This window comes from Hemitrygon akajei, unplaced genomic scaffold (genome assembly GCF_048418815.1).
Source record: "Hemitrygon akajei unplaced genomic scaffold, sHemAka1.3 Scf000064, whole genome shotgun sequence".
NCBI classification, from domain to species: domain Eukaryota; kingdom Metazoa; phylum Chordata; class Chondrichthyes; order Myliobatiformes; family Dasyatidae; genus Hemitrygon; species Hemitrygon akajei.
The window spans coordinates 3075089-3219267 of NW_027331950.1; positions in this window are offsets into that span (position 1 = coordinate 3075089).

Below are 144179 nucleotides of genomic sequence, written 5' to 3' on the forward strand. Positions count from 1 at the left end.
TAAACTGCTGCATTCTATACAAAGTATATTTTGTGCAGGAGGTCTCCAGAGGAGATCCACCAGGAGTGTGGAGGATCGTAGTTCATAACGCCCAGAGTGCCTGCTGCCGGCTGGTGGCGCAATTTTCTCTGCATCGGCGGAGGCTGAGGGAAGTCTGGTAAACATCGCCGGGACAGACACTCGGAGGTGTGGACGGAGAGCCACGCCCGTCCCTGTAGATGCCGCTGCCGACGACCACCGACAGCGGTATCGCTGAACTCCGACATAGCGATAGAGCAGACGAGGAGGGTCTGAGTTTGGGGCAGATTTCCACCAGGCCTATCGTAGTTCAGACCCTTCACTGTCCCTGCTGTCACTGGCAGAGGAACCTGTTGGTCAAATGAGATGATTAGTTAATGTGAATTTCAGTCATGGAGAGAGGTGGGAATGTGAAAACAGCAACTATGTTGCCTTAGAAAAATAGAGGCGTATCAGTTCAACAGGTTAAAGTACAGTTGGGTGTGTCTTATGCAGAGACCTTGCAAAAAGTTAAATCTGACTCTGACTGCTAAACTTAATAAAGTGTTCCCAGTCAGAGAATAGACTCTGTACTGGTGGATACAATGGATTTTGTGATGTTAATAATGGATGATGTGAATTGTACTGATCAGACATCTCGTCCTACTGGCAAAAACATAAAATGATTGTGAAAGCTGCAGAAAGGTATCTCGGTGTAACCGGTGTTATGTTGGAAGCTGTAAATGAAGATCTGATGGGTGGAGTATCTGCATCCTCGTCTATCCCAGCCTGATTTTCCATCGTCAACACATTAAGAAGTCTGTTTCTCATTTGTCAGAATCCCCCGATGTTTTGAGTATTCAGGAAAAGAGTTTATCTTCACAGTTAAGTTTTTCTGTGCAGGATTATATTGTCGTTTGGCATGATTGGTCATTTGATAGAGAGGTAGTGCTGACAGTTTTATAAGGAAGGAGGCAGGGTGTAGAGTTGTGAATGTGAATGGACCGTATGTGGGATTTGCTGTAGAAATATTTGATTCAGCAGGTAGTTGAATAAAACTGATTATGGTTTACAACGCTTGTGGAAAACTTCCTACTGAGTTGTGAGAAAGTATATTTTGTTCTCGCTCACGAAGAGTTGTCTGCTGCTGAGATTTTAACGCAGTTCACTGAGGGTTTGTTTGCGGAATGATGGTAATGGTTTGATTAAAGAACAGTTTTTCAACTTGTGTGTCTGAAAGGGTACGAGATTTAATATTCACAGTAGTTCTAGACTGCTGCAGAATGTTGACGAAGATGTGTATTTTTACAATGAAAGGTTATGTCACGTTATTCAGCAAACTGCGATGGAGGTGATTCCCATTACAAACAGAATTAATAGGAGAAAGGCTGTATCACTGTGGACTGAGGAGTGTGCAGAGGCGATTAGGGACTGGAACAAGGCGTTTAGGAAAGTGAAGAAGTATCAGTGTCCCAGTAACCTTATTAAGCATAAATGGGCAGAAGCCGTGGTGAAGACAGTGGTGAAGATTGTGAAAAAGATTTTCCGGGTACATACTGTGACAATATTGGAGGGGATTAGTGGGTCAGACGTCACCAGGACAGTATGATACATGTTATTGTTTGGTCAGATAAATGGGGATGCAGGCATATTTCGGGGTTTGCCAGTGAATCTAGTGGAACGGACGGGTTTGGCGGAGCATCCAGCTTTGCGGATGTGCTCAGCTTCAGGGGTATGTCAGCGAATGTGTGAGTGCACAAGGATTTCGTGGTGTCGGATGCTTTGGGGTGGACACTGATTTGAAGGTTCATTGAGGGTTTTCTGGTGAGCACAGATTTCTGGGTGCAGACTGATTTGCACAGAGTTGGGTGTGTTGGCGGACTTGGGGGTGAACATTAACTTGGGTGAGCCGGGGCATCTGGAGGGATGTTGAATCTCGAGGTTTTTCCGTTTATCCATACTTTATTAATAAAAGCAATATCAACGTTCACCTTTGTTCTTGCTCTGTTTTAAATGGAGACGAACTTTTTGTGAACTGTTTGAAATGATTCTTTCTCTGGGATAATCTAATGTGCATGTGGGAGTGCCTCCTGATTTGGAGTTGCGACAGGTCTCAAAGTTATTCCATTTGTACATACATTACTAATAAATGCAATTTGAATTATGCCCTCAGTTCTTGTCTCTTTTATTATTCAGGCAGCCAGTTAGCCAGTTTGTGAAGTGGTGGAACTGGGCAGTTTGCGGAGACAGAAGAGAAGGGACTGAACCAAGGGGGATAAAGTGAATTGGAGTGTATAGCCCGGTAGGGTCAGGCAGAGACAGTCAGTCTATCCACACACTGAGAGACAAACACACACACACACACACACACACACACACACCACACACACACACACACACACACACACACAGACACACACACACACACACACACACACACACACACACACACTCACACACACACACACACACACACACACACACACACACACACACACACACACACACACACACACACACTGTCACAAGCTTTTTGTACCGATCTTTTTGGTGATTGCTCATCACACGACGTGTCTTGGGCATCTGAAACCTGGCGGAGCCCATCCCTCTCCAGGCGTTTTTGGAGCCGGCTGGATTGGAACTCGGGAGCCCGGCGCTGATGCCACTACGTCACCAGCCGGTGTAGTGTTCGTGATTCAATACATTTTCACAAGCTACAATGGCATAATTTGCTTCAATATTTTTTGTCTGAAAGATGGTTACTTTGAAATGCATATTTACACTGGAAGCACATTTAATTAATAAGATAACTCGAACGGTTCAGACACCTGCGTTGGGACAAATTAGCTCCCAATGGTCTTCATATTAATTGAATAGCTTAATCGCCATCCGTCACCGCGGGAATTTCACCCGTCTAAAGTAATCGATTTGTAAATAATTTAAAAGCTTTATTTTTAAATCTGTTGAAATCTGTCCCTGTGGAGTGACTAAATTGTATCAAAAACCCGAGGCATGTGCTACCTCAGCATTTCATTCCGAGAAATCGCGTGTAACACACGGGGGGCCAAATCACTGGACAGAGAAAATGTCTGCATTGTTGGATATGTACATGAGTGTGGAGAAAATATTGTACGTGTTCATTGCCGTTGTTGGAGTTCCCGGTGAGTGAGCAAAGGGATTCATGTTTGGTATTTCTGATTGTTACCGGTGTGAACCTATTCATGATCATTTTACAATTTTCCAACTTAATGATCATTGTACAAATATCCGTCAGAGATATCGATCCTGTCAAATCCACTTTCCGATTTTTCATATTCAATGACAAAGGGAACTAAACCTCTGTCTTTCCTCTAACTCACGGGATCGACTCAAACGCTGTTCTTGCCTTTAATGATACCTAGTCCAGATTTGTCCCAGTGCTGAGGACAGGTAGCTCTCCGAGAAGGTGAGACTGGGGAGGGGGGGGGGGGGTGTTCATTGTCAGGTTCACTGTTTCTGAGTTATTGATCAAAGAGAGCCCCTGGTGCTGTGTTTCGCGTCTCCCTGTGGAGTCAGTCACAATCGTATCCCGCTGCCTTTTGGTCAATAATTTGGTCTGATCACCCGATCCGGTGTCCAGGGATCTGCTCACGTGTGTTATTGAATTGATCTGCGGTGTAGAATTAATCCGTTAACTGAGCCACTCAGTCTTTGTTTGCTAATACTGTTTCCAGTGTTTTCAGTGTGTTTCTCCCCTCTGATTCTCATCTTGGAAACATCAGATGCTGATTTTCCAGAGTCCTGGTCAGTCACGGTTAAGTCAGTGAAACCGGCCCCATCAGCGACTGGAATCGGGATCAGCAGCAATCGTTGTTGTTCATTCAGCTCGTTTATATCGCCGGCAATTGCCCACACTTTGCTTTATCTCCACACTGAAGAAAACAGTTCAGATAGTGTGACCCGTCTGGTGCTAGATTAGCAGCCGTTCACAGACATCTTTAGCTGCAACTCGATCCGGTGTTAATTCCCGGAGAATGTGTCAAGTAATGCCCAGTGTCTGTTTCTCTCCCTCTCTCTTTCCAGTGAATGTAGTGGCGATTGTGATCCTGTCCCGGGGAAAGTGCGGCCTCTCTACCTGCACCACTCGCTACCTGGTGGCCATGGCAGCGGCGGATCTACTGACCATTGTCACCGAGGTCATTTTGTATCGAATCAAACGGTATTACTTCAGGTGGAGTTTTCTGGGCATCACCCCTGTGTGCAGTGTTATCGATGTACTGAGGTTCACAGCCATACACTGTTCTGTCTGGTTCACCGTCGCTTTCACCTTTGATCGGTTTGTCGCCATTTGCTGCCAGAAGCTGAAAACAAAATATTGCACCGGGAAAACTGCGGCTGTGGTTCTGACAGCAACCGGCGTACTGTTCTGTCTGCAAAATGTTCCCCGATACTTCACACGGGAACCCAGGGTAATAATCGACAATATACCGTGGTTCTGTAGATACAGGGACAATGTTTTCACTGACCCCGGGTGGGTCGGATATGACTGGCTCGATACGGTTTTAACTCCGTTCACCCCTTTCGCTGGGATCCTGCTGCTCAACGCTCTGACAGTCAGGCACATTTTAGTGGCCAGTCGGGTCCGTAAGGGGCTGAAGGGTCAGAGCAAGGGGGAGAACAGCAGTGACCCGGAGATGGAGAGCAGGAGGAGGTCTGTGGTTTTACTCTTCACCCTCTCCGGCAGCTTCATCCTCCTGTGGATGACCTGTGTTGTGAATTTCATATATTATCAGGTCCGAGGAACTGGCTTCAATTTCAATGATTCTGAATGGATCTTTCACAACGTCGGGTACTTCCTGATGAATTTCAGCTGCTGCACGAACACATTTATTTACGCGGTGACTCAGTCGAAATTCAGGGAGCAGGTGATCAGCGCGGTGAAATATCCGGTCATCTCGGTGTTTCTGTTCATTAATGAAGCCGCGACCTGTGCACAAGCCAAAGGCGGTTGCAGTAAGGGTTCTAGCTTCTCACATTCACTCCCTGATCACCCAGGTGTTATTCCCGACAGGTTGTCGCATCGACCGGCAGCTCCGGGACATTAGGATAGTGTATGTTTTGCGAGGGGTAAAGCGCCGTCCTGGACACTCAGTACCGCATTTGACCTGCCAGAACCGGAACGCTGTACAGCCATTGGTCTGTGCATATGTCCATCTGTTCCTTTTGCGGCCCATCAACCTGACAGCCCACAAAATGGCGGGGATCCTGTCGAATGCTGGTTGCTAACCGAATGTCAATCACACTACTCTCCGCCTTCCCCTTGAATGATTTGCTAATGTAATGAAATGGGGCGGGTTTTGGTTAAAAGGCGTTTGACAGATCAAATTAAAGTCGGAATCCCGCCACTAACTGGACTGGAGTGTGGTGCAGAGAATTAAAAAAAAACCTTCACTGCTACTTTTTTGAATAAAATTCTCTCCCTTCTTGTTTTACTCCGTTCCACCATTAAGCTAACAGTTACGCATTCTGCAGTGGTGTTTCCTTTATGCTCATTATCCCAACAGTTTTGCTATAATTCTCAATCCCACGAACCCCTTAGCTTCTGATTTGCCGGGTGGAAGGTCTTTATCCACCGCTGGAATTGTATCAGCTTTTGTAACTCAACCTCTCCGTGCAGGTTGAGACCCATAAAACTCATAAGAAGTGGGCCAATGAGTTTCCAACAGTAAATCTGACATCGCTAGAATAAATTGTTTTAAGAATCATCAAAACCGAAAAGGCATGTGAATAAATTAGAGCTTTACACGGACAAATTTCCTCCACCCAGTGTAAGCCTAAAATGATGGCAACAAATTCTTCTCTATGTACTGATATAATGGTTAGTAAGTTGATTCTTTGTCGTTACCTGTAATTAAGGCACAGAAACAGCCTGAGGAACATCTCAGTTGTTATCTTTTGATTCTTCTGCAACAGTTAATATATCATAATAGTTTTCCAAAATACACTGATGAACCAACAGACTCTCGGACATTGCAGAATTCTCAACTTATTAAGCTCTGTGATCTAAAATCAGCTAGTCAGAGGCAGAACAAGATGTGGTTTCAGAGAACGTGACACTGGGGGACATTGCGTAATCCCACAATCCCATCTTCCCAGCGCGATAAGATCCCAGCCACCTAAACTTGAAAACACTCCTCGTGTGATGTTGCCAACCGTCCTCGAACACAACTTCAACAGGATGGTAATTTATTTGTCCCGTCTAATGAATCCAGTTAATATCAACTGCAATTTCCGCAATTATACTTGGCTCATTTCAACCAGTAAAGCTGAAACAGGGGACCACCTCTGTAACGTTCTCGCCCGGGTGTAACGAACCCGAATTAAACGTCGAGGTAAACCGGAGTCAATGAAAACAAGGTCGCAGTAAGATTAACCATTTACTGTTCACTCTTCACATTAACGTATGGTGAAAACTGTTGATAAAACAATACAAGATTGGTACAGTGTTTGTTTCCTTCTAAATATCACATTTACATCGTGAATACTTGCAAAGGTAAAACTACAATAACTACATTACATTAAAGTGCAGCATACAGTCAGAATCTACCTGCTCCATTGACTGCTTTAAATACACTTCAACACAAACTATCCTGACTCTTTAACTAACGAAAACATAAACCTTAGCGACCGTCGTTACTTTTAACAGAATCGGCGTTAACATTTTAATTCAACATATCGATTATCTAATGACTTACAGCTTTGCTTTCACTGTGTTTTTGGTGCGTAGAGAAAACTAACTAGCACTGTGGTGCCACATGTGAGCGAACCCACCCTTGCGTTTATCCCAAACCGGTATTTTCCCACAAGACGCGGCGAACCCGGATGTGATGTCATCGCAGCCGCGATATATTACAAACAAATGAATTTACTTATACAATCCTAACTTTAACTAAAAAATGCTAACAAATTACTAAGCGAAAATATTATAAACTAAATAACTGCCATAAAGGCAGCACACTCCCCGCTTGACCTTCGTAATGTCACAATGAACATAATACAAACTTCAGTCTCTAAATCAGTCGTTAGGTGGAAGCAGAATGACTTCTGTAACGGGCCTTTGGTAAATTTTCCCATCGCCTTGGTCGGTAGTTTTCAACTCGACTTTCCTGACATGTCCATCCCTACTAGGGAATGTGGCAGTGATTCTGGCCATTGGCCAGCAGTTGTGGGCGATTTGCTTGTCCCTGAGTAGGACTAAATCTCCAACTTGAAGGTTCCTTCTCCATTGCTTTGTGTACAGATCCTTATCAGAGAAGTCCCCTGGTGGAGGGGGAGCTCCTGCCTTCTGCGTAAGGAGCATTGATGGCGAGAGTATGAAGGGGTTTTCCGGGTCTGAAGACACGGGTAGGAGTGATCGTGCATTTATAATGACTGTGACCTCTGCCATTAGTGTGCACCGTACCTCGTGGGTCGATCGGGTGCGTTGATGCATCTCAGGTTTCCTTTTCAGGGTTTTTTGCAAGGACGTGAACCGCATGACTGCCTGCTCTTTGTTGTTTGGCAAGCACTGGCGTGGTTCTTTGAAAGGTAGTTGGGCGACCCCATTATTCGCTTTGTCTCTGAAGACTTTGGTGTCCTCTGTTTTTAAGAAGATAGCGTCTTGAGCCGATGGAGCAAGTTTATTATCATGCTCCGTTTGAGAGAAGACTGACTGACCCAGCGTCTCGTCAGTTACTTTGCGCTTGTTAAAGCCTTGTTGTGCTTCCTGGACACACATGGAACTTGTGGGGGGTTGAAGAATTGTATGGCGGCTACTCTCTAGCACATTGGTCTTGAGTGTGTTAACCGTTGATTTGTGTTCGTTGCCAGGGCACACCTCTCCTATCACCACCCAGCCCAGATCCAGGCGTTGGGCAAAGGGGGCGTCGTGTGGTCCATTGACCTGCTACCTAACCTTGTGTACCCGGAGAACATCCCTCCCTAATAGCAGGAGTATTTCTGCTTCTGGATCCAGCTCTGGGATGTGTTTGGCGATGTGGTGGAGATGTGGTTGGTATAGCACCGCACTTGGCGTCGGGATCTCAGTGCGGTTATTCAAGATTTTCTCGCACTCTACGAGTGGAGGGAGACAGATGAGGACTTTACCATCCAGGGACTCGATCTGGAAGCCTTCGGCCCTCCTTCCGTAAGTTTTCATGTTGCCTGAGCAAGTTCTAAGGTAGTATGGGAACTGCTCACTCTCAATATTGAACAAGTTAAAGAACTCTGGACTGACTAGCGAGCGGTTGCTCTGATCGTCCAGAATTACGTAGGCTTTGATGGCCTTGTCTTTGGCTCCCTTAGGGTACACCTTAGTGAGACAGATCTTTGAACAAGAACGGCTTGCCTGAGCTTGACTGCAAACTTCCGTACAGCTCGAGCTGACAACGGTTGTCCTGGAGTGAGCTTCTCATTCCCCGCCGTCCTGTTGTCGAGGTGAAGGAGCGTTGTCGGTTTGCGGTAACGGGCCAGGATGCATGGCCCCGTGAGAGGTCGAGGAACAGCATCTAAAACATATTCCTTTCTCCTCGAGGAGGGCCTTCCTCTCTTCAAGGGGTTTTTCCCTAAACGTTCTGCATCTTTTGAGGGGGTGGGGTTTGTCATGCAATGGACAATTCTTGCGAGGGTCGTTGTTAGTTGTAAAGACTTCAGTCTTAAGCGCTGAGACTGGTTTAGTAATGTTGGAATTATTCGAAGTGGATTTATCTGGCTTGGTGTAAATTGTACTGCTTCCTGGACCTATGAGGCTAGGATCATTTCGCTTCTTCGCCTCCTTGCACACAAACCTAGTGAAATACTCGAAAGGAGGAAATCGATCTTCGTGTTCTTCCTTGTACTCTGAGGCAACGGACAACCACCTGTCCTGCAGCCCAAATGGAAGTTTGTCCACGAGTTGTCTAATCCCGGTTGGAGTGTCTAGGTATACTAGACCAGCTGAGTAGCCATCTTCTTTGGCGCCTTGAATCTCCATGAGTAAATCTCCGAGTTCTCTTAGCTTAGTGTGGTCCTTGGCTGACACCTTAGGAAAATTTCCCAAACGTTGGCATAGCGCCGCTTCAATAATTTCGGGGGCCCCATAGACCTCCTGAAGTCTCTCCCATGCTTTCTTCAATGCTAGCTCAGGTTTGTGATGTACACTGAACGTATGCGTCTCACCTGTTCACATGATTCTTTTCCCATCCATTTCGCCATAAGATCCAACTTCTGGGTTTCTCTGAGCTGGACTACGTCGATAGCGTTGGTGAATGTGGAGTGCCATGCACGGTAATTTGCAGGTTTATCGTCGAACTGGTATAGTCCTGAAGTGACGAGATCCCGTTGTGCTAAATATCGTGCTACGGGTTCGACTGCAAGTGGTATGCGGGCTGAGGAAACATGTCTGCGGGTATACGACTGAGGGCGAACATCTGTTATGGATTTTGCTGTTCTGGACTCGGTCTTTGCCTCCCTTCTCCCCAAATCTGTTAAGTTTGGTGTCGAGAAGTACTTGTCGTGAGCCCTTTCACTCTTGGGTTCGTCGCGGAGTTGCACGCGTAAATTGATTTCCTTGGATGGATGTGATGCGGTCGGGCCTCTCTGAGACTCCTCGTGAAATGGGACGCTATCAAATGAGTGTGGAGCGGAAGATCGAGTCTTCCAGTCTATTTGAGATTGGACATAGTCTCTTGTGCGTTCCAACCTGATCTTTTCTGAAGTAGATTTTCCGTCAACCGGATCATGCATTTCTTCAACATCTTCTATTAACTCTGCTTCCACCCTGGCAGCTTCTGCTTCTCGTTCTAGCTTCAGCACTTCTAACTCTGCCGCTATCCTTGTTCTTTCCAACTGGTTTTCGGCTTCTCTGGAAGCCGCTTCCTTCTGGTTTTCGGCTTCTCTGGCAGCCGCTTCCATTTTTATTTCTACTTCTTGTTTGGCAAAGCGCGCTCGCACATTGGCGACTTCTCCTTTAGCTCTTGCTTGGGTGGCCTTACTTGATGCCCTACTGCCCCGTCGCTGGGTGGCAACGACTTGATGCTGGACCGAGTTGTCATTGCTGCTCTTGAAACACCTGATAATGCCGCTTTTTCACTGTAACGTTCTCGCTCGGGTGTGACGGAACCCGAATTAAACGTCGAGGTAAACCGTAGTCAATGAAAACAATGTCGCAGTAAGATTAACCATTAACTGTTCACTCTTCACATTAACGTATGGTGAAAACTGTTGATAAAACAATACAAGATTGGTACAGTGTTTGTTTCCTTCTAAATATCACATTTACATCGTGAATACTTGCAAAGGTAAAACTACAATAACTGCATTACATTAAAGTGCAGCATACAGTCAGAATCTAGCTGCTCCATTGACTGCTTTAAATACACTTCAATACAAACTATCCCGACTCTTTAACTAACGAAAACATAAACCTTATCGACCGTCGTTACTTTTAACAGAATCAGCGTTAACATTTTAATTCAACATATCGATTATCTCATGACTTACAGCGTTGCTTTCACTGTGTTTCTGGTACGTAGAACACAACCTTACTTGCGCTGAACTGGCACATGTGAGCGCCCCCCCCCCCCCACCACCCTTGCGTTTATCCCAAACCGGTATTTTCCCAAAAGACGCGGCGAAACCGGATGTAACTTCATCGCAGACGCGATATATTACAGACAAATGAATTTACTTAAACAATCCTAACTTTAACTAAAAAAAATGCTAACAAACGAATTACGAAGTGAAAATATTATAAATAACGGCCATAAAGGCAGCACACGGCCATTTTCTAAACTGCTTGAAATGATTCTTGCTCTGAGATGAGCTACTATGCATGTGGGTGTGGTAGGTGTTTGGGGTGCGCACTGATTTGGGGCTGGCACAGATTTAGTTGTGTGCTCATTTATTTAGGGCTTTATGGGGATGTTTACTGATTACGGTGTTCTCACAGAGTTTTTGGAGACTGCGGGATTGGAGTTGTGACGTGTTTTAATTTCCAATACTTTTATAACCTCTGTACTTTGCTCTTTCAACGGGTGCACGTAGATTTTGTTACTGTGAGTAGCTAAGCGTATAAAAGATGAACTGATCTCCAGAAGTCAGAAAGTTTAAGATGATGCTTTCTTTTCAACATTTTAAGAAAGATTAGTGTATTGTTCACAAGACTCCCAACAATCAGCACCATGGGCTTCTCTAAGCAGCTGCTTAGCACTCTGAAAGTTAAAATAAATAATGCCCACAAAGCAGCAGAAGGCTATAAGAAGATTGCGAAGCGTTTTCAGGAAGTTGTTTCTTCAGTTCGTAATGTAATTAAGAAATGGCTGTTATTAGGAACGGTGGAGGTCAAATTGAGGTCTGGAAGACCAAGAAAACTTTCCGAGAGAACTGCTCATAGGATTGCTAGAAGGGCAAAGGCAAACTCACGTTTGACAGCAAAAAAACGTTCAAGAAGGTTTAACAGACTCTGGGGCGGTGGTTCACTGTTCAACTGTGCAGCGACACCTGCGCAAATATGACCTTCATGGAAGAGTCATCAGCAGAAAACATTTTGTTTCACCACAAAACCCAGAGTCAGAAATTTGCAAAGGAACATCTAAGCAAGCCTGATGCAGTTTGCAAACAATTCCTGTGCACTGATGAAGTTAAATGTAAAACCTATTGGCCGCAATGAGCAAAAGTATGCTTGGAGAAAAAAACGTGCAGAATTTTCTACAGAGAAGACCTCTCTAACTGTTAAGCACGAGGGTGGATCGATTATGCTTTGGGCTTGTGTTGCAGCCTGTAGCACGGGGAACATTTCATTGTTAGAGGTAAGAATGAATTCAATTAAATACCAGCAAATTCTGGACGGAAACATCACACGGTCTGTAAAAAAGCTGAGGATGAAAAGAGGATGGCTTCTACAACAAGATGATGATCCGAAACTCACCATAAAATCCACAATCGACTACCTCAAGAGGCGCAAGCTGAAGGTTTTGTCATGGCCTTCACTGTCCCCCGACCTAAACATCATCGAGAATCTGTGACCTCAAAAGGAGAAGACCGGAGGGGGAGGGATGAAGCTTCTCTTATCATTTCGCATTTCCCCCGCCCCCCCCCCCCACTACTTTCAAATCTCTTACTATCTTTCCTTTCGTTTAGTCCTGACGAAGTGTCTCGGCCCGAAACGTCGACAGTGCTTCTCCCTATAGATGCTCCCTGACCTGCTGTGTTCCACCAGCATTTTGTGTGTGTTGTTGTTTGAATTTCTAGCATTTGCAGATTTCCTCGTGTTTTATCATTTACTCGCTTAGCTATTCACAGCATCAGAAATTTTGACCGGGCTGCCCAAAGTCTTACATGCACCTCAGTGGAACTTTCTTCACTGAGTAGGCGGTGAGGGTTTCGGAAGAGATATCAGTGGAATTTATGGATTTCATTGAAGAAAGGTTTGGATAAGTACATGGACGGGAGGGGTATTGAGGGCTGTGGTCCAGATCCTGATGTTGTCAGATTCTTCATTGATTGGAAAGCCTCAAAGACCTCTCAGAAGACAAAACCTTGTGTTTTCCTGGAGAGGCCAGTTTGTTCCCTTTTTGTGTGCAACAGAACAGGCGGCGGCGGGAAGTGCGGAGAAGGCAGGTATATCCTTTATTGTCTCTTTCTGCCCAACGCTTCGCCTGCCTCTCGCCTTCTCCTAAATACCCTATCTCGGTAGGTCGCTGTGCTCTAGCGTACAACCTAAAGACACAGATTACCTCTCCCGCTCTCAGTCGTGTTCTTTGACATATCCGGGGTAATATGATTAAAACGTACGCCCCCACACAAGACTGCTGAGTTTGATAGTCATGCATTGGCACTGAAGACGTTTGGGGTGTGTATTGTGGATATGGAAGTGTTTATTCATCACCAGAGACACTTTCTTGCAAACACCCTGGGTGGAGTCCGCAAAACACAAACTACATTAAGAGTTTATACTCTGGAGGAGAATGGCAGCAGTAGGTGATTCAATACAATTTCACAAAATACGACATAATTTACTTCAATAGTCTGTGTCTGACCAATGGTTCATTTGAAGTACATATTCACATAATGAAGCACGTTTATTTGATCAGACAACGCGGAAGGTGCAGTCACCTTTGTTGGGACAAAATAACTCCCGCAAATGATCAAGTTATGAATTCATTAATTTAACCACAATCTGTCACCGCGGGGATTGTACCTGTCTGACGTAATCGGTTTGTAAATAGTGTAGAAACCTTTATTTTTAAATCTGTTGAAATCTGTCCCTGTGGAGTCGCTAAATGGTATTAAAATCCCCGGGCATGTGCTGCCTCAACATTTCATTCCGAGAGATCGTCTGTAGCACAATGGAAATGGACAGTTAAAATGTCTGCAATGTGGGATAGGTACGAGAGTGTGGAGAAAATATTGTACGTGTTCGTTGCCGTCATTGGAGTTCCTGGTGAGTGAGCAGAGCAATTCATGTTTGCTATTTCTGTGTGTTAACCGGTGTTAATCTGTGTATGATCATTTGACAAGCTTTCAAATTGATGATCTTTGTACAAATGTCCTTCTGAGATATGGAAACTGTCAATTTAACATTCCGATTTTTTGTATTTAATGACAAACGGAACTAAACCTCTGTCTGTCCTCTAACTTATGGGATCGACGCAGACGTTTTTCTTGCCTTGAATGACACCTTGTCCAGATTTGTCCCAGTGCCGGGGACAGGCAGCTCTCCGGGAAGATGTGACTAGCAAGGGTTTACATTGTAAAGGTCACTAGATGTGAGTTATTTATCAGAGTGGACCCTTGGTCTGTGTTTCAAGTCTCCCCGTGGGGTCAGTCACAGTCGAATTCCTTTGCCTGTTGATCACCAATTGTGTCTGATCACCTGAACCAGTGCCCACCGATCTCCTACCGTGTGCTATCGAAGTGAACTGCTCTGTAGAATTAATCCATCAACGGAGCCGCTCAGCCTCAGGTTACTAAGTTCTCCTCGCTTTGCCCCTGAGACCCGTCGCAAATTGGGAAACCTCTTCGTTCTGAAGAAGGGTCTCGGCCCAAATCGCGAGTTTGTTCAATTCCATGGATTCTGAGCTCCTCCAGTGTTTTGTGTGTGTTGCTCACCTCTGTATCCCGTCTCGACCCCAACCGACACCGAGTTTCCAGAGGTCTGGTCAGTTACGGTTAAATCAGTGAAATCGGCTCCGTCAGCGAGTGGAATCGAGATCAGCACCGATCGTTGTTGTTCAGGCAGCTCGTTTCTATTCCCGAAGATTGCCCACACATTGCCTTATCTCCACACTGAAGAAGGCAGCTCAGAGACAGTGTGTCCCGTGCCTGACGTTAGATTAGTAGCCGTTCACAGATTCCAGCACTCCTGAAACCCGATCCCGTGTTAATTCCTGGAGAATGTGTTCAGTAGTGCCCAGTGTATTTCTTCCTTCTATCTTTCTCCCACTCTCTTGTACTCTCTTTATCTCACTCTCTCTCTCCCTCTCTCTCCCTCTCTCATTCTCTCCAGTGAATTTAGTGGCGATTGTGATCCTGTCCCGGGGAAAGTGCGGCCTCTCTACCTGCACCACTCGCTACCTGGTGGCCATGGCAGCGGCGGATCTACTGACCGTTGTCACTGAGGTCATGTTGCTTCGGATCAATAGGTATTATTTCCCGTGAAGTTTTCTGAGCATCACCCCGGTGTGCACGGTTATCTATGCACTGACGTTCGCAGCTACACGCTGTTCTGTCTGGTTCACCGTCACTTTCACCTTTGATCGGTTTGTCGCCATTTGCTGCCCGAAGCTGAAAACAAAATATTGCACCGGGAAAACTGCGACTGTGGTTCTAACAACAACGGGTGTACTGTTTTGTCTGAAAAACTTTATCCGTTATTTCATAACCAAACCCGCAGTTATCATTGATAATGTACCGTGGTTCTGTGTGATCAAGGACAATTATTTCACTGACCCCGGGTGGATAGTTTATGATTGGCTTGATACGGTTTTAACACCGTTCCTCCCTTTCGCTGGGATCCTGTTGCTCAACGCTCTGACAGTCCGGCACATTTTATTGGCCAGTCGGGTCCGTAAGGGGCTGAAGGGTCAGAGCAAGGGGGAGAACCGCAATGACCCGGAGATGGAGAGCAGGAGGAGGTCTATGGTTTTGCTCTTCACACTCTCCGGCAGTTTCATACTCCTGTGGATGACGAACGCTTTAAATGTCGTATATTATCAGATCAGAGGGAAAGGGTTTAATTTCAATGATTCTGAACGGATCTTCCAACAGGTCGGGAAATTGCTAAGGAATTTCAGCTGCTGCACCAACACATTTATTTACGCGGTGACTCAGTCGAAATTCAGGGAGCAGTTGATCAGCGCGGTGAAATATCCGGTCACCTCGGTGCTTCAGTTCATTAATAAAGCCGCATCCTGAGTAAAAGCCACATGCGGACGCAGTGTCTCCGGCCCGGGATCTCAGTTCCTCACATTCACCGTCTGATCTCCCAGGTGTTATTCCCAGGCGGATTGTCCCATCGACAAGGCAGGTCCGGAGTGAGTGAGTGTGTGTGTGTGTGTGTGGGGGGGGGGGGGGTGGGGGTGTGTGTATGTGTGTGTGTGTGTGTGTGTGTGTGTGTGTGTGAGTGTGTGTGTGTGTGTGTGTGTGTGTGTATGTGTGTGTGTGTGTGTGTGTGTGTGTGTGTGTGTGTGTGTGTGTGTGTGTGTGTGTGTGTGTGTGTGTGTGTGTATATGGGGGGGGGGGATGCAAAGCACCGTCCTGGAGACTTAACACCTCATTGTGCTCGCCAGATGACAGTTAAAGATCTTCCACAAAATGCCGCACATTAGTCTGTGCGTTTGACCATCTACTCCCGTTCCCATCCAACCCACCTCAGACTCCGATATTCCCACAAGACTGAGGCGTCTACTCTGATGCTGGTTTTCTAATCCAATGTCAACCTCACCAGTCGAAGCCTTCCCCTTGAACAACTGGATAACGTGCAGAAATTCTGTGGTGTTTGGACCGATGGCTGTTGACACTCCAAATTAAATGGGTATTCACGCCATGAACTGGACTGGAGTGCGGTGCAGAGAATTAGGAAAGAAATCCCTGACGGCTTCTTCTTTTTCTAATGAAAGCTATATTACCCCAAAAGCCGGATAGATTGTATGTAATGAAACACAAGTCCGTGAATTAAATTCAAGTCATACACTCGTTTAATTTGAGAACGTTTTTTAAACGAAAGCAATCAACCCCCCAAAGACTGCAATGAAGCCTGTATTTGATTTATTTCTACCTGATGTGCTTCACCTTGATATAGTCTGTGTTGCACTGTTTCATAACGACAAAAAACTACACGACCCAGAATTATGTTTTCCAACACAGCAGGAGGAATAATCTAGCACAGAATGGCCAATTCTAAGTCGTGTCAATATTATTCCTTCCGTTTTTGTTTTACCCCCCTTCTCCCAAGTATTCTGTAAATGTGTCTCCCCATGTGCCCATTATCGCACCGGTCTTACCATAAGAGCCTGATTGTCAACATTACAATCCCTTAGCTTCTGATTTGCTAAGTGGAATGACTTTATCTGCAGATAAACTTTGAACAGGTTTTGTAACTAAACAGTCACCCACTTCACTGATCTGCTCTGTCTACAGGGTCCCCTAAGACGACGATTATAAAATATTACCTGGAATCTGAGATAATTTGATGAGTTTCTTACAGTAAATCTGACCAACTGCTAGAATGACCTGTTTTGAGACTCACGCAAACCGAAAAATAATCTGAACAAATTAAAACTTTAAATCAACAAAAATCTTCCACCCACTGTAAGCCGAAATTAATGATAAGTAATTCTGCTGAATGTACTGATAAATGGCTGGTCAGTTGTTTAGTTATCGTTACCTGTAATTCAGGCACAAAAACAGCCACACCAGCATCCCAGTTGTTATCTTTTAATTCCTCTGCAACACTGGTTAACCCATCATGATAATTTTCGTAAATATACTAATGAACCAAGAGACTTTCAGGCATAACGGAATTCTTGGAATTTATTAGAATGTGATACCTAAAGTCTACTCGTCACAGACAGAACAAGGGTATGCTTCAGAGGATGTGATAGTGGGGCATACTGCATAATCCAACATTCCCATCTTCACAGCGAGATAAGATCCCAGCTACCTAAACCTAAACCTAAAAGCACTCTTGTTGTGACGTTCCCGATACTCCTCTAACAAAACTATCAAACGATAATCATTTCTTTGTCCCCCAAATGAATCCAATATGTCAAAATCAACTGCAATCTCCGCAATTGTACTTGTCCCATTTCAACCAGTGAAGTGGAAACATAGGACGACCTTACTGCAACCTTAAAGCCTGCGCTTGCATCGCATCCAAACAGATTAATGTTGAAGATAACACTGATCTATAAGCCACACAACCATAATCAAGAACAGATCTTAATAAACAAATATAACTGGTCAACGATAAAAAAAAATCCTGTAGCACCACAAAATCCACACATAGACACCTGAGAATATTTATTGCCCCTTTATATTTATTAATTGTTTTACTGATATGGTGCTTCCGTGGCAGTTTATTATCCATGCACAAGCCTGGAAATCTTAGCACTGACACGTCCTCAAGAGTTTGATCATATAATTTCAATTCAAGTGCAGGTTTACTAATCATGTCTGTAAATTACATAACTTGTCTTTTAGAGACTGGAAACTTAAATCCCATCTATTTGCTGATGTTCAATCTTATTAATTGCTAATTGCATCCTGGATACAGTAAAATTGATACTGCCTTGTGAGAGTCCAATCTCAATCTGATAGAAGCCCAAATATATCTTGCCCACCCAAACCTGACACAAGACGTCTGAGTTATAAAACTCAGAAAAAAATATACAATTCCCATCCCCAATCGTCATTACATCAAAAGTCAGTTCTTCCATAAATACCATATGCCTTTTCAATTTTAAAAAACAAAATGTATATTCAATTGTGTATTACCTAATATCATCTTCCAACCATAAAACAGAATCCAATGTCATTCTACACTTCCGAAATTCCCTCTGATAAAACGTGAAATCACCTCTTTTATCGAAAATATTATTCAAATACTCGATTACCAGACGTTCCTTCAGTTTACATAAATGAGACCTTAACGATATAGGCACATAACCAGGAGGATCAAGCGGGAGTTCCTAGGCTTTAGAAGAGGCACTACTACAACAGTTTTCCAAATAGAATTCAGAAATTTTAATATTATGTCAAGAGAGATGTCAGTCATATATCTGATCATACAATTACATGTCATCCTTTCCTGGAGAGGTCTGACCTGCCAATCCCTTCCAATATTATCACAATATGACCTCCAGAAAAACTCTTTTCACTCATTTCCCCTCAGAACAGTCTGTGCCCTTTTATACTTAATAAGGTCACACGAAGACTGATAGTTCTTAACTGTCCTAAACGCTTTATTTCTCTACCTAATCGCCTCTGCACGCTCCTCAATCCCCACCATAGCACAACTTTTCTCCTATTAATTCCGTTTGCAATGAGAATCATTTCCAATGCAGTTTGCTGAATAACACGACATACCCCTTTTCACCTCAATAACACACATCTTCCTCAATATTCTGTAGCGGTTCCAGAATTACTATGAACATTGAACCTCGTACCCATTCAGACACACAAGCTGAAAAACTCTTCCACAATCAAACCATGACCATCATTAGGCAAACAACCCCACAATGAACTATGTGCATTAAAATCCCCACACCATACAACCCTTAGTGAGCGAGAACTACATATACTTCACTCACATTCACAACTCTATACCCTGTTCCTTTCCTTCTAAAACTGGAAACACCACCCCTCTACCAACTAACCTGTCACACCTAATAACAATATAACCCTCCACAGAAGAAAAAAACAGATTTAAATGAGGAAATAAGCAGGTTTCCTGAATCTATATAACATCGGGGGAATCTGACAGATCAGAAATAAACTTCGAAAAGTTTTGACCATGAGAAATCAGTTTTCTCGCATTCCGCAGCATTATATTTAATCCCATTGTGTACCTTCACAAGTAGACTGTGATACAGATACCCCACCCATCAGAGGTTCATTTACAGCTTCCCACAGAACAACGGTTATACCAAGATACCCTTCTGCAGCTTTCACGATAATTTTAATTTCCTCAGTAGGACGAGATGTCTGAGCAGTACAATTCACCACATCCGTTATAAACATCACAAACATCATTTTATTCATCAATAAAGTATCTTTACTGAGAGAACTGTGATGACAACATATATCCACTGACGTCTCTGCCTGTTCTCTGACTGGAAATCTTTATCAAGTTTACCTGCTATACTTGCACATGAGCTAGTCAATTCATGCCTTACTGAACTACGTAATCCCTTCTACCTGCACAAGGTCCACATCCCTCCATTCTCCTCACCCTCATGTGGTATCTAATAGCCTCTATAGCATCTGCCTCCTGTTACGGTCGACCGCTAATTCGCCATTGCCTCCTAGTTCTCTTTGATTGTGTCCCTGTTCCGACCGTTAATTCCCCATTTTCTCCTAATTTCCTTTAATGGCGGAACACCTGGTTTTCATCAAGACTATAGCATTAGAACCCCGGCTTTGCAATCACCAGTTGCCAGATCGTTAGTTTTGACTGTGTGGTAATTAACGCTTCCCGGCCGCTTATGATTGTGTGTTTTAAGTTTTGCTCCAGTACCGAGATTTAATTGTGAAGTTCAGTCTCTCTGTGTCAAGATAAGTTTTCTAAGTTCTACTTCAGTACTGAGATTTACCTGTGTAACTCCGTGTCTCCGTGCTAAGAAGTTTTGTCTCCTGCTTCCTTTTCTACGCTCCATGTCACGATCAGTTCTTCCTGCTTCCCTGCACTCCCTCCTGTTTCCCGTTCAAGGCTCACGCCCTCGTCTGCATCCTAACTTAATCTCCGGGCCTGTGTCTTGCGTTTGGGTTCGCCTCATTCCTTGCAACACTATGGATCCAGCGGACACAAATACCCTTCAACAAGCCCTTGCCAGCAAGGCTTCCCTACCGGGACAGCACGACCAACTCCTCCTGGAGTTCCCTGTCTGCTCACGTCACGCAGATCGGTGACAACCCAGACAGTCTGTAGCGGCAACCCCCTACAAGTCAGCAACACCCCCGCCAAGAGAGCATCATGTACCTCAACCGGAGCACCACGCTGGAGATTTGGGGAAGTGCCGGGGTTTCCTTCTTCAGTGCTCCTTGGTGCTTGAACAGAAGTCGTCCACGTTGTCCACGGGTAAGTCAAAGTTTGCTTATATCATGGGGTTGTTTCGGGAAAGTGCTTTAGCGTGGCCCACAGCTGTTTGGGATAACCATCCGCATCTCTGCTCTTCTTTCGCCACCTTTATCACGGAAATGAGAAAGATCTTTGACCACCCCGTCCGTGGCAAAGATGCCACCACGCGTCTACTCACTCTCCGCCAGGGCTCCCGCGGTGCTGCCGAATATTCCGTGGAGTTCCGGACGTTAGCGACTGACTCGCGGTGGAATGACCGGCCACTCCAGGGTTATTTTTTCGGAATGGCATCAGCGACCTGGTGAAAGACGAGTTGGCGGCGAGAGACGACACTGACAGCCTGGATTCTCTGCTCTCCCGAGCCACCAGGTTGGACAATCATCTCCGAGACGCCATAGAGAAAGAACAGTCGTCCACCACCGTTGGCCACTTCTCGGCACTCATTACCACCTCCCGCCTGAAAAAGCTTCCATCATCCTCCTGCTCTTAGGGCAGCTCCCAGCCCTGCCGTTTCCACCGCCTCGGGAGAGGAACCCGTGCAGCTGGGTGGAACCGTCTTTCGTCCACAGAACCACCCCGGAGATTGAAAGTGGGTGAGAATCGATATTGCAGCCTGTCCGGCCTCTTCCGTACTACCTGTCCCTTTCGGCCAAACGGGGAGTCTCAGCAGGAGAAAGTCGGACCCTGGAGAGACAGACAACATTCCCTTCCATCCCCCGACCCCGGATGCAGCTTCAAGCTACTTTGTGTTACAACCAACAGTCCCTGTCTCTGTTTGCAGTCGTGGACTCCGGGGCTGAGGGAAACCTTTCGGATGAAAACTTAGCTTTCCAAACCGGAATTCCTCGTGAGCCATTGTGTACACCCCTGGAAGCCTGGGCACTGGACAGCTGAATGTACTTAATTCAATGTGTTCATAAAAGGGTTTTAAACAGAGGGGATACGCTCGGGTTGGCTTTGTGGTGCGTTTCCCAACATACACGGTGTAATATTTAATGTCTTTGGTGATGAAGATGGGTAAATGCGTACATGTCGTTTGTATACTGGATACAGACAGATAATTCTGTTTATAAAAAGCGCTCTTGCATTAAAGTGAGAAGTGATTTCAGCCATTTTTTGTCGAAATGCTTAACGGGAAGGTGAGATGGGGAAACTTCACTCAAGTAGTGAGAGTGTGGAACGAGCTGCCAGCGCAAGTGATGGAAACGGATTTGATTTCAAAATTAAGATTAATTTGGATAGGTATATGGACAAGAGGGGTTTGGAGAGTTACGTACCGTGTTGATGTTCGGCACCAGTTAAATGGGCCGAATGGTCTGTTTCGGTTCTATGATTCTATGTTCACGGTCAGCAGCGGCTCTCTGACAGTGGATCCCACATTTCTGCCCACTCACGGTGATTTTCCCAAGGCAAAGCGGATATGAACCAATAACCGACATGCAGCAGCGACTCAGATATATTTTAATTTGCTTTTCACTTTGTGTTTTTGTCATTTAAACATGTTGAGTGGCTCCTATATCACGATGGTAGGATGTCTGCTGATGACCAGCCTTCCACCCTGAGTGTGGCCAGTCTCACAGGTAACAACAATCCAGCTCATCATTCCAGAAGATTTTATCCACAGCGTAACGGTATTGTACAGAATCCTCAAATGTCTTCACATTCAGAAGTGTTCTGCAAGGATTTGCGCTGGGAACATTGATCTTTACGATTTTTATAACAATGTAATACAAACAAAATTCTGGAGGAACTCAGCAGATCAGGCAGCATTTGTGGAGATGAATAATGAGTTGACGGATCAGGCTGAGACCCTTCGTGCGCAATGGAAAGGAAGGGAGCAGAAGGGAGAATAATAATGGCGTGAGAGGGGAAGGAGAACAAGCGGGAAGGTGATAGTTGAGGGGAATGTTGAGTAGGTGGGGGAAGGAACATGAAGTATGAAGCTGGGAGTGACAGGGAGAAGAGATAAACGGTTGAAGAAGGAATCTGATGGGAGAGGAGTGTGGACCATGGGGGAACGGTAAAGAGGAGGTGTACCCGAGGAAGGGATGTGAGGAGAAAAGGGGATGTGAGAGTGGAGCCAGAATGGAGAATGGGAGAAAGGGGAGGGGGAATAAATACGGGAACCCGGGGCAATCAGTGTTCATACCGTCAGGTTAGAGGCTCGGCAGCCGGACGACCACTCAGAGCAGAGTTAAGGAGGAATACTTTAGCTGGAGAGTAATGAATCTGTGTAATGCGGTGGAGGCCGAGTACGTGGTGTTACTCCTCCAACCGGGGAGTCGTGTCATAGAGGCAGTGGGGAGGGCATGGACAGGCATGTTGGAATGAGAAAGGGAAGGGGAATTACAATCGGTGGCCAGCAGGAGATTCTGTCCATAAGACATAGGAGTAGCATTAGGCAATTCGGCCCATCCAGTCTGCTGCACCATTTCAGCTTGGCCGACCCGGATTTCACTCGACCCCATGTTCCTGCTTTCTCGACATATCCTTTGATGTCTTAACCAATCAGGAACCTATCCATTTCTGCTTCAAAAATACCCTCGTACTTGTCCTCCGGCACATTCCACAGATTCACTACTCTCTGGCTAAAATATTCCTCTTTAACTCTGCTCTAGGTGGCCGTGCCTTAGTTTTGCCCTCCAGTTCTGGATACCCCCTTCAGAGGAAACATTATTTTCACATACAAATTAGCTAGTCCTTTCAACATGCTGGAGGTTACAATCAGATTTCCCCCGCATTCTTCTAAATTCCAGTAAGCTCAGGCCAAACGCTGCCAAACTCTCCTCATATATAAACCCCATCGTCCCTGAAATCATACTTGTGAAACCAGAATCATCCGTTGTTTTCGATAGAGCAAACGTACTGAACAACACAGATCCCCAACAGGTGTCAGGTTTCGCGACTGAAGAGCAGTGTGACGCCATCGGTGACCTGACAAACTCACAGGCGAAGTGTCACTTCATCGGGTGGGGTCTGTTAGGATTCTTCAATGTTGGTGATTGAGGAGGTGAATGGGAAAGTGTAGCAATTGCTGAGACACAACGGAAGTTAGAAGCAGAGATTGGAAAAATCTGTGTCCAACCTGAAGGGGCAATTAACAATTAGTGTCCAGGCTGAAGGGAGATTTAACAAGTGTTTGTAAGAATTACAGAGTCACAGATAGAATAGACAATGGGTTTTGTTGTTCAGTGATTGAAATATTACTGCCTAGGTGGCATGTATTTATGCTGAGAGGGGCTATGTTGAAAGGAGGTTTGTGGGGCAAGATTTATTGCCCTATTGTGATGGGTGAATGAAATTCCCTTCCAGAGGTGCCCAAAATGGAAGGAGTCTACCCCTCCTACACATCTTCAATGGCTTCGTGATATTATGTCTTATTTATAACCATATATAACCATATAACAATCACAGCACGGAAACAGGCCATTCCGGCCCTCCTAGTCTGTGCCGAACTCTTAATCTCACCTAGTTCCACCTACCCGCACTCAGCCCATAACCCTCCACTCCTTTCCTGTCCATATACCTATCCAATTTTACCTTAAATGACACAACTGAACTGGCCTCTACTACTTCTACAGGAAGCTCATTCCACACAGCTATCACTCTCTGAGTAAAGAAATACCCCCTCGTGTTTCCCTTAAACTTTTGCCCCCTAACTCTCAAATCATGTCCTCTCGTTTGAATCTCCCCTACTCTCAATGGAAACAGCCTATTCACGTCAACTCTATCTATTCCTCTCAACATTTTAAATACCTCGATCCAATCCCCCCTCAACCTTCTACGCTCCAATGAATAGAGACCTAACTTGTTCAACCTTTCTCTGTAACTTAAGTGCTGAAACCCAGGTAACATCCTAGTAAATCGTCTCTGCACTCTCTCTAATTTATTGATATCTTTCCTATAATTCAGTGACCAGAACTGTACACAATATTCCAAATTTGGCCTTACCAATGCCTTGTACAATTTTAACATTACATCCCAACTTCTGTACTCAAAGCTCTGATTTATAAAGGCCAGCGTTCCAAAAGCCTTCTTCACCACCCTATCTACATGAGACTCCACCTTCAGGGAACTATGCACTGTTATTCCTAGATCTCTCTATTCCACTGCATTCCTCAATGCCCTACCATTTACCCTGTATGTTCTATTTGGATTATTCCTGCCAAAATGTAGAACCTCACACTTCTCAGCATTAAACTCCATCTGCCAACGTTCAGTCCATTCTTCTAACCGGCATAAATCTCCCTGCAAGCTTTGAAAGCCCACCTCATTATCCACAACACCTCCTACCTTAGTATCATCAGCATACTTACTAATCCAATTTACCACCCCATCATCCAGATCATTTATGTATATTACAAACAAAATTGGGCCCAAAACAGATCCCTGAGGCACCCCGCTAGTCACTGGCCTCCATCCCGATAAACAATTATCCACCACTACTCTCTGGCATCTCCCATCTAGCCACTGTTGAATCCATTTTATTACTCCAGCATTAATACCTAACGACTGAACCTTCTTAACTAACTTTCCATGTGGAACTTTGTCAAAGGCCTTGCTGAAGTCCATATAGACTACATCCACTGCCTTACCCTCGTCAACATTCCTCGTAACCACTTCAAAAAATTCAATAAAATTTAAAATTAATTCTAAATTTAAATTTAGAAAAAGATCAGCTGCTCAGTCTTTAATTCGAAACAAACTTTTTATGATATCTGGGGACCTTTCCTAAATTACTTTTCCAATTTATAAAGTATAACAGTTTTTTTCTTTGGTAGTTGGTAGGGGGTTGACTTTTTATATAAAAAAAATATTTTATGATGTATGAACTGTCTTTAAATTTTTGATTACAGAGTGGTATACCTTTATGTGTTATGCTATAACATTTTGATCAATTTTATTACAATATATGAATGTACACAAGTTATGTTGAGATGTATCTATGTGTTGCACTCTGTAAATCTTGTTTTTTTTCTTCTAAATAAAGAATATTGTAAAAAAAAAGGAATGTTGTTCCACCCTTGGACTGGATAGAGCAAATCCAGCTGATTATATCAGTTCTTGTGAAATCTTCATCACCATCCACACCCTTATAGCAATAAATCAAACCTACATTCCTTTCGTGACAATTCCGGTTAAATTTATTATCAAAGCACGTACACGTTACCACATACTTCGCAGAGATTCAAAACTTTCAGCCGTTCAGAAGAAGAAAAAAACACAACAGAATTTACTTAAAAATATGCAGGAAGAGTCAAAGACGGAGAAACAACCAATGGTCTGGGAAAATAAAGTTGGCAAATAAAAACAATATGACGATGTGTAGGTTGTGGAATCAGTTGTGGTTGTCGGATTACAACTGTTTCTGATTACAACTGCCAGACTAAAAGAGTCCAGTATCCCTCTCACCGATGGAGTGGTGAGAAGAGGGCATATCCTGAATGGTCGTCATCCTTGGTGAAGGATGCTGCTTCCTTGTGCCTCTGGTCCATGTCAATGTATTCAATGGTGTGGAGAGGTTTGTCTGTGATGGACTGGGCTGTATCCACCTCTATCTCTTCACTTCCTCTTCACTAGGTTATTTAAGTAACAATTACAGCAGGTCATCCAGGAATATCATAAAGTGGAGCAAATTGATTAAATCGGATGTGTAAATGGATTGGGGAGTTGGTTAAAAGTCTGAAAGGCTAAAATTGCAATTGTCACTCCACTCTTCAGGAAGGGAAGGAATCAACAGCTTGAGCTGAGTGTTGATGTTGGAGTCAATTAGTCAGGATGAAGTTCCGGGCTGTTTGGAGACTCATGAAGAAAATAGGCCAACGTCTGGACAGTTTCTCTCAGGGAGAATCTTGCCTGACAGATCTGTTGGAATTCGTTGAGGAAATAGCAAGCAAGAGCACATGTCGAAAGCTGCCAAATGTTTATCATATGTTAACCCTTTCATATCCACAATCATCCTCGTGAACCCGGAATCAACCAGAAAGGACAAAAGTACCCAACAAAGCAGTGCCCCAATAGCTGTCAGGTCTGGTCACTGCAGAGGAGACTGGATACAGTCGGTGACCCCGACAAACTCACGAGCGGATTGTCATCTCCCCTGGGGGGACTCTTTGGAACCTTGAATATTGGTAGGTAAGGAGGTGAATTGTCATCTCCCCTGGGGGGACTCTTTGGGACCTTGAATATTGGTAGGTAAGGAGGTGAATTGTTATCTCCCCTGTGGGGGACTCTTTGGGACCTTGAATATTGGTAGGTAAGGAGGTGAATTGTCATCTCCCCTGGGGGGACTCTTTGGGACCTTGAATATTGGTAGGTAAGGAGGTGAATTGTCATCTCCCCTGGGGGGACTCTTTGGGACCTTGAATATTGGTAGGTAAGGAGGTGAATTGTCATCTCCCCTGGGGGGACTCTTTGGGACCTTGAATATTGGTAGGTAAGGAGGTGAATTGTCATCTCCCCTGGGGGGACTCTTTGGGACCTTGAATATTGGTAGGTAAGGAGGTGAATTGTCATCTCCCCTGGGGGACCCTTTGGGACCTTGAATATTGGTAGGTAAGGAGGTGAATTGTCATCTCCCCTGGGGGGACTCTTTGGGGCCTTGAATATTGGTAGGTAAGGAGGTGAATTGTCATCTCCCCTGGGGGGACTCTTTGGGGCCTTGAATATTGGTAGGTAAGGAGGTGAATTGTCATCTCCCCTGGGGGGACTCTTTGGGACCTTGAATATTGGTAGGTAAGGAGGTGAATTGTCATCTCCCCTGGGGGACTCTTTGGGACCTTGAATATTGGTAGGTAAGGAGGTGAATTGTCATCTCCCCTGGGGAGACCCTTTGGGACCTTGAATATTGGTAGGTAAGGAGGTGAATTGTCATCTCCCCTGGGGGGACTCTTTGGGACCTTGAATATTGGTAGGTAACGAGGTGAATTGGCAGGTGTAACACTTGTTGAGACACGAGGTAGATAACAAGCAGAGATTGGACAAACGTGTTATTTTCTCTGGAGCTGCGGAGGCTGAAGGATAACTTAACGAACTTTTGTAAGATTACAGAGTCACAGATAGAATAAGCGATTGGTTTTGTTGTCCCAAGAGTGCAATAACACAGACTAGATGATATGCATGTGCGCCAAGAGTGTTTAATTTGAAAGGAGGTGTGCGGGGCAGTTTTTGTTGACACATTGTGGTGCCCTTCCAGGGGTGATACTCGAGGCAAATACAACAAAGGGGACCAAGAGACGCTTAAGTATTTACATGAATGTGAAGAAAATGGACAAGTGGGGACTTTGAGCTCACCAACTAAGTTTTCCTGACCTATGAAGGGTCAAAGAACAGGAAATACAAGACCAGTGAAAAAGGACTTTCTTCTGCAGGCCTCATGTTCCTCGTAGTCCCGTTTCCAACCTCACATCTGCGATAGTTGGTCTCCTACAGAGTTACACCCGCCTGCACACTTGAAGCGTCTGCTTTTATGCTCCTTTCTTACAATTCAATTCTTGTATTACAGTGTTATTGGCTGTAGGTCATGTAGGCCACTCCCGCACGGCACGTGGTTTTTCAGGGTCCTTAAGAAGATTTCCTTGGGAGATGACAAGTCCCAACTGGGGATGTGGAACCCACTCTTCTCTATTTTCACAGACAGGCGATTCCTGAACAGGACCTACTGAACTGAAGAACCGGACGTACATGTGTTACCTGCTCCCCATAAGAGTTTCAAAAGATCAGAATGTCATCGAGGTGCACGAACACGAACTTGTCAAGCATTCCCCTCAGAATGTCATTAATAAATGTCTGAAAGACGACTGGATACTATCAATCAGCATTCATAATGATCTGTCGGGGCATTACAAGCTGTCTTCCACTCGCCCCCTTAATGAATACGAATTAAGTTAGAGGCATTCCTCAGGTTCAGTTTTACGAGAATAGTTGCCCCTTGCAGTGATTCAAACACTGTGTTAATTATTGACAAGTGGGAGTGATTCACACTGTTATTTTTGTTAAAGCCACTGTAATCGATGCAAGGTGTCAGACGTCCATCTTTCTGATCACACAAAGAACCCTGCTCCCGCTAGGGAAGTGCAGGATCTGAAAAACCCTGCGGAAAGAGACTCTTGAATATACTTGTCCTTGACCAGCATTTCGGGTCCTGAGGGAGAGAAGGAGTTGTTCATGCGCTGGGCAGGCCCCTAAAATAACTTCATGACACAAACATAGCGCCGATGGGGCGGTGTGTGCGTTTGCAATCTGTTTACTGGAAACCCCGAGGAGGTCGGAATTCACTTGGGAAACCTCTTGGGATCGTCATAGGTCGAAAACTTGGGAATGTCAGAGGCAGGAACGGAAACAGGGGTTACAGTCTCGGGATCTCCATGAGCTTCTGGGAATCGGCCCAAGATAGGGCCATTCCCATGTTTCTGACTTATGATGATCCCAGGAAGTTTCTCAGGACCATAACGGGGCCATGCTCTGAAAACCACAGAAACCCTCAGCAGAAGCGGACCCCAAGGGAATAGATAAAGTGAAATCTGTCAGGAAGCACAGGACCTCTGAGACGTGACAAACATTTCCTGGCTCAAGTGGTCTCCCGTCAAGAGCGCTGGTACTCAGGTGATGGTCTAACTCAGACACTGGTACTCCTACTGGTCGGGTCAACCGCAGATCGTAAAAAAATACCTGTCGGTCTGGAGTCTATAAATGGCCAGGGATGTGGGATCTCAGGGACCGTCACAGAACTCCACCCAACAACCAGCACGTCTGGACTGTGGGAGGAAACCAGAGTAACCGGAGTACCCCACATGGTCTCGGGGAGAAAGTACAAACACTTTACAGACAGCGTCCTATACGGCACCCTGTACTCTATGGCCACCTGTACTGTAAAGAACTGTGCGAACCACCACGCTACCGTCCCGTCTTGTACACAGGAGTACGGTCGGATTACAATTATACTTCAAAATGAATTTGAGGATTATTGACAGTACCCGCTATCAATTGGATAGGGGGGTATTTCCACGTTGTCTCTTTCTGCACCTGAATCACTCCGTCTACTCACACTCACGTCCCAGTGGGATTTTGTACCGCTCGCTAAAATCGGCAAAACCTTCTTCTAGACGACCAACGAATCTGGAGCAAATTGTTTTAGTTGTTTTTGTTTGTAAAGAATGAATATCTGTTGAATAATGTTAATGCACTATTCACTTTTTGATACAGGGGGTCCTGAAACAAAATCAATATTCTGATTCCGCCTCACCAACACCCTGACCAATTGTATTTCTAAACCAGAACCCATTTCATACCTCGAACGGGCTAAACAAACACACAGGCCGGTATCCCAGCAACAGTAAGGACTTGTAGCCGAGGCAGACAAACAGGTTTGGTAAAACAATGCCGAGGACTGTTGGGGGTTGGGCAGAACACTCCGGGAGGGGGAGGCACAGAATCCCAACTTTAAACGGAGCTCCTCTGAGGGGCGAAAAGCAGATTCCCTTGAGAAAGCGACAGGACAGGGCGAAACAGTGCAGTCTCTCCCAGTCCATAACTAATAACCCCACCACTGACAATTTTAATCTTTAAAATGGATTTAACGAGGAGGAAGAATCCAATAAAGACAAGTGACGGATCTGGACAACAAAGAGGTGTCCAAATCAAAGTGGCAGGGTCAACGGAGGCGGATATCGGCAAACCTAGAGTGGTATTTCCTCCTGCACGCATCATCACATTCTTATAACGAAGCTGGTAGGGGGTTTAAGAAAACGTATGGTATTCTGGCCTTCATTAGTCGGGGCATTTATCTGCAGAACAATGTCGCAAGTCTCTAAAAGTCTAGGTAGGCGACACTGAAAACTTTCTGTCAGTCCGGGTCGCCTCTTGATAGGACAGACGTGGCAGTTGTTCGAGAGGGTGCATATAAAATTGTTGTTTAGTTTTAGCTGCATTCTGAAACACAATAAACTGGAACATGAGCTTGAAGCGGTCGGGGAAAGGCTGCTGGAATGTAAACATCCATCACTGCAGACGAGCCAGCTCTACATTAACCCTTCATCTCCCTCGGCAGATACCTAACACTTCTGAATGTGAAGATATTGGAGGATTCTGTACAAAACAAATCAAAGCACAACGGAATGTATTAAAAACGATACGGGAAAAGACAGACGGACAAAACAGTCAATGTGCAGGGAAAATAAAAGATGCACATAAAAATAAGAAGACTACATTGAGTTGTAGACTCTGGGAAAGTGAGTCTGTCGGTTGTGGAATCAGTTGTAGACTCTGTGAAAGTGAGTCTGTCGGTTGAGGAATCAGTTGTAGACTCTGTGAAAGTGAGTCTGTCGGTTGTGGAATCAGTTGTAGACTCTGTGAAAGTGAGTCTGTCGGTTGAGGAATCAGTTGTAGACTCTGTGAAAGTGAGTCTGTCGGTTGAGGAATCAGTTGTAGACTCTGTGAAAGTGAGTCTGTAGGTTGTGGAATCAGTTGTAGACTCTGTGAAAGTGAGTCTGTCGGTTGTGGAATCAGTTGTAGACTCTGTGAAAGTGAGTCTGTCGGTTGTGGAATCAGATGTAGACTCTGTGAAAGTGAGTCTGTAGGTTGTGGAATCAGATGTAGACTCTGTGAAAGTGAGTCTGTCGGTTGTGGAATCAGTTGTAGACTCTGTGAAAGTGAGTCTGTCGGTTGTGGAATCAGTTGTAGACTCTGTGAAAGTGAGTCTGTCGGTTGTGGAATCAGTTGTAGACTCTGTGAAAGTGAGTCTGTCCATTGTGGATTCAGTTGTAGCTTCTGAAAATGAGTCCGTAGGTTGTGGAATCAGTTGTAGACTCTGTGAAAGTGAGTCTGTCGGTTGTGGAATCAGTTGTAGACTCTGTGAAAGTGAGTCTGTCGGTTGTGGATTCAGTTGTAGCTTCTGAAAATGAGTCCGTAGGTTGTGGAATCAGTTGTAGACTCTGCGAAAGTGAGTCTGTCGATTGTGGAATCAGTTGTACACTCTGTGAAAGTGAGTCTGTTGGTTGTGGAATCAGTTGTAGACTCTGTGAAAGTGAGTCTGTCGGTTGTGGAATCAGTTGTAGACTCTGTGAAAGTGAGTCTGTCGGTTGTGGAATCAGTTGTAGACTCTGCGAAAGTGAGTCTGTCGGTTGTGGAATCAGTTGTACACTCTGTGAAAGTGAGTCTGTCAGTTGTGGAATCAGTTGTAGACTCTGTGAAAGTGAGTCTGTCGGTTGTGGAATCAGTTGTAGACTCTGTGAAAGTGAGTCTGTCGGTTGTGGGATCGGTTGTAGACTCTGTGAAAGTGAGTCTGTCGGTTGTGGAATCAGTTGTAGACTCTGTGAAAGTGAGTCTGTCGGTTGTGCAATCTGTTGTAGACTCTGTGAAAGTGAGTCTATAGGTTGTGGAACCAGTTGTAGACTCTGTGAAAGTGAGTCTGTCGGTTGTGCAATCAGTTGTAGACTCTGTGAAAGTGAGTCTGTCGGTTGTGCAATCAGTTGTAGACTCTGTGAAAGTGAGTCTGTCGGTTGTGGAATCAGTTGTAGACTCTGTGAAAGTGAGTCTGTCGGTTGTGGAATCAGTTGTAGACTCTGTGAAAGTGAGTCTGTCGGTTGTGGAATCAGTTGTAGACTCTGTGAAAGTGAGTCTGTCGGTTGTGGGATCGGTTGTAGACTCTGTGAAAGTGAGTCTGTCCGTTGTGGATTCAGTTGTAGCTTCTGAAAATGAGTCCGTAGGTTGTGGAATCAGTTGTAGACTCTGTGAAAGTGAGTCTGTCCGTTGTGGATTCAGTTGTAGACTCTGTGAAAGTGAGTCTGTAGGTTGTGGAATCAGTTGTAGACTCTGTGAAAGTGAGTCTGTCGGTTGTGGAATCAGTTGTATACTCTGTGAAAGTGAGTCTGTCGGTTGTGGAATCAGTTGTAGACTCTGTGAAAATGAGTCTGTAGGTTGTGGAATCAGTTGTAGACTCTGTGAAAGTGAGTCTGTCGGTTGTGGAATCAGTTGTAGACTCTGTGAAAGTGAGTCTGTCGGTTGTGGAATCAGTTGTAGACTCTGTGAAAGTGAGTCTGTCGGTTGTGGAATCAGTTGTAGACTCTGTGAAAATGAGTCTGTAGGTTGTGGAATCAGTTCTAGACTCTGTGAAAGTGAGTCTGTCCATTGTGGAATCAGTTGTAGCTTCTGAAAATGAGTCTGTAGATTGTGGAATCAGTTGTAGACTCTGTGACAGTGAGACTGTCAGTTGTGGAATCAGTTGCAGACTCTGTGAAAGTGAGTCTGTCGGTTGTGGAATCAGTTGTACACTCTGTGAAAGTGAGTCTGTTGGTGGTGGACTTAGCTGTTGACTGTGAAAGTGAGTCTGTCGGTTGTGGAATCAGTGGTAGACTCTGCGAAAGTGAGTCTGTCGGTTGTGGGATCGGTTGTAGACTCTGTGAAAGTGAGTCTGTCCGTTGTGGATTCAGTTGTAGCTTCTGAAAATGAGTCCGTAGGTTGTGGAATCAGTTGTAGACTCTGTGAAAGTGAGTCTGTAGGTTGTGGAATCAGTTGTAGACTCTGTGAAAGTGAGTCTGTAGGCTGTGGAATCAGATGTAGACTCTGTGAAAGTGAGTCTGTAGGTTGTGGAATCAGTTGTAGACTGTGAAAGTGAGTCTGTCCATTGTGGAATCAGTTGTAGCTTCTGAAAATGAGTCTGTAGGTTGTGGAATCAGTTGTAGACTCTGTGACAGTGAGACTGTCAGTTGTGGAATCAGTTGCAGACTCTGTGAAAGTGAGTCTGTCGGTTGTGGAATCAGTTGTACACTCTGTGAAAGTGAGTCTGTTGGTTGTGGACTTAGCTGTTGACTGTGAAAGTGAGTCTGTCGGTTGTGGAATCAGTTGTAGACTCTGCGAAAGTGAGTCTGTCGGTTGTGGAATCAGTTGTAGCCTCTCTGAAAGTGAGTCTGTCGGTTGTGGAATCAGTTGTAGACTCTGTGAAAGTGAGTCTGTTGGTTGTGGAATTAGCTGTTGACTGTGAAAGTGAGTCTGTCGGTTGTGGAATCAGTTGTACACTCTGTGAAAGTGAGTCTGTCGGTTGTGGGATCAGTTGTAGCTTCTGAAAATGAGTCTGTATGTTGTGGAATCAGTTGAACACTCTGTGAAAGTGAGTCTGTTGGTTGTGGAATTAGCTGTTGACTGTGAAAGTGAGTCTGTCGGTTGTGGAATCAGTTGTAGACTCTGCGAAAGTGAGTCTGTCGGTTGTGGAATCAGTTGTAGACTTTGTGAAAGTGAGTCTGTAGGTTGTGGAATCAGATGTAGACTCTGTGAAAGTGAATCTGTAGGTTGTGGAATCAGTTGTAGACTCTGTGAAAGTGAGTCTGTCCATTGTGGAATCAGTTGTAGCTTCTGAAAATGAGTCTGTAGGTTGTGGAATCAGTTGTAGACTCTGTGACAGTGAGACTGTCAGTTGTGGAATCAGTTGTAGACTCTGTGAAAGTGAGTCTGTCGGTTGTGGAATCAGTTGTAGACTCTGCGAAAGTGAGTCTGTCGGTTGTGGACTTAGCTGTTGACTGTGAAAGTGAGTCTGTCGGTTGTGGAATCAGTTGTAGACTCTGCGAAAGTGAGTCTGTCGGTTGTGGAATCAGTTGTAGACTCTGTGAAAGTGAGTCTGTTGGTTGTGGAATTAGCTGTTGACTGTGAAAGTGAGTCTGTCGGTTGTGGAATCAGTTGTACCCTCTGTGAAAGTGAGTCTGTCGGTTGTGGAATCAGTTGTAGCTTCTGAAAATGAGTCTGTATGTTGTGGAATCAGTTGAACACTCTGTGAAAGTGAGTCTGTTGGTTGTGGAATTAGCTGTTGACTGTGAAAGTGAGTCTGTCGGTTGTGGAATCAGTTGTAGGCTCTGCGAAAGTGAGTCTGTCGGTTGTGGAATCAGTTGTAGACTCTGTGAAAGTGAGTCTGTATGTTGTGGAATCAGATGTAGACTCTGTGAAAGTGAGTCTGTAGGTTGTGGAATCAGTTGTAGACTCTGTGAAAGTGAGTCTGTCCATTGTGGAATCAGTTGTAGCTTCTGAAAATGAGTCTGTAGGTTGTGGAATTAGTTGTACACTCTGTGAAAGTGAGTCTGTTGGTTGTGGAATTAGCTGTTGACTGAAAGTGAGTCTGTCGGTTGTGGAATCAGTTGTAGACTCTGCGAAAGTGAGTCTGTCGGTTGTGGAATCAGTTGTAGCCTCTCTGAAAGTGAGTCTGTCGGTTGTGGAATCAGTTGTAGCCTCTCTGAAAGTGAGTCTGTCGGTTGTGGAATCAGTTGTAGACTCTGTGAAAGTGAGTCTGTCCATTGTGGAATCAGTTGTAGCTTCTGAAAATGAGTCTGTAGGTTGTGGAATCAGTTGTAGAGGAGGCCATGGATAGACATATCAGAATGATAAGTCTCCTTTACTGTCAAAATGAATCCAAACTCAGGTTGGAGGAACAACACCTTATATACCGATTGGGTAGCCTCCAACCTGATGGCATAAACATTGACTTCTCTAACTTCCGTTAATGCCTCTCCTCCCCTTCTTACCCCATCGCTGACGTTTCCCTGTTCTCCATCTACCTCTGGTGTTCCCCCCCCCCTTTCTTTCTCCCGAAGCCTCCCGTCCCATGGTCCTTTCCCTTCTCCAGCTCTGAATCTCTTTCGCCAATCACCTTTCCAGCTCTTAGCTTCATCCCACCCCTTCCGGTCTTCTCCTATCATTTCACATTTCCCCCTCCCCCCACTACTTTCAAATCTCTTACTATCTTTCCTTTCGCTTAGTCCTGACGAAGGGTCTCGGCCCGAAACATCGACAGCGCTTCTCCTTATAGATGTTGCCTGGCCTGCTGTGTTCCTCCAGCATTTTGTGTGTGTTGTTGTTTGAATTTCCAGCATCTGCAGATTTCCTTGTGTTTGCTGTATAGAATAGACAATTGGCTTAGTTGTCCCACGACTGAAATATCACAGACTAGCAGGCATGCATTTACGCCGAGGGAGTTAATTTGAATGGAAATATGCTGGGCAAGTTTTTGTTCACATATTTTGGTGGTTACATGAAATGCCCTCCCAGGGCTGATACTCGAAGCAAGTATGACAGAGGAAATAAAGTGCCTTTTAAATAGGTGTTTGAATGATCTGGGAATGGACAAGTGGGGACTTTATATCAGCAGATGGCATTAGTTTAGTGGGGCATTGAATGATACATTAATGATATGTTTCCGGTCTGTATTGTTCAGTGTTCGATGTTGATCGGAATGTTGTTCCACCCTGGGACTGGATACAGCAAATCCGGCTGATTTTATCAGTTCTTGTGAAATCTTCATCACCATCCACACCCTCATAGCAATAAATCAAACCTACGATACTTTCTTGACAGTTCCACGCAAATTTATTATCAAAACCCGCATACGTTACTACATACCTCATGGGCAGATTCCATTTCTTGTAGCTGCTTAGAAGAAAAAAAACACAACAGAATTTAATAAACTCTATGCAGTGAGAGTCAAAGATGAAGAAACAACCAACGTACATAGAAATAAATTTGCAAATAAAAAGATATGACGATGAAATTGAGTTGTAAACTGCTTGAATGTGAGTCTGTAGGTTGTGGAACGAGTTGAGATTTGTTGGTGATTTAAGTTAGCCACAGTGGTTCAGGAGCCTGATGGTTGTCGGGGAACAACTGGTCCTGAACCTGGTGGCGTCAGACCATAAGGGCCCAGTATCCCTCTCCCAGATGTACTGACGAGAAGAGGGCATGTCCTGAATACTGGGCGTCTTTTGTCAGTGTTCCATGGGAATGTATACAATGGTGTGGACGGGTTTTTCTCTGATGGACTGGGCTGTATCCACCCCTTTCTCTACACTTTCTCTTCACTAGATTGCTTTAGTAAACATGACAGGATGTCGTCCAGGAATACAACACCTCACATCTGCGATAGTTTGTCATAAATAATCATTCTGACCTGTCGGGGTATTAAAAGCTGTCTTCCACTCATCCCCTTTATGAATGCGAATTCAGTCAGAAGGATTCCTCAGGTTCAGTTTTGTGACAATAGTTGGAATAGTCCTGGGATCATCATAGGTCAAAAACTTGGGAATGTCAGAGGCAGACTCGGAAACAGGGATTACAGTCTCGGGAACTCGGTGAGCTTCTGGGAGTCAGCCCAGGATGCTGCCATTGGACCATAACAGGACCATGCTATGAAAACCACAGATACCGTCATGTGAGATTGACCTCAGGGGAAGAGAGAAGGAGAAGTCTTTATTTGTCTTCCATTGTGTGATGCACCATCAATAACTCTGCAAGACATGAGACGAGATATTGGCTTTTATTGACTGGAAGAAAGAACAAGCAGTAATTGACCACCATACTACATCCAGGAGACTGAGGGCCGGGCTCAGGCCTCAATCGCCTTATTATCGGGGTCTGTGGGAGGAGCCACAGGAGCAGTCAGCAGGGGGGCGTGTCCAGACAGGTATATGTAGTCTGTGTCTATTCTGCCCCTGAATCTCTCCGTCTACTCACACTCACGTCCCAGTGGGATTTTGTACCGCTCGGTAAAATCGGAAAACATTCTTCTAAACGTCCAACGAATCTGGAGCAGATTGTTTTACTTTTTTTTGTTTGTAAAGAATGAATCTCTGTTGGAGCGTGTTTAATGTTTATGTACTGTTCACTTTCTGACACAGGGGGTCCTGAAACAAAATCAATATTAAGATTCCGCCTCACCAACACCTGATCCAATTGTATTTCTAAACCCGAACCCCTTACATACCTCGAGCGGAATAAACCAACACACAGGCCGGTATCCCAGCAACAGTAAGGATTTGCAGCCGAAGCAGACAAACAGGTTTGGTAAAACAATGCTGAGGACTGTTGGGGATTGGGCAGAACACTCCGGGGGGGGGGGGGGAGAGAGAGAGAGGGGAGGCACAGAATCATGTTTACACGGAGCCAGTCTGAGGGGCGAAAAGCAGATTTCCCTGATAGTGTGTAACTGTGGGGGCTCTCCCAGTCCACGAGTAATAACCCCATACTGAGCATACACGTAACTTTAAACATTAAAATGGGTTTAACGAGGTGGAAGATCCCAATAAAGACATGTGCGGTGCCTGGACAATGAAGACTTGAGCCTATTCAAAGTGGCAGGGTGAAGGGATACGGTTTATCCACCAGGAGGTCACAAACAAGGGGGATATTTCCCCGCTGCCGCATCATCACATCCTTACCATGAAGCTGGTGGTGTGTTTCAGAATGCGTATGGTGTGTTGGCCATCAGTCGTGGCATTTATCTCAAGAACCACGTTGCAGCTCTCCAAAAGTCTAGTTAGACAACACTGAGAATTTTGTGTCGGGTCTCGACTCCTCCTGATAGGAAAGACGTGGATGTCTTTCGAGAGGCATAGGAATTTTACCAGGGCATGTTTAGTTTTCGCTGTGTGCTGGTGTGCGGCTGAATCACGATAATTGGAACTTGAACTTGAAACGGTTGGGGAAAGGCTGCTGGAATGTAAACATCCCTCACTGTGGACCAGCCAGCTCTACATTAACCCTCCTCTTCCGGCGGCAGATTCATACACTTCTGAATGTGAAGACATTTGAGGATTCTGTACAAAACCGGGCCCCGATGGTTACTCTGTGGATAAAATCTTCTGGAATGATGAGCTGGATTGTTGTTACCTGTGAGACTGACCACACTCAGGGTGGAAGGCTGATCATCAGCAGACATCCTACCATCGTGATGTAGGAGCCACACAACATGTTTAAATGACAAAAACACACAGTAAAAAAACGAATAAAAATATATCTGAATGGCTGCTGCCTGTCGGTTACTGGTTCATATCCGCTTTACCTGGGGAAAATCACCGTGAGAGGGCAGAAATGCGGGATCCACTGTTAGAGAGCCGCTGCTGACCCTGGTGAACATAGAATCATTGAACCGAAACAGAACATTCGGCCCATCTAACTGGTGCCGAACTACCATGCTGTCTAGACCCATCGACCCGGTACCCCTCTTATACATGTACATATCCAAATTAATCTTAAATGTTGAAATCAAACCCGTTTCCACCACTTGCTCTGGCAGCTCGTTCCACACTCTCACCCCCTGAGTGAAGTTTCCCGATCTCACCTTCCCGTTGAGCATTTCGACAAAAATTGGCTGAAATCGCTTCTCACTTTTATGCAAGAGCTCTTGCATAAACAGAATTATCTGTCTTTATCCAGTATACAAACGACATGTACACATTTACCCATCCCCATTACCAGAGACATTAAATATTCCACCGTGTGTGTTGGGAAACGCACCACAAAGCCAACCCGAGCGTGTCCCCTCTGTTTAAAACCCTTTTATGGACACATTGAATTGAGTACATACAGCTGAACGACAGCAGGACGGCGAGTGTGTAAGGAGCGTGTTTACCGAACGCTCTCTGTCACTAACCGAGTGGCCAAGTTCTGCTCCTATATATTATGGTCTATGGTCAGAGATCCCTCAAAGTAGCTGGTGAAGTTGGTAGACAAAAGACCGTGTTACAAAGGGTTAGGCCATTCGGCCCATCGAATCTGTCCTGTCGTTCCGTCATGATTGATTTCTCTCTTCAATTTCTCATCCTACTGTTCGATAGGGAGTCAAACATAACGTGTGACCTTATGTTCAAGATTTTAGCTTATCTCAGAGGACAAGCTCAGAAATAGTAAGGAAACCATATACAGAGCTGAGAAACGATGCTAATGCTAAGAACTGTAAGGCAAGGAAATAAAAGCTGGTGCTTCTTAGGTCTATTATTTTGATAATAAAAGACTATTCACAAGATACCAATTTATTAACTAATAGGCTACTAAACTCTTCCCGGGCTTCCAGCCGGGTGCAGGTATCGATTCAAACGATATTCCGATGACAACCTCTGCCATCTTCATCAGGGATGATGCAGGGACATATCTAGTCCAATGATGCCCAGGCATCATCATCCGGAGTCATTTAAACTCGCCTGCAGTGGCTGGCGTCTATCCACATACTTTTAACTTCTACCTGAACTGCTGAATTGGTAATCAACCGTACTTGGTCAGGAGCTTCCCGCCGAGCTTCCAGGGGTTCCTTATGCGGTTTCCTGACCAGGTCCCAGTCGCCATGGATCAAGCGATGTCCTCCTGCTAATGGACCACTTCAAGCAACAGAAACCTGTTGAGAATCAGACTGAACAGATTTGTCAGTTTTGCAAAATTATCTACTAAACTATCTGACATAACATGTCTATCAGCCTCTCTGAAATCGAGAGCTTCCTAGAGGTCGTCCCGTCACCACTTCTAATTGCCTACATTTCGTTCTCATTGTTGGGGCTGTCCTGATGCTCCATTTCATCAAACAGGGGCCATGGTACGTCTTCCTTGTGAGAGTTGGTCAGCCGTTGTTTGATGATGCCCATTTATTCCATCAACTTGTCTTAATCTCTCTGGTGGTTGTGAACAATGAAAAGCCAGTCAATATTCATCATTCAACATAATTATTGACAAACATTTCCAGTGAGATGTGGTTCTGGTTTCTACCCATCCTGCAAATGTGTCCTCTGCTGATATAAATATCCTTGGCTCGTTGGTGAAGTGACGTCATCCACTTGCAGATGTAAAAATGCATCAGGTGGGCAGCAGAGTTTGGTTGAGGTAGCTTCCCCGGTGATCCAGGTCTGTTTTCTGTTTCATACATCTCTCGGCTGTCAGTTGGACTTGCATCATGATCTATGGATTTCACCTCCATTGGAAAAATGTCAATTACCTTTTGCACTCGAGTGTGTCCTCAGGAGTGGATTAGCCGAGCGAGATAAGGAAGCAGTTCAGCTGGCGCTACCAGACTATGAGTATTAACCCAGTCAGCGTCAGAAAAGTTTCTGTTATTCCCACTCTCTGTCTGCTGCCAATCAGCCAATGCTTTATCCATGCTAGTATCATTCCTGAAATACCCTTCACTCTTATTTTCTTTAGCAGCCTCACCTTGTCAAAGGTTCTGAGAATCCAAGTGCACAATACCGACCACTTTTCCTGTCATGCTTTTTAAAGTCCTCAACGAAGTCAAACTGATTCGTCAGGCAAGGGTTTCTCTTCAGGGAACTCTGCAGACTCCGGCCTATTTTCTTATTTGGCTCCAAGTACCCCGAACCCTCATCCTTACTAATCGACTCCGACATCTTCCCAACCTCTGAGCTCAGCTACTCACTCCTTCCCTTCTTGAAGCATGGAGTGACATTTGCAATTTTAGACTTTCAGACATTTAATCCTAACTCCCTTTGCACATCACCATCAAATCTCAACTGATTCCTCAAATGACAGCCTCTACAACTCAATGTTATCGTCATTTTTGTTTTATTTGCACCCTTTATTTTCACTGCACATCAGTTGTTTCTCTATCTTTGTCTTTTCTTGTGTAGTTTTAATAAAATTGGTTGTGTTTTTTTTCATACAGTATAAGCAGCAACAATAAATTGATTCTCCATGAAGTATGTGATTTGATAATAAATTTACCTAGAACTGCTAAGAAAGGATTGTTGGCTTGATTTATTGCTAAAAGCGTTTGAACGATGATCACGGTTTCAAAAGAACAGATGCAATCAGCCAAATTTGCTATCTGCCAATATAATGTCCCTAATTGTCCATTCCCTGCACATTCATCTACCTATTTAAGAGCCTCTTGATCCCGCCTGCCATATTTGCCTCCAGTATCACTCCTGAAAGGGCTTTTCATGCACCCACCACAGTGTGTCAACAAAAAATTGCCCCGCACACCTCCTTTCAACTTAAACCATCTCAGCTAAATGCTTGCCGCCCAGTCTGTGATATTTCAATCTTGGGACAACAAAACCAATTGTCTATTCTGTCTGTGACACTGTAATCTTACAAACATTAGTTAAATCTTCCTTCAACCTCCACAGCTCCAGAGAATACAAGTTTGTCCAGTGTCTGCTTATAACCTACGTTGCGTCTCAACAATTACTACACCTGCCCATTAACCTCCTCACATACCAATATTCTAGGTCCTAAACAGTGCCCCCAGATGAGGTAACACTTCGCTTGTGAGTTTGACCAACTGTTCCCCGTCCCCTCTGCAGTGACCAGATCTGACCACTAGAGGGAACTACTTTCATTCTTTCCGGGTGATTCCGTGTTCACGAGGATAATTCCGGGAACGAAGAAGTTAACGTATGAGGAGCGTTTGGCATTTGGGCCTGTACTCCCTGGAATTTAGGTGAATGCGGGGGGAGGGGGGGGCGGTCATTGAAAACTACCGAGTGTTTGAAAAACTAAATAAGGTCGATGTTGAAAGAATTTTTCCTGTGTTGGGGGAACTACATGACAGAGCCTCAAAACTGAGGGTATTTTTTAGCCAGAGAATAATGGATCTGTGGAATGTGCTGGAGGTCAAGTCCGTGGGTAGATTTAAAGTGGAAGTTGACAGTTTCCTGTCTGCTCTGGACGTCAAAGCATATGGCGAAAAGATATGGAGTTGTTTGGGATCCGGAGTCAGCCATGCACTGATAGTGGAACAGACTCGATGGGTTGAATGGCCTAATTCTTCTCCTACGTCATGTGATCTTATGAAAAGCACCTCCTGTTGGCTGCCCATTGTAATTCCACTCCCATTTCCATTCCAACATGCCTGTCCATAGCCTTTCCTACCGCCACAATGAGATTACTCTCAGGTTGGAGGAGTAACATCATACCCTGGCTGCCTACCGACCTTACAGCATGGACACAGATTTCCCAACTTCCAAGAATTTCTCACCCCCCCCCCCCATTCTCCATGTTGGCTCCCCTCTCATCTCACCACATCTCCAGCAACTTTATCTGGTACCTCTCCTCCTTATCATTTTCCCATGGTCCACACTCCTCTTCTATCAGGTTCCTTCTTCAGCTGTTTATCTCTTCTCCCTATCACCTCCCAGTTTCCAACTTCACATCCTTTCCCCCAACCACTCACCTTTCCCCTCATCTATCACCTGCCCCCTTGAACTCCTTCCACTCCCACACCGCCCTTATTCTCCCTTCTTCCCCTTTCCTTTCTACTCTGCAAGAAGGGTCCCGACCTGAACCAGTAACTCATTATTCATCTCCAGTGATGCTGCCTGATCTGATGAGTTCCTCTAGCATTTTGTGTGTATTACACTGTTATATAAATAGGAAAGAGAAAAGGTGAAGCTCATATCCCTGCAGAACACCACATATCACTGATCTCCAGGCAGAATACCCTCTATCTGAACCACCCTCTACCTTCTATGGAGAAGACAATTCCGTATCCACACATTCCAGCGCGGATCCCTGCAGAACACCACATGTCACTGACCTCCAGGCAGAATCCCCTCTATCTGAACCACCCTCTACCTTCCATGGAGAAGACAATTCCGTATCCACACATCCCAGCGCGGATCCTTGCAGAACACCACATGTCACTTACCTCCAGGCAGAATACCTTCTACCTTCTATGGAGAAGATAATTCTGTATCCGCACATCCCAGCGCAGATTCCTGTAGAACACCACATATCACTGACCTCCAGGCAGAATACCCTCTATCTGCAACCACACTCTACCTTCCATGAAGAAGACAATTCCGTATCCACACATCCCGTGCCTCCTGACTCTGAATGAGCTTACCATGAGGAACTGATGCCTTGTTAATATCCATATACACCACATCCACTGCTCTAACTTCATCAATACACTTTATCACACCCTCAAGGAATTCAATACGATGTTTACGAAGATGTTACTGACACCAGAAGCTCTTGGTTATAGGGAAAAATTGAATGGGTTAATTTCAGTTCAAAGGAGAGGTGATTTGATAGGTGTGTATAGTTTACGAGGGTATAGATAGGGTGGCTAAAATTTTCCAGTTAGCTTAGGCGAACCACATGCGAAGATGATCGGTTAAGGGCGAAAGGTGAAAATTTTAAGGGAACATCCTCACTGAGAGTGTGGTGGGTGTGTGGAACGAGCTGCCAGCAGAAGTTCAACATTGACGAGAGTTTTGGATGACTACATGTGTGGGAGAGTTCAGTACAGATCGGTGGGACCAGGCAGAATAATAGCTCGGCAAGGTCTAGACCGGCTAAATGGCCTGGTCTGTGCTGCAGTGTTTAAATAAACAATGCTAACATGAAGGGAAACTGCTGGCAAGGTCTAGAAGTAGAGACATGGATTGGAGCAGTGACGACACCCAAGTTTCAGGAACTTCACTGATGATATTATAGTGTATATTGCTTGTTGTCATAGAGAATTGACTTTGCTGTTAGACCTGTGCATCAGCATTTTATTCAGCCAACAGGACCTAGTCTGTTACTTCGTTAAGTCTTTCTGTAACCACCAACATTCTCGGTTGACGGTGTCAAATTGCTGTTAGTGACATGATCATCATTGTGAGGTAAGTCTAGTGTCTGTAAAGTGTCCGTTTTGTTGGATGCAATTGACCCAGATTTGTTTTTCAGCTGAGCATCCACGTGCCATCTCCATACAGGGTCTCCAGCATCCACTGGTCCTCTCGGTAATCACCTGCTAGGACCTTTTCTCCAATCTCGAAGTTCCGTGCCGATCTGCTGGAAACCGGCTCAACTGCTCTTCCTCCATAGATCCGGTTTCAGGATGTCTCGGCAAGATCTCAGACTCCTGTTCATGAACATCATTGCAGGTGTTTGATTTGTCGTCGCATGGACTGAGTTCCAATGCACCAAAAAGAAAAAAGCTGTTCATCTTGTGTTTCAGAGAAATGTCCTCCTTGTCCATAGTTTTGTTCGAATGCTTGAAGGTCTGGATAAAACTTTCAACTAACCCATTCGTTTCTGTGTGGTGGTGAGCTGATTTGAAATATCTGATGCCATTTTCCTGCATGAATAGTCTAAACTCTTCTGACATCTCTTCTGGTCCATTGTCACACATAATTTGTTCATCATCAGCAACTTGTGGAGAAGGCAGATGTCAGAGCAGAGGAGGAGCAGAGTGATCGAGTTCACTGGTATGACCTTCTGCCACTTTGAATGAGCATCCACAGCAGCCAGAAACACGGAATCCATGAATATCCCAGCAAAGTCAATATGCACATCTATCCACAATGAAGACGGCCATTCCCACAGGCGTAATGGAGCCTGTAGGGGTGCATTTTGAACTTTGTGGCATCCCAAACAGCTTTTGTCCAAGTCTTCAATCTATCTCCCATTCCTGGCCAACACACGTAACTCCAGACGAGACTCTTCATCTTCACTGTATCCAGTTGTCTTTCATGCAGAGTTTCTAACACCCTGGTGCACAGTTTAGAGGGAACCACGAGGCACATCAGCTTTCTTTGACATACCAACAGTTGGTCTCATCTCTCTGAGAGCGTTGCAAACATAGGGCTGCCTATGAGCTGGCCATCCTTGCATGGTGATTTCATTGACTTCCGACAATCCTTGTTTCTCTTTCTGTTACTGAATGTGTTACTGGAGTTGATACACCAATGAAGTCCCAAAACATCAACTGCACTCTTTTCCATAGATGCTGCCTGGTCTGATGAGTTCCTCCAGCATTTTGTGTGTGTCGCTTGGACTTCCAGCATCTGCAGATTCTCTCGTTTTCCTTTAAAAAGGGAGCATGCCTTATGAAAAGGGAGCTTTGCATATGAGAATAGGATTGAGTGAACAGGGCTTTTCCTCCTTGGAGCGACAGAGGATGAGAGGTGACCTGATGGAGGTGTACAAGATTGTTATGGGTGATGAACAGACCTGATGGACAATGGGGTACAGAGTTAATCATCCCCCCCCCATGAGAAACACGAACTATTACTGTTGCTATGCTGACCATGAGAAAGAGAGATGGAAAAACAAGCAAGAACATCGGCGACAGGTAAGAGAGAGGGGGAAATTGCTGATTAACCGTATTGTGACTCCTTTTTGAATTATTTACTGTTTCGCTGCAAGGACAATAGTTTGCTCATAAACATTCCTCAGTGGACTGAAGGAGTGGCCTTATTTGGTGGACAGAGCCATTCAGGAGTGATGGATAGCTGAGTCCCCGTGCGTAGGGATAAAAGACAGGTCTGGAGAGACACCCTCCAGACCCGCCAGTGGACACTGATTGAGTGTTGGAACCCACAAGAAAGGTGGGGGCTTCGGAGACCGAACCAGGAGATTGGTCAGTAAAGCTCACAGTGTTACATCAGGGCCGGTGGGGACTTGTGTGTGTGTCCACTCATGCCAGAGTGACGAGTCCACCACAGAAGAACGGTCTAGCAGAAAGACGGAGAGGTCATAACTGAATGACCACACCGATACGACGGATTAAGAAAGCAAAGGAAGGTTTGCCTGACTGTAGCTGTTACATCTCGCTCGCTCTCTCTCTGTCTCTCTCCAACGATTACAACAACCATAATTATATCAGCACTCATGAACTGAACTGAACTTTATACTTTTCTATGACAATTTATTTACCCCTAGACATCGATAGAGCTTGTTTATTATTGATTATTATTATTCCTACACTTTTAGGTTTGTTACTGCTAACTTCTTTTATATGTATATTTGCATTATTGATATGGTCTTTGCTTATTTTTATTAATAAACACCTTTAGTTTGTTACCACCAGACTCCAACCAATTCTTCTTTCTCTGCTGGTTAGACACCCAGCTACGGGGTAGGTAACAAGATAATGAGAATCATTGATCGTGGGGTTAGTCAGAGGCTTTTTCCCCAGGGCTGAAATGGCTAGCACGAGAGGACATAGTTTTAAGCTGCTTGGAAGTAGGTACAGAGGAGATGTCAGGGGTAAGTTTGTTTACCCAGATTGTGGTGAGTGCTTGGAATGGGCTGCCGGCGGCAGTGATGGAGGCGGAAACAATAGGGTATTTTAAGAGACTCCTGGATGGGTATATGTAGCTTAGAAAAATAGAGCGCTGTGGGTAAGCCTAGGTTGTTCTAAGGTAGGGACTTATTCGGCACAGCTTTGTGGGCCGAAGCGCTTGTATCGAGCTGTAGGTTTTCTGTGTTTCTATGTCGAGCAGACTATGCAAACACATAGGCCGGTATCCTAGCAACAGTAAGGACTTGCAGCCGAAGCAGACAAACAGGTTTGGTAAAACAATGCCGAGGACTGTTGGGGGTTGGGCAGAACACTCCGGGAGGGTGAGGCACAGAATCACAACTTTAAACGAAGCCCGTCTGAGGGGCGGAACAGCAGATTCCCTTGAGAAAGCCTCCGGACAGGGCTACACTGTGTTCTCTCTCCCAGTCCATCAGTAATAACCCCACCAGCTGAACGTCCAGGTAACTTCAAACATTAAAATGGGTTTAACGAGGAGAAAGATCCCAATAAAGACACTTGGGGGACCTGGATAATGAAGACGTGGGCCATCTCAAAGTTGGGATAGTGAAGGGAATCGGTGTATCCACGAGGAGGCTGACAAACCTAGAGGGATATTCTCCCCGCTGCCCACATCATCACATCCTTACAACGAAGCCGGTCGGGTGTTTAAGAATGCGTATGGAGTGTTGGACTTCATTAGTCGAAACATTAATCTCAAGGGCCATGTTGAGCTCTCTAAAAGTCTAGTTAGACGACACTGTGTCATTACTGGTCTCCTCCTGATAGGTTTTAGAGAGGGAGAGTAGGAAATTTACCCAGGGCATTGTTTTGTTTTAGCCAGTATGCGGGTGTACGGCTGAATCACGGCAAACTGGAACTTGAACCTGAAGCGGTCGGGGAAAGGCTGCTGGAATGTAAACATCCCTCACAGTAGACGGGCCAGTTCTACATTAACCCTCCATCTCCCTCGGCAGATTCCAACACTTCTGAATGTGAAGACGTTGGAGGATTCCCTCAAAGCAGCTGCACAAGTTGATAGAGCGAAAGGCCATGATAGAAAGGATCACAATGGGAACAGTAGGCACATCGAGTCTGCCTGCAATCCCACCATGACTGATTTCTTCTTCTGCGCAAATTCTGTTTGATTTCTGATCCTCAGGGTTCTTCCGGGACCGTGTCCGTATAGTGACGCAGTGGGCAGAAGCTTCTGGAATGATGAGCTCGATTGTTGTTATCTGTGAGACTGGCCACACTGAGGGGGGAGGACTGATCATCAGCAGACATCCTACTATCGTGATGTAGGAACCACGAGCCATATTTAAATGACAAAAACACAAATTTTATACAAACAAATAAAAATCACCGAATCACACCGAATGGTGGTCACTGATTCCTACCCGCTTTACCCTGGGCAAAGCAGCGTGCGGGGAGAGAAATGTGGGACACACCGTTAAAGAGTCGCTACTGACCGTGAACATAGAATTATAGAACCAAAAACAGGCCACTCATCCCACCTATCAGACGCCAAACTACCGTGCAGCCTCGACCCATCGACCGGATGCGTGGCTCCCCAAATCCCAGCCCTCATTACCTGTGCAGATCACTCTGAAATATGGAAACCGAAGCCGCATCCACCACTTGCGCTGGCAGCCCGTTCCACACTCTCACCCCCTGAGCGAATGTTCCCCACCTCACTTTCCCCTTCGGCACTTCAATGGAAAAACGTCTGAAATAGCCTCTCACATTTTTGCAAGAGCGACCAGCCCCATTTATTGGGAACCAGGGCACACCATCTTTAATTACCCACAAACTTTATTGAAGACTGCACCTGTTAGACCATGATGCACTCCACAATGTAGTTACAATGCTGTTACAAAATAAACATAATTATCTATCTGTATCCAGTATACAAACAACATATACACATCCCCATCACCAGAGACGTTGATGCCGTGTATGTTCGGAAAGGGACCACTAAACCAACCGGAGCGTATCACTTTATTAAATATAACGGGGAAGACATTGAAATGTGTACAGACAGCTGAATGACAACAGAATGACAAGACAATATTTGCGTAAGGAGTGTGTTTATCGAGCGCTGCCCGTCACAAGCCGAATGGCCGAATCCTGTTCCTGTATCTTATGGTCTCCCATCGTCGTGGAGCCTCAAATGCGGCTGCACGTGTTGATAGACCGAAGGGCCATGAGATAAAGGAGCAAAATTAGAACATTAGGCCCTTCCAGTCTGCCTGCCATCCCATCATGACTGATTTCTTCTCCTATGGAAACTCTTGTTTAATTTCTGACGCTTAGAGTTCTCCCGGGAGTTAAAAAATAACGAGTGAGCTTAATTTCAAAATTTCGGTTTATCTTAGAGTACAAACAAACATACAAATCCTCAGCAAACTAAACAAAGAGCTGAGAACGATGGCAAGAAGTGTAAGGCAAAAAAGTCAGCGCTTCTGAAAAATCTATCACTTCCATAATAAGATAAAGGAACTTACTTTGATGATGATGAATCAATTAACTGGCTAATAAATTCTTCTCCTGCTTCCAGCCGGGTACAGGTGTCAACTTTAACCAATGTTTCCATTACAAACTCTGCCATCTTCATCGGGGATGATGCCTGGGCATGTCTATTCCAGTGGTATATATATTTCCGTCAGCCGCCCCGATTAGACATGCCCAGGCATCATCCCTGACGAAGGTGCAGAGTTTGATATTGACATGTTGATTGAAATAGATACCTGTACCCGGTTGGAAGCCTGAGAGGAGATTAAACGTCATCTACGCCAGGAAAGCACTGGGTCCTTTATTTTAAATTAATACGCTGCATAATTTCAGTAAATGCAGCACATGTGTAATGTGCTCATCCTTAAACAATGAAAAGTGAGAAAGGTGATATATCGGTACGGAGAGGCCACTGCACAGGATTGGAAAATGCTGCTGGCTGAGTTTACAACTCCACAGCATCCAGGACACATTCAAAAGATGATGCCACAAAAAGGTGGCATCCATCATTAAGGACCCCCATCACCCAGGACATGCCTTCCTCTAATTGCTACCATCAAGGAGGACGTGCAGGGTCCTAAAGAGCCACTCACTGTTTCAGGTACAGCTTTTTTTTTCCCTCTGCTATAAGATTTCTGAATGGACAATGAGCCCATGAATACTTGCTCAGTATTTTCCCTCTCTTTTGCACTACTTCTTATATAATGTTGTATATACTTCTTGTAATTTATACTTTTTATTACTATGTATTGCAATGTACTGCTATCACAAAACAACAAATTTCACACATATGTCGGTGATATTAAATCTGATTCTGATACACAAACACACACAGCTGGGCTCAGACATACAACACTCCCACATTCCTCCCTTTGTGACACCCTGCTTGCTCCGTGGCCCCCGGTATGAAGCTCAAACTGTTGCAACACCTGCCCTTTAAATTCATGGCTGAGGCTGTGTTGTGTCTGTTCACTGTTTGAGTTCGATATTAAATGAAGAGCATTGAATGGGAAGGAAGGTTTGAATAGAAGAATAAAGATCTCCTCTGAAGGTATATAGGGTCCTGGTGAGAGCGTACAATGGAACACTGTGCACAGGTCTGGTCTCCCTCCCAGAGAGTCAGTCTGTGGAATGAAGGGAATGAAGAGAAGGTTTCCCAGATTGATTTGGGGGGAGGGAAGAATGAGGAGGTGTCCTTAGAGAGATTATATGGACAGGGTAGTGGTAGGTATGATGTTTCCCGGCTGTGGTTTGGAAACAGGGATCCAGACTCAAAATCAGAGGTCAGCTCAGCAGGACAGAGATGAGGAGAAAGTTTCTCACCCAGAGTGCGGTAAATATTTTTGAATTTTCCCCACAAGGTTTCTGAATTGAAAAGGCAAATTTGGTGTCTCAGCGATGTTGGGAACTTTGCATGAAAGTGGCGCTGAGGTGAAAGTCAGGCATGTTCCGAATGGCGATGCATCCTCCTGTTTCTTATTTTCTAAAGCACAAGTTTGCCTTTGCAGTGAGAGCACCTCAGATCCATCAGCAGCTGTTGCAGTTATTCCATGTTCTCATTATTTATTTCCCGAGAAAAATAAAAAAAAAACCGCTGGAGGAACTCAACGGGTCAGGCAGCAACTGCAGCGATCTGTGGGGGGAAGTGGACTATCGACATTTTGGGTTGAGACATTCCAGATGAAGGATCTCGACCAGGAAGGGCGACTGTACATTTCTCACCACAATTCTTCCAGGATGATGTTTCTTACTGCAGGTTCCAGCATGTGCAGTCTCTTGGGCCTCTCTTTTCAGAACTTGTCCCTTTCAGTCCGGCCTCAGACTGAACCAGGCTCTTCTCACCGGCTTCATTTCTGTTCTGCTTCTTCTTCAGCCCATCACGCCTACGGGTCGCCAACAGCAGCTCGCCAAGAGACCCCAATCCAGGGCCTGAATTGATCGGCCCTGTGGCTTCTTTTTTCACCACACGACTTCAATCGTCTTCCAGGGGATGGTCCTTCTGAACCCAGGGATGGTCCTTCTGATCCCGGGGATGAGGCCTTTGGAGATTCAGTTGACGTTTCTGTTGCACTGTTTTTTTGTCACAAGCCCAACCCTCCTCCTTTCGCAGCCGGGCTTAGGCAGTCCAGGGCCACGTTTTCTTTACTGTTCCCACCTGTTTAAAATTTTTCTGATCCCACCCTGATATGGAAATAGCCATATTTTTCCCCAATGAACACATCCAGCAAAACCACGGTCAGTGCCCGACACTGCAGCGTGTAGGGGATCAGCAGCTCCCCGAAAGTGAAAGCATTCTGAATCAGGAAAGTGCTGGAGTTAACATGGCTTCGAAAGGACAGGCCGAGAGTTGGACCGAGGAGACAATTTGTCCCGTCTGCTTGGATTTCTTCACCGATCCGGTTATATTGGAGTGCGGACACAACTTCTGTCGCTCTTGTATCACACGGTGTTGGGAAAGGGAGCAGAGAAACTTCTTCCCGGAATGTAGAGAGGTGATTGCTGACCGCACCCTCAGGGTGAATCGGGCCTTAGCAAATCTGGCTGAAAAAGCTCGAAATCTAAACCTGAATCCGAAAGGGAAGGAAAGTAAACGTCACTGCGAGGAACATGAGGAAGAACTGAAGCTGTTTTGTGAAACGGAAAAGACACTGATCTGTCTGATCTGTAGAGACGCGCAGGAACATAGAGAGCACCACTTCATGCCGATTAAAGAAGCTGTTAAAATCTACAAGGTAAAATCAACCTGAATTCGATACTGACCCCATCGTCAAGTGTATCTCCAAAGTCCGACCTACCGCAACACGAGCCTCTATATCCAACTTATCCTGACATCTTTCACCATCTCCAGCCAGATTCTACCACCAAACACATCTCTCCCTACACCCAGCCCACTCAGAATCGCTGTCTACGTCACTCCTTTATCCACTCACTCCTCTCCCTCCTGGCACTGACACCTGCAAGCGGGACAAGTGCTACACCTGTCTCCTACCTGTCTCCTGCTGCTGTTATGTATTGAACCAGAGGTGATTAGGTAAAATAACCCTTAGGAGACAGTGCTCACAACAAGACTGAGCTCAACTTGAAATTTGATAGGAGAAAGTAAAGTCTGATGTTGTAGTATTTCACTGGAGTAAAGGAAATTACAGTGGTCTGAAAGAGGAGCTGGCCAAAGCAAACTGGAAGAAGATGCTGGAAATGATGACAACAGAGCAGAAATGGTGTCAGTTTCTGGGAAAATGAGGAAGGTGCAGGATCGATGTATTCCAAAAATAAATAAATACTCAAATGGCAAAATAGTACAACTGTGGCAGATAAGGGAAGACAAGCTATTGTAAAGGCAAACGAGAGGGGCTACAACAAATCAAAATTTAGTAGGAAGACAGAGGATTCAGAAGCTTTAAATACCTACAGAGAGGAACTAAAATAATCATTGGGAGGAGAAGAATGAAATTTGAAACCAAGCTAGCAAACAATATCAAAGTGGATAGCAGAAATTTTTTTTCCCAAGTAGGTAAATAAAATAAAAGAGATGAGAGTGGTAATAGAATCGCTAGAAAATGAGGCTGGATATACATTAACGGGGGACAAAGAGATGGCAGATGAGCTAAATGAGTACTTTGCACCAGTCTTCACCGTGCAAAACACTAGCACTGTGCCCGGTGTTGAAGGGTTCGAGGGAAGAGAAGTGAGCGCAGTTACTGTTACAAGGGAGAAGGTGCTCAAAAATCTGAAAGCCCTAAAGGTACATAAGTCACCTGGACCAGATGAACTGCACCCTAGTGTTCTGAAAGAGGTAGCAATAGGCATTCTGGAGGCATTTGAAATGATCTTTCAAAAATCATTTGTCTCTGGCATCGTGTCAGAGGACCTGAAAATTTCAACTGTCGCTGCTCTCTTTTAGTAAGGAGGAAGGCAGCAGAAAGGAAATTATAGACCACTTAGCTTCACCTCTGTGGTTTCGAAGATGTTGGAGACAATTGTTAAGTATGCCCATATGGAATACTTCGTGACACAGGACAAGGTAGGACAAAGTCAGTATGGTTTCCTCAAGGGAAAATCGTGCCTGACAAACCTGTTGGAATTCCTTGAGGAGTTACAAGTAGTATAAAGGGGATGTAGTAGATCAGGGGTGTCAAACTCATTTTAGGTCACGGGCAAAATAGTGAGAATTCCTTCTCGAGCTGACTAAAGACTTGAAAATGATTCTGAAACTTACTTTCCAGCCGGGATATTTTGTCCTTATAGCTGTCCATGTTGTCATTATTACCATGAGCGACACACACAGACTGCAAAGAGGGGAAATGAGCTGGGTTGCTCCGGGGTAGTTGCATCTCCCACAGGCCTAATTCAATTTGAAAGGCACAAATGCTGTCGTAATATTCCGTAACAAGTTTGTTTGGGCCTTGCATGTTAACATTAAGCACATTTAAGTGCTCTGTTATATCCACCAAAAATGCAAGATCGTGAAGCCAGTCTGGGTCATCGAACTCTGCCACTGGCTTCCCTTTCTGATTGATGAATAGTCAAATTTCTGCACGTAATTGAAAGAAAATGTTTGAGTACAACACCTCTGCTCAACCAGTAGACTTCAGTGTGGTAGGGGAGGCCGTGTCCAATATTACTTTTGGTGCCAAGAGTCGCGAAGGTCGTGTTTAACACCCCCCCCCCCCCCCCGCTGTCCGCAAGAATATTCTCAATATTAAACCACTCCACGGTACAAAACAGAGTGGGCACCCCTGGCACTTATGCATTATTTCTACTTCTGGTCTTTTCTGCCCCGGTGTGCATGCGTGTGACTAATCAATTTGGAGTCGATCTCGCCTTTTACTGCGGCCGAGGTAGGAGATGTTGGGCTTATATAGGTTGGTGACCACTACCCTAGAAAATGACACTGGAGAGGAGAGATGTGACAAAGGACATGGCAGAGGTACTTATTCAATATTGTCTGTCAATCCTCACTGTGAATGATAACAGCTGTACGTCAGAAATGTGAGAGTGTCCGGGGAGAGAAATGAGTGCTGTTGCTAATACTAAGGAGAGAGTGCGTGGGACGATCGAAGGTCTGAAGGTACCTGGACCAGATGGACCACACCCCAGTGTTCGGAAAGAGTTAGCTGAAGAGAATATGGGGACATTAGTAATGATCTTTCAAGAATCACTAGATCATTCAAGATGACTGGAAATTGCAAAGGTCACTTCACTCTTTAAGAAGGCAGAGCAGCTGGGGAAAGAAAATTATAGGTGAGTTAGTCTGGATGTGGTGTGCTTGGGAAGATGTTGGAGTCCAGTGTTAAGGACGAGCTTTCGGGTACATGGAGACACATGATAAAATAGAGCAAAGACAACATGCCTTCCCTTAAGGGGAAATCTTGCCTGACAAATCTGTTGGAATTCTTTGAGGAACACAAAGCCAAGATAGACAGAAGGATGATTTGGATGAGAGAATTGTTGCCTTTGTGGCCAAGCTTGTAGACGATATGAAGATAGGTGAAGGGGCAAGTAGTGCTGCAGAAGCTCGGAATCTGGGGAAGGACAGAGACAGATCAGGAAATGGGCAAATAAGTGATAGATGGATTATCGAGTAGGGAAGTCGTGCATGCACTTTGGTAGACGGAATAAAGGCATAGACAATTTTGTAAACAGGGAGAAAATTCAAAAATCAGAAGTGCAAAGGGACTTGGGTGTCCTTGTGCGGGATTCCCTCATGGTTAACTTGCAGTTTGTGTCAGTTGTAAGATCGGCAAACTCAATGTTTGCTTTCATTTTGGGAGGATTAGAATACAAGAGCAAGGATGTAATGCTGAGGTTTTATAAGGCATTAGTCAGACCATATTTGCAGTATTGTCAGCAGTTATGGGTCCCTTATATCGGAAAAGATGTGCTGGCATTGGAAAGGGTCCAGGAGGTTCACAAGAATGATTCCGGAAATGAAACAGTTAACATATGAGACATATTTGTTGGTTCTGGGCCTGTACTCACTGGAGTTTAGAAGAATGGCTGATTTATTATCCCCCTTAACCCCATTCTCCCACCTCCTCCCCATAACTTTTGAGACTCTGACTAATCAAGAAGTTTACCTATCAACTTGTGCTTTAAAGATCACACATGAGAAAATCTGCGAATGCTGGTAATCCAAGCTACACAGGTCCTGATGAAGGTCTTGCCTGGTCTCCTGTCTGGAGAGAGTTGATGTCTGGAGGATGTGGGTGGGTCGAGGACCAGATGGCACAGCCTCCGACGGGAGGATGAAAATCTGCGGATGCTGGTAATCCAAGCTACACAGGTCCTGATGAAGGTCTTGCCTGGTCTCCTGTCTGGAGAGAGTTGATGTCTGGAGGATGTGGGTGGACCAGATGGCACAGCCTCCGACTGGAGGATGAAAATCTGCGGATGCTGGTAATCCAAGCTACACAGGTCCTGATGAAGGTCTTGCCTGGTCTCCTGTCTGGAGAGAGTTGATGTCTGGAGGATGTGGGTGGGTCGAGGACCAGATGGCACAGCCTCCGACTGGAGGATGCTCATTTAGAACAGAGATGAGGAGGAATTCCTTTCGCCAGAGAATAGTGAACCTGCAGCAGGCAGCTGCGGAGGACAAATAATTGAGTATATTTAAAGTAGATTAACACACACAAAATGCTGGAGGAACTCAGCAGGCCAGGAAGCATCTCTGGAAAAGAGTAGACAGTCGACGGCTTGGGCTGAAACCCTTCATCAGGACCTGTATTGCTTAAGGATCTGTGCATTTCCATCCCGTATCCTAGTGAGGGGTTGTGGGCGATTGGGTTGTGGGAAAGGGGACAAAGGAATACTCATCCCCCATCTTTGTTCCCCTCCAACTTCTCATTATGTCCACACACACAGTTCACCCACAGGCTTTCCACCCCTCCCCCACCTGGTTCTGGTTCAATCGCCCGTTCATCTCTCCCCTACTGGTTCCCATTATCACCTCCTTTACTATCTTGAACCTTCAACTTCCCACTTCACACTCAATGCTTGTGAACATTGAATGAAGGGCCTGTTCCTCCGCTGTACTGTTCTATGTTCTCTGTTCCCTGTTTAGAAGAATGGGAGCAGATCTCAGGGAAACACGAAAGTCTTTCAGGGATCAACAGGCAGGATACAGGGAGGATGTTTCACCTGTCTGAGGAGTCAAAGGTCAGGGGTCACTGTCCGTTTGGAATGATCAGCACGGGGGTGCGTACAGCACAGAAATGTTCCCTTTGACCCATCACCTCTGTGCTGATCTATTTACCCATCTACATTCAAGCGATTGGCCGGCATTAGATCAGTCTCCCTCTGTGCCTTGCCTATTGAAGTGTCTGTCCAAGTGTCTCTTAAACACAGAGGACTGGAGGCCTGTGACCTGCAGAGGTCGGTGCTGGGGACACGGTTGTTTGTCATTCATGTTAATGATTTGTATGAGAACATGGATGACACAGTTAGTAGGTTTGTGGGTGACACTAAAATTCATGGTATAGTACACCGGGCTCTTGATCAACTGTAGAGTTGGGTACAGTGATAATGTTTTAAAATACATCGTGCCAGGGACGTGGATAACAAAGGGGGAAGGAATAATGGGCAAATGGGATTAGCTCATTAAAGCAAGCTGGTCGGCACGAACAAGTTGGGCCGAACAGCCTCTGTGACCTCCTGTTTAAATCCATTCACTCACCCCCTTCCCATCTGAATCCACCCCTTTCCTGCACTCGTTTCTGCTGTCTCTCTCCCCTATTCATTTTTGTTCTTGAGGGAAGATGACGACCTGAAACATAGACTGTCCATCTCTCTCCACACATGCTGCCTGACCCGCTCGGTTCCTCCAGCATTTTGTGTCTGTTTGATCGGGAAATCTCTGCTCTCCGTCCAGCGGAAAGATATTGGAGAGATATTCGTGGCCCACCCGCTTCCCTGGGAAGGTTGCCTGTCGGCAACCCGACTGCGCTGAAGGCCCACGGGCTTTCCACTGGTCCTGGGGACGCTTTGCCGGAGTGTTCCCCCAATCTCTGGGGCAGCGCTGCCTGAGTCTTCCCACAATGCCCGGGGACTCTCTAATTCTCTGCTTCTCCCCCCAGTCTCTGTCACCCTGGATGTGGAAACGGTGAGTCCGTATCTCGAGGTGTCTGAGGATCGGAAGAGTGTGAGACGAACCGGCTCCCGGAGAAATCTCCCTGACACCGGGAAGAGATTCACAGACTGGCCTTGTGTGCTGGGATCGGAGGGATTCACATCGGGGAGACATTACTGGGAGGTGGAGGTGACGGGGATTCGGGACTGGGGTCTGGGAGTCGCCGCAGAGTCTGTGGAGAGGAAGAGAGGGGTCGGACTGAGTCCGGAGACCGGATTCTGGGTCATCGGGCGGTATTGTGACGTGTTACATCGGGATTATGACGTGTTCCGTTTATTCCCCTCACCCGAGTCCCGTCTCCGTACCGGACCCATCCCCGGGAGGGTGGGAGTTTATCTCAGTTACGAGTCCGGGACAGTTTCGTTTTACAACGCGGAGACCAAGTCCCATCTCCACACCTTCACTGGGAATAAATTCACGGGGAAACTTTATCCTTACTTTGCGACTGGGGATGAAAACCAGTGGCTGAGAATCTGCTCCGGTTCCGCTCCGGGTCTGTAAATGGGTTGGGTCCTGGGACTGGCATCAGGAGTAAGATCACTGTAAATGTAAATATGCGGAGAGTGAAATAATCATGAGATGAGAATTGTCGATCCATTAATTTTAACTCGTTCACCGCATCCAACAACAGAATAGAATAGGGTCCAGAGCTCCCCCGGGTCCTAAAGTCCACCCGTAATGAGACAGGTTAAAATGGGACAAGTGGGGGCGGTGCTGACTGGAAAAGACAGTGAAGATTGTTCATTAAGTTCATCTGCCATTTCTTTGTCTCCCATTACTACATCACCAGCATCATTTTCCAGTGGTCCAGTATCAACTCTCATCTCCCTTTCACTCTTCATGTAACTGAAAACTGAACTTTTAGTATCCTGATTTATATTATTGGCCAGTTTGCCCTCATATTTCGTCTTGACCATTCTTATGACTTTTTTCGTTGCCTTTTGTTGGATTTTAAGACCATCCCAACATCCCACTCACCTTTGCTACCTTATATGCCATTTCCTTAGGCTTAACACAGTTGTTAACTTCCCTTGTCAGCCACGGATTCCTACCCCTGCCATTTGAGAACTTCTTCGGTGGGACATGTCTCTCCTGCTATTCCCACATCCGTCAGCCACCTCTGTTAAGCCATCATCCCCAGAGTAACGTCCCGATACAATTGGGACGTTACCATTATTATATGCCTTTGCCTGTTCAATACTGTGAATTAATTTAAAGTCAGTCCTATAACTTAATAAAGTTTTTATCTGAAAACTATCAACCCCTCAAAGATTGTACTGGAGACTGCATTTGATTTTTTTCACCCGTATCTGCTTCACACTGAAATAGTATGTGTTTAAAAGTTTCATAATGACAAAATGTACACGACAGTCATATGAAGCAAGGTTAGCAGAGCTGGGACCTTTTTCTTTGGAGTGTAGAAGAATGAGAGGGGACTCGATAGAGGTCTAGAAGATTATGAGAGGCATAGATACGGTGGAGAGTCAGTACCTGTTTCCCAGCGCACCAATAGCAAACACCAGAGGGCATAGGTACAAAATTAAGAGATGGAAGTTTAGGGGAGACATCAGGGGTAAGTTTTTTACATAGAGGGTTGTGAGTGCCTGGAATGACTTGCCAGAGTTGGTGGTGGAGGCTAAAACATTAGGGGTATTTAAGAACCTCTTGGACAGGCACATGGATGAAAGAAAATTAGAGGGTTATGGGGTAGTGTGGGTTTAGTACGTTTTTAAAGGATTATATGGGTCGGCACAACATGAAGGGCTGAAGGGCCTGTTCTGTGCTGTTGTGTTCTATGGTTCTATGGTCCTATGACACAGAATGAAGTTTTCTAATTAGATACAAGGCATAATTAAGCATAGTGTTGGCAATTCTAAGTCGTGTCAATATCATTCCTTCTCTTCCTGTTGTTACGTTCCCCAGTAACCGGGTAATTTACCAGCAAAGATAGATGGATCCACCGAAGCCTGATGGTACTATTTTCAAACGTTTTTATTTATAAAGGGGCACAAACGCATGGTTAATACAAAACATTCAGATCATATACGTCGTCAATACTCAATCTAAAGCACAGGTATAGTAATAATCAATCAGAAATAAGCTCTATCGTTGTCTAGGGGATAATACTGAGTCTAATTGAATATAAAAGTCACTTAGAAATCTGCAGTCTTTTCCGTTTGGGAACCGCTGGCATTTCACGTGTTGGAGAGAGAGGATTGGTGAGAGAAAGAACACTTGCCCGTTGTCTTTGCGAAACAATTCCCTGGAATCAGTTGTTAGTTAAAAGCGATTTTCCTTTGATTTTCAGCCACAGACTCCCGATCCGGAATCTAACGCACGTGGCTTCCTTCAGAATGGCTTCCCGCCCCGACGGGAAGCACTATCGTGTCTTCTTCGTGTGTCTCCTTGGTGCATCTGAGGCCCCGCCTCGGCAGCCCACCTTTTTATCTGGACTGGCAGGGTTGTAGATGTCCATCAGGGTGGGGGGCGAGGCAATCTTTCCCCCATCACCCACCTTAGGGTTTGCACGTAGGCCAGTTCCTTATTTCACAAAAGGTGTCTCCCAAGACAATGGCTATGTCCAAGGCTTTTGTCTTGTTGAGCGACCAGCCCACATTCCAAACCGTAAGGCTCTCTCTCTCTCTCTTGCGATTCTCACAAAGGAGGGGGCTGAGGTCATGACACTGTTTTAAGCTCTTCTTCCATAAACACAACTTGTTTATGTATTCTGTGAAGGTGTCAGTCCTTATGTCAATTTTCCTACAGATCTTGCCATAAGTCCTGAATTCTTAACCCTACCATCCCCTTAGCTTCTGATTTGTGAAGTGGAATGTCTATATCCACAGTTGAACTTCGAACAGCTTTTGTTGCTAAACAGTCAAGCCCATCATTTCCCTCAACAGTGCGATGTGCAGGGCCCATAAGGTGCAGACATATGAACCGAACTTTGTATATGAAATAATGCCTGATGAGTTTCCAACAGTCAATCTGACCTACTGCTAGAATGTCCTGTTTTAAGGCTCATCAAAACCGAAAGAGAATCTGAACAAATTACAAGTTTGCAAAGACCAATTTCCTCCACACACTGTAACCCTAAAATCAAAGCAAAGAATTCTGCTCCATAGACCCACAAATGGCTGGTAAGTGATTTCTTTATCATTACCTGCAACTCAGGCACATACAAAAAATGAAAACAGACACACCAACATTCACAGTTAAATTATGTTTTAATCCATCTGTAAAAATGCTGACCGTATGATAATAACTTTCATTAATATACTCGTGAACCAACAGACTCTCAGGCAGAACAGAATCCAGTTGTGTAACCTAAAATTAACTACAGTCATTGGAAAAAACATCAAAGTGGGGTTATCAAGAAAGCTATAGTGGAACATATTGTATCATCCAATGCACCCATATTCCCAGCGTGATAAGAACCCAGCCACCCAGAACTGAAAGCATTCTTCTTGTGATGTTCCCAACCACCCTTTAGCACAGGATGTTCAATCCAATTTGTTAACATCATCTTCCACCTCTGTCCCTGTAAGGGCAATTGTCCCATTTCAACAAGTAAAGCCGAAACAGGGGACGACCTGACTTAACCACAACACAATCTCAAAGCACGAAATGTATCACACCCAAACATCATAAAGTTGAAGAAGAAGGTGATCTATAAACCACAAACATAATCCAGAACAGATTCAATTAAACAAACGAGATTGGTCAACAAATATTTTCATGTAACACCCCAGAATACTCACAGAGATAACAAAGAGTATTTAAAGTTTCTTTACATTTATCTATTATTTTCTGATCCGGTGCTTCCATGTCAGCTTTAATTATCCGTCCACATGCCTGGAAATCTTACCACTGACACCTTTTAAAGAGTTTGACCATATTATTTCCAATCAAGTGCAGGTCTGTTAATCCTGTTTGTAAAGCACATAATTTGTGTTTTTGCTACTGAAAGCTTAAATCCCATCTATTCGCCGACTGTTCGACCTTACTAATTGTTAAAACATCCTATATACAATAAAAGTGAAATTTCTACCTCTAATCCATAAACCTCCATCATTTGCATATAGGGATTTACAGAATGAAAAACCTATCTCAGAGAAAAATATTATTAATAACAATATAACATAATAAATACTGCCTGTGGGATCCCAGTCTCTATCTCATAACAACCTGAATATAACTTTCCCACCCATACCTGATACAAAACGTTCAATTAAAACAACTCAAAGTTAGATAATAGCCCCTCCATCCTCATTTCCACAATTTCATAAAAATCCTTTCCTTCCATAAATACCATCTGCCTTTTGAATAATGAAAATACTGCTGTTACAACATCTATATTTATCTGTGCTTTCCTAATATCATCTTCCAAATATAAAAATGAATTCAATGTCATACTTGCCCATCCATACCTTTACAAGACGTACAAATAGAAACAATCAGAAAAAATTGTACAATAGCCCTCTCAATTGCATTTCCAAATATTAATCAAAAGTCCATCCTTCAATAAATATTATTTGCCTTTTCAATAATAAAAATATTGCTATTACAACATCTTTATTTAACTGTACTTTCCTAATATGATCTTCCAAACCCAGACTGATTCCAATGTTATTTAATAGACAATAGACAATAGGTGCAGAAGTAGACCATTCGGCCCTTCGAGCCTGCACCGCCATTTTGAGATCATGGCTGATCAATTCCTATCAATACCCAGTTCCTGCCTTGTCCCCATATCCCTTGATTCCCCTATCCATAAGACACCTATCTAGCTCCTTCTTGAAAGCATCCAGAGAATTGGCCTCCACTACCTTCTGAGGCAGTGCATTCCAGACCCCCACAACTCTCTGGGAGAAGAAGTTTTTCCTTAACTCTGTCCTAAATGACCTACCCCTTATTCTCAAACCATGCCCTCTGGTACTGGACTCTCCCAGCATCTGGAACATATTTCCTGCCTCTATCTTGTCCAATCCCTTAATAATCTTATATGTTTCAATTAGATCCCCTCTCAATCTCCTTAATTCCAGCGTGTACAGGCATGTACAGCGTGAAAGGCAGAGATTGCTAGGTATCTGAGTAGCCAGGGTATCAAAGGTTATGGTGAGAAGGCGGGTGAGTGGGACTAAATGGGAGAATGGATCAGCTCATGATAAAATGGCAGAGCAGACTCGATGGGCCAAATGACCGACTTCTGCTCCTTTGTCTTATGGTCTTATTCTACCGTTCCAAACTCCCCTCTGATAAAAAGTGAAATTACCTCTTTTATCAAAAATATAATTCAAACACCCGATTACCATACATTCCACAAGTTTACATAAATGAGACTTTAATGATATTGGTCTAGAAGAAGGAGGATCAGACGGGGAGATCCAGGTTTTAGAATGGGAACTACTACAACCATTTTCCATGAGAAAAGTAGATGGCCAAACCTCCAAATACGATTCAGAAAGTTAATATTCTCACAAAAGAAAATTACACACATACCTGTTGAATCAAGATTTTCCACAAGTTCATGATACATTTTATTCCCATTCACAACGCTATACTCTGCCCCTTTCCTTATAAAACTGACAACACCACCCCTCTATCAACAAACCCGTCAAGCCAAACGACAATATAATCCTGCACAGCAATAATACTTAAAATGTGCAGGTTTCCTGAACAGATATAACATCGGAAGAATCTGACAAATCAGAAATAAACTACTTAAAGTGTTGCCCATGTAAAATCAGGCTTCTTGCATTTCACTTCAATATTTCAATCCCATTACATATATTCACAAGTAGACTGGGATGCAGAAACCCCTACAAATCAGAGCTTCATTTACAGGTTCCCACAAAACACCAGTTACACCAAGATACCTTTCTGCAGCTTTCACAATAATTTTAATTTCCTCAGTAGGATGAGATGTCTGAGCAGTACAATTCACCACATTGGTTATAAACATCACACACTTCATTTTATCCAGCAGTGAAGTATCTTTGGTGAGAGAACTGTGATGCCGGCATATATCCACTGACGTCACAGTCTGTTCTCTGAGTGGGATCACTTTATCCAGTTTACCTGCTCCGCTTGCTGTACTTGTCCTTGAACAGGCCCTTCTGCTCACTGTGTTGTTCTGAACCAGTTGAACTGGTCACTTTATGCCTTACTAAACCAATCCCTTCTGCCTACACAAGGAACACATCCCTCCATTCTCCTCACATTCACGTGGTATCTAATAGCCTCTATCACATCTGTCTCCACCACCACCCGATATTCACTCCAGACACCCACCACTATGGGAATGAAAAACAAAACTTGAAACGCAAATCTCCTTTAAACATCCTGAGTCAGGTTTTTAACATCACTGACTTTTCTAATTGTTTTTTTTTTCAACAGCAGCTATGCAGAGAAAAGATACAAAATGAACTAAATTACAAAATACTTCAATAGTGCAAAAAGGTCCAATGAGGATGTGTTCCCCCTTTCTCCTGAAGTACATGCCCACTGGCATTGGACATTTCCTCCTTAGAGAAAAAATCCCGGCTGTCCACTCTGTCTGTGTCTCTCACATTCCTGTAAACGTCTGTCAGACCTCCCTCAGCCTCTGCCGTTCCGGAGAAAATTCCCCGAGATTGTCCGGTCTCACTTTATCCAGGCAGCATCCTGTTAAGCCTCTTCCACTCACCATCCAAAACCTTCGCATTATTCCTGTATTCGAATGCAATTCTCCAGATGTGGTTAAACTAGAGATTTATACAACTGCAGCATAACTGCCGGACAATGGAACCACTATCTGGGAGTTATGAACTCGGATTCCAAGATCTCACTGTAGATCAACACAGTCCAATCTCGCCCCATGAATATAACAGCAAAGAGATAATGCTGAGGCTTTATAAGACACGAGTCAGGCCACACTTGGAGTATTGTCAACAGTGTTGGGCCCCACATCTCAGACAGGATGTGTTGTCATTGGAGAGACTCCAGAGGAAGTTCAGAAAGATGATTTCAGAAATGAAGGGGTTAAAATATGAGGAGCGCTTGGCAGCTTTGACCCTGTGCTCACTGGAACTCAGAAAAATGTGGGGCATCTCATTGAAACCAACCAAATGTTGAAAGGACTGGATAAGGTGGATGTGGAGAAGGTATTTCCTGTGGTGGGGCAAAGCCACAAAGTTGGGGCCACCTTTTCAAACAGAGGTAAGCAGCTTATTTTATTTATTAGCCAAGGTGTATTAGATCTGTGGAATTCTCTGCCACAGACTGCAGTGGAGGCACCTTTCCATCATGGCTGGCTCAATGGGCTGAATGGCCTAATTCTGTTCCTATGCCTTATGGACTTATGAACACAAGCCCCCTCAATCATGATGAATCTCCTCTGCACTCTTCCAGCACGAAACATCCTTTGTACAGAATGCTAAGCGGAACTGAATGTAACTTTTCAAGAACGTTGTCAAGTCAGGCAGCATCTGTTGAGGGGAATAGAGTCGATGTTTGGGACAGAACCGCTCCCTTACCTTTCCACGCTGTCCTCCTGTCCATTTAAACTAATCCCTCTGCCTGTCTTTGACACAGAACACAGAAATCTACAGCACATTACAGGCTCTTCAGCCCACAATGTTGTACTGACCATGTAACCTACTCGAGAGACTGCCTCGGATTTCCTGATCGTATATCCCTCTATGTTTCTAAGCTCCATGAACCTATCTAAGAATCTCTTAAAATATCCTATTGTATCCACCTCCACCATCGCTGCAGGCAGCCCATTCCATGCACCCACCACTCTCTGTGTAAGAAACTTACCCCTGACATTCCCTCAGTACCGAATTCCAAGCAGCTTAAAACTACGTCCCCTCGTGTTAGTCACTTCAAGCCTGGGAAAATGCCTCTGGTTATCCACATGGTCAAAGCCTCTCATCATCTTATTACAATTACTTATGTACAGATTAGGAGAAATATAGCTTCAACATCACCTCACAGCTCTTGAATTCAATCCCACGGTTGATGAAGGCCATCATACCAGACCCCTTCCTAACAACACTGCCAACCTACACAGCAGCTTTGAGTGTCGTATGGACATGGACCCCAAGATCTCTCTGACCCTCCACACTGCCAAGAGTCTCACCATTAATATGATATTCTGTGTTCAAATTTGACCTGCAGAAATGAACCTCATCATCTGTGTTGAACTCTCTCTGCCACTTCCCAGTTCTGCATCCGAGGCGAGGAAATAGATTGCTGAGCCTCTGGCTACGATCATTATGTCCTCATTGTCCAGGAAAATGGTACCGGAGGATTGGAGGGAGGCGAATGTTGTCAACTTGTTCAAAAAGGGTAATAGGGATACTCCGGATAATTATAGACCATTGAGCCTTACATCTGTGGTGGGAAAGCTGTTGGAAAAGATTCACAAAGATAGGATCTATTGGCATTTAGAGAATCATGGTCTAATCAGTGACAGTCAGCATGGCTTTCTGAAGGGCAGATCGTGTCTAACAAGCCTGATCTTTTCGGAGGTGACCAGGCAGATAGATGAGGGTTTTGCAGTGGATGTAATCTACATGGATTTTAGTAATGCATTTGATAAGGTTCCACACGGTAGGCTTATTCAGAAAGACAGAAGGCATGGGATCCAGGGATGTTTGACCAGGTGGATTCAGAATTGGCTTGCCTGCAGAAAGCAGAGAGTTGTGCTGGAGGGAGTACATTCAGATTGGAGGGTTGTGACTAGTGGTGTCCCACGAGGATCAGTTCTGGGACACCTACTTTTCGTGATTTTTATTAACAACCTGGATGTGGGGGTAGAAGGATGGGTTGGCAAGTTTGCAGAAGACACAAAGGTTGGTGGTGTTGTGGATATTGCAGAGGATTATCAAAGATTGCAGAGAGACATTGATAGGATGCAGGAGTGGGCTGAAAAGTGGCAGATAGAGTTCAACCTGGAGAAGGGTGAGGTGGTACACTTTGGAAGGACAAACTCCAAGGCAGAGTACAAAGTAAATGGCAGGATACTTGGAAGTGTGGAGGAGCAGAGGGATCTGGGGTTCATGTCCACAGATCCCTGAAAGTTGCCTCACAGGTAGACAGAGTAGTTAAGAAAGCTTATGGGGTGTTATCTTTCATAAGTCGAGGGACAGAGTTTAAGAGTCGCGATGTAATGATGCAGCTCTATGAAACTCTTGTTGGACCACACTTGGGAGTACTCTGTCCAGTTCTGGTCACCTCACTATAAGAAGGATGTGGAAGCATTGGAAAGGGTACAGAGGAGATTTACCAGAATGCTGCCTGGTTTAGAGAGTATGGATTATGATCAGAGCTAGGGCTTTACTCTCTGGAGAGAAGGAGGATGAGAGGAGAAATGATAGCGGTATAGTTGATATTAAGGGGAATAGATAGAGTGGACAGACAGCGCCTCTTCCCCAGGGCACCACTGCTCAATACAAGAGGACATGGCTTTAAGGTAAGGGGAGCGAAGTTCAAGGAGGATATTAGAGGAAGATTTTATACTCAGAGAGTGGTTGGTGTGTGGAATGCACTGCCCGAGTCAGTGGTGGAGGCAGATACACTAGTGAAGTTTCAGAGACTACTGGACAGGTATATGGCGGAATTTAAATTTAGGGAGGCAGCGTTTAAGGGTCGGCACAACATTGTGGGCCGAAGGGCCTGTGCTGTGCTGTATTGTTCTATGTTCTATCTATTTCTCGCTGGAATCTCTCTTTTAATTTAATTTTTTATTGAAGGCACGACACAGTACAGAAAACGTAATGCATTACATTTTCCTCCATTTTGCTTTTATACCTTACCCCTAAACAACACCACAACGTCATCAGTGGGGTCTTCTGGGAGTTGTAGTCATTGACCTCGCTCGCTCCCTGTCAAAGCATGTTCCGTCAGCCACCACAGACGTCACCGAAACAGACCCACCGAGGCGCGAAGGGGAATCACACCCGTCCTTGTGGGCGCCGAGGCCGGCGACACCGACAGAAGCGACATCGCTGAACTCCGCCATGGCGATGGAGCGGAAGAGGAGGGGTTGATCATGGGCCGATTTCCTCCAGCCTATCGTAGCTCAGACTTAACACTGACCCCTGCTGCCATTGGCTGTAGAGACTGTCGCTCAAATGGGAACTCGGAGGGTGATTAGTTTATGTGAACGTCAGTCAGCCTTCCTGTCTTCATGAGTTTGGATTTGGATTTATAACGGGACAGGAAGCAAATTGGGAGAAATGTGAGTTTTTATGTGATGGTGCATCAGTCTCCGAGTTACATTATTAACAATAAAAGGGCAAAGGCCGTTGTGAGGAAGGAGGTGATTTACTGGAGGTTATATGGAGATAATATTGGAAGGGATATCAAACTTGGAATTGTTTGGTATATGATTTAGAAAATGGGGGGATTTGTGGGGATCATAATATTCCAGTGATGATTAATGAGGGCAAAATGATTGTTACTGAAACAGGGAAGGTTGTGTTACTGGCTGGGTCATTTGCTGAGATTCACAATCAGGATAATTAATGTGAAGAAGTTAAACAATGTAGGGATATGTTTTTCAGTGAATACCCTGATGTACTGGAAGTCAGCTGTAGCAATGATAGCATCACTGATGGAGAGATTTCTTTGTATGAATTTAAGAAGTCTATTAATAATGCAGGTCTGGTGTCCCCAGGAAAGAGTGATATTTGAAATTGTAATTGTATATAATTCTCTTCTGTGAAAATGTTAAATGTTTGAATTGTGCATCTACTTTCCTCATGGAAAATGGAAATAGTAGTGTCTATTCTGAAACCTGGCAGATCCCCATTTGATCCTTCTAGTTAAGGGCCTATATCGTGAATGTCTCATTTATGTAAACTTATGGAATGTATGGTAATCAAGCGCTTGAGTAATATTTTGGAAAGAGTGGTGATAAAGTGTTTTATTAGAGTGGATTTTGGAAGGGTGAAATGTTATTAGATTCAGTTTTAGGTGTGGAAGATGATATTCGGAAAGCACAATTAAATAAAGATGTTGTAATAGCAGTATTTCTTGATACTGAAAAGGGAAATGATATGGAAGAAAGGACTTTTGATTAAATTAGGAGTAAGAGGGACATTGTATAATTTTTTTGATTTTTTTTGGATGGACTGTCCAAGTATCGGTCGGCATGTTATGTTTGTGTTTCTATGAAATAGAAAATGGGATCCCACAAGGCAGTATTTGTAGCCCTTCATTATTTAATATTATGATTTAATATTTTCTCTGAGATGGGAAAGTGGGATACCCTGGGTAAATCACAATATACAGATGATGTAGCTTTATAGATTAGAGGTATTAATTGCAATTTACAATTAATAGGTCAAACAGTGGGCAGATTGATGAGGATTTTAAGCTTTCAGTCGTTAAAACACATTACGTGGTTTACAAACAACTAATGAAATTTATTATCATACAGTAACCATTTTTACAGATGAATCAAAAGATAAGTTAACTGGGGATGTTGGTGTGGCTGTTTTTGTGTGCCTGAATTGCAGGTAATGATAAAGAAATGACTTATGTCACTTATCAGCATAGAAAGAAGAATTCTTTGCCAACAGTTTAGGCTTACAGTGGGTGGAGGAAATTGGTCCTTATAATTTGCTCATAATACAATTCGGTTTTGATGAGTCTTAAATAGGTCATTCTGGCAGTAGGTCAGATTGACTGTTGAAAACTCCTCAAATCGTATTTCATATATAAAGTTTGATTTATATGTCTGCACATTATGGGACCTGCACATCACACTGTTGAGGGAAATGATGGGGTTGACTGTTTAGCACCAAAAGCTGTTAAATGTTAAGCTGTGGATATAGACCTTCCACTTAGCAAATTAGAAGCTAAAGGGTTGGACGTGTTAAGAATTAGGGGTTTATGGCAAGACGTAGGATAATGGACATAAGGACAGACACCTTTACAGAATACATAAACCTGTTGGGTTTATAGAAGAATGGCTTAAAACAAGGGAAGGAATGATATTCACATGACTTAGAAATGTCCACACTATGCTTAATTATGCCTTGTAACTAATCGGAAAACTTCATTCTGTGTCGTGTACATTTTGTCATTATGAAACTGTCGAAACACATACTATTTCAATGTGAAGCGTACAAGGCTGAAGAAAAATCAAATGCAGTCTTCAGTACAATCTTTGCGAGGGTAGATAACTATTAAATTATGGGACTGACTTTAAATCAATTCACAGTATGAGCTGGAAAAGACATGTAATAATTGTGTTAAACCTAAGGAAATGGCATATAAGGTAGCAAAGGTGAGTGGGATGTTGGATTATTGGGATGCTCTTAAAATCCAACAAAAGGCAACGAAAAAAGCCAGAAGAATGGTCAAGACGAAATATGAGGGCAAACTGGCCAATAATATAAATCAGGATACTAAAAGTTTAGTTTTCAGTTACATGAAGAGTGAAAGGGAGATGAGAGTTGATACTGGACCACTGGAAAATGATGCTGGTGAAGTAGTAATGGGGGACAAAGAAATGGCAGATGAACTTAATGAACAATCTTCACTGTCTTTTCCGGTCAGCACCGCCCCCACTTGTCCCATTTAACCTGTCTCATTACGGGTGGACTTTAGGACCCGGGGGAGCTCAGGACCCGCCGCCCGCAGCTGCTGCTGAATCCCTGGTGTTTCTGTTCGGTTGACGGATGCGGTGAACGAGTTAAAATTAATCGATCGACAATTCTCATCTCGTGTTTATTTCACTCCATAGAACCATAGAACACTACAGCACAGAAAACAGGCCATTTGGCGCTTCTAGTCTGTGTGGAAACTTTATTCCGCTCGTTCCATTGACCTGCACCCAGTACGTAACCCTCCAGACATCTCCCATCCAGGTTTCTATCCAATTTATTCTTAAAACTTAAGAGTGATCCCGCATTTACCACGTCAGATGGCAGCTCGTTCCACACTCCAACCACTCTCTGAGTGAAGAAGTTCCTCCTAATGTTCCCCCTAAAGCTTTCCCCTTTCACCCTAAAACCATGTCCTCTCGTATTTATCGTTCCTAATCTAAATGGAAAGAACCTACTCTCATTTACTGTCTATACCCCTCATAATTTTGTAAACCTCTATCAAATCCCCCCTCAGTCTTCTATGCTCCAAGGAATAAAGTCCTAACCTGTTCAATCTTTCCCTGTAACTCAACTCCTGAAGACCTGGCAACATCCTAGTAAATCTCTGCACTCTTTGAATCTTACTGATATCCTTCCTATAGTTAGGTGACCAGAACTGCAGATAATACTCCAAATTTGGCCTCAGCAATGCCTTATACAACCTCAGCATAACATCCCAACTCCTGTACTCAGTACTTTGATTTATGAATGCCAGGATGCCAAAGGCCTTCTTTACAACCCTGTCTACCTGTGACGCCACTTTCAGGGAATTATGTACCTGAACTCCCAGATCCCTTTGTTTCTCCGCACTCCTCAGTGCCCTACCATTTACTGTGTACGTCCGACCTTGGTTTGTCCTTCCAAAATGCAACACCTCACGCTTGTCTGCATTAAATCCCATCTGTCATTTTCTGGCCCATTTTTTCAGTTGGTCCAGATCCCTCGGCAAGCTTTGAAAACCTTCCTCTCTGTCCACAACGCCTCCAATCTTGGTGTCGTCAGCAAAATTGTTGATCCAATTGACCACATCTATATCATTGATATCGACAACAAACAACAATGGTCCCAGCACAGATCTCTGAGGCACACCACTAGTCACAGACCTCCAGTCTGAGAAGCAATCATCCACTACCACTCTCTGTCTTCTCCCACACAGCCAATTTCGAATGCAGTTTACAACCTCTCTATGGATACCCAGTGTCTGAACCTTCTGAACTAACCTCCCATGTGGGACCTTGTCAAAGGCCTTACTAAAGTTCATGCAGACAACATCCACAGCTTTTCCTTCATCGACTTTCTTGGTAACCTCTTCGAAAAATTCTACAAGATTTGTTAAACATGATCTACCATGCACAAAGCCATACTGACTATCAGCCCTTGGCTGTCCAAATACTTGTATATCTGATCTCTCAGAACACCTTCCAATAACTGACCTACTACTGATGTCAGGATCACCGGCCTGTAGTTACCTGGTTTACCACTGGAGCCTTTTTTAAACAACGGAACAACATGAGCTACTCTACAATCCTCCGGCACTGCACCCGTAGCTGAGGACATTTTAAATATTTCTGCCAGGTCCCCTGCAAATTCTACACTAGTCTCTCTCAAGGTCTGAGGAAATATCAAGTCAGGCCCGGGGGATTTATCTACCTTTATGCGCTGTAAGGCAGCAAGCACCTCCTCCTCTTTAATCTACAAATGTTCCATGACACTACTGCTTGTTTTCCTTCCTTCCATATACACTATGCCAGTTTCCTGAGTAAATACTGATGCAAAAAAACTGTTTAAGATCTCCCCCATCTCGTGAGGCTCCACACATAGACGACCACTCTGATTTTCTAGGGGACCAATTTTGTCCCTTACTATCCTTTTACTCTTAATATACTTGTAGAAACCCTTCAGGTTTTCCTTCACATTATCTGCCAAAGCCACCTCATGTCTTTTTTTCCTTCCTGGTTTCCTTCTTTAGTATTTTCTTACATTTTCTATACTCTTCAAGTAACTCATTTGTTCTTTGTTGCCTCTACCTGCTATACACCTCTCTCTTTTTCTTAACCAGATCACCAATATCCCTTGAAAACCAAGGTTCCCTATGCCTGTTAACTTTGCCTTTAATCCTGGCAGGAACATGCAAACTCCACACTCTCAAAATTTCGCCTTTGAAGGCCTTCCACTTACTGAACACATCCTCGCCAGAAAAAAAATTATCCCAATCCACTCTTCCTAGATACTTTTTCATTTCCACAAAATTGGCCCTTCTCCAATTTAGAACCTCAACTCGAGGACCAGACCCATCCTTATCCATAATTAACTTGAAACTAATGACATTATGGTCACTGGACCCAAAATGTTCGCCCACACATACTTCTGTCACCTGACTCTCTGGTTTCCTAATAGGAGATCAAGTATTGCATCCTCTCTCGTAGGTACCTCTATATATTGATTTAGAAAACTTTCCTGAAAACATTTCACAAACTCCAAGCCATCTAGCCCTTTTACAGTTTGGGAGTCCCAGTCAATATGAGGAAAGGTAAAATCCCCTACTATTACAACTTCCTGTTTCTTACATCGCTCTACTATCTTTATACAGATTTGCTCCTCCAATTCTCTCTGACTGTTGGGCGGTCTGTAATACACCCCTGTCTGTAATACAGCGGGAATGCTGTAGGGGGCGCGTATTCACAGTCCCAGTCCACGCGTGGGCTTTTCCCCAGCAGGCTTGGCTCCCTTTTTGGGACCGGCCTCAATGCACCACTTTGTGAGCCGGTTCGAGTTCCAGAACCGGCGATACACCCCCCGATGTCCACAGTCTGGGCCGGACTCTGTTTGGGAGGTCTGCCTCTGCGCCGCGATGCCGGAATCTCGACCAGCTGCGCCACGTCCACATGGGCCGGTCTGAGTCGGTCCACCGAGAAAACCTCCTCTCTCCCCCCAACGTCCAGCACGAACGTGGACCCGTTGTTCCTGATCACATTAAACGGCCCCTCGTAGGGCCGCTGTAGCGGTGCCCGATGTCCACCCTGTCGTACAAAAACAAACTTACAGTTCTGCAGGTCTTTGGGTACGCAGGTCGGGTGCTGCCCATGCTGCGAAGTGGGTATGGGGGCCAGGTAGCCGAGCCTGTCGCGTAGTCTGCCCAGGACTGCACCGGGTTCTTCCTCTTGCCCCCTTGGGGCTGGTATGAACTCCCCGGGGACGACCAGGGGTGCGCCGTACACCAACTCGGCCGACGAGGTGCGCAGATCTTCTTTGGGCGCCGTGCGGATTCCGAGCAGGACCCAGGGAAGCTCGTCCGCCCAGTTAGAGTCTCCCCCCCCGCTCCCCGGGGCTGCGCTGCCCGAGTCTCCCCCCGATCCCCGGGGCCGCGCTGCCCGAATCTCCCCCCGATCCCCGGGGCCGCGCTGCCCGAGTCTCCCCCCGATCCCAGGGACCGCGCTGCCCGAGTTAAACTAGAGATTTATACAACTGCAACATAACTGCCTGACAATGGAACCACTATCTGGGAGTTATGAACTCGGATTCCAAGATCCCCCTGTAGATCAACACAGTCCAATCTCGCCCCATGAATATAACAGCAACGAGATAATGCTGAGGCTTTATAAGACACGAGTCAGGCCGCACTTGGAGTATTGTCAACAGTGTTGGGCCCCATATCTCAGTCAGGATGTGTTGTCATTGGAGAGAATCCAGAGGAGGTTCAGAAAGATGATTTTGGGAATGAAGGGGTTAAAAAATGAGGAGCACTTGGCAGCTTTGACCCTGTGCTCACTGGAACTCAGAAAAATGCGGGGCATCTCATTGAAACCTACCGAATGTTGAAAGGACTGGATAAGGTGGATGTGGAGAAGGTATTTCCTGTGGTGGGGCACAGCCACAAAGTTGAGGGGCCACCTTTTCAAACAGAGGTAAGCAGCTTATTTTTTTTATTAGCCAGAGAGTATTGGATCTGTGGAATGCTCTGCCACAGACTGCGTTGGAGGCCGAGTGTGTGGGTATATTCAAGGCGGAAGTTGATCGTTTCCTGATTGGTCAGGGCATCAAAGGATATGGCGGGAGGTCAGATATCTGGAATTGAGTGCGATCTGGGATCAGCCATGATGGAAAGGTGCCTGACTCAATGGGCTGAGTGGCCTAATTCTGTTCCTATGCCTTATGGACTTATGAACACAAGCCCCGTCAATCATGATGAATCTCCTCTGCACTCTTCCAGCACAAAACATCCTTTGTACAGAATGCTAAGCGGAACTGAATGCAACTTTTCAAGAACGTTGTCAAGTCAGGCAGCATCTGCTGAGGGGAATAGAGTCGATGGTTGGGACAGAACCCCTCCCTTACGGCACTAACACAGGCCCTTCGGCCCAACCTTTCCATGTTGTCCTCCTGTCCATTTCAACTAATCCCTCTGCCTGTCTTTGACACAGAACACAGAAATCTACAGCACATTACAGGCTCTTCAGCCCACAATGTTGTACCGACCATGTAACCTACTCTACAGACTGCCTAGGATTTCCTGATCGTATATCCCTCTATGTTTCTAAGCTCCATGAACCTCTCTAAGAGTCTCTTAAAATATCCTATTGTATCCACCTCCACCATCACTGCAGGCAGTGTATTCCATGCCCCCACCACTCTCTGTGTAAGAAACTTACCCCTGACATTCCCTCAGTACCGAATTCCAAGCAGCTTAAAACTACGTCCCCTCGTGTTAGTCACTTCAAGCCTGGGAAAATGTCTCTGGTTATCCACATGGTCAAAGCCTCTCATCATCTTATTACAATTACTTATGTACAGGTTAGGAGAAATATAGCTTCAACATCACCTCACAGCTCTTGAACTCAATCCCATGGTTGATGAAGGCCATCACACAAGACACCTTCCTAACAACACTGCCAACTTCCACAGCAGCTTTGAGTGTCGTATGGACATGGATCCCAAGATCTCTCTGACCCTCCACACTGCCAAGAGTCTTACCATTAATATTATATTCTGTGTTCAAATTTGACCTGCAGAAATGAATCTCTTCATCCGTGCTCAACTCCATCTGCGACTTCCCAGTTCTACATCCGAGGCGAGGAAATAGATTGCTGAGCCTCTGGCTAGGATCATTATGTCCTTATTGCCCACGGGAATGGTCCCGGAGGATTGGAGGGAGGTGAATGTTGTCGCCTTGTTCCAAAAGGGTAGTAGGGTCAGTCCGGATAATTATAGACCATTGAGCCTTACATCTGTGGTGGGAAAGCTGTTGGAAAAGATTCACAAAGATAGGATTTATTGGCATTTAGGGAATCATGGTCTGATCAGTGACAGTCAGCATGGCTTTCTGAAGGGCAGATCGTGTCTAACAAGCCTGATGGAGTTCTTTTAGGATGTGAACAGGCATATAGATGAGGGTAGTGCAATGGATGTGATCTACATGGATTTTAGTAATGCATTTGATAAGGTTCCACACTGTAGGCTTATTCAGAAAGTCAGAAGGCATGGGATCCAAGGATATTTGACCAGGTGGATTCAGAGTTGGCTTGCCTGCAGAAAGCAGAGAGTTGTGGTGGAGGGAGTACATTCGGATTGGAGGGTTGTGACTAGTCGTGTCCCACAAGGATCAGTTCTGGGACCACTGCCTTTCGTGATTTTTATTAATGACCTGGATGTCGGGGTAGAAGGATGGATTGGCAAGTTTGTTGAAGACACAAAGGTTGGTGGTGTTGTGGACAGTGAAGAGGATTGTCAAAGAATGCAGAGAGACATTGATAGGATGCAGGAGAGGGCAGAGAAGTGGCAGATAGCGTTCAACCTGCAGAAGTGTGAGCTGGTACACTTTGGAAGGACAAACTCCAAGGCAGAGTACAAAGTAAATGGCAGGATACTTGGAAGTGTGGAGGAGCAGAGAGATCTGGGGCTACATGTCCACAGATCCCTGAAAGTTGCCTCACAGGTAGACAGCGTAGTTAAGAAAGTTTATGGGTTGTTAGCTTTTATAAGTCGAGGGATAGAGTTTAAGAGTCGCGATGTAATGATGCAGCTTTATAAAACTCTGGTTGGGCCACACTTGGAGTACTCTGTCCAGTTCTGGCCACCTCACTATAGGAAGGATGTGGAAGCATTGGAAAGGGTACAGAGGAGATTTACCAGAATGATGCCTGGTTTAGAGAGTATGGATTATGATCAGAGATTAAGGGAGCTAGGGCTTTACTCTCTGGAGAGAAGGAGGATGAGAGGAGAAATGATAGCGGTATAGTTGATATTAAGGGGAATAGATAGAGTGGACAGACAGCGCCTCTTCCCCAGGGCACCACTGCTCAATACAAGAGGACATGGCTTTAAGGTAAGGGGAGCGAAGTTCAAGGAGGATATTAGAGGAAGATTTTATACTCAGAGAGTGGTTGGTGTGTGGAATGCACTGCCCGAGTCAGTGGTGGAGGCAGATACACTAGTGAAGTTTCAGAGACTACTGGACAGGTATATGGCGGAATTTAAATTTAGGGAGGCAGCGTTTAAGTGTCGGCACAACATTGTGGGCCGAAGGGCCTGTGCTGTGCTGTATTGTTCTATGTCCTATCTATTTCTCGCTGGAATCTCTCTTTTAATTTAATTTTTTATTGAAGGCATGACACAGTACAGAAAACGTAATGCATTACATTTTCCTCCATTTTGCTTTTATACCTTACCCCTAAACAACACCACAACGTCATCAGTGGGGTCTTCTGGGAGTTGTAGTCATTGACCTCGCTCGCTCCCTGTAAAAGCAGGTTCCGTCAGCCACCACAGACGTCACCGAAACAGACCCACCGAGGCGCGAAGGGGAATCACACCCGTCCTTGTGGGCGCCGAGGCCAGCGACACCGACAGAAGCGAATCGCTGATCTCCACCATGGCGATGGAGCGGAAGAGGAGGGGTTGATCATGGGCCGATTTCCTCCAGCCTATCGTAGCTCAGACTTAACACTGACCCCTGCTGCCATTGGCTGTAAAGACTGTCGCTCAAATGGGAACTCGGAGGGTGATTAGTTTATGTGAACGTCAGTCAGCCTTCCTGTCTTCATGAGTTTGGAATTGGATTTATAACGGGACAGGAAGCAAATTGGGAGAAATGTGAGTTTTTATGTGATGGTGCATCAGTCTCCGAGTTACATTATTAACAATAAAAGGGCAAAGGCCGTTGTGAGGAAGGAGGTGATTTACTGGAGGTTATATGGAGATAATATTGGAAGGGATATCAAACTTGGAATTGTTTGGTATATGATTTAGAAAATGGGGGGATTTGTGGGGATCATAATATTCCAGTGATGATTAATGAGGGCAAAATGATTGTTACTGAAACAGGGAAGGTTGTGTTACTGGCTGGGTCATTTGCTGAGATTCACAATCAGGATAATTAATGTGAAGAAGTTAAACAATGTAGGGATATGTTTTTCAGTGAATACCCTGATGTACTGGAAGTCAGCTGTAGCAATGATAGCATCACTGATGGAGAGATTTCTTTGTATGAATTTAAGAAGTCTATTAATAATGCAGGTCTGGTGTCCCCAGGAAAGAGTGATATTTGAAATTGTAATTGTATATAATTCTCTTCTGTGAAAATGTTAAATGTTTGAATTGTGCATCTACTTTCCTCATGGAAAATGGAAATAGTAGTGTCTATTCTGAAACCTGGCAGATCCCCATTTGATCCTTCTAGTTAAGGGCCTATATCGTGAATGTCTCATTTATGTAAACTTATGGAATGTATGGTAATCAAGCGCTTGAGTAATATTTTGGAAAGAGTGATGATAAAGTGTTTTATTAGAGTGGATTTTGGAAGGGTGAAATGTTATTAGATTCAGTTTTTGGTTTGGAAGATGATATTCGGAAAGCACAATTAAATAAAGATGTTGTAATAGCAGTATTTCTTGATACTGAAAAGGGAAATGATATGGAAGAAAGGACTTTTGATTAAATTAGGAGTAAGAGGGACATTGTATAATTTTTTTGATTTTTTTTGGATGGACTGTCCAAGTATCGGTCGGCATGTTATGTTTGTGTTTCTATGAAATAGAAAATGGGATCCCACAAGGCAGTATTTGTAGCCCTTCATTATTTAATATTATGATTTAATATTTTCTCTGAGATGGGAAAGTGGGATACCCTGGGTAAATCACAATATACAGATGATGTAGCTTTATAGATTAGAGGTATTAATTGCAATTTACAATTAATAGGTCAAACAGTGGGCAGATTGATGAGGATTTTAAGCTTTCAGTCGTTAAAACACATTACGTGGTTTACAAACAACTAATGAAATTTATTATCATACAGTAACCATTTTTACAGATGAATCAAAAGATAAGTTAACTGGGGATGTTGGTGTGGCTGTTTTTGTGTGCCTGAATTGCAGGTAATGATAAAGAAATGACTTATGTCACTTATCAGCATAGAAAGAATAATTCTTTGCCAACAGTTTAGGCTTACAGTGGGTGGAGGAAATTGGTCCTTATAATTTGCTCATAATACAATTCGGTTTTGATGAGTCTTAAATAGGTCATTCTGGCAGTAGGTCAGATTGACTGTTGAAAACTCCTCAAATCGTATTTCATATATAAAGTTTGATTTATATGTCTGCACATTATGGGACCTGCACATCACACTGTTGAGGGAAATGATGGGGTTGACTGTTTAGCACCAAAAGCTGTTAAATGTTAAGCTGTGGATATAGACCTTCCACTTAGCAAATTAGAAGCTAAAGGGTTGGTGGTGTTAAGAATTAGGGGCTTATGGCAAGACATAGGATAATGGACATAAGGACAGACTCCTTTACAGAATACATAAACCTGTTGGGTTTATAGAAGAAGGGCTTAAAACAAGGGAAGGATTGATATTGACCTGACATAGAAATGTCCACACTATGCTTAATTATGCCTTGTAACTAATTGGAAAACTTCATTCTGTGTCGTGTACATTTTGTCATTATGAAACTGTGAAACACATACTATTTCAATGTGAAGCGTACAAGGCTGACGAAAAATCAAATGCAACCTTCAGTACAATCTTTGCGAGGGTAGATAGTTTTCAGATAAAAACTTTATTAAATTATGGGACTGACTTTAAATTCCTTGTCAGGAAAAAAAAAACTTATCCCAATCCACTCTTCCTAGATCCTTTTTCATTTCCACAAAATTGGCCCTTCTCCAATTTAGAACCTCAACTCGAGGACCAGGCCTATCCTTATCCATAATTAATTTGAAACTAATGACATTATGGTCACTGGACCCAAAATGTTCGCCCACACACACTTCTGTCACCTGACCTGTCTGGTTTCCTAATAGGAGATCAAGTATTGCATCCTCTCTCGTAAGTACCTCTATATATTGATTTAGAAAACTTTCCTGAAAACATTTCACAAACTCCAAGCCATCTAGCCCTATTACAGTTTGGGAGTTCCAGTCAATATGTGGAATGTTAAAATCCACGACTATTACAACTTCCTATTTCTTACATCGGTCTACTATCTTTATATGGAATTGCTCCTCCAATTCTCTCTGACTATTGGGCGGTCTATAATACACCCCTATTAGTGTGGTCACACCTTTCCCGTTCCTCAGCTCCACCCATATGGCCTCTGTAGACAAGCCCTTCGGGCTGTCCTGCACAGCTGTGATATTTTCCGCGACTAGTAATGCCACTCCTCCCCCTTTCATCCCTCCCCCTCTATCACGTCTGAAACAACGAATATTTCTATCATGTATAAACCTTAGGTGGGAGGTTATCTTTTTGTATTAATGTATTAAAAATAAATTATAAATTCTACCAATGAGAATTACAAATTCTCTTACTGAAGGATTCATATTTAAAATAGTATCCAACAAATCAGATTCTTGCATATATGGGAACTTAGATAATTATGTTTTGTAAAAAAATGTCTAACCTGAAGATATTGCAGTAAGTGTGTATGAGAGAGAGAATATTTGCTAATTAACTATCAGTGTTTAATTCAATTTAAAATTGTTCACTGTTACTATTTAACAAAGGAGAGACTATCCAAAATATTTCCTAACATAGACAATTATTGCGATAGGTGTAAAACTGAAGTGGCCACTTTTTCACATATGTTCTGGTCATGTTCTTCATCAAAATCTTTTTGGAAATCTTTATTTTCTACAATTTCTAAAGCTCTGAAAATTAATTTACAACCTAATGTACAAACCTTTGATTTCTGTCTATACATGCAGTCCTCGCATGACCTTTATCCTCCTCCACCTCACTATCTGCTCCAACACTCTGGTTCCCCTCCCTCTGCAAATCTTTTTTACCCACTCCCCCCCCCCCCCCACCGAGCAGCAGTGGCAAATCTACCAGCAAGGACGTTAGTCCCCCTCCAGTTCAGGGGCAAACCGTCCCGTCGGAACAGGTCCCATCTTCCTGGGAACAAAGCCCAATTGTCCAGAAACATGAAGCCCTCCCTCCTGCACTATCTCCTTAGCCACGTATTTAGCTGCACTCTCCGCACATTTATATTTACAGGGACTTTACTCCTGACGCCGGTCCCGGGACCCGACCCGTTCACAGACCCGGAGCGGAACCGGAGCAGATTCTCAGCCACTGGTTTTCACCCACAGTCCGGAAGAAAGGATAAAGTTTCCCCGTGAATTTATTCCCAGTGAAGGTGTGGAGATGGGACTTGGTCTCCGCGTTGTAAAATGAAACTGTCCCGGACTCGTAACTGAGATAAACTCCCACCCTCCCGGGGATGGGACCGGCAGCGAGACGGGACTCGGGGGAGGGGAGATCACGGTCCACGTCACAATCCCGATGTAGGACGTCACCATCCCGCCCGATGACCCAGAATCCGGTCTCCGGACTCAGACTGACCCGTCCCTTCCTCTGCACAGACTCTGCGGCGACTCCCAGACACCAGAACTGATTCCCCGTCACCTCCACCTCCCAGTAATGTCTCCCCGATTTGAATCCCTCCGATCCCAGCACACAAGCCCGGTTTGTGAATCTCTTCCCGGTGTGAGGGAGATTCCTCCGGGTCCGGGTCGGTCTCACACTCTTCCGATCCTCAGACACCTCGAGATACGGATTCGCCGTTTCCACATCCAGGGTGACAGAGACTGGGGGGAGAAGCAGAGAATTAGAGAGTCCCCGGGGATCGGGGGGAGACTCGGGCAGCGCGGTCCCGGGGATCGGGGGGAGACTCGGGCAGCGCGGCCCCGGGGATTGGGGGGAGACTCGGACAGCGCGGCCCCGGGGATCGGGGGGGGAGACTCGGGCAGCGCGGCCCCGGGGATCGGGGGGAGACTCGGGCAGCGCGGCCCCGGGGATTGGGGGGAGACTCGGACAGCGCGGCCCCGGGGATCGGGGGGGGAGACTCGGGCAGCGCGGCCCCGGGGATCGGGGGGAGACGGGCAGCGCGGGATCGGGGGGAGACTCGGGCAGCGCGGACTCGGGGATCGGGGGGAGACTCGGGCAGCGGGGCCCCGGGGATCGGGGGGAGACTCGGACAGCGCGGCCCCGGGGATCGGGGGGAGACTCGGGTAGCGCGGCCCCGGGGATTGGGGGGAGACTCGGACAGCCCGGCCCCGGGGATCGGGGGGGAGACTCGGGCAGCGCGGCCCCGGGGATCGGGGGGAGACGGGCAGCGCGGCCCCGGGGATCGGGGGGAGGTTTGACCCGACGAAAGCGGGTGGACAACTAATGTCTCTCCAAGGGTTTTCCACTGAACAGGGGAAACATCCTCCCTCACTCCTGCCTGTTGACCCCTGAAAGAATTTTGTGTTTCCATGAGATCTCTCATTCTTCGAAACTGGGAACAGAGAACATAGAGCAGTACAGCACAGGAACAGGCCCGTTATACAATGTTCACATTCATTTGTGAGTGTGAAGTGGGGCAGTGTGATGGTTTGTGACAGTAAAGGAGGTGATAATGGGAACCAGTAGGGGAGAGATGAATGGCAGATTGAACCAGGAGGGGGGAGGGGTGGAAACCCCGTGGGTGAACTGTGTGTGTAGAGGTAATGAGAAGCTAGAGGGGGCAAAGATGGCAGATGAGGATGACTTTGTCCCCTTTCACACAACCCCATCCCCCGCAGCCCCTCATTAGGACAGGGGATGAATTTGCAGTGACCCTTAAGCAACACAGGTCCTGATGAAGTGTTTCAGTCTGAACCGTGGACTGTTTACTCTTTTCCATAGAAACTTCCCGGCCTGCTGTTCCCCAAACAATTTGTGTGTGTTACTCTGCTTTAAATATATTCAATTATTTGTCCTCCACAGTTGCCTGTGGCAGATTCACTATCCTGTGGATAAAGGAATTCCTCCTCATCTCTGTCCTAAATGGACATCCCTATAGTCGGAGGCTGTGCTTACCGTTCTCGACCCACCCACATCCTCCCAACATCAACTCTCTCCAGACAGGTGTCAGAGAGATCTGGCGAGACCCTTCATCAGGACCTGTGTAGCTTGGATTATCAGCATCTGCAGACTTTCTCATGTTTGATTTTTAAAGCAGAAGTTAATAAGTAAACTTCTTGATTAGTCAGAGTCTCAAAAATTATGGGGAGGAGATGGGAGAATAGGGTTGAGGTGGATAATAAATCAGCCATTCTTCTAAACACCCATGAGTACAGGCCCAGAACCATCAAACACTCCTCATATGTTAACTCTTTCATTCCTGGAATCATTCTTGTGAATCTTCTGGACCCCCTCCAATGCCAGTACATGTTTTCCGATAGAAGGGACCCAGAACTGCTCACAATACTCCAAGTGTGGTCTGACCAATGCCTTATAAAACCTCAGAATTACATCCTTGCTCTTGTATTCTAATCCTCTCGAAATGAAAGCAAACATTGAGTTTGCCAATCTTACCACTGACACAAACTGCAAGTTAACCTTCAGGGAATCCTGCACAAGGACACCCATGTCCCTTTGCACCTCTGATTTTTGAATTTCGCCCTGTTTACAGGATTGCCTCTGTGTTTAATTCCTTCGACCAAAGTCGTACCTGCCTAAGTTTGTACCTGTCAAACTCTACCTGTGCTACAAGATCCTTATTCCGTATACTGGTGCATTCAAATAAGACCATAAGACAAAGCAGCAGAAGCCGGCCATTCGGCCCATCGAATCTGCTCCGCCATTTTATCATGAGCGGATCCATTCTCCCATTTAGTCCCACTCCCCCACCTTCTCACCATGACCTTTGATGCCCTGGCTACTCACATACCTATCAATCTCTGTCTTAAATACACCCAATGACTTGGCTTCCACTGCTGCAACAAATTCAGAGATTCACCACCCTCTGGCTAAAAAAATTTCTTCGCATCTCCGTTCTGAATGGTCGCCCTTCAATCCTTAAGTAATGCTCTCTCGTACTAGACTCCCCCACCATGGGAAACGACTTTGCCACATCCACTCTGTCCATGCCTTTTAACATTCGACATGTTTCTGTGAGGTTGCCCCTCATTCTTTAAAGTCCAAGGAGTACAGTCCAAGAGTGGTCAAATGTTCCACATATCTTAACCCTCTCATTCCAGGAATCATTCTAGTGAATCTTCTCTGAACCCTCTCCAATGTCAGAACATCCTTTCTTAAATAAGGAGCCCAAAACTTCACACAGTATTCCAAGTGAAGTCTTACCAGTGCCTTATCGAGCATCAACATCACATCCCTGCTCCTCTACTCTATTCATCTAGAAATGAATGCCAACATTGCATTCGCCTTCTTCACCACCGACTCAACCTGGAGGATAACCTTAAGGGTATCCTGCACGAGCACTCCCAAGTCCCATTGCATCTCAGAACTTTGAGTTTTCTCTCCATTTAAATAATAGTCTGCCCGTTTATTTCTTCTACCAACATGCATAACCATACACTTTTCAACATTGTATTTCTTTTGCCACTTCTTTGACCATTCTCATAATCTATCCAAGTCTCTCTGCAAACTCTCTGTTTCCTCAGCACTACCGTCCCCTCCACCTATCTTTGTATCATCAGCAAACTTAGCCACAAAGCCATCTATTCCATAATCCAAATCATTGATATACAACGTAAAAAGAAGCGGCCCCAACACGGACCCCTGTGGAACGCCACTGGTAACTGGCAGCCAACCAGAATGGAATCCCTTTATTCCCACTCTCTGTTTCCTGTCAATCAGCCAACACTCTATCCACATATGTAACTTTCCCGTAATTCCATGGGCTCTTATCTTGTTTAGCGACCTCATGTGAGGCACCTTGTCAAAGGCCTTCTTCAAATCCAAATACACAACATCCACTGCATCTCCCTTGTCTAGCCTACTTCTAATCTCCTCAAAAAATTTCAATGGGTTTGTCAGGCAGGATTTTCCTTTAAGGAAACCATGCTGAGTTTGTCCTATCTTGTCATATGCCTCCAGGTACTCGGTAACCTCATCCTTGACAATTGACTCCAGCAACTTCCCAACCATTTCTCAAGCTAACAGGTCTATAATTTACTTTTTGCTTCCTTGCCCCTTTCTTTAATAACAGAGTGGCATTTACAATCTTCCACTAATCCAGAACCATGCCAGAATCTATTGACATTTGAAAGATCATTGCTAATGCCTCCGCGATCTCCACAGCTACTTCCTTCAAAACACAAGGGTGCATTCCATCTGGTCCTGGAGATTTATCTACCCTGAGACTATTCAGCTTCCTGAGTACTTTCTCTGTCATAATTGTGACTGCGCACACTTCTCTTCCCTGACACCCTTGAGTGTCCGGTATACTGCTGATATCTTCCTCAGTGAGTACTGATGCAAATACTCGTTCAGTTCCTCAGCCATCTCCTTATCTCCCATTACAATTTCTCCAGCATCATTTTCTATCGGTCCTATATCCACTCTCACCCATTTTCTACTCTTTATATACTTGAAAATGCTTTTAGTATCTTCTTTGATATTATTTGCTAGCTTTCTTTCATAGTTCATCTTTTCCCTCTTAATGGCTTTCTTAGTTTCCTTTTGTAAGCTTTTAAAAACTTCCCAATCCTCTGTCTTCCCACTAATTTTTGTTTCCTTGAATGCCCTCTCCTTTGCTTTTACTTTGGCTTTCACTTCTCTTGTCAGCCACGGTTGCATCGTTTTCCATTCGAAAATTTCTTCTTTTTTGGAATATATCTGTCTTGCACCTTCCTCACTTCTCGCATAAACTCCAGCCACTGCTGCTCTGCCGTCCTCCCGCTAGTGTCCCTTTCCAGTCAAATATGGCCAGTTCCTCTCTCATGCCACTTTAATTTCCTTTACTCCACTGCAATACCGACACATCGGATTTCGGCTTTTCTTTCTCAAATTTCACAGTGAACTCAATCATGTTACGATCACTGCCTCCTAACAGCTCCTTCACCTCAATCTCTCTAATCACCTCTGGGTCATTACACAATATCCAATCCAGTACCTCTGATCCACTAGTGGGCTCAACAACAAGCTGTTCTGAAAAGCCATCTCGTAGACATTCTACAAATTCTCTCTCTTGAGATCCAGTGTCGACCTGATTTTCCCGATCCACTCGCATGTTAAAATCCCCCACAATTATCATAACACTGCCCTTCTAGAAAACCTTTTCTATTTCCTGTTGTAATTTGTAGTCCACATCACTGCAGCTGTTAGGAGGCCTTTAGATAACTGCCATCAGGGTCCTTTTACCCCTGCTATTTCTCAGCTCAACCCAGAAAGATTCTTCCGATCCTATGTCACCTCTTTCCAATGATTTAATATCATTTCTTACCAATAAAGCCACGCCACCCCATCTGCCTACCTGCCTGTCCTTCCGATACACCGTGTATCCTTGGACGTTCAGCTCTCAGAGACATGCATCCTTTAGCCACGTCTCAGTGATGGCCACAAAATTATACCTGCCAATCTGTAGCTGTACGACAAGATCATCCACCTTATTCCTCATGCTGTGTGTATTTAAGTATAACACCTTACGTCCAGTATTTGGTACTTTTTGTTTTGATTGCACTGCAACTCATCCCAGTGGCTGCAAATTTTCCCCATCACCTGCCTGTCCTTCCTGACATCTTTACTGCTCTCTATCTTAGATTTATTTCCGTTTTCCTCCTCCTCCACTCTATCATTCCGGTTTCCCATCCCCCTGCCAAATGAGTTTAAACCCTCCCTAACAGCTCTATTAAACCTTCCCGCTATGGTTCAGGTGTAACCCGTCCTTTTTGAACAGGTAATACTTCCCCCAGAAGAGATACCAATGATCCAAGAATCTGAAGCCCTGACCCCTGGACCAGTCTCTCAGCCACGCATTCATCTGCCTGATCCTACTATTCTTGCCCTCGCTAGCACGTGGCACAGGTAGCAATCCTGAGATTACTACCCTGGAGGTCCTGCTTCTCAGCTTCATTCCTAACTCCTGGAAATCTCTCTTCAGGACCTCTTCCCTTTTCCTCTCTATGTCATTGGTACCAACATGTACCAAGACAGCTGGCTGCTCGCCCTCTCCCTTCAGGATATTCTGTACCTGATCAGAGACATCCCGTACCCTGGCACCTGGGAGGCAGCACACCATGCGGGTATCTCTACCAGGCTCACAGAATCTCCTGTCTGTTCCCCTGACTATGGAATCCCCTCTGACTACCGCATTCCTCATCTCCCTCCTTCCCTCCTGCACAACAGCGCCAGGCTCAGTGCCAGAGACCCGGTCACCGTGGCCGTCCCCTGTCAGGTCATCCCCCTCAACAGCATCCGAAACGATATACTTGTTGCTGAGGGGGGCAGCCACAGGGGTGCCCTCCACTATCCCGGCATTTCTCTTCCCTCTCCTGACAGTCACCCAGTTTTCTGACCCCTGTAGCCTAGGGATGACTACCTCCCTGTAGCTCCTGTCTATCACCTCTTCATTTTCTCTAATAAGAGGTAGGTCATCAAGCTGCAGCTCCAGATCCCTAACACGGTCTCCGAGGAGCTGAATCTCGGTTCACCTGGTGCAGATGTGGCTATCAGGGAGGCTGGAGGTCTCCCAGGATTCCCACATCTGACACCCTGAACAAAGCACTAACCCTGCAGACATGCTACCTAATTCTACAGGAATGAAACAAAGAAAGATAGGTCTACTCACCCACTTACTTCGCCAAATACACAAACTTTTTAAACCATTGGCTAATGTGCCCTACTGTTCCCCCGTCCGTCGGGCCGATTTGCCAAGGGGAGAAAAAGAGTCGGTGCCTCGCTCTCGCCTCTTCCCGTTACCGCCTAAGCCCGTTGAGCCAAAGCCCTACACTCTGCTGCCACCCACTCCGCTGCCCGCTGTATAGGGTGGTCATCTTTTTAAACTCTCCGCGCCGTCCTGCGCAGTCTCGCCGTTCTTGAACGCAAAGTTTTTTTTAAAAAAACTGCCTTCCTTCAGAATTTAGCTCCCACGCCGCCCTTCTTGTCCCAATCTAAAAAAACACTTTCAGTCCTGTATTCTTCAGCCTATTCCACACTGTCCACATGAAATTCAGCAAGGCCTTTGATGTCGATGATAGACCACACTTGGAGCATTGTCTGCATTTCCGGTTCCCAAATATGGGGAGGATGTCATTACACTGGACAGGAGGCTTCAGGAGGATGTTACCAGGCCTGGGGGCTTGGGTTAAAAGCAGAGAGTGGATAAGATAGATAGATAGATAGATAGATAGATAGATACTTTATTCATCCCCATGGGGAAATTCAACATTTTTTCCAATGTCTCATACACTTATTGTAGCAAAACTAATTACATACAATACTTAACTTAGTAAAAATATGATATGCATCTAAAATCACCCTCTCAAAAAGCATTAATAATAGCTTTTAAAAAGTTCTTAAGTAGTTTACTTAAATACATTGAGTCCTAACCCCGGCACTTTAACATATCTTACTCCTGGCAGTTGAATTGTAAAGCCGAATGGCATTGGGGAGTATTGATCTCTTCATCCTGTCTGAGGAGCATTGCATCGATAGCAACCTGTCGCTGAAACTGCTTCTCTGTCTCTGGATGGTGGTATGTAGAGGATGTTCAGGGTTTTCCATAATTGACCGTAGCCTACTCAGCGCCCTTCGCTCTGCTACCGATGTTATACTCTCCAGTACTTTGCCCACGACAGAGCCCGCCGTCCTTACCAGCTTATTAAGACGTGAGGCGTCCCTCTTCTTAATGCTGACTCCTCAACACGCCACCACAAAGAAGAGGGCGCTCTCCACAACTGACCTATAGAACATCTTCAGCATCTCACTACAAACATTGAATGACGCCAACCTTCTAAGGAAGTACAGTCGACTCTGTGCCTTCCTGTACAAGGCATCTGTGTTGGCAGACCAGTCTAGCTTCTCATCTAACTGTACTCCCAGATACTTGTAGGTCTTAACCTGCTCCACACATTCTCCATTAATGATCACTGGCTCCATATGAGGCCTAGTTCTCCTAAAGTCCACCACCATCTCCTTGGTCTTGGTGATATTGAGATGCAGGTAGTTTGAGTTGCACCATATCACAAAGTCCTGTATCAGTTTCCTATACTCTTCCTCCTGTCCATTCCTGACACACCCCACTATGGCCATGTCATCAGCGAACTTCTGCACATGGCAGGCTATTCAGCTGTACTGTAGGATGTTCAGGTATGACCCGTAATCGAGGTAAATAATTCATAAGGAGCTTAAATAACGTTTGTTTTCCCAAGAAATGGGAGTACAGAACCAGAGGCCTCAGATTGAAAGTGAGATGGGAAATTTTTCTGAGTGGTCTATCGGGTAATATTCTCATGGAGAGGGAGGTTGGTAAATGGAATTTGACCTCAGACGCTGTAGAAACAGGTAAAAATAAAATATTTTAAAATAAATTTGGGCAGGTGCACAGAAGGGAAATGGTTAAAGGTTAAACACACACAAGAACTTTTTAAAAGCTATTATTAATGCTTTTTGAGAGAGTGATTTAGATGCATATCATATTTTTACTGAGTTAAGTATTGGTTGTAATTAGTTTTGCTACAATAAGTGTATGGGACATTGGAAAAAAATGTTGAATTTCCCCATGGGGATGAATAAAGTATCTATCTATCTAAAAATGGGCCATGCTCAAGAAGACACCTTAGTCTTGCAGATTGATGAAGTGGGCCGTGGGTTCAACATCCGTCAAACCCTCCCAGATCATCCTCCTGAGGAATCTCACCCCGGAGTCTGTCTGTGAAGTGTTGATGTGACGTCACGTCAGAGGGCAGCTCAGTGCCACAGAACAGACAGACTGGGTAAGGACGGCAGATTTCAATCCTAAATGGGAATTTGTGCCTGTTTCTGTGGCCGTGTGTTACTCTCTGATAGTATATTGTCTGTGTGTGTGTGTGTGTGTGTGTGTGTGTGTGTGTGTGTGTGTGTGTGTGTGTGTGTGTGTGTGTGTGTGTGTGTGTGTGTGTGTGTGTCTGTTGATTGTGGTAAATATTCGTCTGGTGTGCATACACATTGAAGGAGAGTGTGCATATTGAAGAATTTGTATGTTACAGTGTGTCATCACATGTCTGGTGTGTGTTGACAATGTGTCACATGTGATTGAGTTGTTTAAATGAATAAATGACTGTCTCTGAAGTGATTGGTTTCCAGGTTACTGAGGGAAATAACAACGTACATTGCTGAGGCTCTGACTACAATCTGCCAGTCCTTCCTGTGTATGTGTGTGAGGGAGCTTTGCCAGGCCGGTTATGCTGTGTGTGCTTCTCCCGAGATGAAATCTTGACCCATGTCAATGCTTGTTGGTGTGTCCGAGCTCATTCTCACAATGCTTTGATGTAGTGGTCTGATCACCATAAGACATAGGAGCAGAATTAGGCCATTTGCCCATCGAGTCTGCTCCGCCATTCAATCATGGCTGATCCTTTTGTTCCCTCCTCAACCCCACTCCCTTCTCCCCATAACCTTTGATACTGTGTCCAATCTAGAACCTATCAAGCTCTGCCTTAAATGCACACAATAAGTTCCACAAATTCACCAGCTGCTGGCTCAAATTTGTTCACATGTGCTTTAAATAGATGCCCCTCTAATTTGAGGCTGTGCCCTGTTGTCCTAAACTCCACCACCATGGGAAACATCCTTTCCACATCTACGTTGTCTAGGACTTTCAACAGTCAAAATGTTTCAATGAGATCCCCCCTCATCTTTCTAAATTCTATCGAGTACAGACACAGAACTATCAAACGTTCCTCGTATGATAACCCTTTCATTCCCGGATACATCCTTATGAAATGAACCTTCTGCAATGCCAGCACATCTTTTCTTAGAAAACTGTTCACAATACTCAAGGTGAGGCTTCACCAGTGCCTTATCAAGCCTCAGCATCACATCCCTGCTCTTGGATTGAATGCTATCTAAACCCCTTGAATTGAATACTAACATTGGATTTGCCTTCCTCACCATTGACTCTACCTGCAAGTTAACCTTTAGTGTGTTCTGCAGAATGACTGCTAAGTCCATTTTCATCTCAGCATTTTGGGTTTTCTCCCCATTTGAAAAAAAAATCCGCACATTATTTCTACGACCAAAGTGCATGGACATGCATTTTCCAACATCGTATATCATTTGCCACTTTCTTTCCCATTCTCCTCATTCAAGTCCTTGTCCAGCCTAACTGTTTCCTCAACACTACCGGCCCCTCCACCAATCTTTGTATCATATGCAAACTTGGAAACAAAGCCATCTACTCCAGGACAAGAGGGTATGACTTCAGGATTGAAGGACTTCCTTTTAGAACTGAGATGCGGAGACATTACTTTAGTCAGTGTGTGGAAAATCTGTGGAATGTGTTGCCACAAGTGGCTGTTAAGGCCAAGTCATATTTAAGTCAGAGAGGATAGGGTCTTGATTAGCCAGGGCATCAAAGGGTATAGGGTGAAAGCAGGGGAGTGGGGATGACTGGAAGAATTGGATCTGCCCATGACTGAATGGTGGAGCAGACTCGATGGGCTGAATGACCTACTTCTGCTCCTATATCTTATGGTCTATTTCATCTGCTAAATCTTGATATACAGCCTAAAATGAAGGTGTCCTAACACTGACCCCTGTGGAACACAAGTCACTGGCACTCAACCAGAAAAGGATCCCTTTACTCTCATTCGCTGTTTCCTACCAATCAGCCAATGTCCTAACCATGCCTGTAACTTTTCTGTAATACCATGGCCTCTTAACCTGGTTACCACCTTCATGTGTGGCACCTTGTCAAAGGCCTTCTGAGTTTCCAAATATACAACATCCACTACATCCTCTTTATCTATCCTGCTTGTAATCTCCTCAAAGAATCCAACAGGTTTGTCAGGCAGGATATTCCCTTAACGAAGCCATGCTGACTTGCCCTGTCACCAAGTGTCACCAAGTATTCCATAACCTCATACTTAACAGTTGAGTCCAATTTCTTCCCAACCACAGAGGTGAGGCGAACTGGTCTGTAATTTCCTTTGTGTTACCTTCCCTCTTACTTAAAGAGTAATTTTCCAGCCCTCTGGCACCATGCCAGGGTCAAATAATTTTTGGGAGATCATTTCAAATGCCTCCACAATGTCAAAACCTCTTTCAGAACACTAGGGCGCAGTTCATCTGGTCCGGGTGACTTATGTACCTTTAGGTCTTTCAGCTTTTTGAGCACCTTCTCCCTTGTAACAGTAACTGCACTCACTTCTCTTCCCTCACACTCTTCAACACCGGGCACAGTGCTAGTGTCTTCCACGGTGAAGACTGGTGCAAAATATTTGGTTTATCTGCCATCTCTTTATCCCGCGTTATTATATATCCGGCCTCATTTTCCAGCGGTCCTATACCCACTCTCATCTCTGTTTTATTTTTTTACAATACTTGAAAAACAATTTGGTATTGCTTGCTAACTTGTTTTACAAAGACAGGTGTGTAAAAAGGGCCTGAAGGATCATTGGAGACCAGAGTCACCCCAACCACAAACTGTACCAGTTGCTACCATCCGGGATACGATACCACAGCATAAAAGCCAGGAGCAACAGGCTCGGGGACAGCTTCTTCAACCAGGCCATCAGACTGATTGACTCATGCTGACACATCTGTATTTCTATGTTATATTGACCAGCATGTTATACATATAATTCATCATAAATTACTATAAATTGTGCATTGCATATTTAGATGGAGACGTAACGTAAAGATTTTAATCCTCATGTATATGAAGATGTAAGTAATAAAGTCAATTTAAATCAATTTCTTGTTTATTTTTCCCATCCAATCATCCTTTCAGTTCCTCTCTGTAGATATTTACAAGCTTCCCAATCCTCTGTCTTCCTACTAATTTTTGTTTAGTTGTATGCCCTCTCTTTTGCCTTTACAATAACTTGTCTTCCCTTATCAGCCACGGTTTTACTATTTTGCCATTTTAGTATTTATTTATTTTTGGAGTACATCTATCCTTCACCTCTCACATTCTCCCAGAAACTGACACCATTTCCGCTCTTCTCTCATCCCTGCCAGCATCTCCTTCCAATTTACTTTGGCCAACTCCTCTCTCAGACCACTGTAATTTCTTTCACTCCTCTGAAATACTACAATGTCAGACTTTACTTTCTCCTTATCAAATTTCAAGTTGAACTCAGTCATGTTGTGAGCACTGCCTCCTAAGGTTTCTTTTAACTACTCACTTCTGGTTCAATACATAACACCCAATCCAGTAGAGCTGTTCCCCGAGTAGGCTCAACGACAAACTGCTCAAGAAAGCCATCACATTGCATTCAACAAACTCACTCTCTTGAGATCCTTTACCAACCTGATTTTCCCAATTGACCTGCATGTTGAAATCTCCCGTGATTATCATAACATTGTCCTTTTCATCAGCCTTTTCTATTTCCAGTTGTAATCGGTGGGCCCCAACCCACTGACTGTTGGGAGGCCTGTATATGACTGCTGTCAGTGTCATTTTTACTTATGCAGTTTCTTACCTCAATCCACAAAATTCAACATCTTCCAATCCTATGTCACATCTTGCTGCTGATTTACCAGCAGAGCCACGTCACCCCCTCACCCGACCTTCCCATACCACCAATACATTGTGTAACCTTGGACATTCAGCTCCCAACTACAACCATCCTTCAGCCACGATTCCGTGATACCTGACAATCGGTAATATTGCAACAAGATCATCCACCTTATTTCTCATACTCCATGCATTGAGATATAACACTTTATGTACTGTATCTGCTACCCTTTTTAATTCTGCATCCCTAATGCACTGATACTCACCTTGCTGGCTGCAATTTTCTCCTTTCATCCGTCCGCCATATCTGACAGTCTGACTGCACGCTATCTTTGCATTTTTACCATCAGTCCTATCCCTTCACTCCAGTTCCAACCCCGCACCCCACCAAATTAGTTGAAACCCTCCCCAACAGCTCTATCAAACCTCTCTGTGAGAATATTGTTCTCCCTCGGGTCGAGGTGCAACCCATCCCTTTTGAGCAGGTCATTCCTCCACCAGAACAAATCCCGATGATCCAAGAACCTGAATCCCTGTCCCCAGCACCATCTTCTCAGCCATGGTTTATCTGTCAAATTATCCTGTTTCTACCCTCACCAGCACGTGGCACAGGCAGCAATCCAGAAATTACAACCCTGGAGGTACTGCTTCTGAGCTTTCTACCAAGCTAGCCAGATTCTTTTCAGGACCTCTTTGTTTTTACTTCCTATGTAATTGGTCCCAAAATGCAACAAGTTATCTGGCTGTTTTCCCTCCCTCTCTAAAATGCTGCAGACACGATCGGAGACATCCCTGACCTTGGCACATTCGGGTGTCCAATTCCCGTCCATACATTCTCCTGTCTGTCTCCTGACAATTGAGTCCCCTGTCCCTACTGCTCCCCTCTTCTGCCTCTAACAATAGTGAGAGTTGTGGTTCCAGAAGGGGGAAGACCTGTGTCAGTCAGAGTCTGCACTCACAGGGCACAGAGGACAATCCCTGTCACCACACTGATACTCGCTTTTATTCCCTACAATATCATCAAGTCAGTATTAAATTACCAGCTCTTGTGGTAGATTCAAACTCATGTCCTGGTGTGTTAGTGCAGTGTGTCTGGAATCAGGACACAGTGGTTCATCTGCCAGTCCCGTGTATTGGTTGTATTGTGACCCTGTGCTGGTGTGTTCAGGGGTCTGACATCTTCAGCTGACCATGTGACAGCGATGCCTCCCAGTCGGTGGGGTTGATGTGAAATAAACTTCAGTTCGTTATCACAGCCAATCCTTGCTTCAGCTTATAAATTAATTGTGTTTCATGAATAAGTAAAAATGAATCTTTGTAAGTTTTACCTCGGTTAATGGCATCAAGTGTTTCTCTCAGCACTGTGTTCGACAAATAGAAGCGATCGAATTTTTTAACCGGTAGGGCCTCATCTGTCACTGACAATTCCTGGACATCGTCACTGATTCTGTAAATATTAAACTGCTGGTGATAAACTGGAATTTTGAACTATTTTACAAATCCATACAGGGTTTCAGTAAAGAGCATGTCCTACCTCCTGTTTCGATGAGCTTCCTCCTGAAATAAATAAAAGCACAAATCTGATTAGACTTGGACTTACTGTCCACATCCTGAATTTCATCCAAATCATTACAAGGTGTTGATAATTCCCACTCCCACAGTCACAAACACACACCAGCAATACAGAACCACGGGGTAAATTACAGGAAAAGTTTCTGAAATTCAGACCATTACTGAGAGGATGAAACTGACAGGAAAGACAGGACAGGCTGTGCATTACCATCTGGATATGACGTCAGAATGATAAAATTGTACAATTTAAGATTAGTGATGGATTTGATTGCGCGAAGGTGGAAAAAGTACCTCATTATGGCGAACACGAGAGGACACAGGTGCTTGGAAGTAGTACGGAGGAGATGTCGGGTAAGTGTTTTGGAATGGGTGGAATGAGCTGCCGGCAATGAAGGTGGAGGTGGATGCAATAGGGTCTTTCAAGAGACTCCCACACAGGTACATGGAGATTAGAAAAATAGAGAGCTATGGGTAACTCGAGGTAATTTCTAATGTCAGTAGATGTTCGACACAGCATTGTGGGCCGAAGATACTGTATTGTGCTGCACGTTTTCTTTGTTTCTATGTTTCTATTTATGGGGAGACCTTCAGCCAAAGATAAAATGCCAGGAGGTTTTTAATAAATCCCACTAGAAATTTAGTGAAGAGGATGTGGAACTCCGTGCCACAGGAGTGGCTGAAATGGAACAGCAGAGATTGAATGTAATGGGGAGGCTGGATAAACACGTGAGGGACCAGGGAGTTCGGGGCACTGTTGCTGGGTGCGGTGAGTAGGTGGCAGGAGGTTTGTGCAGAGGGGAAATTGATAGAAGATGGACTGAATGGCCTGCTCATGACAGAGAACGGGACACAATCCCATGTAAAAATAATTCGAAAAAGTAGAGACAGTGAAAGTTTCCGTAATCTGATGGAAACCGGATATGGAGGCTAAGTCTGATGTGTGGGTCACATTCTTTGTTCTCACTGATTGACAGAAAGACCCTCACACCCACCGCACCAGACACACTCACAGCCTGTGACTAGAACTGGGTGTTAATGGGAGTTTTAGAGGATATTTAATGTTCTAATTAAGGACACAATCAGCAGCTCTGTGTTATGATCAGAGTAAATCATTTCAGAGAAGATTGCATTCTGTCCTGGGATGTACAGAAGTTGTGGAAATCCAGTTTTTGGAAAACATCAACCCTGAATAGTTGCATCAATTGTCTGGTGAGAAACAGTTTACTGCCATTTGTAAACACTGTGTGTAGGAGCAACACGTCAGTTTTCTGTCTGCGTTGTATTCTGTGTTAGGTGTTTATTACGATAACCAGTCAGGTGAGTGGGGACATGGTAAAAGTGAAGGGAATAAGTTACGTATTCATACTTTGTTCTGTGTTGTTTTCATCCTGGGACTGGCAGATGCCATATCTTTTGTTGACCGATTAATTGCAGTTTAATTTATGATTAATAATGCTGAAATTTCATCGCTTAAATATTGTATGTTGCTGATAAAGGATCGAATCTCTGTCTCCGACATTTAGAATGTCATTAGCGGAGTGATCGGAGGTTCGTCATGCAAGGAGAACACTCTGTGTGAGGACACCAGCAGCGGCAATTGATTTGTTAGAATTGGCCTCTGTGCTGTGTTTATTTCAAATATACCAGTGTTCATTTAGTGCCCTTTGACAGAAACAAATTGAAATATAATCCCTCACCTTGAGAAACATCACACTGTCTTTTTGATCCATCTGTTCCTTTAACTTAGTGATTTCCTCCTGAATAATCCTTATATTCTCTTGAATCTTAAGAAGATTTTTCTCCATTGTGTCGAGAATCCTCTTCTCTTCTTCCCTGAGATCCCCGAGTAAGCTCTGCTCTTTCTCAGTGATAATCTGGCGCAGTTCAGCAAACTGGGATGTGATGTGGGTCTGAACGCTGTGTGACTGTTTCTGTCGAATGAAAGGTGAAGATTAATATACTGCATTGCTGTGTTGTATTTCCTTATGACATTAAGGTGACCATTCGGCCCATTGGGGTCCATACTACTTCTGAGACATTCCCGTCAACCCCATTCCCTCACGTTTTCCTGAAACCTATTCCCCCCATTGACCCATTAACTCCCACCTGATTCACATATACCCTCCCCCACCTTCACAGGGTTAATTGTAATTAACCATTTAACCAGCATGTTCTTGGGATGTGTCTAAAACCGTCATGGCCACAGGGAGAGCATGCAAACTCCACACAGACAGCAGCAGAGGTCAGGATCGGACCCAGGTCACTGGAGCTGCGATTCTCGGCTATTCTGCATTAAATGGAGCAAAACTCGACAGTAATATCAGAAATTCCGCTCAGGAAGCCTCACCCGAACTCCGGAAATCTTCTCTTTCTGTTGCTGCTCTTTTTCCTGGAAGTCTGATTTCTTTTTTGTGAGAGAGTCTAAGGAAGATTTTAGCTGATCCTGGAAGTCAGAGAGTGAAGGAAATAGAAAAAAAGATGCATCGAAATAAACAGGGGATCAAACCCGATTATCGCACAAAATGCCGGAGGAACTCAGTGAGTCAGGCAGCATCTATTCAGGGGAAATAAACAGTCGGTGTTCCGGGATGAGACCCTTCATTAGGACTGGGAAGGAATGGGACAGAAGCCAGAATAAAAAGGTTGGGGATGAGAACCAGCTGACAGGTGACGGGTGAGACAATGTGAGGGGGAACGTGGGGGAGGGTGATGAAGTGAGAAGCTGGGAGGGGACAGGTGGAAGAGGTAAAGGGCTGGAGAAGAAGGAATCTAATACGAGAGGACAATTCACCATGGAAGAAACGGGAGGAACCGGGCTGTTTGCGGCCCTGAATGGTGACGAGGGAGGAGGTTAGGAGTCAGGTGTAGCACTTGTCCCGCTTGCAGGTGTCGGTGCCAGCAGGGAGCGAGTGGATCAGGGCGATACAGTACGTAGAGCGCGATCCGTATAGAGAGCGGAGAGTTGCGCGGGACGGAGAGATGCTAGAATCCCGTTGGAGAAGGCGAAAGTTGCAGAGAGTGATGTGTTAGTTATAGAGGCTCGTGCGATGATATGTAGGACAAAGGAAATATTTTAAGTATTGAACTAACGTTAGTTTTTACCTTGTAGGTTTTAACAGCTTCTTTAATCGGCATGAAGCGGTGCTCTCTGTGTTCCTGCGCGTCTCTACAGATCACACAGATCAGTGTCTTGTCCGTTTCGCAAAACAGCTTCAGTTCTTCCTCATGTTCCTCGCAGTGACGTTTACTTTCCTTCCCTTTCGGATTCAGGTTTAGATTTCGAGCTTTTTCAGCCAGATTTGCTAAGGCCCGATTCACCCTGAGGGTGCGGTCAGCAAACTCCTCTCTACATTCCGGGCAGGAGTTTCTCTCCTCCCTTTCCCAACACCGTGTGATACAAGAGCGACAGAAGTTGTGTCCACACTCCAGTATAACCGGATCGGTGAAGAAATCCAGGCAGACGGGACAAATTGCCTCCTCGCTCAAATTCTCGACCTGTCCTTTCGAAGCCATGTTAACTCCCAGCACTTCCTGATTCAGAATGCTTTCACTTTCGGGGAGCTGCTGATCCCCTGCAGTACCGCGATTGTCCACTACGCGCGCTGCAGACTCGGGGAATGAACATTCTGCTGCTGGATATGTTCAGTGGAAATTCTGACTATTTCCATGTTAGTGTGGGATCAAAAACAAATTAAACAGGGAAAAGATAAGAAAACGCCCAATGGACTGTCTAAGCCCGGCGACGAGCGTAGGTGAGTTGGCCATATGCCCAGCAACCCCATCTCGTAAACACCTAGAGCGACAAAAAACGTTAGCTGAATGTCCAAAGGCCCCATCGCTCCGATCGGAAGGACCTTTCCGGATCGAGATCCTTCATCTGAACTGTCTCAACCCGAAATGCCGATTGTCCATTTCCCTCCACAGATGCTGCCCGACCCCCTGAGTTCCTCCAGCAGCTCGTTTTTTATCTTTCTCCAGGTCTAAGAGAGTCAAAGTGGAGTGTAAAACGGTGGATAAGTAAACAGTGAAAACATGCCATTAAACTGGGGATGCGGAGAGAATATTGTGCTGTGAGGAGAGAGATACAGTGGTGATGACCGACCCGTGGTTGCAGGAAAAAGCACAGGACTGGACATTCTACGTCATAGGGTGGAAAATGTTAATTTTTCGGTAAGGTCCTGATTTCAACAGCCCTTCGTGAGAAAAACTTCATGACTTGACCCATGTCTGTCCTGTCTCCAATAGAAGCCCTGGTCTCCTTCACTCTGGACACAGATCAGATGTTGATACTTTTTTTTGTATCAAAATAAACTTTATACTCTTTATTCAGAATGATAAAACGTGCCAATACCTTTACCCAATGAATTTACATTCATTCTCTATTGGGTATTCTGTTGTCTGTTGTCGCCCATGTGCCCCCTGGGGTGGTGAACAATAATTGAGAGGCTTCCTCAGCCAACACGGCCTCTCCCAGTCTAGCAGTAGATAGACCCGATAGTTCCAATGGTGTCCCTGTAGTCTGGAATGTGTCAGTCGGCAGCATTCCTGTACGACAGGGGTTCCCAGCATTTTGTGCTAAACACCAGTACCAGTAACCGTGGACCCCTGGTTGGGAACCGCTGCTCTCCGGACATCTCGGTGTGATGGCAGGCCAACAAGTTTCGAGCGTCTTTCCCCGAGTTGATGATATTCCAGAGCACTCGCTGTCCGTTTTCCTGTGCGTCCTGGGAACAGCCCGAGGATCAGTGAGCCTTCTCTCACGCAGCTGCTGTGACACAGGCTCTTGCATCTTTCTCCACATATCTTCGCCAGCCCACAGTCCGCAAAGAGGCGAGTGACCGTCTCGTCTCCACTGCAGTTAGCTCGGGGCAGCGCGCTGTGGGAGTGATCTCCGGGCATGCAGCAAGGATCAGACTGGGAGGGCCCCTCTCGTCTCCACTGCAGTAATCTCGGGGCAGCGCGCTGTGGGAGTGATCTCCGGGCATGCAGCAAGGATCAGACAGGGAGGGCCCCTCTCGTCTCCACTGCAGTAATCTCGGGGCAGCGCACTGTGGGAGTGATCTCCGGGCATGCAGCAAGGATCAGACTGGGAGGGGCCCTCTCGTCTCCACTGCAGTAATCTCGGGGCAGCGCGCTGTGGGACTGATCTCCGGGCATGCAGCAAGGATCAGACTGGGAGGGCCCCTCTCGTCTCCACTGCAGTAATCTCGGGGCAGCGCACTGTGGGAGTGATCTCCGGGCATGCAGCAAGGATCAGACTGGGAGGGGCCCTCTCGTCTCCACTGCAGTAATCTCGGGGCAGCGCGCTGTGGGAGTGATCTCCGGGCATGTAGCAAGGATCAGACTGGGAGGGCCCCTCTCGTCTCCACTGCAGTAATCTCGGGGCAGCGCGCTGTGGGAGTGATCTCCGGGCATGCAGCAAAGATCAGACTGGGAGGGGCCCTCTCGCTGCCAGACAGGTGAGGTCTTGCTGCCTGTTGGTGAGATCTGGTGATGAGGCATTCTGCCAGATGGTCTGGACTGTCTGCTAAGGGAACCAGTCCACTGTGTCCATCCAGTCCTTCTCCTGCAGTAACTGTAGGACATTCCGTGCTGACCACTGTCTGGTGTTCTTGTGGACAAAGCAGCTGGTCTGAAAGAACTGTCACCAATTTCATTAACACAAGGTTCACATGGAGAAGCTTCCTGATTGAGACAGACACAGTCTCACAGGGTATTTACAGGGTAGGGGCAGGAATGAAGTTTCTCCTGGCTGGGCAGTGGAACCGGGGATCACAGACTCAAAATCCGAGGTCACCTCAGCAGGACTGAGATGAGGAGAAATTTCCCCACCCACAGTGCAGTGAATATTTGGAGTTTTCTCCACAGGTTTTCTAAATTAAACCGACATATTTAGGGGCTCGGCGATGTTGGGAACGTTGCAGGAAAGTGGTGCTGAGGGCAAAGATCAGCCATGTTCTGAGTGAGGGACAGAACAGCGCAACGGGCCGAATGGCAACGTCTGTTCCTGTTTCTTATTTTCTAAATCACGAGGTTACCTTTGCGCCTTGTTCTCCCTTGGCCTTCAGCCTGTCGGATTGCACAGGGGAGCGGTGAGAGCTCCGGAGATCCATCGGCAGCCGCTGCGGTTATTTTATGTTCTTGTTCTTTATCATTATTTTTGTATTTACACAGTTTGTTACCTTCAGCACTCTGGCTGATCTTTCACTGCCTGCTTCTGTTGTGGTTACTATTCTATACTTTTTCTAAGTATGTCCGCAGGAAAATGCTTCTCGGGGTTGTATGTGGTGACTTATCTGGACTCTGAAAATAAAATTTATTTTGAAATTTGAGTTTCGGGAAACTTGCTTTAATTCTGAGAACAAACTGTGACTGACATCTCCAGCTCCCAGCAGCAGCCCGTCCTCAGACACACTCACAGCCAATCAGCGATCACCGTTGGGAGAAGGATGCTCTCATTGGCTGAGGGGAGTCAGTGGGCGGGACGCTGAGCGCCCGGCCCAGCCGCAGTTTGCAACCGGGGCCGAGTGAGGTCGGAGACCGGGAGCTGCGCCTCGGGTTTCGGCTGCACCACCGGCGGGTCGTGAATCCTTTCGAAGGCAGAGCTGAAGAGACCGGCGGAGATTCCGTGAGATGTTTCAGCTACACGGAGGACGCGCGGCCTTTCCCCGCCGAGGATCAGGGCCTGTTGTCTGGAGTTGTCTCCCAGACCCGTCCCTTACTGCTGGGATACGGGAGCTGGCCCGCAGCGGCTGCTGATGGATCTCCGGAGCTCTCACCGCTCCCCTGTGCAATCCGAACGGCTGAAAACCAAGGGAGAACAAGGCGCAAAGGTAAACTCGTGCTTTAGAAAATAAGTAACAGGAGCAGGCCTGGCCACTCGGCCCGTTGCGCCTATTCCACCCTTTCCTCAGAATAGTCCTTTTTAAAATCTTTTTATTGATTTTAAACAAACATAAATGAAACATGAATACAAAGAGCTTGAGAGTACATAATTAATAGGTGAAGGTATAAATACAAATAGATGATAGTAACCTCCCAAACTCATAGTGGTTACAAAAAATGGAGAAAATAAGAAATCCTCCCCCCAAAAAAATGAAAAAAATACCTAACTGACATGGGCCATTGCATTATATCAATTATACACAGTAGCATCAATAACTCAGCACCTCCATCCAAATAATTAAGGATAATAAAAGTAAGGTTTAGGAAAAGTCAGTTTAGCTCATATGAAAATGTTGAATAAATGGTCTCCAAGTTTCTTCATATTTAACTGAAGGGTCAAAGACAACACTTGCAATTTTTTCTAAACTCGAACAAGAAATAGTTTGAGAAAACCACTGAAATATAGTTGGAGGATTAATTTCTTTCCAGTTCAATAGGATAGATCTTCTAGCCATTAATGTAACAAATGCAATCATCCGCCGGGCTGAGGGGGGATAAACGACTATTATCCACCATTGGTAAACCGAAAATTGCAGTAATAGGATGCGGTTGCAATTTGATATTCAGAACTGTTGAAATAATACCAAAAATATCTTTCCAATAATTTTGCAAACAGGGGCAAGTCCAGAACATGTGGGTCAATGAAGCGACTTCAGAATGACATCTGTCACTGGTTGGATTAACATAAGAATAAAATCGAGAGAGTTTATCCTTGGACATGTGAGCCCTATGAACAACCTTAAATTGTATTAGGCATGTTTAGCACAAATAGAAGAAGAATTGACTAATTGTAAAATTTTCTCCCACAGCTCTGTGGGTATAAGACAGTGAAGTTCTTTTTCCCATTCCTTCTTTATTATTTCTGATATTCCTGGCTGTATTTTCATGATCATATGATAAATGATGGCTACTTAACCCTTCTGGCAAGGATTCAGAGCTAGAATTTTTTCTGTAATGTCCATTGGACATAATTTCAGAAAATACTAACATTCAAGAAATTTCTAACTTGCAAGTATCTAAAAAAAAGTGAGTTTTCAGCTGGATAGCTGTTCAAAGGGCATAAAACTGTTATCTAAAAATAGATGACGAAAACATGTTATACCTTTTGTTTTCCATAACACAAATGCTTGGTCCATAAAAGAGGGCTGGAAAAAGAAGTTAGATATAATAGGGCTTGATTATTCAAGCCAAAGAATTTACGAAATTTAAACCATCTTCTTAATGTATGTTTAACTATAGGATTAGTTATTTGTTTATTCGGTTTAGATAAAGCAAAAGGAAGCGAAGATCCTAAAATAGAAAACAATGAGAAGTCTCGTACAGGTTTACACTCCAAATTTACCCATTGTGGGCAAGGTACTATGACCGATTCTTGTGTCCAAAATATTAAATATTGAATATTAACTGCCCAATAGTAAAATCTCAGGTTTGGCAAAGGAAAACCACTTTCCTTCTTAGGCTTCTATAAATATTTTTTACTTAATCTAGAATTTTTCTTCTGCCACACATACGAGGATATTTTGGAGTCAATAATATCAAAAATAGATTTAGGAATAAAAATTGGCAATGCTTGGAATAAATATAAAAATTTGGGTAATACTATCATCTTGATAGTATTAATTCGACCAACCAATGACAGAGATAATGGGGACCACCTGGTAACAAGTTGCTTGATTTGTTCAATTAAAGGTAAAAAATTAACTTTAAATAAACCCTTATGTTTCTTGGTAATTTTAATACCCAAATAAGTAAAATGATCTGTGACAACTTTAAATGGTAAGTGTTTATAAATTGGAACTTGCATATTTGATGTAAATAACTCACTCTTATTAAAATTCAGTTTGTAGCCAGAAAAGCTACTAAACTGAGCAAGCAAGGATGAAATAGCAGGAATAGATCTCTCAGGGTCAGATATGTATAGTAACAAATCATCAGCATATAATGGTAACTTATAAGTCCCTTACCCACGAGTAATACCAAAAATATTAGGTGATTCACGAATGGCAACGGCTAAAGGTTCCAAAGCAATGTCAAATAATAGAGGACTTAAAGGGCAGCCTTGCCTTGTACCACGGGACAACTGAAAAAAAGGAGATCTTTGATTATTGGTAAGAACTGAAGCCAAAGGTTTATAATACATTAATTTAATCCATGATATAAATTTCAAGCTAAAATTAAAATTCTGCAACGTATTAAATAAATATGGCAATTCAACTCTATCGAACGCTTTTTCAGCATCTAAGGAAATTACATTCTGGTATTTTAGATGAAGAAGTATAAATTATATTAATTAATTTTCTAATGTTAAAAGATGAATAACAGTTTTTAATAAATCCGGTCTGATCTTCAGAGATAATTTGAGGTAATACATTTTCTAATCTAGTGGCCAAAATTTTGGTAAAATCTGTATTCAGCAAGGATATTGGCCGATAGGATGCACATTCAGTGGGGTCTTTATCTTTTTTAAGAATTGGAGAAATGGAGGCATCATAAAAAGATTGTGGTTATTTACCTACAGTTAACACATCTTTAAAATGTTTACAAAGCCAAGGAGCCAGTATAGAAGAAAAGGATTTAAAAAATTCAACAGTATAACCATCCAGACCAGGGGCTTTACCTGAATTCATTGAAAAAGGGAGTGGGTTCCCCTTTCCAGACCCTGCCCAGGGACTTGTGCCACTCCTCAGGGTTATATATGGAAACTCTCGGACAGGGACAGGGAGTGGGTTCCCCTTTCCAGACCCTGCCCGGGGACTTGTGCCACTCCTCAGGGTTATATATGGAACCTCTCGTACAGGGACAGGGATTGGGTTCCCCTTTCCAGACCCTGCCCGGGGACTTGTGCCACTCCTCAGGGTTATATATGGAACCTCTCGGGCAGGGACAGGGAGTGGGGTCCCCTTTCCGGACCCTGCCCGGGGACGTGCCACTCCTCAGGGTTATATATGGAACCTCTCGGACAGGGACAGGGAGTGGGTTCCCCTTTCCGGACCCTGCCCGGGGACTTGTGCCACTCCTCAGGGTTATAAATGCAACCTCTCGGACAGGGACAGGGAGTGGGTTCCCCTTTCCCAGGCAGACGCCCGAAGGTGACCGGGAGCCACCAGAGGGGCTGATGTAATACAAGCCATGGCACGGTGGGTCGCTGAGGTAAGGGAACCCATTTGAATGACAGCCCGACTGCATGCGGATTTTGGTGAATTTACCCGATAACTACAGAAAAAAGGAGAATCCCTTGCGTACGTTATAGCTCGTTTTAAGGATACGTGAGAGTCCAATGCCGGCAAACCCCTGGACAGATCAGTGTGTCCGGCTGGCAGTGCAGACTTTTCTAAACTGTCTCAGACCCAAGCCTGCCCACTCCTTTAAGTTAACTAATCTCAATTCGCTGTGTCAGACCTGGCCCCAGGGTGACATAAATTCTGATGAATAGGGAGCGCAATTGACTCTTTAAAGGGACTGGGGAAAAGCGAGAGTGTGCACAGAGAACCGGTAGTGAGGAGATGGAGTTCGGGACCCGACGAAGAACCCAGAATGGGTGGCAGGATCGTGCGGACGGTGCAGATGAAGAGGACACTTGGCTAAGGACAGAAACGGGGATTGTAGAAAGAGGGGACATTGGGCCAGAGATTGTCGTACTGCAATCACAGAGAAGAATAATAAGGGGCAGGGAGAGAGCCTGGACCACAGTAATACTCGACAGAGTACCACATTTATTCTCCACAATCCCTTTGGTCCCAGACAGGGCAGGCCGGAGGAGACGGATGGTAATACTCGACAAAGTAGCACATTTACTCTCCACAATCCCTTTGGTCCCAGATAGGGCAGTCCAGAGGGGACGGATCACAGTGATACTCGACAGAGTACCACATTTACTCTCCACAGTCCCTTTGGTCCCATGTACGGCAGGCTACAGGGGACGGATGAGAGTGATACTCGAAAGAGTACCACATTTACTCTCCACAATCCCTTTGGTCCCGGATAGGGCAGGCCAGAGGGGACGGATCACAGTAATACTCGACAGAGTACCACATTTACTCTCCACAATCCCTTTGGTCCCGGATAGGTCAGGCCAGAGGGGACGGTGATACAGGCGGCTGTGATCAGGCTCACCACACAGGCAGGCTCTTTTCTCACTGCTGTAATCAGGTAGAAGGTACAAGAGCCTCAGGACTCGCCCACCAGGGTCAGGAACAGTTACTACCCCTCAGCCATCAGGCTGTGGAACAATACAGGATAACTGCCCTCACTTGTCCATAGAGATGCTGCCACAACAAATCATCGTACTGGGACTGTCTCCAAATGAGTGAAATAAGAGGTGGTTTGACTGAGACAGATCACATTCCTGTCTCAGAATTAGAGAAATACAATCACACAGGATATTTACAGCGGAAGGGCTGGAATGATGTTTCCCATAAGGTGTGGAACCAGCGCTCACAGACTCAAAATCGGAGGACAACTCAGCAGGACTGAGATGAGGAGAAATTTCCTCACCCAGAGTGCAGTGAATCATTGCAATTATCTCCACAAGGTTTCTAAATTTAATAGACTTATCCTGGGGCTCAGCGGTGATGGAAAGTTGCAGGAAAGTGGTGCTGAGGTCAAAAGTCAAGCATGTTCTGAGTGAAGGGCAGAAGAGGCGGAAGGGACCGAATGGCCACACCTTCTCTATTTCTGATTTTCTGAAACTCGAGTTTACCTTTGCGCCTCACTGTTTCTTGGCCTGTCAGATTGAACAGGGGAGAGCTGAGCGCACCGGTCATCTATTGGTAGCCGCTGCGGTTATTTCATGTTCTCGTTGTTTATTTGCATTGGCGAAATTTGTTGTCTTCTGCACTCTGGTTGATCTTTCAGTGATCCAGATATAGTTACCGTTCTGTAGCTTTGCTCTGTATGTTTGTAGGAGTTGTATGTGGCGACTTATATGTACTCTGTTAGTTTTTGAAATAGTCACTTGGGGAATCTGAGGTGGAGGAGTATTTGGGGCTTATTTAAAATTATACATAGATATTATCCAAACAGTGTTTATTTGACAAGGGTTAATTCAGATATTGAAACGAACTGTTCTTTTTGTGGTTTATATCCAGAGTATTTATTTCATCTGTTTTGGGATTGTTAATATGTTAAAACATTTTGGGTTGATGTTTGTCAATTTATAGATCAATATATTAACATGGATTTAACTTTTTGTTTTGAAATTGTCTTATTTGGTTTTACTAATAATACCAAATCTCATAGGGATCATTTCCTTACCATACATATTTTGTTGATTTACAGCAAATTTTATATCCATAAATGCAATCACAGCAATAAGAAACCTTCATTTATATTTTTTACATCAGACTTCAAACTATACGTTTATACTCTGAAAGCTTCCCATAATCAGAAAGCTGTAAAGACTGTACAAATCTGTCAAAGTTTTGGGTTATCTCTGTAAATGTTCCTGTTTTGTGACTCCTCTTAGATATAGTTCCTTCTGTCCAACAGTATTTAGAGCGGATTTCCTTGTATATTTGTATATTTAAAGTTAATAGTTATATATTTGTTGCTGCTTTCGTGTGATTCCCTGTCTTTGTTAGCATATGTTTAGTGTTTCTGTTTTTGGTTGTGTTTAATAAAAATTTAAAAAGTTTAAAAATAATAATAAAATTTACTTTGAACTTTGAGCTTCGGGGAACTTGCTTTGATTCTGAGAACAAACTGTGACTGACATCTCCAGCTCCCGGCAGCAGCCCGTCCTCGGACACTCCCACGGCCAATCAGAGAACACCGCTGGGAGAGTCTTGCCTCCATTGGCCGAGGAGTGTCAGTGGGCGGGACGCTGGGCGGACCGAAGTTTGGAATCGGGAACGAGTGGACCCGGTGAGAGACCCGAGATTGGGAGCAGCTCCCCGGGTAAAGGCTGCAACAGCGGCCGGAGTTTTGAATCCTTCCGATGGCGGAGGTGAAGATTCGGGCGGAGATTCCGTGAGATGTTTCAGCCACACAGAGGGTGCCCGGTCTTTCCCCGCCGTGGATCGGGGCCTATTGTCCGGAGTTTCCTCCCAGTCCTGTTTCCTGCTGCTGGGAGACGGGAGCTGGCCCGCAGCGGCTGCCGGTGGATCTCCGGAGCTCTCACCGCTCCCCTGTGGAAAAGGACAGGCTGAAGGTCAAGGGAGAACCAGGCACAAAGGTAAACTCGGACTTTAGAAAATAAGTAACAGGAGCATGCCTGGCCACTCGGCCCGTTGCGCCTATTCCACCCTTTCCTCAGAGTAGTCCTTTTTAAATCTTTTTATTGATTTTAAACAAACATAAATGAAACATGAATACAAAGAGCTTGAGAGTACATAATTAATAGGTTAAGCTATAAATACAAATAGATGATAATAACCTCCCAAACTCACAGTGGTTACAAAAAATGGAGAAAATAAGAAACCCTCCCCCCCCAAAAAAATGGAAAAAATCCTAATCGACATGGGCCATTGCATTATATCAACTATACACAGTAGCGTCAATAACTCCACACCTCCATCCGAATAATTAAGGACAATGAAAGTAAGGTTTAGGGAAAGTCAGTTTAGCTTATATGAAAATGTTGAATAAATGGTCTCCAAGTTTCTTCATATTTAACTGAAGGGTCAAAGACAACACTTGTAATTTTTTCTAAACTCGAGAAAACCACTGAAATATAGTTGGAGGATTAATTTCTTTCCAATTCAATAGGATAGATCTTCTAGCCATTAATGTAACAAATGCAATCATCCGCCGGGCTGCGGGGGGATAAACGACTATTATCCACCATTGGTAATCCGAAAGTTGCAGTAATAGGATGCGGTTGCAATTTGATATTCCGAAATGTTGAAATAATACCAAAAATATCTTTCCAATAATTTTGCAAACAGGGGCAAGACCAGAACATGTGGGTCAATGAAGCGACTTCAGAATGACATCTGTCACAGGCTGGATTAACATAAGAATAAAATCGAGCGAGTTTATCCTTGGACATGTGAGCTCTATGAACAACCTTAAATTGTATTAGGCATGTTTAGCACAAATAGAAGAAGAATTGACTAATTGTAAAATTTTCTCCCACTGCTCTGTGGGTATAAGACAGTGAAGTTCTTTTTCCCATTCCTTCTTAATTATTTCTGATACTCCTGGCTGTATTTTCATGATCATATGATAAATGATGGCTACTTAACCCTTCTGGCAAGGATTCAGAGCTAGAATTTTTTCTGTCATGTCCATTGGACATAATTTCAGAAAATACTAACATTCAAGAAATTTCTAACTTGCAAGTATCTAAAAAAATACGAATATTAGACTGTATAGCTCTTCAAAGGACATAAAACTGTTATCTAAAAATATTTGACGAAAACATGTTATACCTTTTGTTTTCCATAACACAAAGTCTTGGTCCATAAAAGAGGGCTGGAAAAAGAAGTTAGATATAATAGGGCTTGATTATTCAAGCCAAAGAATTTACAAAATTGAAACCATATTCTTAATGTATGTTTAACTATAGGATTAGTTATTTGTTTATTCGGTTTAGATAAAGCAAAAGGAAATGAAGATCCTAAAATAGAAAACAATGAGAAGTCTTGTACAGATTTACACTCCAAATTTACCCATTGTAGGAAAGGCACTATGACTGATCCTTGTGTCCAAATTATTAAATATTGAATATTAACTACCCAATAGTAAAATCTCAGGTTTGGCAAAGCAAAACCACCTTCCTTCTTAGGCTTCTGTAAATATGTTTTACTTAATCTAGGATTTTTATTCTACCACACATCTGAGGATATTTTGGAGTCAATAATATAAAAAAAAGATTTAGGAATAAAAATTGGTAATGCTTGGAATAAATATAAAAATGTGGGTAATACTATCATCTTGATAGTATTAATTCGACCAACCAATGACAGAGATAATGGGGACCACCTGGTAACAAGTTGCTTGATTTGTTCAATTAAAGGTAAAAAATTAACTTTAAATAAACCCTTATGTTTCTTGGTAATTTTAATACCCAAATAAGTAAAATGATCTGTGACAACTTTATATGGTAAGTGTTTATAAATTGGAACTTGCATATTTAATGGAAATAATTCACTCTTATTAAAATTCAGTTTGTAGCTGGAAAAGCTACTAAACTGAGCAAGCAAAGATAAAATAGCAGGAATAGATCTCTCAGGGCCAGATATGAATAGTAACAAATCATCAGCATATAATGATAACTTTTAAGTCCCTTCCCTACGGTTAATTCCAAAAGTATTAGGTGATCCACAAATGGCAACGGCTAAAGTTTCCAAAGCAATGTCAAATAATAGAGGACTTAAAGGGCAGCCTTGTCTCGTACCACGGGACAACAGAAGAAAAGGAGATCTTTGATTATTGGTAAGAACCGAAGCCAAAGGTTTATAACATATTAATTTAATCCATGATATAAATTTCAAGCTAAAATTAATATTCTGCAACGTATTAAATAAATATGGCCATTCAACTCTATCGAACGCTCTTTCTGGTATATTAGATGAAGAAGTATAAATTATATTAATTAATTTTCTAATGTTAAAAATGAATAACGGTTTTTAATAAATCTGGTCTGATACTCAGAGATAATTTGAGGTAATATATTTTCTAATCTAGTGGCCAGAATTTTGGTAAAAATCTTAGAATCCATATCCAGCAAGGATATTGGCCGATAGGATGCACATTCAGTGGGGTCTTTATTTTTTTTAAGAATTGGAGAAATGGTGGCATTATAAAAAGATTGTGGTAATTTACCTACAATTAACGCATCTTTAAAAAATTTACAAAGCCAAGGAGTGAGTATGGAAGAAAAGGAGTTAAAAAATTCAGCAGTATAACCGTCCAGACCAGGGGCTTTAGCCAAATTCATTGAAAAATAACCTCTTTTATTTTGTTTTCCGTAATAGGTGAGTCTAGAAATACACAATCTTCTGCTGTTAATTTTGGGATATTCAATTTTCTTAAAAATATATCCATTATGGAAGAATCCTCAACAAATTCTGATTGATATAAAGAGTTATAAAAATCTTGAAAGGCTTTATTTATAAGTGCCATCTCGTTTACGAATCTTAATGATTTGTCGTTTAACCAAAGCAGTTTTTCAATTGATTAGCCAATAAGTGCTTAAAACTGGGTTCTGGATTTAATTAACTGATTTTCAATCGAGGAGGATAATAACAAACAGTGCTCCATTTGAAGTTCAATCCTCCTTTTATAAAGTACTTTACTGGGGGTCACTGAATAAAGGGATGGGTTTCAATCAGTAATTCATCCTTGTGTCGCCATATCAAGCTTTCACCCATTGTGAATCGGAGAGATCAGAAGCTTGAGAGGACGTAATTCACTCAGGTTCACCAATGGAGTATTAAAGGCAGTGGTTCAGGGCAGGTTATTATTGAGCTTTCAGCAGTGGCCACTCCACAGTCAGGATGGATTATCAAGAAAACCTTCATTAGCAGGAGCAAGTGGAGTGGTCGTTGTTGGAGTGGACAGAGTTGGAGCGGAGACTTCGAGGCTTTAATTCTTTGAGGTTTCAGTGGGGAGAGCAGTCAGTTGGAGAAGGCAAAATCATGATGGAGGTAGAATTTTTTTTGCCCCTTCTTTACATTTTCTCAGTTGGAACAGTGGAGATGACAGGCGGGATGATGGAAAGCTGCTTTGTGGGACGTGGGAAGGCAGGGGACCCTCCTGTGTCCCTGATAACTACACCTGTGAGAAGGGCATCCAGCTTCAGCTCCGAACAATCCACATTACGGAGTTGGAGCTGGAACTGGATGAACTCCAGATCATTCGGGAGGCTGAAGGGGTGATAGGTAGGACATTTGAGAGGTAGTTGCACCCAAGGTGCACGGCACAGGAAACTGGGTGACAGTGAGGAAGGGGAAGGGGGAAACAGAGAGTGCAGTTTACCCCTGTGTCCATCCCTCTGAACAACACAGGTATCACTTTAGGTACTGTCGGGTATGGGGGGATGACCTGGCAAAGGAAAGTCACAGCAACAGGGTCTCTGGTACTTAGTCTGGCTCCGAGACTGAGAAGGGAAGGGAGGAGACGAGGTGAGCTGTGGTCAGAGGTGATTCAGCAACAGGGTCTCTGGCACTTAGTCTGGCTCTGAGACTGAGAAGGGAAGGGAGGAGACGAGGTGAGCTGTGGTCAGAGGTGATTCAGCAACAGGGTCTCTGGCACTTAGTCTGGCTCTGAGACTGAGAAGGGAAGGGAGGAGACGAGGTGAGCTGTGGTCAGAGGTGATTCAGCAACAGGGTCTCTGGCACTTAGTCTGGCTCTGAGACTGAGAAGGGAAGGGAGGAGACGCGGTGAGCTGTAGTCAGAGGTGATTCAGCAACAGGGTCTCTGGCACTTAGTCTGGCTCTGAGACTGAGAAGGGAAGGGAGGAGACGAGGTGAGCTGTGGTCAGAGGTGATTCAGCAACGGGGTCTCTGGCACTTAGTCTGGCTCCGAGACTGAGAAGGGAAGGGAGGAGACGAGGTGAGCTGTGGTCAGAGGTGATTCAGCAACGGGGTCTCTGGCACTTAGTCTGGCTCCGAGACTGAGAAGTGAAGGGAGGAGACGAGGTGAGCTGTGGTCAGAGGTGATTCAGCAACGGGGTCTCTGGTACTTAGTCTGGCTCCGAGACTGAGAAGGGAAGGGAGGAGACGAGGTGAGCTGTGGTCAGAGGTGATTAAGCAACAGGGTCTCTGGCACTTAGTCTGGCTCCGAGACTGAGAAGGGAAGGGAGGAGACGAGGTGAGCTGTGGTCAGAGGTGATTCAGCAACAGGGTCTCTGGCACTTAGTCTGGCTCTGAGACTGAGAAGGGAAGGGAGGAGACGAGCTGAGCTGTGGTCAGAGGTGATTCAGCAACAGGGTCTCTGGCACTTAGTCTGGCTCCGAGACTGAGAAGGGAAGGGAGGAGACGAGGTGAGCTGTGGTCAGAGGTGATTCAGCAACAGGGTCTCCGGCACTTAGTCTGGCTCTGAGACTGAGAAGGGAAGGGAGGAGACGAGGTGAGCTGTGGTCAGAGGTGATTCAGCAACAGGGTCTCCGGCACTTAGTCTGGCTCTGAGACTGAGAAGGGAAGGGAGGAGACGAGGTGAGCTGTGGTCAGAGGTGATTCTGCAACAGGGTCTCTGGCACTTAGTCTTGCTCTGAGACTGAGAAGGGAAGGGAGGAGACGAGGTGAGCTGTGGTCAGAGGTGATTCAGCAACAGGGTCTCTGGCACTTAGTCTTGCTCTGAGACTGAGAAGGGAAGGGAGGAGACGAGGTGAGCTGTGGTCAGAGGTGATTCAGCAACAGGGTCTCTGGCACTTAGTCTGGCTCTGAGACTGAGAAGGGAAGGGAGGAGACGCGGTGAGCTGTGGTCAGAGGTGATTCAGCAACAGGGTCTCTGGCACTTAGTCTGGCTCTGAGACTGAGAAGGGAAGGGAGGAGACGAGGTGAGCTGTGGTCAGAGGTGATTCAGCAACAGGGTCTCTGGCACTTAGTCTGGCTCTGAGACTGAGAAGGGAAGGGAGGAGACGAGGTGAGCTGTGGTCAGAGGTGATTCAGCAACAGGGTCTCTGGCACTTAGTCTTGCTCTGAGACTGAGAAGGGAAGGGAGGAGACGAGGTGAGCTGTGGTCAGAGGTGATTCAGCAACAGGGTCTCTGGCACTTAGTCTGGCTCTGAGACTGAGAAGGGAAGGGAGGAGACGAGGTGAGCTGTGGTCAGAGGTGATTCAGCAACAGGGTCTCTGGCACTTAGTCTGGCTCTGAGACTGAGAAGGGAAGGGAGGAGACGAGGTGAGCTGTGGTCAGAGGTGATTCAGCAACGGGGTCTCTGGCACTTAGTCTGGCTCTGAGACTGAGAAGGGAAGGGAGGAGACGAGGTGAGCTGTGGTCAGAGGTGATTCAGCAACAGGGTCTCTGGCACTTAGTCTGGCTCTGAGACTGAGAAGGGAAGGGAGGAGACGAGGTGAGCTGTGGTCAGAGATGATTCAGCAACAGTGTCTCTGGCACTTACTCTGGCTCTGAGACTGAGAAGGGAAGGGAGGAGACGAGGTGAGCTGTGGTCAGAGGTGATTCAGCAACAGGGTCTCTGGCACTTAGTCTGGCTCTGAGACTGAGAAGGGAAGGGAGGAGACGAGGTGAGCTGTGGTCAGAGGTGATTCAGCAACAGGGTCTCTGGCACTTAGTCTGGCTCTGAGACTGAGAAGGGAAGGGAGGAGACGAGGTGAGCTGTGGTCAGAGGTGATTCAGCAACAGGGTCTCTGGCACTTAGTCTGGCTCTGAGACTGAGAAGGGAAGGGAGGAGACGAGGTGAGCTGTGGTCAGAGGTGATTCAGCAACAGGGTCTCTGGCACTTAGTCTGGCTCTGAGACTGAGAAGGGAAGGGAGGAGACGAGGTGAGCTGTGGTCAGAGGTGATTCAGCAACAGGGTCTCTGGCACTTAGTCTGGCTCTGAGACTGAGAAGGGAAGGGTGGAGACGAGGTGAGCTGTGGTGATACGTGGCTTGTTAGCTCAGGGAACTGACAGGATGTTCTGTAGGTGAGAATGAAATTCCGGGATGGTGTGTTCCCTCCTGCATGCTGGCATCTGGGTCATCTCAGGTCGAGTGCTCAGCATTCCTCAGGAGGGTGGACAGTGAAGGTCGTGGTCCATGTGGGTAACAATGAGATGGGCTGGTAGTGTAACGAGGTTCTGTAAAGGGAGTTCAGGGAGTGAGGTGCTAATTGAAAGGGCAGCTCCTCCAGGCCTGTGATCACAGGACTGCCATCTGTGTGATGTGGCAGGGATCTGAAGATTATACAGTTTAACACGTGGCTAAAGAGTTGGTGCAGGAGGGAGGGGATAAGATTTTTGGATCATTCAAGCTGGTGAGGATTGCTGTGTAGAGTGGAGTGTGAGTGTGTTGGGGGGGAGAGCTCATCGTTGATGGAGTGTGACTGGGCACACAGGTCTCTCTCTCTCTCTGTCACACACACACACACACACACACACATCAGTGGATCAGTGGAGTGGGAGGGAGGGGAGTGAGAAGGGAAAAGCGGAATGAGAAGGATGGAGTTAGGGCTCCTTCACAAAGTCCCAGACTCACCCAACCCTCCCCCTCTGGAATTGGTCCCATTCCCTCCCTCAGGCTGGGGGTGAGCGTTAAGTTGCCTTGCCAACAAGAAAAGGAATTGTTCGATAACATCTGGTTAACACACTTTGATAATAAGTTTACTTTAAACTTCGACATTGAAACGTACTGTTTGTAAAACGTGTACTGATGAGAAATGGTCTCAGTGAAGGTCCGAGAGTGGAAAATGAACCGGGATTCAGCCCCACTGCTCCGTGCCGGACAGGAAACCCCATCGGAGTGTGTCTCATCTGTCTGAGCTTGACACGTCTCACTCTAAAGTTTCCTCCTTCTGTCCCTGTCCCAGTGTCTTTTATTTTCCATCTCAACCGCATTCCCTGCCTTCTCCCCATGACCTTTGACACCTTTACTGATAACCACTGATCAGCCTCTGTTTTAAATACACCCGATGACTTGGCCTCTGAGCCGTCCGTGGCAATGAATTCCACAGCTCCCTCATCTCTCCAAATGCATGCTGTCTGGAATTAGACATTCTGACGCAGAAGGTTAAAAATGGCAGCTATCTACTCTGTCTATCCCTCTTGTAATCTGATCAAGCTCTTTCCGGTCACACTGAGCCTCCTCCACTCCAGGGAAAACAGCCCAAGTTTGTCCGAACTCTCCTTACACAGTAGCTCAGACAACATCCTGGTGAACCTCTTCGTTGCTGCCCTAAACACCAGCGGCGTAACGGGCTTTGAGTAGTACATGGTAGGTTGTTGATTAATAAGGGTGTCGAAGCTGACGTGGAGAAAGCAGCAGTATGGAGTTTAGCGGGAAATCCGAATGTTGAAGACTCAATGGACGGAATGAGTATTTCAGTTCCTACGACGAGCGGTGTAGTGGTGAGATGGCGAAGCGATGCGGAGGAAGCTGCGGGTGCAGGTAAGAGTGAGTGTCCAGGTAGGAGATGGTGTTCAGCAGCTTTTCACTACGTCTTCCAAACCAACAACAACTAACACCGAGTGGATCGATCATAAGCGCTTTTATATTTACTGGCAGAAGGGACGATGAGCAATGCAGAAGAGCTGGTACTAGCTTTGTCCGAAAACAAAACACAGACAGTGCGGTCACCCCGATGGACACAAGTTCACGGACAGGGTGCACTCCATTGTCTGCTGAATCACAGCTGCGGGTCTGAACTCAAGTGCTCAGGTACCATGTTGCACGGACATTATTAGCAAAGCTCTCTGATACAACACAGGTTCCAGCTGGTTACAGGCCATTTTGGTGCGACAAGTGAACTACATTTCCATAGTGGTGGTGAAGCATTCCTACACCCCTCGCCCCCTGTGAAGCCCTTCCAACCCCTACACCACTCCCCATTTCTGTTAACACCCCCTGTGAAAACCCTTCCAACCCCTACACCACTCCCCATTTCTGTTAATACCCTCTGTGAAAACCCTTCCAACCCCTACACCACCCCCCATTTCTGTTAACACCCCCTGTGAAAACCCTTCCAACCCCTACACCACTCCCCATTTCTGTTAACACCCTCTGTGAAAACCCTTCCAACCCCTACACCACTCCCCATTTCTGTTAACACCCCCTGTGAAAACCCTTCCAACCCCTACACCACTCCCCATTTCTGTTAACACCCCCTGTGAAAACCCTTCCAACCCCTACACCACTCCCCATTTCTGTTAACATCCTCTGTGAAAACCCTTCCAACCCCTACACCACTCCCCATTTCTGTTAACATCCTCTGTGAAAACCCTTCCAACCCTCACAACACTCCCTATTTCTGTTAACACCCTCTGTGAAAACCCTTCCAACCCCTACACCACTCCCCATTTCTGTTAACACCCTCTGTGAAAACCCTTCCAACCCCTACACCACTCCCCATTTCTGTTAACACACTCTGTGAAAACCCTTCCAACTCCTACACCACTCCCCATTTCTGTTAACACCCTCTGTGAAAACCCTTCCAACCCCTACACCACTCCCCATTTCTGTTAACACCCCCTGTGAAAACCCTTCCAACCCCTACACCACTCCCCATTTCTGTTAACACCCCCTGTGAAAACCTTTCCAACCCCTACACCACTCCCCATTTCTGTTAACACCCCCTGTGAAAACCCTTCCAACCCTCACACCACTCCCCATTTCTGTTAACACCGTCTGTGAAAACCCTTCCAACACTCACACCACTCCCCATTTCTGTTAACACCCCCTGTGAAAACCCTTCCAACCCCTACACCATTCCCCATTTCCGTTAACACCCTCTGTGAAAATGCTTCAAACCCCTACACCACTCCCCATTTCTGTTAACACCCTCTGTGAAAACCCTTCCAACTCGTACACCACTCCCCATTTCTGTTAACACCCTCTGTGAAAACCCTTCCAACCCTTACACCACTCCCCGTTTCTGTTAACACCCTCTGTGAAAACCCTTCCAACCCCTACACCACTCCCCATTTCTGTTGACACCCTCTGTGAAAACCCTTCCAACTCCTACACCACTCCCCATTTCTGTTAACACCCTCTGTGAAAACCCTTCCAACCCCTACACCACCCCCCATTTCTGTTAACACCCCCTGTGAAAACCCTTCCAACCCCTACACCACTCCCCATTTCTGTTAACACCCCCTGTGAAAACCCTTCCAACCCCTACACCACTCCCCATTTCTGTTAACACCCCCTGTGAAAACCCTTCCAACCCCTACACCACTCCCCATTTCTGTTAACACCCCCTGTGAAAACCCTTCCAACCCCTACACCACTCCCCATTTCTGTTAACACCCTCTGTGAAAACCCTTCCAACCCCTACACCACTCCCCATTTCTGTTACCACCCTCTGTGAAAACCCTTCCAACCCCTACACCACTCCCCATTGCTGTTAACACCCTGTGTGAAAACCCTTCCAACCCCTACACCACTCCCCATTTCTGTTAACACTCTCTGTGAAAACCCTTCCAACCGCTACACCACTCCCCATTTCTGTTAACACCCTCTGTGAAAACCGTTCCAACCCCGACACCACTCCCCATTTCTGTTAACACCCTCTGTGAAATCCCTTCCAACCCCTACACCACACCCCATTTCTGTTAACACCCTCTGTGAAAACACTTCTAACCCCTACACCACTCCCCATTTCTGTTAACACCTCCGATCCTTGCAGCCCTCACCATCTGTGAAAACCCTTCTGACCCTACACCCATCACCATTCTGTAAACCCGCCTCACCCCTACGCCACTCGCCATCTCTGTAAAACCCTCCACCATCCACCCTGGTGCATTCAGGTGACAGCTGACCCGAGAAAGACACCGACTGTGGCAGGTGGCAGGGGATCACAAAACACATTCACACTGGCTGATTTAGTAAACCTACCGATTTGCATGGTGATCTTCACTAAACCTCTTCCTACCTTCCCATCTTTACTTTCCCCCTCCACTTTCTGCTTTCCACAAGGATTCCATTCGTCTCTTCCCACTAATCTCCCTACTGGAACATATCCTTGCAAGCGAGGGAAGTTCTACACACTCCCATTTTCTTTCCCTCTCAGCTCCATTCGTCCTTCCAGGTGAGTCAACACTTCACCTGTGAGTCTGTCAGGTTGATCTACTCTACCTGATACTGCTGGTTCAGCCTCCGCTATGTCAGTGAGGCCCAATGTAGATAGGGAGTCCACTTTGTCAATTACCTTTGCTCTGTCCACAACAAATGGAATTTCCCGGTCACAAACAGGCGAAAATCTGCAGATGCTGGAAATCCAAGAAACACAGGAGAAATTTTTTTGACGATTTCAATTTCCCTGGCTACGATCATCTTACTGTCACTGTGGATTCCCCGTTCATGTACACCTACCCCTCCCACCAGGAATGTCACAGAGCTCTCCGTTTCCTTCTGGACATCAGACCCAACGAGTTCCCCTCCACCACCACTGTCCTGCTCTTTGTTTCGCTTGTCTTCTTTGTTTGAGCTGAGCTCTACTCTCACTTCTTTCTGTCTCCTTGCAGTGAACTGGTGCTGGTCACGTGTGTGAATGATTTGGAGGGGAATGCAGATCGAACAATTAGTGAGATTGTGGATGACTCCAGAACTGGTGTGTGTGGGAAATGGGGGTTGTCTGAGGTTACAGTGGGATGGAGACCAGCTGGGGAAGTGAGGGTTGTCTGAGGTTACAGTGGGATGGAGACCAGCTGGGGAAGTGGGCATAGGAGAGCAGCGGAACATTACTGTTACTCAGAAACAGGTCTTCAGGAGGTCAAAAAGACCATCATTCAGATGGAGAGACAGCTTCCCTTGGGGCTCTGGATTCACCAGACAAGACTGGTGCTGTGGTTCAGCTCATCAGGTTGGAGGGAACCAGGAATATAAGGTGTTGCTCCTCCCTCCTGAGCATCAGCTCATCAATTAGGGGAACAATTCGTGGAGCAGCTTCACACCATCCGTCCCAAGCAGAACCTCCCAGTGCCAAACATTTCAATACTGATTCCCATCCCTGTTCTGACATGTCGATCGATGGCCTCCTCTTGTGCCGGGATGAATTCCCCCGTCTGGGTGGAGATGCAACATTTTATATTCGGTCTGAGTACTCCAACCTGATGCGTGAATATTGATCTCGCCTTCTGATAGACCAAACCGACCCCCACCCCCGTCTTCCTCTATTCCACACTCTTACTTCTCACCTGCCTATTACATCCGCCGGGTCCCCTCCTCCTCCCTCTCTCTCTCCCCTCTGGTAGACTCTCCTCACCGACCAGATTATTTCTTCTCCAACCCTTGACCTTTCCCACCCACCTGCCACCTTCCAGCTAGCCTCTTTCCCCTCCCCATATTTTTATTCTGGCTTCTTCTGGGTACATCCAGCACCCAGGGCATGTCCTTTTCTTACTGTTACTATCAGGTAGGAGGTACAGGAGCCTGAAGGCACACACTAGGCGATTCAGGAACAGCTTCTTCCCCTCTGCCATCCGATTCCTGAATGGACATTGTACCCTTGGACACTACCTCACTTTTTTAATATAATGTAGTTCTGTTTTTGCACGTTTTTAAAATCTGTTCAATATAAGCATATTGTAATTGGTTTATTTATTCATTACTATTATTTTTATTTCATTTATTATTATTACTTTAACAAAAAGAATTTTACTCCTCATGTATGAGAAGGATGTCAGAAATAAAGTGAATTCATTCATCCGGATCGTGGGGCCGAGAGAGAGGGAAAGGACCCGGACTGTCCCAGGATGCGGATCCATGGTGTGTCGGCATCTCACAGTAATTGTCCCTCAGTCCCGGGAAATCTCCGCTCCGACATGCTGCCGTGTCAATCAGCCTTTCGTTTACCGAGCGCAGGCGTGATTTTCGGGAAGGTTTCGACCCTTACGCTTGCCGATGTGATCTCCTGGTCACGGCGAATCCTGGAGCAAACACGGGAGAGTCTGTGAATGTTGGAAATCCAAAGCCACTCACTCAAAACGCTGAAGGAACTCAGCAGCTCAGGCAGCATCTGTGCAAAAGAATAAACTGCCGGCGGTTCGGGACGAGTCCCTTCTTCAGCACTGAGAAGGACGGGGGAAACGCCAGAATCAAAAGGTGTGCAGTATAATCAGAGGGGAAAGGGATTAGCTAGAATGTGATAGTTGAAGCCAGGCGGGTGGGAAAGGTCAAGGGCTGGAGAAGAAAAATCTGATAGCAGCGGAGAGTGACCATAGAACATAGTAATCCACAGCACATTACAGGCGCTTCTGCCCACAATGTTGTGTCGACCATGTATCCTAATTCAGAATTTCCCTACCGTATAGCCCTCTATTTTTAAGCTCCGTGTACGGTACCTATATAAGAGTCTCTTAACAGACCCTGTTGTATCCGCCTCTACCACCTTCACTGGAAATGCGTCCCATGCTCCCTTCTGTGTGTAAGACGTACCTCTGACATCTCCCCTTGTACCTATTTCCAAGCACCTTAAAACGATGCCCCCTCGTGTTACCCATTTCAACACTGGGAAAAAGCCTCTGTCTATCCACACTATCAAACCCCTCATAATCTTAAACACCTCTGTCAGGTCACCTCTCGTCCTCCGTCACTCCAAGAAGGAAAGGCCAAGTTCACTCAATCTATTCTCACAAGACATGCTCTCCAATGCAGGCAAGATCTTTGTAACGCTGCTCTGCACTCTCTCTGTAGTATCCACATCCTTCCTGTAGTGAGGCGACCAGAAATGAACAGAGTGCTCCAAGTGGTGTGGAACTAAGGGTTTATATCCCTGTAACATTGCCTCATGGCTCTTGAATTCAATCCCACAGTTGATGAAGGCCAACACACCATATGCCTTTCTAACAACACGGTCAACCTGCGGAGCAGCTTTGAGCTCCTATTGGACACAGATCCTCGACACTGCCAAGAGTTTCACCATTAATATTTGGTTGGTCAAATTTGAAGACAGAATTTGCTAACTTGCAGTCCTCTGGTACTTCTCCCATCCTGGTTGATAATGCAAAGATCATCGGCAGAGGCTCTGCAATTTTCTCCCTCTCTTCCCACAGTAGCCTGGGGTAGATCTCACCTGGCCCCAGCGACTTGTCTAACTTAATATATTTCCAGTGCTCCAGCACGTCCTCCTTCTTAATGTCTATATGCTCAAGCATTTCAATCCGCTGTAAGTCATCCCCACAATTGTGAAGGTCCCCTTCCCTGGTGAATACTGAAGCAAACTATTCATTAAGTACCAACGCTACCTGATCTAACTCAGGTATCGCACTCTATTGGTCCTACGATCACATTGGTCATCCTCTTGCTCTTCACATACACTTCTCATGGCCCCTTCTGACTCTCCTAATTCACACTTACACTCCTTCCATGTAACCTTGTAATTCTCTAGAAATCCATCTGTACTCAGTTTATTGGAGCTTCCATAAGCTTTTCTGTTCTTCTTAACTAGATTTTCTATATCCTTTGTACACTATGGTTCATCTACCCCACCGTGGGCTCCCTGCCCCAGTGTTCCCTGAACATTTGCGACATTTCTGCCGTGCATCTCCATGAAAACACCTGCCCACAATGATTTGCAGGTAGTGATCCTGTGAAATTCATTGTCATGGCCGGCTCGGAGTCCAAGTCATCAGTTTATCACGTACCCCGTGACCGGGTTACCGAACCAGCAGAAATGAAACACACTTTGGAGTCTGGTATTACTGTAGCTAATAGTGTTAATTAGTAAACTAAGCAATACAGCCCTATAAAAATGCAAATATGTGAAACAGGTTAGCAATGATATGTACAGAAGTGTGGAAATAGGAATCAAAACCAAGCTCTTTCAAAGTCTAGGGGTAAATGGATAGTCTTACGATGGTGAAGAGTTCAGTTCAGTTTAGGTGGAGGGAGAGAGGGGGAGAGAGAGAGAGGGAGGGAGGGAGAGAGAGGGGGGGGGAGAGAGAGGGAGTGAGAGAGACACGTTACCATCGAACTGTCCGTTAGCTTCCTGTCCTGTTGTGGTCATCGACTATGACCATGTACGACCGTTCTTCAGTGGTGGACCTGTCAACCAGGCAAGGGTGGACACACAAACAAGCCCCCACCCGTCGCACCTTTCACACACTGTGAGCTCCTGATCGATCCTCCAAACCTGCACCTTCACATGGGTGCACAACGCTCTTTCAGTGTCCTGTGGTGTCTCTGCCTGTGTCTCAGCAGAGCTGCTTTTTATCATCACTTGCTGGACACCGGCTGTGCATCAAACCGGCTCCGCCTTGCTGACTCTGCAAGAATCTTACAAGCAGGCTAAAGTATCCTTGGAGCAAATGTAAACAATCAGCCAAGGAGCCATAATATTAAATCATGTCTCTCATCGGCGCTGGGTGCCTCCCCCCCCCCCCTTCTCTCTCTCATTAGCAGCATAGCAGCATAGTTCACAGGGGGGTCAACTCTCGACCCCATTTCAGCTTGGTTCGCTCTTCACAGGTTTTATTTAAAACATAAGTTAATCAATGCTTGATTATTAAGGATGTCAAAGGTTATGGGGAGAAGACAGGAGAAAGGGAAATAAAAGTCACTGGGACAGGTACAGAAAGAGGAAACATTAGAGGGAGATGTGTCAAGCACAGACAGATGGGACAGACTCCCATAGGGGTTCTTGTCCGGCACGGAGAAGTGGGGCTGAACACCGGTTCATTTTCCACTCTCGGACCTTCACTGAGACCATTTCTCATCAGTACATGTTTTACAAACAGTACATTTCAATAATCAAGCTCAACGTAAATTTATTATCAAAGTATGTTAACCAGCTGTTGTTGAACCATTCATTTTCTGGTTGGCAAGGCAACTCAATGCTCACCCCCAGCCTGGGGGATGGAATGGGACCAATTCCAGAGGGGGAGGGGTGGGTGAGTCTGGGTCTTTGAGAAGGAGCCCTAACCTCATCCTCCTCATTCCCTTTCTCACTCTTCTCCCACTCAACCCCCTCTTCCGTACGCTCCATACCCACACTGCATATGTTTGTGTGAGAGAGAGAGAGACCGAGACCTGTCTGCTCCACCCTCCATCAACGATGCCACCCTCTCCCCCAACGCAACACCGCAATCCTCGCTGGCTCAAATAATCTGAAAATCTGATACCTTCCCTCCTGCACCGATTTCTTAGCCTTCCTGTTTCTGGCACGTGGCACAGTGGCAATCCTAAGATTACAACCCTTGAACTTAGCACCACACTCCCTGAACCCCTTTTGTTGAACCTCAATACTCCACCTGTCCATATCATTGGTACCCACATGGACCACGACATTCACTGTTCCCCTTAAGAATGCTGAACACTCGAGCAGAGATGTCCCGGACCCACGGCACACAGGACCATCCTGAAATCTCGTTCTCACCCACAGAATCCAGTCTGTTTCCTTAATTGATGCATCACCTATCACACAGCTCGACTATTCTCCCCTCTTCCCTTCTGAGTCACAGAGACAGAGACCCAGTGGCTGTGACTTTCCCTGGCTGGATCACCCCCACACCTCGCAACAGTATCCAGAACGATACCCCAGTTGTTGAGGGGATGACCACAGGGGTACTCTGTATGTCTGTACAACCCCTTTCCTTTACCTGGCTGTCACCCAGTTTCCTGTGTCCTGCACTTTCGGTGCAACTACCTCTCCAAACATCCCATCTATCACTCCTGAAGCCTCCAGAATGATCTGGTGTTCATCCGGTTCCAGCCTCTTAATGCAGGTTGTTAGAAGCTGCAGCCGGATCCACTTTTCGAAGGTGTACTGATCGGGGGCACTGGAGGTGTCCCTGGTTTCCCGCATCCCACAAGAGGAGCTTTCCACTACCCCGTCTGTAATCTCTACCGTTCTCATTGAGCAACTGAAAAGAAGGGGGCAAAAAATCTCTACCTTCAGCTTAATTACACCTTCTCTGACTGAAGGCTCCCATCACTGACAGCTAAAGCCTCAGAATCTGCACTCGGACTCCATTCACTCTGACACTGATCGCTCCACTCGGACTCCATTCACTCTGACACTGACCGCTCCACTCGGACTCCATTCACTCTGACACTGACCGCTCCACTCGGACTCCATTCACTCTGACACTGACCGCTCCACTCGGACTCCATTCACTCTGACACTGACCGCTCCACTCGCTCCTGCACAACTTTCAGTTCTTGCTGAGCAAACCCAAATGCTGACTGGCCGCTGCTCAAAGGTCCAACGGAGAAAAACTGCTGCAAGGCTCTGCCTTTAATCTTCGACTGAAGACCATATGCCGTAGAAACATAGAAAACCTACAGCACAATACAGGTTGTGCCGAACATGCCCTTACCTCAGAAATTACCTAGCGTTACCCATAGCCCTCTATTTGTCTTCGAGCCTTCTATTTCTCTAACGTCAGCAAAGTTTCCTCAAGGGGAAATCTTGCCTGACAAATCTGTTGGCATTCTTGGAAGAAGCAACAAGCAGGATCAACAAAGGAGAATTGGTTTCCTCAAGTGAAACTCGTGCTGGAAAAGCAACCCGAATGAAGAAATAGATGTTGTATACTTGGATTTTCAGAAGGCCTTTGACAAGGTGCAACACACTAGGCTGCTGAATAAACCCACGGTATTACAGTGGAGACTCTAGCATGGATTAAACAGTGGCTGTGCCATAAGGTGGGCGTTGGGAACGGACCCAAATACAAGACACAGACACTGAAGTACTAGGGAGAGGACTAGGTGTATCAAGAAAGTGGGGAAGAAACGACACTGGACACGACACAGACCCTGGACAAGACTAGGAGACAGGGCATGGGCTAGGAACAGAGTAGGAAGGTGAGACCTAGATGAGGAACTAAGAACTGGGAACAAGAGTCCAGAGTCCACGGACCGGACCGTGAACTGGAACGCAGACGTCACGGACCGGACCATGACAAGCTGAATGGTAGGAGGCAAAGACTGGAGATAAAGGGAGCCATCTCTGGTTGGCTGCCAGTTACTAGTGGTGTTTCTCATGGCTCTGTGTTCGGACTGGTGATTTGTGTTATATTCCAATAGTTCGGAAGACGGAATTGCTGGCTTTGTTACAAGGTTTGCAGACGATATGAAGACATGAGGAGGGGCAGGTAGTTTTCGGTAGAGAAGGTACAGAAGGACTGAGATAGATTTAGAGAATGGGGAAAAAAACAGCAGATGGAATACAGTGCCGGGAAGTGTATGTTCATGCATTTTGGTAGAAGAAATGAAAGTGTTAACTTCTTCGAAATGGGCAGAAAATACCAAACAACTGAGGTGCAAAGGGACACGGGGAGTCCATGTTCAGGATTCCCTAACAGCTACTTTGCAGGTTGAGTCTGTGGTGTGGAAGGCAAATGCAACGTTAGCATTCATTTCCAGAGATCTACAATATATAAGCAAGGATGTAATTTGGGAAGTTGGTAATCACTGGTGAGGCCTCACTTGGAGTACAGGTTTGGGCCGCTTATCTTAGAAAGGATGTGCTGAAGCTGGAGAAGGTTCAAACTATGTTCACAAAAACAGATTCCAGGATTGAATGGATTGTCATATGAGGAGTGTTTAATGGGCCTGAGCCTGTATCAGCAGAGGAATCAGGGCTGATCTCATTGAAACTTATCAAACTGTGGAAGGGCTTGATAGAGTGGATGTGGAAAGGATGCTTCCTGTGGTGGAAGAGTCTACGACCAGGGAACAGAGCATCAGAATAGAGGGGAGTCCTTTCAGAACGGAGATGACAGAGAACAGACAGAGAGTGGTGAATCTGCGGAATTCCGTGCCACAGGCAGCTGTGGAGGCCAATTCTTTATGTACATTTAGGGCAGAGGTGGATAGAATCTTGATTGATCCGGGCATGAAGGGATACGGGGACAAGACAGGTGATTGGTGCAGAGAGGAAATTTGGATCAGCCACGATAAAATGACAGAACAGACTCGATGGGGTCAACAGCCTTATTCTGGTCTTATATCTTATAGTCTGACGGTCTGTCCCCAGTGTGAACTCGCTGATGCAGCTTCAAGTCAGATGACTAAGTGAATCCCTTCCTACAATCTGAGAAAGTGAATGGTTTCTCCCCAGTATGAACTAACTGGTGTCTCCGCAGCTTGGATGACCGAATGAATCCCTTCCCACATTCAGGGCAGGTGAACGGCCTCTCCCCAGTGTGGATTCGCTGATGTGACAAAAGGTTGGATGACTGAGTGAATCCCTTCCCACATTCAGAGCAGGTGAACGGCCTCTCCCCAGTGTGAACCAGCTGGTGTCTCTGCAGGGTGGATGAGTGAGTGAATCCCTTCCCACACACAGAGCAGGTGAACGGCCTCTCCCCAGTATGAAGTCGCTGATGTATTTTCATGTCAGATGACAGAGTGAATCTCTTCCCACATTCAGAGCAGCTGAACGGTTTCTCCCCAGTGTGAAATCGTTGATGTACGCTCAGCTGAGCTGCACGAGCGAACTCCTTTCCACAGTCTGAGCAAGTAAACGGTTTCTCCCCAGTGTGAATTCACTGATGTTCCTTCAGTTGAGATGAACGTGCGAATCCTTTCTCACATACGGAGCAGACAAAAGGTTTCTCCCCGGTGTGAACCAGCCAGTGTGTCTGTAGTTTGGATGACTGAGTGAATCCCTTCCCACATTCTGAGCACCTGAACGGTTTTTCCCCAGTGTGAACTCGCCGATGTACCTTCAGTTGAGATGACGAAGTGAACTCCTTCCCAGAGTCTGAACAGTTGATCCCCATCACTCTCTCTACATCACCGGGTCGTACCACCCTGGGCTTCAACTGGGCACAGTTCCTCCTTACAATGCCGTGTCCCGCTTCATGCCACCACACACACCTCCTTAAAGGCAGCTTGAAACACTAGGTGCACTGTCAGAGTCTCCAAAAAGTCCTCACCCACCTTCTCCTAGAGTCTCCGTACAAGAGGGGTGTTGGTCCCCACCAGAATTAATACACATCTCGTCGCAACTGGGTCCGGGCAAACCAGCGCTCAGACACTCCCTCCTCGGCCTCTAGAAACTCCAGCCTCACGGACAAATACCCATCGTATGGATAATCACCAGCACTGTTACCCCAGATTTCCAGGGCACTGAAGGGCGTCAAGGGTAAATGCGACAAATGCTGATCGTAGAATGACCGGTACAACAGCGTGACCTGTGACCCCGTGTCAAGTATGGCTTTTGTATCTATTCCCTCTATCTGGATTGACACGCTGGATCCGGGTCCCACCAATCCTTCGCTGACAGGGTCCTCTCCTCTCCGGGGTCCCGTGGCACTTTGTGTTTTCCCAGAGACTCCAGGCCGTTCCCTCACTGGGTCTCCTCTAAGCTTCCCGACCCCCCCCCCCCCGCCTTACTGCTTGGACACCCGTGGAGTCTCCCCTCGAGGGGCTCCCAGCCGGTCACATCCCCGGCTGAAGTGCCCCTCTTCCCCACAGTTATAACACACACCCCGTCTCGCGGGACCCCGGCCTCCCCCGGGCTTCTGTGCAGTCCGTCCCTTCAGGGAGGGGCCCTCTCTGCCAGTCCCCTCATGCGGAGGAACCTGCTCACTATCTCCCGATTGGAGCTGGCCCCAGTCACTTCACTACAAGGGGCTACCACGGAGGAGAGCGCCGTACTGCCGGAGCCCTCTTTCGATTCCAATGCGTCTTCCTCCTCCCTCACCTCTCTGAGCAACTGAACAAAGGATGGGTTGGGGCCGCGATCTACTGGACTGCCGGAGACTCGTAGCAATCACTTCATGCCTCGGCGCCCCTTGCTACATTGCTACCTGGTCTATCCTGATCTGATTCACCCCCGTCTCCGGAATGACCCGCCGTCGCCTCAGACCCGGAAAAGATACTCAGAAAGCTTTTCTCCTTTCTCTTGACGTAGGCCCCGAAGCTCCTCTAAAAGCTCCACCATGCCCCCCGTCAGACCAAAAGCCTCCTCCAATGCTTCTAGATAATCCCTCCAGGTAGCCAAGGGGTTGCTGCCCTTCCCACCTTTACCTACCTCAGCTGCCACCCCTCACAAATTGTTAAACAATCTCTGCCCCTTCGCTTCCTCAGAGCACTGCCACTCACCCAGCAGCCGGGAGACATGCTCTACCCAGGACTCACAATCTTCTTCCCCTTCCGGGTAGGGATGCGCCCTGAGAAAATTCTTAAATTCTAACGACGACCCGCCGACTTGTTCATCAAGGAGTTAATGGCTGACGCCAACTCCGAACCCTCCCCCTTCCGTGGCAGAGGGGGACCAATGAGATTTTCCAAATCCGACCACTCCCTTCCTTCATCCTTCAAAAACGATAGGACCCGGTCTCGAAAATCTCCGCCCCCAGCTGCTGGCAACTTCTCTGGTGTCCCATCAGACCTGTCAAACCTTTTCTGTGTGACAATGTTCACGCCCCATGGACCCACGTCACTGAGATCGCCGATAGACGGTGGCAGTCCCACCGCCGAGACGTCAGCACCGATTCGCGCTAACACATAGCCTAAATCCCCCATTTTGCCAATCTTTCTGCCTACGATTTCGACCCTACCGATAGCTCTGACCGTACTCAAGCATCAAATTAACACTCCGTCCGAGATACGCATGTCCACCCCACTTAATACGCAGGCATGAGTAACCGATACTCCCTCGATCTCACACCAGAGTTAAGTCCTATCCGAATCCATCTCCCCTCGTTTAAACCGGAACGAATTACCCCGTATGTGACAAATTCAATCCCGAACGAGAAACCCCTCTCTTGTAGGGCGAAACGTACAAATAGAGCGGGGGCCCGAGATGCCGGATGCAGCTAGTACCAGGACGCAAGGTCGAGGAAGAGCCCACACTGGGGGAGTCGGGCCAGCCCCAGACATGCCCCTGTGAGGGATACTGCTCGGATGGTTAGTACATGCTGCCGTTCTCTGATGCCCCCGTGGTGGAGGATGAGACTCCTGGTCCTTCCCCCATTGGTTTGGATGGGGTAAGGGGAGCTGGTGATGGGCTGTACAGAGTACCACCACAGGGCGTAGGCGGGGAGTTTGGCTCGGAGTAAGAGAGAGAGGGTTCCGAGGTGCAGAGGGGTTTGGTTGACCGCTCGCGGGAGGGTTCGCCTCGTGGTTTCCATGAGTCTTCTGTAGTGTCGGTGGTGGAGGAGTTAGAAGAGGGGATGCGAAGGTCCCAGAGAAGTAAACCCCCCAGCTAGGTTGGCTTATGTAGCACCAGGGGAACGGGGTTTGATCTCTGTTTTGGGGAGTTATGTCACTGCTTTCTGCACTTGGGTTGGGCTTTGCGCTTTGCAGGAGGTGTTGGCAAATTATCTGAGCGTCATGAGGGCATGACTAAATTTGGTGTGGGGAGACTGTAGGACTCTCGGTAACAGTAACAGTGGTGTTAACTGTTCAGGCTAACAAAATGGCTTCTCTGTCTTGTTATAATGAAATGGCTTCTCTGTAATGTTATTTAATGCTGTAATGGGTTTCTGTGTCTGGTATGTTTGGGTTATGACTACCGATAAGGGGCAAACTGACCAATGGAGGATTGTTATGCTGTCTTGTATGTGTGAGCTGAGCGGGAGTTCGCGGTCTTTTTCGGGAGGCCAGCGAGGAGGACGGACGTGTGAGGAGCGGACAGCGGTTCCAGGGCGGCGGATACTGGACGTCGGCGGTTCGGACGGTGGCCGAAGGCTCGGAAGGTCCTGGTGGATGGAACCGGAGGCGTGAGCTCCAACGTATTAAAATATTACGTGCACAAACTGATAAACTTATTTATTTGGCGCATTTAGGTTATCTGTTTCTACTAACCCACCACTAAGAAATAACTATAAAATTGCAATTATTTACTCTCTTTTGGTGTATTTTCTGGTATTTGTGGGGGGGGGGGGGATATTACACCGAATTTGCACCCAAGTATCACACTATTAACGGAGCGACGGCACTGGGGGCACGGAGGCTACATTATCGATCTATTTCCCTCCCTCTCACTGTCTTTCCTTGTCTCCCTCACGATGTCTCAGACGCTTCGCTATCTCTCTCTCATTCTATTTTCTCTGCCCCTCCCACACGCCCTCGCGCTCACTCTCGCGACATGTTCCACGTGTCCTATCCCTCACGTGCTCTCCTTCGCTCCCTCTCCCTCACGCCAACTCTTTCGTGCGTTCTCCCCTCGCGATGTCTGCTTCTGTCGCTCTCCCTCGCGCTCACCATCGCCCGCACCTTCTCCGTCACGCCCTTTACATCACGCTCTGTCTAGCCTCATCTCCATGGCACAAGCTCCCTCGCGCCCTCTCCCTCACGTGCTCTCCCGCGCACCCTTTCCTCGCGATATCTCATTCGCTCTCTTCCTCGCGCCCTCTCCCTCACGTGCTCTCCCGCGCGCCCTTTCCTCGCGATATCTCATTCGCTCTCTTCCTCGCGCTCACTCTCCCTGTCTCACTATCCCTCACAGAGACAAATGAACGTAACAGTTCATTTGTAAAATTCTTTTACAGGAAGATATTTCAAGATGGCAGTGAGAAGGAAAACCTACGGGTAGAGAAGGATGAGAATAAAAGGTGGTGAAGGAAAGGAAGGGTTTTGACGGGAGTAGCAGTGCTTGATAGAGATGAAAATATACTCCAAGATCAGAAGGTTTTGTCAGAACCGGGGAGCAAGGGAAACAGGTTCACCTCAAGCTTCGATATAACAGGGCGGGACGTGAGGCGCAAAAGGGATTTCTCTGGGATGTTGAGGCCAGTGATGCCGTCGGGATCAGCTGTAAACAGCTGTTTTGTAATTCTAACGCAACACACAAAACAGGAAATGAGTAAATAATTGACAGGACTCTGAAGAAGGGTCTCGGCCCCAAACATCGACAGTTTATTCTTTTTCATAGCTGCTGCCTGGCCTGCTGAGTTCCTCCAGCATTTTGTGTGAGGAGAAGAGTAAACAGTCGAGGTTTCGTGGCGAGACCCTTCACCAGGATCTGACTCTCTGTGTCTCGTTTTGTATTTCGAGCGAATGCAGATTCTCTCCTGTTTGTTCTGTAACTCTGATCATCACATTGTTTCTATAGAATCACAAGTGGAGGGGGGTAGAATAGGGAGCATGAAGGCAGCTGAATTCTAATACGTTACTACATTTATTTCTAATGCTTCATGAGTTTCAAAATCCGATTCAGCGGGTATTTCACCGCATTCTTCAGTTCCTCTCGGAATTTGCTCTGAGTCAGGACGTAAATACACGTGTTGGTGCAGGAACTGAGAATCTGCAGCATGTCCGATGTGCGTCTTATGGTGTCGCGTGGATCCGTGACAGGATAAAAAAACGTGTTTGAAATCCGTCTATAGATGGAAAACACCACCCGTGTTCCCCACAACAATATGAAGCTACCGGTTATGCTGAAGAGCAAAACGATGGATTTGCGTCGGTTCTCCATCTCCCGGTCCTTGTCATTCTCTCCACTCTTTTGTCCCCGGAGCCTCCTGCGGGATCGACTGGCCGCTAGAATCCGCCTGACAGTCAGAATATTGAGCAGTAACATCAGAAAGAAAGGGACAAAAGGGGCCAAAATGAGGTGAAACATCTCAAATGCCGCCCATGAGGGTGAGTTTGTGAAGCTTGGTCTAGCAACACAACGCCAAGGAACACCATTAATTATTACAATGGGCTCGTATATAAAACCGTAGGGGACACTCACCAAACAAGACAACACACTCACTGTCCCGATAACCACAGCCGCCGTTCTCTCGGTGCAATATTTTGTTTTCAGCTTCTCACAGCAAATAGCCACAAATCGATCGATGGTGAAAGCGACAGTCAGCCAGACTGAGGCCGTAGTGCTCGCAAACATCAACCATTCACAGAGACCGCACACAGGAGTAATTCGCAGGAATGATCGGGGAAAATAAATGGCAGCAGTCCACCTCAGCAGCGGATCCGAGATAACGACCAGGAGATCGGCCGCTGCCATTCCCACCAGGTAGCGAGTGATGCATTTGGAGAGACCGCACTTTCCCCGGGACAGGATCACAATCGCCACCAAGTTCGCTGGAAGAGAGGCAGTGATCAGCAAGTTGAGAAAATACTGAGCAGAATCCAATGCAGCAGTTTGAGGGGACCCTGTAATATTTCCGAATTATAGTTACATTTAGCAGTGGGTGGGGGTCGAGAGAAGGCGCAGAGCTGGCGCAGACAGTGAAGGAGCTTACACAGTGAAATAAAGTCAATATGATCTGAATACGGATTCCTTACTGATGACCGAAATGTGAAGTGGCAGCGGAAAGCAAAAACTGGGTAACTACCTCCTCAGAGTCAATACTGGATGGAACAATTCTGGATGAAATGAAGAAATCTGGACGCTGATGGCGGGATTCTTCCATTAGACAATCAGCAGCTTCCATGGCGATCCCTGTCAGCGACAGACAGCCGAAGGACGGAGCAAAAACAGGAAATGCTGGAAACACATATCCAGACAAAACAGAGAATGTGGAAAACAGTTAAAGTATCCCTCCCCAGAACTGTTCTCAGAGAGACCCCGGACACAAGTCTCTTTCCATACAAGCTGTTTGGGGCTCAGTGTTTCCAGCATTCCCCGAGATTGTTTCCTATTCCGGCATTTGCAACCTCACTGACTTTACAACAGAACATTGATAGATTCCAACAGATACAGCGCAGTCTGACACAACCTCACAGACAGACAGGACGCCTCCCACTGAATCCATCACATGGAAGCGGGGGAGAGGAATTCAAACTCGGTGCCGTAGTCAGATGTCTGTAACGGTGTCAGGTGTAGATATAATAGATCAAATTTCACTGTATTGATAACTGTGAAACACCACGTCAGTTGTGTTAATTGACTCAGCGTCGACTTCACTGTGTTGTCCATCATCTCCTTTACATTCAGTCATATCGCAGACAGTTACTAAAAATCCACAACAGTTTCGTGTTACAACACGGATCTCCTCACATTTGCTAAAGTGTTACTACAGTCGATGGTTTGATTGTTGCTCCTAAGCGGACGATGACTCACATTCAAATGCAGACGGTAAATTGGCAGAAGCTCCGCGGGCTGTGTAAACAAAATATTTGCAAAAGCAGTGCAGCTACTACAGGACCAGAAGCAGAGAGCCGAACATCTCATTGTTAATCACAAACCGCTGGAGGAACGCTGCCTGACTTGCTCAGTCCCAAGGAAACTCGCCGTTTCGCTGAATTCCTGCAGCGGTTTGCTTTTAGATAGAAATCCCAGCATCTATAGTCCCGGTGTTTCCACTCCATTCCTGAAATGCGGTATACAGGCACAGTTTAAAACAGCGGCAGCATCAATCAGATCATTGGGATTAAACTTCAACATCCACCCACGGCAGCTGACACTGCGGCTTACCGGGAATTCCAAAGGCTGAAATAAAAGGATAGTAAACGGCTTCTATCCGCCAGATGACTGGATACACCATTCCAGTGAGAATCTGTGATTTCTGTTGCTCCTGAATACACAGCTCCGGCAGACAGCTGATGTATTCCAAGCGGCCCTGATTTATACAGAGGATCTGTCTCCAGAGATACTGTTATACACCTCATTAACTTCCTTAGTAACAATAACTTGAACAAACACTTTAATTCAACACCATTGTCTCTAATGTAAATATTGGGGCGATTGGAGTCAAATACATCAAAATTCTTTGACATTACCTCAGCAGCGTCTCTGATGGAAATAGGCCGGTAGATTTACTCTCAAAGACAGCTTTGTCACGGAGCAGAGACACTTACCGATTTCATCTTTTCGTTGGCTAATTGTTCATCTCTGAAAGGAGAACAGCGACACTGACCGATCCCCACCTCTATCCCTGCAGTTTCCCAATTTGGACTGTCCTTCAGTCCTTCAGCTTCTTCCGGGTGACAATCACACTCACACATACACACACGCAAAGAAGTGCACACATATATTTCTATGTTATAGTTACTGTCCTGTTGTACATACTGTTATAAGTTACTAAAAATTGCACATTACACATTTAGGCAGAGACACAATGTAAAGACTTTTATTTCTCATGTATATGAAGAATGTAATTAATGAAGGCAATACAATTCGAAATACACAAACATAGATTCGAACAAAGATACAATACAGAGACCGAGATCAGGATGGAAAGGATAAAATGAGCACGTTGCTGATGTACAAACAGGAGAGAATCTGAAGACGTTGACAATCCAGGGCAGCACAAAGAACTCTGCTGAGTTCCTCCAGCATTTTGTATGTCATGTTGCTGACGTGACGGTCTTTAATGGGAATCGCAAGTCTCTCAAAAGTCAAAAGAAATAGAGAATAAATATTTCAATCTGCAAAGGAATGGGCAGACTGTTAAATACTATAAAAAATACTGGAAATTGGCAGACGAATAGGTGTATGGCGGCTGCAAATGAACGAGAGAAAGTCAAGTGTGATGTAACTTGTTAGAAGTAAGACAGAGAGAGAGAAGAGGGAGATGAAGATGGAGAGGGAACAGGGAGATGGAAAGGGAGGGGCAGAGAAAGAGAGAGGGCGATAGGCAAAATGACAAATAGATAGGTCAAGTAGGTAGAAAGTCTGCCAGAAACAGATAAAAAACATTTCAGGATTGTGGTGTTCCTCCTGTATCTCCTAGTCCCTGGTACAGTGTGAGAGTGTGGGGTACACTCTGTACCTATCAGTCTATGATACAAAGTGAGAGTGTGGTGTTCACTCTGTACCTGTCAGTCTATGATACAGTGTGAGAGAGTGGGGTTCACTCTGTACCTGTCAGTCTATGATACAGTGTGAGAGAGTGGGGTTCACACTGCACCTGTCAGTCTATGATACAGAGTGAGAGTGTGGGGTTCACTCTGTACCTGTCCGTCAATGATACAGTGTGAGAGTGTGGGGTTCACTCTGTACCTGTCAGTCTATGATACAATGTGAGAGTGTGGGGTTCACTCTGTACCTATCAGTCTATGATACAGTGTGAGAGTGTGGGGTTCACTCTGTACCTGTCAGTCTATGATACAGAGTGAGAGTGTGGGGTTCACTCTGTACCTATCAGTCTATGATACAGTGTGAGAGTGTGGGGTTCACTCTGTACCTGTCAATCTATGATACAGAATGAGAGTGTGGGGTTCACTCTGTACCTGTCAGTCTATGATACAATGTGAGAGTGTGGGGTTCACTCTGTACCTGTCAGTCTATGATACAGTGTGATACTTCACAGGACGAAAGAAGTGCAGAAGGTTCTAAATCTTGTCACCTCTATCCTGGGTACTAGCCTACAAAGTACCCAGGACATCTTCAGGGAGCGGTGTCTCAGAAAGTCAACGTCCATTATTAAGGAACTTCAGCCCCTTTCTCACTGTTACTATTAGATAGGTGGTACAGAAACCTGACGTCACACATTCAGTGACTGAGGGACAGCTTCTTACCCTCTGCCATTCGATTCCTAATCGGACATTGAATCTTTGGACAATACCTGACATTTCTTAATATGAGGTATTTCTGATTTTGCACTCTTTTAAAATCCCTCAATATACTTACACTGTAAATGATTTACATTTTTATTTAGTATCATTATTATTTTTATGTTCTTTATTACTGTTCTCTGCTTTTTTTCTTTTCGATTACGTATTACTTTGAATTGCTGCTGCTAAGTTAACAAATTGCACGTCATATGCCAATGAAAATAACACTAATTCTGATTCTGACTCTGAGAGTGCGGGGTTCATTCTGTAACTGTCAGTCTATAGATTTGTGTGATAGTGCTGAGCTCATTGTGTTTCTGTCAAATGATTCTGTAAAGAATTGCTTTCTGATGTTAGTCTGAAATCTCACTTTAACCAGTCTCCACGTTTCCTTGTTGATGGATTAATTTTGAAGTAGCAGTTGACATCCTACTTACCTCTACCCTTAATGATTCTGAACATTTCAGTCCTCTCTCCTCCCATATCTGTCAACGTAGGCCAAATAGATTTAATTCTCTCAAACCTTCTGCATAGCTCACACCCTGCAGTCCTGCAATGAGAGTACTCGCCCTTCTCTGATCTCTTCCCAATGCCTTCACATCCCTTACAAAGTATAGATCAGAATAGTACACATTTCTCAAGGCGTAGCCTTACAAGTGCATGAAACAGCTTATGGAGACGTCTCTAGCTCTGAACTCCTCTGAGCGCATTACATAGCCCAGCATTATATTAGCCTTCCTAATAGCTTCAGTGCATTGCCAAGATGTTGACGGTGACGTCTTCCAGGAGACTCGAATCCTTTTCATACAATGCACTTTCTTACTCAAGACCCCCACTGTATATTTATATCTATTACTTCTGCTTCCTATATGTAATATTTTACATTTACTTACATTAAGTTTCACCTGTCAGTTATCTGCCCACGTCAGAATTTTGTTTAGATCTACCTGTATTGATTCTGCTGCCTGAATGTCATGAGTCCGTCTCTTTAATTTTGTGCCATCTGCACACTTGAGTAGCTTATTGGCTCTGTGCTTATCCAAATCATTAATGTGAATAACAAAGGCAGCAGCCTCAAAACTGATTCTTGTGGAACCCCATTTTTAACATCTTTCTGGTGTGAAAATGATCCTTTCGCCATAACTCTTTCCTTTCTGTTTCTGAGACAATTCTGCACACATCCCATGCCCTGAATCCCTACCTCCTGTAATTGGAATATTAACCTCTTCTGGGGTACCTTCTCAAAATCCTTCTGAAAGCCCAAGTAACTGATACGACCTCTTTATTGTTACCATAAATTTTAATTCCCTTTCCATAGACCTGCAACATATTATTAAAACATGATTTACCCTGTCTGAACCAATGCTGTCTTACTGCTAACAAATGACCATAAAAATATAAAACATTGGAGCAGAAGTCGGCCATTTGGCCCATCGAGTCTGCTCCAAAATTCAGTAATGACTGATCCTTAATTTCTCGTGCTCAATCTCATTCCCAGGCCTTTTCCGTGTCAGTTTTGATACCAAGTCCAATCAAGAACGTATCAATCTCTGCCTTAAATACACCGAACGGCCTGGCTTCCACAGCTGCACATGGCAAAAATCTCTACAAATTCACCGCTCTCTGGCTAAGGGAATTTCTCCATAACATAAGAACATAAGAACATAAGAGATAGAAGCAGGAGTAGGCCAATCGGCCCCTCAAGCCTGCCCCGCCATTCAACAAGATCATGGCTGATCCAATCTTAACTCTAGTTTTCACCGAATCCCACAAGGCAACAGTGCCAACCAACAGGTCACCATGCCGCCCATTTTATTTTATTATTCATCCCGCCCAAACCCATGTGATCATGAGTTTTTCTCCTCCTCCGACCCATCCAGGCTATCGAAAACTGGTCTAGGAGATCACATGGCTGATCTAAACCTAGCCTCATGTCCACTTACCTGCTCGCTCACTGTATCCTCAATGCCATTTTTATCCAGGAAAATGCCTATCTCCGTTTTGAATTTATTGAGTGTAGTAGCTTCCACAGCTCTCTGGGGCAGCAAATTCCACAGCCCCACTACCCACTGAGTGAAGAAATTTCTCCGCATCTCAGTCCTGGAACGGCATCCACTTATTTTAAGATTATGCCCCCTAGTCCTAGTTTCACCCATCATTGGGAACATTCTCCCCGCATCCACCCGATCAAGCCCCTTCACAGTCTTATATGTTTCAATAAGATCGCCTCTCATTCTTCGGAACTCCAATGAGTAGAGTCCCAATCTACTCAACCTCTCATCTTACATCAACTCATCCATACCCGGAATTAACCTAGTGAACCTTCTCTGCACTGCCTCGAGAGCCAGTATGTCCTTTCTTAAATATGGACACCAGAACTGCATGCAGTACTCCAGGTGTGGTCTCACCAATACCCGGTACAACTGCAGTAAGACCTCCCTGTTCTTATACTCCATCCCCCTAGCAATAAAAGCCAGCATTCCATTGGCCTTCTTGACCAACTGCTGCACTTGCATACTAACTTTTTGTGTTTCCTGCACCAGGACCCCCAGATCCCTTTGCACAGAAGCACTTTCCAGTTTCTCTCCATTTAGATAATAACTTGCTCTATTATTTTTCTTGCCTAAGTGCAAGACCTCACACTTGTCAGTATTATATTTCATCTGCCAAATGTCTGCCCAATCACTCAGCCTAACTATGTCCCCCTGCAGGGTTTCAATGTCCTCCGCACTCATTACACTCCCTCCCATCTTTGTGTCATCAGCAAACTTCGATACGTTGCAATTAGTCCCTTTCTCCAAATCATTAATATAGATTGTAAAGAGTTGGGGTTCCAACACCGACCCTTGCGGAACACCACTAGTCACCAACTGCCAGTCTGAGAATAACCCATTTATCCCAACTCTCTGTCTTCTGTTAGAAAGCCAATCCTCCACCCATGCCAGAATATTATCCCCAATCCCATGATTATTTACTTTAAGTAATAATCTTTGGTGTGGCACCTTGTCAAATGCCTTTTGGAAGTCCAAATACACCACATCCACTGGTTCCCCTTTATCTGCCCTATATGTTATGTCCTCAAAGAACTCCAACAAATTTGTCAAACATGACGTCCCTTTTGTAAAGCCATGCTGACTTTGTCCTATTAAGCTATGTTTATCCAAATGCCCTGTTACTGTTTCCTTAATTATCGATTCTAACATTTTGCCAACCACAGATGTTAGGCTAACTGGCCTATAATTCCCAGCCTTCTGTCTATTGCCCTTTTTAAATAAAGGAGTTACATTAGCATTTTTCCAATCTGCCGGGACCATTGCCGAGTCCAGCGAGTTTTGAAAAATTATCACTAATGCATCCACAATCCCGACCGCCACTTCCCTTAAGACCCTAGGATGCAAGCCACCCGGTCCAGGTCCAGGATCTCCCCTTAGAGCCCCCTGTTTCTCCAATGTTGGGATATTTTGAGTGTCCTCTACTGTAAAAACTGATACAAAATATTTGTTCAGCGTTTCCGCCATCTCCATGTCCCCTACCATTAATTTCCCGGTCTCATCTTCTAGGGGACCAACATTTACTTTAGCCACCCTTTTTCTTCTTATGTAACTATAAAAACTCTTACTATCTGCTTTTATGTTTTTCGCCAATTTACTTTCATAATCTATCTTCCCCTTCTTAATCAATCTTTTTGTTATTTGCTGCTGATCTTTAAAAGCTTCTCGATCTTCAATCTTCCCACTAGATTTAGCTACCTTATATAACTTTCTTTTTAGTCGTATACTTTGCTTTATTTCTTTCCTTAGCCACGGATAACTATTTTTTCTTTTACACCCTTTTTTCTTGATAGTTGTAAAATAACTCCTTAAATATACACCACTGATCAAGTACCGATCTACCCTTTAATCTATTTTCCCAATCCATCTTAAGCAATTCCGCTCTCATACCATCATAGTCTCCTTTAGTTAAGCTCAGTAGGCTTGTTTGAGATCCAACCCTCTCATCCTCTAATGGAATATGGAATTCGACCATGTTATGGTCACTCATTCCAAGGGGATCCTTTACTAGGACATTTTTTATTAGTCCTGTCTCATTACACAGGGCCAGATCTAAGACTGCTTGCCCCCTTGTCGGCTCAGTAACGTATTGTTCAAGGAACCCATCCCGAATACACTCAATAAACTCTTCTTCAAGGCTGCCGTGTTCGACTTGATTAGTCCAGTCAATATGAAAGTTAAAATCCCCCATAATTATAGCTGTTCTCTTATTACAAGCCCCAACTATTTCCTGATTTATGCTCCGATCAACTGAGTTACAGCTGTTTGGAGGCCTATAGACTATCCCACCACTGCTCTTTTCCCTTTACTATTTCTTATTTCTACCCAAATTGTTTCGTTATCCTGATCCTTTGAGCCAATATCATTTCGCTTTATTGCAGTGATTTCTTGCTTTATTAACATAGCCATCCCACCTGCTTTTCCTTCTTGCCTGTCTCTCCTAATTGTCGAATACCCTTGTATGTTTAATTCCCAGTCCTGGTCACCCTGCAGCCATGTTTCCGTAATTGCCACAATATCATAACCATACGTAATTATTTGTACCGTCAACTCATCAATTTTATTCCTAATACTACGTGCATTCAAATAAAGGACTTTCAAGTATGTTTGACACTTATTTCCTACCTTTTCCTTTTGTACAACTTTACGCTTATCTCCGCTACCTTTTCCTTTTGTACAACTTTACACTTATTTCCGTACATTCTTTCCCCTCCTGACACACTCTGTCTTTTTATTCCTCCACTTTTACCTACATCCATTACCTTCTCCATTGTCTTTTTAATTATTTGCTCTCTAGAATCCTCCACCCCCCCCCCCCACTAGTTAGTTTAAAGACCTCTCTGCAGCCCTAGTTATATGATTCGCCAGGACACTAACCCCAGCCCGGTTCAGGTGAAGCCCATCCCTCCGGAACAGTTCTCTCCTGTCCCAGTACTGGTGCCAGTGTCCCAAGAAGCAAAACCCGCTTCTCCCACACCAGTCTTTGAGCCACGCATTTAACTCCCTAATTTTATTTAACCTAGCCAAATTTGCTCGTGGCTCAGGTAATAATCCAGAGATTATTACCCTTGAGGTTCTGTTTTTTTTTAATTTGACCCCTAGCTGCTCATATTCCTGTAACAGAACCTTACAACAAAGGTGACTGAACCTTCCGAAGTGTCTTATCAGCTGAAGGCGCTTCCACTGGAAATATGTACTTCAAAGTAACCAGTTGTCTGACAGAGAATGTTGATGTAAATTATGGCACTGTAATTGTACTGAATCACCTACTGTTACCATTCTCTTGATGTAGTTTGTGCTTGTGGGACTCTACTGAGAGGCCTCGAAGAAAATGTCTGTTTGTGTTGATATATAAACACAATTTCATATCCACTAAATCCTCCAATTGCTTCAGTGTCTTAATAAAACGCAGATCATTTGGGGGCTCATCCAGGACCCATCCCTAACCCGAACACATGCCATGAAATTGAGCAGTCTAGAGGGGGAGGGGTATGTTTGAATCATGTCACTCCGTAGGTGTCACAGAACACGGTGAGAAAGTGTGTGTGAGTGTGTGTGTGTGTGTGTGTGTGTGTGTGTGTGTGTGTGTGTGTGTGTGTGTGTGTGTGTGTGTGTGTGTCTGTCTGTCTGTCTGTCTACGAGTGTTAGTGTACGTCAGTGTGTTTCCGTGTCTGTGTCTCTGCTTGTCCCTGCCTGACTATACACGTAACCGTGCACCTCCAATTCAGTTTATCCCCCTTGGTTCAGCCCCTTCCCATCTGTCTCCGCAATGCAGATGTTCTCGAACTCTCATCTCAAACGCTTCAAAAATGGCTGCTGAATCGTAACAAAGTAAGAACAGAGGCGGCCAAATTTCAAATTGCATTTATTATTAATGTATGTGGAAATAAAACAAACCTGAGACTCGTTACAGCTCAATTTAAGCAGTCACCCCCAAAGCACATTATATTTTCCCCGAGCAAAAATCATTTCACAAAATACTTATCTCCATTAAAAAAAAACAAGAACAGAGGAAAAATTCATATTGAATTCATTAATATTTCATTAAAAACTGAACAACCTTGAGATCTGACACACCTCCAAATCCACTGGCTCCCCCAAGCCAGTGCTCACCCCCGAATCCGCCAACACCCCCAACTCTGTGCAAATCCGTGTGCACCCACAAATCTGTGCTCACTGGCAAAACCTCATTCAACCCTCAAATCAGCGTGCACCCCAAAAGCAACCGACACCCGAAAATTCCAGTGCGCTCACACATTCACTGACTTACCCCTAAATCTGTGCATATCCTCAAAGCAACATTTACCACCAAATCCGTATGCACCCCCAGATTCAACGACAGGTCCCGAAATATGCGCACATCCGCAAATCCATGCATACCCCAAATCCGTGCGCACACCTGCACATTACACTATCACAGACCAGGATTCACTTCAACTACTTTATAAAATAGCTGCGTCCACCTTAAAAGTAGCAAGAACAAAGTTTAAATTGCAAACACACGCCCACATGCTCGTATAATCATTGACATCCCCTTAAATCTTCGGACTGCACCAAACTTATCTTTATCCCCTCATCATTGGGTTTCCCAAATCCACCGACCCCCATATTCGCTGACAAACCCCTATGACTGCTCACATCCACAAATCCATATTCACCAAAGCATCCCTAAGTCAGAGTAATCCTCCACCTGTGTGCATCCCCCAAATCCGCGCCCACTCCGAACCCGCAGACACCCCTAAATCCACCGACATATCTGGATATTCGTGCGCACCCCAAACCTGCCGACACTCCCAAATCCACGTACATACCCAGATCCCTGTGCACCCAAAACCTGCTGACACTCCCAAATCCACCCACATACCCAGATCCGTGCGCACCCAAAACCTGCTGACAACTCCACATTCATATTAGATTATCCCAGAGCAAGAATCATTTCAGACAAATCACAAAATAGCTGTCTCCACCTTAAATCAAAAAGCAAGAACACAGTTCAAAGTTCAAAGTGCATTTGTTATTAAAGTACTTATTAATGAAACATTCTTGAGATTCATCACATCCCTAAATCCAAGGTCACCCCAATCTGTCAGCATCCTCAAATCCGACGACACACCCAATTCTGTGCGGTTCCTCAGATAGATTTCCACGTCCAAATCCCTGTTCACCTTCACACGCTCAAAGCTGTGTGCACCCCGAAATTCACTGACACTCCGAAATCAGTGTGCACGCCCGTTTTCGACAACATACCGTGAAACGTCCGTACACCAGCAAATCAATGTGCAGCCCCACTTCCACGTGTGTCCCCAAACCCGCTGACATCGCCAGAGGCATATTAGATTTTCCGAGAGCAAAACTTATTTCAAACAGTGCACGAAATAGCTGCCTCCATCTTAAAAAGATGGAGCCTAACTCTGATCATGGGCTTAACTCTGAGGAGGTTGAACAGGGAATAAGAGTGAACCTTTGAGGAGCCTTTGATGGTTCTGGGCGAAAAATGAGGGAGAAATCAGTTTGAAAGGTATCGAATATTGAATGCATACGGAACGGAACACAATGGAGCCCTGGGGAGGCAGGAGTGATTCGGCGGCTGATCTTGCTTTACGGATGTACTAAGATTTAGGGGTATGGAAGCGGGTGCACAGGGATTTTGAGGTGTTCGTTGCTTTCGGGATGCACACTGATTTAAGGATTGAATGCGCGTTTACTAGTGAGCGCAGATTTGTGAGCTCACACTGATTTGCACAGAGTTGGGTGTGTTGGTGGATTCGGGGGTGCACACTGACCTGTAGGAGCCGTTGGATTTTGAGGAGCGTGGAATCGCAAAGTTGTTCCATTTATACAGACTTCAATAATAAATGCAATATGAACTTTGACTTCTGTTCTTGCTTTTGTTAATTGGAGACAGGCGATTTGTGAGATATTTGAAATTATTCTTGCTCTGTCCATGTGGGGGTGTCTGCTGATCTGGACAGGTGACGAGTCTCAATAAAAACACAAAATGCTGGCAGAACACAGGCCAGACAGCATCTGTGGGAGGAGGTAGTGACGACTTTTCGGGCCGAAACCCTTCATCAGGAGTGAAGTAACATGGGATGGTCGGGGCGATAAGAAGTGGCGGAAGGGATGAAGAAGACAGCTGTGCTTTTATTTATTTCCAGCATCTGGAGTTTCACTTGTGTTGCCTTCGAATTTACTCCTGCGAATCCTCTTCCAGTGATGCATGCACTGAAGAAGTTCAGATCTTTCTTCCGAATGGAGTTCAGCGAGAACCTCTCTCTCTCTGCTCCCAACCTACTATTTCTTCGGCCTTGAAACTTTTGGAACACACTCTAACCCGGACCCGGTATTATAGTCATTCCCAGCTCTCTACTTCATCCCTCCGCCCACTTCTTATCCCTCCTCGACCATCCCATGTTACTTCACTCCTGATGAAGGGTTTCGGCCCGAACCGTCGTCACTACCTCCTCCCATAGACGCTGTCCGGCCTGCTGAGTTCTGCCAGCATTTTGTGTTTTTATTTATTTCCGGCATCTGCAGTTTCACTCGTGTTGACGAGACGCAAGGTTGTTTCATTTGTGCATAAAATAATAATAAATGAAATTTGAATTTTGACCTCTTCTTTATTATTGAGCAGAATGGCCTACTTCTGCTCCTAAATCTTTTGGTCTTATGATCTTATACAGTTTCTTGAGGCACAGTACTGTTCGCCGGCCTCCATGCAGAATATGACCCGTCTACAGCCACTCTTTGCCTATTGTGGGCAAGCCAGTTCTAGATCCACAAAGCAATATACCCTTGGATCCCATGCGAAAAGTCATGTGGGGTCAGGCAAAGACAATGGGTCTTCACACACACATATACACACACACACACACACACACACACACACACACACACACACACACACACACACACACACACACACACACACACACAATTGTTTACCGCCTCTTCGGCCATCGACCGTGTTCGTTGACACATACAGAGTGCTATGGTTAAATCATGCTCCCCCACACTAGACTGGTGAGTTTGATGGCCATATGCCAGGGTTAGGGATGGGTCCTGGACGAGCCCCCAAATATTCTGACTATGACTTGAGTCGCTGAAGTCGTTGAGCGTTTCATGGATAGGAAATTGTTTATTCATCACCACAGACAGACATTATTTTGGAGACCCCCTCGGTAGAGTCCCCTAAACATAACCTTCTTCAAGAGTTTATGCTCTTGAGGAGATTGGTAAGAGTCGGTGATTCAATACAGTTTCACAAGCTACTATGCCATAATTTACTTCCATATTCTGTGTCTGACAAATGGTGCATATGTACAGTGGAAGCACCTTTAGCTGATAAGACACCTCGGAAGGTTCCGTCACCATTGCTGGGACAAACTAACTCCCACAA